This window comes from Hesperophylax consimilis, chromosome 26 (genome assembly GCF_061612785.1).
Source record: "Hesperophylax consimilis isolate HC1 chromosome 26, BYU_Hcon_1.0, whole genome shotgun sequence".
NCBI classification, from domain to species: Eukaryota; Metazoa; Arthropoda; class Insecta; order Trichoptera; family Limnephilidae; genus Hesperophylax; species Hesperophylax consimilis.
Genome location: NC_142861.1, coordinates 16433261 through 16577439, shown reverse-complemented (window position 1 = coordinate 16577439; position 144179 = coordinate 16433261). Strand labels below are relative to the sequence as shown.

Below are 144179 nucleotides of genomic sequence, written 5' to 3'. Positions count from 1 at the left end.
ACCTTGGCTCTGTGCTTATGTGTATATCCCTGTCTGTTTCCTTTTTTGTTTCTTCTTGTTTGTTCTACTTAATCTCCCATTTTCTATTTGTGTACAGTTTCGTATGTGAAACTTATAATTATGATAGTTTTCTATTTTTGTACTGTTTCGTATGTGAAACTTATAATTATGATAGTTTTCCATTTTTGTACTGTTTTGTATGTGAAACTTATAATTATGATAGTTTTCTATTTTTGTACTGTTTCATATGTGGAACTTATAATTATGATAGTTTTCTATTTTTGTACTGTTTCGTATGTGAAACTTATAATTATGATAGTTTTCTATTTTTGTACTGTTTCGTATGTGAAACTTATAAATATGATAGTTTTAAAATTTTGTACTGTTTCGTATGTGAAACATATAATTATCATTGTTTTATATTTTTGATATAAAAATACCAATGTAAAATTGTACCTATTAACTCTCACCTATGTGTTGTGAGTTCCTCTCGTCCTACAAAGAGTTTTGTAACTCGTCCGGATTGCTCTAGCAAGATACAAAAATAATAAAATTAGTAAAAATTTATAAAATAAATAAAAAAGAGGAAACAAAATATCATAGGAGGGTTATGTAAGGGCAGAGAAAACACTTTCATCTCCATTTGTCTCTATTTCTCATTGCATTTACTTATGTATATAATATGTATCTGTATGTAATTACAATTAGTTAATATAATAGCCCTGATGAAGCTTGATATGAGCGATACCTGATTGGCTGTAAGTTATTAATTCAATAAAAAAGTGGTGTATTAGAAAGTGTGTTTTTTCAATTAATAAAATAAGGTTGTCATATTGATATAAATCTTTAGTTATTCTCTAAATATTATAAAATAAATTCGCTATCCGCGTCTGTCTGTTTGTGCGCTTATTCTTCTAAGCCACGCGACGGATTTTGACAGGGTTTTCATTTTCATTTAGAGAATTTTGTCTGGAAGGTTTAAATGTGTAATACATAGATATTATATTTACAGAAAGTAGATGTTTTGTAATCAAATCGTAAAAAATATTTTCGGGCGCTTACATTGCTAACGCTGGCTAAATCTCATGAGATATATCAAAATAATGTACTACGGAATTGTATATCTACAAAAGGACTACATAAAAGTCTGCAATGGTATATATATATCTCGTAAGAATAACCCCCAGCAAGTCAACTTGTGTCTTATATTTTACGATAACTCCTATTGGATTATTCATTATGCTGACCTTTAAAAAAAATTGATTCAAGACTCACAATGGGGAGTCCGGGGAATATACAGGGTTTTCCAATAAAAGGTGTTATTTTGATATTCAATCGTAAAAGATCAATGGTTTCGTTGCTTGTGTGGCACGTAGAGCCGTCTTGTTGAAAGTAAACGTTGTCCAGATCAATACCATCCAATTTCGGCCATAAAAAAATCATTGATCATCTCTCGATAGCGCAATCCATTCACCGTAACTGTTGCTCCAGCCTCATTTTCGAAAAAGTAAGGTCCGATGACTCCGCCAGACCATAAACCGCACCAAACAGTCACACATTGAGGATAAAGAGGCTTTTAAATAATAATTTTTGTGTTTTCCGAGCCCCAAATGCGAAAATTTTGCTTGTTGACGAAGCCACCGAGGTGGAAATGGGCCTCATCACTCAAGATGATTTGCATTTGATTCACTCAAGTGAATTTTAATAATTTCAATGCATTGTTGAAGCAAGTATCGTTCCATTTTTATTAATGGTGTAGTTTTTACTTGTCAAATGTCAAAAAATGATAGCTTTAAAAGTAACATCTACCGAAATAGCGGCTATTCAAAATAACACCTCTTATTGGAAAACCCTTTACTTTAATACCCAAGAAAAAGTGCTTGGTACGGATGAACGATAGAGGAAGCAGGAAGGAACTTGACTATTCAGGTTTCGACTTAATTTGTTTTCAAGAAAATGTATGCTTAGTGTGTAATGTTTTAAAAATCTTTGTATGAATCCAAAACCATCTGTCCAAACACTTTCTTTATTTAGTGATCGTTTTGCCGCTGGGAATTCCAATGAACATATTACGACAAAAAGGTGGATCAAAAATTAATATCGGTTCTGAATATATAAATTTTATGGTAAATATACCCGGCGTTGCTAGGGGTAATCCTTAGGAGATAGACATATACCATAGTAGACCTTTCTATAGGCCTTTTTAAGATATACAATTCCGTAGTACATTATTTTGACGTATCTCATAAGGTTTAGCCAGCGTTAGTAATGTAGTGCCCGAAAATATATTTTTACTACTTGATTATAAAACATCGACTTTTCTCTTCTTTCTATAAAAATAATATGCATGTATTATATATGTAAACCTCCCGGAAGAAATTTTTTAAATGATAGTTGACAGACAGACATAGACAGACGCGGGTAGCGACTTTATTTTATACTATTTAGGCGATTTTTAGTAAATTTAATAAAAAAAAAACATTTAATAAACTGATCGCTCCAGTTCGGCTCTGACATCTATAGTAATAGATATCTCCCGGGACAAGCTGGCAGCCATTTGACGTCATGTGACGCCAAATCTCTTGGCCCACTTGATAAAATGGATCGGTTTTTAATGTATCTAAATTTGAATAGGTGCAAAAAAATGTATTTTTTAAAGAAAGAAACATTCCCGGGTTACGGATAAACTGAAAATATTTAAAAAAAATCTCCAATTACCACCACAGTAAGCTGAAGAATGTTGCTTGTGTTGTGATGGAGGACTTAGCCAGCCGAGGAATTGAATACACTATGTATGGAAGGGACCCAAACATAAACTGGCTTGTTCGTAAATTATAAAAAAAATAATAATAAAACTGCTGGAATTCCTTATCATGGTTACGTGGCTATATTTATACTAAACATAAACATAATAATGTGTGATCTATATAAATGAAATGTATACGTTCGTTTCTTTGTTCGATTGCTTTGAAATGTTGACAAAACGTTGCATCGAATACGTGTGTGTTTTTATATACCTATGTCACCTGTGACAAGTAAAACATATTATTTTTTTTAAATAAAAAAACAGCGCCATCTGTTGGGCGTAAAAGCAACATGCCCCATTGTTTCTCTATCTGCACAGACAAACTAATCAACAGCAACGCGTGGTGGGATACAGCGAGTTTGTGATAAATTAATTTACTGACATGGTTCATTTAATAGCGGTCGCGTCTCCAAAGTTCAATAAAAAAAAACGGATGACGCTGTGTTCTGTTTGTTTAAAATTTTACACAAAATTCTAAAAAAAAACCAGAGGAATTCAACAAAAATTAAACACTTTTAAAATAAACCGTTCATCTCGTTATGTAAACTTTTCATAATTACAATAATTGTTATTTTTATCTATTGAAGATAACGCCGGGGGTATAATTTTTCCAAACAATAAAATTTAAAAACCCATTGTTTATGCCGCCGCTGCGGTGCCATCGGAATGTTTCCTATGTCGCCTTGGCGGCGACAACGGACTACAAAGAGTTTAGTTCAGCACCTTCCAATACTCTTCTTTTCATTTGTATGGTGGAGGAAAGCTTGTGGAGTTAAAATGCTACAAATTTCTTCAGACCGATTCATGGATGGTTTGAAAACTCGGCTATCATGGAGAGAATTCATGTCTATGTTCACGATGGTTATCTCCGTCACCAAGAGCATAGACTGTTCAATCTCCCAGTCTGCTGATCTAACTTGCCAATGGTCATGCCGGTGGGGAGGGCAATCTTCGTGTTGAACAGAATCAATTCGGATATCAACACAGCAATTTCATAATTGTATGGAAGATTGGAGTCAAATTCAGACTAAAAAGAGATGAGATGTTGAACGGATGGGAGGCAATTTTAGATAAAGCTTGAACGAAGATAGGATATTTATTTAGAGGGGAAATACGTGATATAGTTCCCGCTTGTAGATAAATCTGGAGAGTCAAATACGTGCATTTTAAAAAGGTTAATGAGATCTGAATAATGCCCAATTCTCATTCGGTAAAGGGGTTCATTTCGTTTATGGATAAAATTGAGAAATTGTAGAAACTGACTAGCAATTTTCCAACAATCTGCCCACGCATTTCAGATTATATCGTTAAGGAATGAAAAAAATTCAGATAGAGAGATGTGTATTATGAAAATAACAATTAACAGTAGGGTAGGACGCTCCTCGTTTTGCAAAGGAATCTATAATATCTTTACATACGATGTCAATATGTCCGGGAATTCGAACTAGAGTTAGGCTGGAAATTAGTACGTCGGTCGCTTCCATCGGCCGCTTGTAAGTATTTAGGTGAATGAATGAAGAGCTGTAGTGCCACGACCATCATTCCAGCTCGTCAGCGTTACGTCGTCGGTCAATCGACGATACATATAGAGCTATCTCCAGCCTTACGACTACAACATGTTCTGTTCGGTGTATTTATCAACATTCATAAAAATCAGAAATTTTCAGTCCCATTTTTGCATCGTTAGCGTACATAATTGCAGTTTAGTGAGGAACATCTTCCGAGGAATAGAAAACTCTGTGTTTTTTCACACAATTGCAACTACCATGAAACGATGTTGAACCATGGAGCCTATTAAACTAGAGGATCTGTTTTAAACTATATCTAGTTGAAACGTATATCACATATACTGAAACCAACCAAACCAACGAGCTAATAAACTTTTTTCTTTGTCGTTTGTTATCACCAAAACTAGTGATAGCACCAGCTGCAAAAATAACCGTGTCAAGTTCTACTTAATTAATACTGTTGTTATATGATTGTACCTACCTTCCTTATCAGTCGATTCTTCATAATCAATTCGATGGCCTCCGTGGTCGAAGGGTGAGGTTCTCGACTAGCAATCCGAAGGTCGCGTTTTCAAATCTCAGCGTGTGCAAAAAAAAATTATTTTATGAATTTTTGCTATTATTTTATTTTACAATTTATTAATTCAAAATAAAATAGAGTATACTTCCACACATTCCAAAGCGGTAGATACTCTCAGTATCTCAGTTTTGGTGACCATATCTGAATAGCCAGGTACTCCCACACCCTCCTCTTCCCCACCTCCGTACTTTCCTTACTATCTTCAACCTCACAACACACCCCAATTGGGTATTCTATAATCTCACTGACTCAAGACGGTTGAGAGCAGTTGGAACTCCTGCGCGGTGTTCACATAAAAAAAATTAAAATTCGTTAATTTTTTTGAACCACCCAGTGCCGTAACAAGCAGAAACGACGCTGCATTATATATATCTGAACGACCTTTTCTACGTTAATTTAGTCAATTATGAAAAATGACTCCATTAACAAGCGAAATTACTTCCATGAAATAATTTTCCCAATTGTTTTTGTCTAATAACTTAATGAGTGTAACCTCAAATTGTAATATTTAATTATTGAAGTCGATATTAGCAATTCCTAAACAAATATTTGAAACAGAAAAAGGTACGGTCAAATCTAGAATCCAGGAACCTTGCCTTTCCGAGGCAATTTGGAAAAAAATTATGAAAAGTGAATTTTATTGTTTTTTTATTAAAGTGAGGTGACAATATTTTTACTATAAATTTTTCTGATAGTGTATTCCAGAAGGCCAGTACTCTTTTCTCCTTCTTTTTTTGTGCAATACATAATTTTTTCCTGTTCAAATTTTTGACATGACCTTATCATTTATTTCATTCACTCCGGAGGATATAATTCCGATCGAAAATTGGAACCGAAATATTGTGACTTCATATGATTACCTAACTATATCCACCAATGAAAAACTCTGAAAGTCTATGGAATAAACTTTTAGAGTTTTTCATTGGTGTATTGGTGTAAGTAGGCACGGAATGAGAATTGTACTTTCTATATATTGTCATATCTATGGTTGTTTACTACTACCGTTTCCATATCTTCTTCCACCATTCTGTTTTATGTCGATTCTTCTGATCCTTATTCCTTCATTCATATGTTTCGTGTCCAAACAAAAAAATTGTTAAAAAATGACACGTATGAATTTGTAAAAAAAAACAACTGTTAACTATTTGAATGAAATGTATTTTATTTCTATACTTATACAATACTGTATTTTAATATAAAACTCTTACCAGATTAAGTAGTCACTCTTAAAAAATAACGTAATTAATTTCTACATTCTAAAAAATAAAACACATTTTCGTCAGAAGTTTGGTAAAAATTTTTCGAAATATGCTTAACACATTCACTGCCAGAAAAATTACAAATGATTGGTCCGCCCATGGGAGTCATTGGCACCGAACCGGTTAACATATACAAAACGTTTTCCTTGTTAGGCTAGCATTACACTTGTAAGTTTTTTCGTAAATTTACGACTTCTAGCCAATGGGCGCATTGGATTTTCAAAATGCAAGATGCCCATTGGCTAGAAGTCGTAAATTTACGAAAAAACTTACAAGTGTAATGCTAGCCTAATGGCACATACATTGAAATTGTAACTAAATAAACAATAAAATTGGAAGTAAAAAGCTTCCCAATATTGCGTGGGCTAGAAAAATACTCCGGTAGCATTCTTACTCAGAAAATAGATTTCACAGTTTACTTCTCACTCCTGGATCACCTCCTACCCACCCCTCACACCTTTTTCCTTCCCAGAACTTCTTTTACTATAAAAAAAACTCCACACAGCATCCCAAAATATGACAAATATGAGCGAATTTGTTTTCTCAGGGCCTACAGTATGGAATTAATGTAAAAGAGGCAACTGTAGAATAGGCTATTTGAGTCTGAGGCATGTATCTAAAAAGCCCTGGACAGATCATTACTGTGATTTTTTATGAATGGCATTGAAGCCAAATTTATGGTGAGGGGAAATTGCCTGGCAGCCATTTTGTATGACAAACTTTTGAAATGATTTGTATGTAAAGTGGTATAAACTTATGAATTTTAATGTATATATAACGGGTTATGATTTTTTGGTTATTTGATGAGACACGGAATGGGACATGCCATTAAAAATTTTAGTTCTGACATTTTTCATAAATCTTCCCCCTCGCCCCGCGATTTCCAAAATTAGGGGGTATTTCCACAAACTATATAAGTATGTTTTTTTTTAAATTCTAATCATCAAACTAAAAATGTGTAATTGTAATATTTTCATTCATAATTATTGATTATAAAAACCGCACATTCTGAAACGGTTCCAACTGGCTACAACATCATTATGATATAGAAGCCGCGGCTGGCTGGTAAGATGGCTATCACCAACATTGCCCGGTGTGACGTCAACACTGCCGAATCCACAAATAAAGACGAATGGTGTCGTTTTGGCGGCAAATCGAAAATGGCACATTTTAAATCGTTCATAATATATTTTTTTTAAAAGATAGTAAAAAAAAATAGTGAAAATTCCCTATTGTTCTCGAATGGCTTTATCCGTGGCTTTTAAGGTACATGCTCCGAGGGTTGTAGCACCGATGATGCATTTATGAAAATGTATTAACAGTTTTAAATATTTGCACACTCTATCTTTCGCTTTACTTTATTCCTTTCACTCATTTAATTTCGTTGTGAATAGTCTTATTCTTCGTCTATACATTTCTTTTCTTTTACAATCTGTTCTTCGTCATCTTCTATCTTTCCTCCTTGTTTCACGTATGCTTCTTCCGCCACCTTCCTCAGGTTTAGCGCCATTTCCACCCCCGTCTCCTTCACCATCCTGGACAGGTGTCCATCTGGATTCTTGAGGAGAATATGCGGATGTGCAAACTCTGCAGTTATGCCAGTGTCCATTACCAGCACTCTGTCGGAGTCCATGATCGTGTTAAGACGATGGGCTATCGTCAGGACTGTGCAAGAGGCGAATTTTTCGCGGATGGTTTGCTGAATGAATGCATCGGTCCTGGAAAAGTAATAAAAACTTGTAAGTAATATCCACACCTTGCATTTGTACTTAAAGGGTGAGAGAAAACTTTATTTTGAAGGTCAAAAAGTATAAATAAGTCGTTAACTGTTTGAAGCTCTTGGCTAGCTATTTACAAAAGGCTAATTCGAATATGAGCATTGTTGAAACGTGGTTGGATACAAATACCCTCTGAACACTGATAATACTAAATACGCTTAAACTGAACACTGATAATACTAAATACGCTCATACTGAACACTGATAATACTAAATACGCTCATATTGAACAATGATAATACTAAATACGCTCATACTGAACACTGATAATACTAAATACGCTCACACTGAATACTGATAAAACTAAATACCCCACATCAATTGAAATAATACAAGTCAACCACATGACGATCCTCTGTTAGTTTAAACACATTTTTGAATTCTAATGAATTTGGTCAGTGCACGGACATTGAGCGCACTACCAGGATCAAATACCTCGACCTCACCATTAATTAATCCATACCTCAAATGGGATCTTCACATTTAAATAATTGCAATCATAATTTTCATAACTAATACATGTAAAAAATTGTTTTATTCTATTAAATAAAGTTATAAAAAATTTTTTTACTTCTAAAATCAAGATAAATCACCCACCAAAGTTAGCGCAATTTACCCCCAGACACCCTATATAATCATTGGCAGATAAGAGTCATAATGACTGTTGCGTGATATCGATGACATAACACCTCTAACTATTACACAGTATTCGTTATTCATCTCGTGCTGATAAAATCACGATAAAATATTGCTAAACGAGATATAAAAATGTTTAAAAACGTTTGATACAATATAATGCCCTCGAAGTTCGAAAAGTCTGTCACGCGTAACATGTTTAGAAAAACCAACAGACCTAAATAATATTACGATACCTACTAAAAAACATTACATTTTGCGTAATTATAACGAAATATATTTTTTAATCTAAGCTGTAAACTACAGTCTTTCTTTGATTTTTTTCTATACACGGTAGGTAGGTACTGTACATTTAAAATAACACTAAAGCGGGCCACAGATCGCTGCATACGGCTACGTTTCACGCGTGTCTTCAGCTTCTTTTACTATGAAGCTGTCATACATATCAACGCTATGCACTATACATTTCTATACATCTTCCTCCTCACTTGCGGCTTCAAATTGTTGTCGAATTGCTCCGTCCAGGGATTTTAGGTTCATGCCGCTCACCGCTCCTGTCTTTTCCGCTCTTAAAGCTGTCGTAAGTGCTTGAACGAGTTACACATGTTTGTTTTTTTATTTGATAAAGCATTCTGAAAATGGGTGTTCTCGTAGCATAGCTCAGCTGGCAATGTTTGGTCACATCGTTGTACCACGCCACGTATCTCTCGTATCAATCGAGGCCGTGCGCAGCTATCTGTGGCCTGCCTAAATTAGCATAGTAAAAAATACACGGAAAACGTATAATATTCTGTATGTTCTTCATCTGGGTATCAATATATATTTTAATTATAACATTAAACCCTTTACATTTATACTTGAATATTCTTTTTGTGATATACTAGATATTAGTTTAAGAGGTTACCCGTGGATGGCGCATAGCTGTAGATAATGCAAGGATTGAGACTTTAATAAATACGATTGCGACCCTCAAAGTCGGGGCCTAGAACCATTCCACCTGCTAATAATAATCCCAGTTAAATATTATCTATCACAAATAGTTCCAAGTGTTTACTTGACCCGGGAGTTTTAATTTGAAGAGTTTTTCGAGACAAATCCGAGTTACAATACAAGTAGTAAGTTTTTTATTGTTTTCCCGCTTTAATTACATTGTTAAGTTTCCGGTTTGTTTACGAAATGATTATTTCAAACGCCTACATCCTTATTAAGACGGATTTCAGTTAAAATTAGCTAATTGGGATTTCCTTGTGGGATCTTGCATTATAATTGATGTCTTGTGAATTTACGTACCAAGATGAAACAACTATTAGATGCATTGTGTTTTATTGTGCACATTTAGTAAAGATGTACTATGTTTGGGTTAATAAGCAGTGCTGTAGGTACTTTCTCATTCTGTCCCCAACGTTTTAGACAGACTTACAGTCTCCATCAATCAAATCATTGAATTTAGCTTATTGATAGATGCGGAATTTTTGGTCCGCGCAATCAGGCCCTTCGCGGCTACCCTGTGGTATTCCATAAAGGTTGTGATGATCCTAATCTTTCTACCTACGTAAAAATAATAATGATTTCTTCTGTCTGATTTGTAAAATTTTGTAGCATCCTGGTCATTGTCCTTCGATTTTCCTAAGCTAATGGTGGCGCCCTTTAGGAGGCATACCTTAAAAAAGAAACCCTAGCTAAGCCTCTCGATCCCTTTATGGAGTATACAGTAACAAGATCTTAGGAGTCATTTTCGCAATAATGCTCTTTTTCAGCGCTGTGTTATCTTTTTTCGTTTTAAAATTCATATGAAGGGGACTTCCCCTATATGAACGAGCCATTAATGCATATTTTTATGGTAATCCAGTTTCGTTTAAATTAGAGTGAGTGATCTCTTTACCATTGAAATTGTTAAAACTTTTCTTATAAAACCGTGCGCTTAACCTACTCTCGTCCCCTACAGTACGCCTAACTCTAATAGAGTAGACTTCACTTGTATGTTTTAATCTTTCCGACCTTAAATAAATCCGAGGACATGAAATAGTTTCTTTATTGCACAAATTAGTATAGTATTGTACCGACATGCATAGGGTGTCGGGTTTCGGGGAGTTCCCTGTCATCTCAGCTCCGGGGTCGCCTCCATCTGTTCTGATATATTTTATTTTTGTTACTCGACACTTAATCTTATTAAAGGGAAGGAATAAGACGGGGGGGGAGAAGAGGAGAAAGGAGAAAGGAGAAGGGGTAAACTGTATGAATGAAATCTTTTTCAAACTACGCTGGCTCCTCCACTAACCAATACAATAACGGTGAATGGTGATCAGAAATCAAACATTTAATCCGACGTATCTGGGCTATCCCCTATAGCTGCAGACCAATTTCATAAAGATACCCTGCCCTATACGGACCCCTCACGCCCGAGAGAAAACGAATTAAATTCTCACAATATTTCCAAAATTGCTCCAGCGCCCGTACCTCCGGAAGATCTACGTTACTGGCTTTAGATGGGGAAGGTAATTGCATCCCATATCATGATACTAACGCGGAAATTGTGTCATGTAGGTTTCGTCTGATAAAGCTCATCTCCCACGCGCTGTCAGACCTACACTCTACCTCAAAAAAGCTGTTGTAATTCCGCCAAGCGTTCCAGTTGGCTTACATCAGCTTCCAGGTGGACACCATTGAATAATGTAATAGCGCTGCGGACTTATTCTCACGTGATATCACGTCGTCGCCCCCTCCACGTGGATTTCACAGACACCCCGAGGTATCTTCATCCTAGACGCCCCAACAGCGGACCACGCTCCCGTTCATCACAATTTTTCATTCCCCTCTCACGCCCCTCATTCAACATGGTCCCGTCAGAGGGAATAGTTTTCAACATCCCGTTAGTTCCGTTCACGATGGCAACCCTTATCACATGGTAGCGTGAGAAAAAAAATCCTTCTGATTGGCCCGTATTTGTGGGATACGGTTTTACAGCGTTACTATTTGACGTCAACCAACTATGAAGTTTAATCGAGGTTCAAATTCTGGGATGAAGTAAAGGTTTGCCTCGAATGACACTACTGAGGTAATGTCGGACTTGTTAAGGAATCCTGAAAAATTGACATGTTGGTTTTATATACATATTAAAAGGGATTAGTGGTAATTGTTAGATGACAGATGTCAGCATCGCTCGTTCTAGGTTAAACCGGAACATCTCAATTGGAAATGAAAACACTTACTAGCTCCTACCCGCTAATAGCAAAATCCTGTCGGGAAACACACGACCATTGCTCTTGGTTGGAGTGTCCCGTAATTACTACTAGATTTTCTGAAATGGTACCCTAAAATTTTATATCTTAATCCGAGATATCTACAATCTTATTTTCCTAATGTGGTTGTGTTACCCACACTCCGTTCCATGATGAATGTACTTCGAACTTTCCATTTTCTACGAGTCTATGTTTGAATCGCCTATGGATTTAACCCTATAATTGTAAAATCAACACCCCTACCTAACCTAGAAATTATTAAAATCTAACAGCTATGTCTTTTATTATGTTTTAAGAAGACTTCAGGGATATTATTTTGTTAATCATAAATTTATTTATAATGCACAACTATGATCGAGCCTAACACTCGCGTTCCTATACAGTTCAAGAAGACCTTTGGGTATATTAATTTTCAATTATAAATTTATTTATAATCCGAGACTTTATCAAATTCTTAAAAAGAGATCTTAACACTTGCGTTTTATTTTGTTCGAGAAAGACTTTTAGTTATATTATTTTAATTATAAATCTATTTATAATCCGTGACTTTATTAAAATCATAACAATTGCGTTTTTTATTCTGCCCGAGAAAGAATTTTAGGTTTCATTATTTTTAATCATAAATTTATTCTTAACCCGTGACGTTATCGAAATCAAAAAACCTACGGGACTGTCTTTTATTAAACAACAATTCATGCTCGAAAACACGCGTTGTAATTACACGTTCTGCTCAGACTCCGCGAAACTGTGTAAATTGAACACTTTACTACTTTGGCCGCGATGTATTTACTCTGCGAATTCACATCCAAATCTCTGTTTAAAATAAATTGAACACTTTTACTACTTTAAATTTAATTGTTTTAAGTATCGCGACGTATTTACTCTTCGAATTCACTTCTCAAAACTCTGTTTAAAATAAATTGAGCACTTTTTGTTTAAAATATCGCGACAGACTTCTCAAAAAATGTCAAAAACTGTCCCCATTTTTTCTAAATCCGAACTATTTATAACCGTATTTTTCCATTAATCAGGTTTAAAATATGTTATATATCCTAACCTTTATCGACTCGTATGTTCTTTTCTATTTGGGTCATAGTCGCATCATGCTAATTAGGCCATTCTGGTTATTTCAAAAGGTTTACACCTCCAAATTTGTTTCACTCTCTCAAAGAACCCAGGCGCGGACTGGAAAAGCGTGTTCCGATTCCCATAGGGCGCTTTCAATATAATTTTTTGGTGAACGCTCTTTTTTGAAGGTCATAATCTAACGTAGACCTGGGGGTCTGCAAGCATTACCGCTAATGTCGATTATTATTTCAATTTCGTCGCAACCTACGTCTTATCATCCGTTTCCGTCAAAATACTCCCTTTCATATATTGTCCTACAATCACAAGAGGCGTAGATTGGTTTAGGCCTAGACACCTAGACAGCAGTATCCCCTACCGTTTACAGTTGTTTATGATGTGGTACGCTTTGTTTTTAACGCTTTCGCGAGCCTAGCTTTGATCATCTTCAATTCGCCTCTGATGACTCACTTCTCCCTCCCTTTTCTAAGTGAACCGACCACTCTTCCGCAATTTTTTTGTCTCCAACTTCCGATTTTTTTCCTGATTATACGTAATTTTATTGCCAATTTTCTAGTACGCTCCTTCTTTTGGGCTGTGATTTTTCATCTATTCGGGGCTGTCCTTTTGTTTTGTCTCTTTCATTCATGAAAAAGACATAAATAAGTTATAATGTGGCAAACATCACTTAAAAATGTTAACAAAAAAAACTATAAATTTATTTTATCTCTGGCCATTAATTTTATATAATATAATTTTTTTATATATAATATAAAATTAATGGTTACTATATTACATACTACGTTACTATGTTACCTATACTCACAATGTTAAGTCTAGTGGGTAATTAGACAAAAGATTCTGTTAAATCTTTCCACTTGAATTTTAAAGAAATCGGAAATATTTTCTCGAGTAACAGATCTGTTGCAACCATATCTCGCGTCGTCTCATCCTGCGCTCGGCGTTTAAAAATGGTTGTGAATCCCTCAAAAATGTCAAGTTTTACTCTTGATTTTGAGTGGTTCTAGCTAGTACGTTCACCTAAACATTCGGTTGGAATATTTTCAAAGTCGATGTCGTATAAATCAAAGCTTAACTCCACCCTTTCCTTGGGATATTCTTTGTCCTGTCGAAATTCGTACCTTCCTTCTTTTGTTCCTGTCTTCCGATTGGGCAATTCAATTCCTCTGATAATCCCTGATAGAAAATTCTTAACCAAATATGCAGTTCCCTTCAATTCATACGCGTCTTTTTCGATAGAGGTCTCTGCCATGCCGGTTTATGCCATCTTCCTTGGGTAAGACCTTGGTCCATCACAATGTAAGCTGCTGAAAGACGGTCAAAATTCTGACCAAGCTGCCAATATTGTATTTTTCTAACACCTTGGAGTGGATAGTAGTTATAGATATGTACTTACTGTGGATCCACATTAGCTGTGGCTTCATCGAGCACCAGGATCTGGTTATTGGTTAGGATGGCTCGTGCCAGGCAGACCAGCTGCCTCTGGCCAAGACTGAAATTGGCTCCTCCTTCAGATACCTTGAAGTCCAGAGAGTTGATAGCTTCTTTTAATTCCACCTGCAAATAAAACCATTTCATCCAATCGGCGAGTGGAGTCAAAAATACAAGATTTGGAGAATGATATCCCCAAACACAAAGTAATAATTCATTAAGTGAATGTTCCAAGAGAGAATAAAGGAAAAAAAAATCACAGTAGTTTTCATACAAATGTTCTTTTCCTAAATTAAAAAAAACCTTGATAAAGCTATGTGAAAAGCCAGCTAATAAATCCCTTCTTGGGAAAAAACCATATCTTGGGAGACGGGTGTGGGTACCGCTGCCCTGGTAACCATTCATTGGATAACTAACACCTCTACCATAGGTCACCCTAAGTGGTTCGCTACGTCTGGTAACTGAGAGAAATGCCTGGGTTCATGGGTATGGTACGTCCATGTCTTGACGGTGGATGCGTCTTCTCACCAACTGTGTGGCGGGCTCGGGACCCTGGACCTTCTCTCCTTAATTTCCTTAAAATACCCTTCATATAGCATCCCTAAAGATGACATAGGACTTATAAGAAATTAATTTCCTCAGGGCCTCCTCTGTGAAGCTAATGTAAATAAAAAAATAAACTACCGGCGTTTTATCGTGGTTTTTTAAATGTAACCCATAATGCCACTGTACAAAGTAAAACATTTTTATTCCACATTTAAATGGACAGTCACCGATCAAAGCGTTCATTATTTAAAAGATGATATGTGGAAAGACAAATGAATCGGAGCTTTCATAAGATATTTTGAGTATATTTTAGGGATATTTTATCTAGGTTTGTAGAAGAATAACTTACAGCTTCTAGTGCTCTCCAAAGCAAAGCATCGTCATACTTCCCGAAAGGATCCAAATTGTACCTCACAGAGGCAGAGAATAGTACTGGTTCCTGGGGAATTATGGATATCCTCGAGCGGAGATCCTGGAAAACATCAAATAAACAATTTTATTAATACGAAAAAATATTTTAAACACGTTGCTCGTAAAACTGAGAACTTGAACCTGGAGAAAATCATGGTCATTGGCAAAGTGGATTACAGGAGAATCAAGGATATTAACAAAGTGGAATACAGGAGAAGCAGAGAAAGATCATCGATGCGTTGAAGTGACCGAATATGTCCGGAACGTCGGTGTCCTTGGCTCTTTAGGCAGTGCAGGACTACGAGGAGTGTAGAAACCTTGTCCACCAGGGAAATTGGAGTGGAGAGAGATAGAGAGAAACGTCTTGAGAAGATGAGTGGACTATAACATTATTATGGACTATCAGAATTCCTATAAAATTGTAAGATTTACATGAAAAAATACGCCTCGAGCAGACTACCAAGATGAGACTCGTCTGGGCGCTAATTTTTCGCATATTTCTATACGGTGTAGAAACGAGAACACTTAGAGTCAGCAAAAGAAAGCGAAGAAGATAGATGCCCTCGAAATGCTGGAGAAAATGCTCAGGATTCCATGTACAGCCAAATGTACAGATGTGTCTATTATGGAAAAGCTTGAAATGAACATATTTTAAGATATTTTGGACATTTTGCTCGCCAAACTGAGGTTTCCAACCTGGAGGTAATCATAGACACTGGCAAAGTGTTTGGCAGAAGAAGTAGAGGAAGGTCACATCCGCTGGAGTGACCAAGTATCACTGGCGTCTGGTAAGTTGGTGTTAGCTGGTTCAGAACCGGGAGCAGTAGATCCTTGTCCACCATGAAAATTGGCGTGGAGGTCACGATCCTTGGTAATGAGGAACCGATTTAAGAAGAAGATGACATTTTACCTTTAACATTGTATACAAGAAAAAGCCTTCACGAAGTGAATAAATAAATTTACCTGCTTCGCAATATCTCTAGTCTCCACATTGTCTATCAGAATTCCTCCGTCGATGTTGGCTAGTCTGAACAGTGCAGATATCAGTGAAGATTTTCCAGCACCAGTTCTACCAACTATCCCAACCTGAAATTATAATATTTATTAGCAATAAGACTCGTAATATCACAGAAGCCTATTCACTTATCGAAACGATTTAGCCATGACAGTGGTAATACTGACCTTCCATCCCTTGTGGACCTTAATGTTGAGATCTTTGAGAACAGGATCGGCTTCCTTGCTGTACCGCAGATATGTGTGGTCGAACTGAATTGCCCCTTCTTTGGGCCACTCGTCTGGAGTCGGCTTTTCTGTGAATATAAAATACCATAAGAAAAACTTTAAACATATAACTAGGGAAGATTCTGATCTTTGTTTTATCAACAATTAATGGATCAATCTATATGGATTATTTTCACTCACATGTGAACAAAACCCTACTTTATCAATAAATAAATACTATAGTGCTAAAGTCCTTCACATATAAACTTACTGGAGGAAGCTACTGGGACTTTAACAATACCACCTAATGTAAAATCAAAAATGAGGGAAATGGGAGGGCAGTGAAGAAATTTCAATGGTGCTAATATGCCACACTGACGGAATGAAATGAACCACGATACAATACCAAATATCCAGGGTGGTCTTTATTAAATTAACTATGTTGCCACTGTTAAAGGAACAATGATAGAACATGTCTAATATCACAACTAGCCTATGACCTGAGTGCTAATGGGAACTATGCAGCCAGTATATAAATATGTAGTAATAAATACCTCCTTTCTCCAGCCCTTCCTCGTGCTCAATCTTATTGTATTGAAGGATCCTCTCAACGCTTGTCATCTGCGAAACTATCTCAGCAGATTGCCTGACGCCAAACTGAAGCATTCCGCACAGGATCAGCGACTGGGAGATGGCCAAACCCACGTTACCAGAGAGAGCGTTATCTGCAGAACAAGAACACTTTTTACTCGACCAGTCCCATCGAAAAATTGAAGTAATTTAGTGTATCTGAAGCAAATGCTTTTTATCTGCTTCACCACTGACAAAAATCGAAAAAAAAGCGTAGTTAGGTACTACCCGAAAATAAACCCAACCTCTGGGTCTACCAATTGTTCTGTTACACTAAAAAGGTTACACAGTTAAAATTAATTCTGGAGACGAAAATCTTTGCATCTCGAAAATAAAAATAAATGGTTTATTACCTAATTTTTAGGAAAAATGTAGTTTCTCAACATAAAATGAAGAAACCAAATGAACAGTCCATGATTGCAAAATATTTGAAAATCACAATAATGGCAAGAAAATAGGTTTGGGAATTTAAATGAAGCATGGAGTCGAAAATCTAACTGAGAATTATGTCATTGTAACACTATGTGGGTCACATCCAACTGTAATAATTCATCCAGCTGTACGAACTTTACCGTCAGTTAGATAGCAAGACAACAAAAATCACAAAAAATTAAATTCAGGTGAAGCTTACCGTTTTGGAACATAACGAAAGAGAATGACACGATTGCCAGGAATATGGTGCAAATCGTGTCCAACCAGAATCCCAAGTGACTGCTGCAAGCAATGTACTGATACCAGGCTGAAGTGTGTAAATCCTGCAATCAGATTAAATCAGGCATAGTCAATATCAACGTTTGAAAGGGCACACCAACTCTAAAGGCTTCGAAGCAGAGAATGGACGGGTTACCTCGAGAGGGTTTTTTCTTTTGGAAAAAATAATCTACTTGAATTTAATGTTAAAGACAGAACCAAAATTGGATCAAGGGATCAAACTGACAATCTAGTATCCTATGCTTGCTTGGTGACAAGCTCGAAAAACATTTTTTTAAACATATTAATATTAATTTTTATTCAACTAGTAAAACACATCTCTACTCCGAGATCTGGTCTAAACTTTGAAATGGATAGTTTTTACGGTTGAATATTTAAATAAAAAAACAAGAATATTTGTCAAGAGATATTTCAATATTAGTATGAAACCGCGCATTCAAAACTCTTTCCAGCATCGTTCACCCACACTACTATTGCAAATTACATCTACGCACATCTTCCAGTTGGATGAGTTAGCTAAGAGCAGGGGGGTATAACTCCGAGAAAAAAGTGGGTTAGAAAAAAAGACACGGTAATCTCTATGGCTGACGTGTGACGTATATTTTCCACAAATCAGTGCGCACTTCATGCATGTTTATAGACCGCTGTCATTGGCCGATTTTAGGCTAGTGAATGGGATTGGCTCCGAATGAGAATTATATTGTCTATGGTTGCGCCTTTTTTATAGTTTCTATCCTAGTCGATGGTGAGTATGTCGTGTAGTGACGTATATTTTTCAGGAACAGACTTGTATCTATGGCAAACATTAGGACCCATGGGCTCAGTACGAAAAACCCGAAGATATTGATCTAGTGAGTGGTTCATTTATGGCTAAGAGCTTCACGGATGCGCTCATAGAGGGCAGTGCAAAGAGATTGCTTGGAAGTCCGCAAGATGGCAACTAGTAGTCAATAGTCGCTAGGGCCAGTTAGGCTGCTTCCAGACAAACATGGTGTTTGCAGATCTCATTTAGCCAGCTTCTAGTTAGGTCGACCATCGAAGTTACTCTTGTAATACGCGAAGAATAAATCAATGATTTAATATAAAGAACTTATTCTCTAAAATCTCCTTCCACGACGAGTTGGAGAACTATTTGTGGGAACACAACACATACCGATTGCATAATTTCATTACATAGCCACTTTGACAGTCAGTGCAGTCTTACGCCTTATCTCTCTTTGTTTATATCAGCCATTTATAGTATTTACAAATAATGACAGTTAAACTAATAATTTACCTTAATAGTTTCATATGAAAAAAACAAAATTAAATATAAACTATTAAAAAATAAAATATTAAAGATATTTTTAGGAGATAGACATATACAATTATGTACTTTTCTGTAGGCCTTTTCACGATATACAATTCCGTAGAACATTATTTTGATGTATCTCATAAGGTTTAGCCAGCGTTGGCAATATAAGCGTCCGAAAAAATATTTTTTATGACTTGATTACAAAACATCGACTTGTCTCTACTTTCTATAAATATAATATGAATTATTATGTGTATATAAACGTTCTGGAAGAAATTCTCTTGAGAAAATGATATTGAAAATTCTATCAAAATTCGTTTCGTAGTTTAGAAGAACTAAGCGGACAAAAACAGACAGATGCGGATAGCGACTTTATTTTATACTACAGTATTTTCCAATATTTCCAAATTTTTACAATATTTTACAGGGTTTTCCAATAAGTGGTGTTATTGGTGAATGGATTGCGCTATCGAGAGATGATTAATGATTTTTTATGGCTGGAATAGGATGGTATTAATCTGGTTAACGTTTACTTTCAACAAGACGGCGCTACATGCCACACAAGCAACGAAACCATTGATCTTTTACTGGAAAAGTTTCCGAACCGTGTTATCTCTCGAAGAGGTGATCACAATTAGCCACCGAGATCTTGTGATTTAACACCTTTCGACTTCTTCCTTTGGGGCCACGTGAAAGAGAAGGTCTACGCCAACAGCCCAGCGTCGATTCAAGACCTCAAAGATGGAATTCGTGAGGCTATCGAGGACATAAGGCAGCCAAATTGCGATTTGGTTATGGAAAATTTCATGAAAAGGATATGGTCCTGTAGGCGTGGTCGTGGTGGTCATTTGACTGATGTTATTTTTCACTATTAACTACCTTTCTCTTTATAATGAAATAAACATTCGATCATTTATATTAAAAAATGGCATTTTTCTTTGAATATCAAAATAACACCTCTTATTGGAAAACCCTGTATTTAGAGGTTTCCATGATAACTCAACACAGTGACTATTCATTGTGCTGATTTATCCGGTCACCTATTTAGAGATACTTACAATGAAAATCAAATAAAATAAATAATACCATAATAATTCGTACCAAGCCACCGTGAGAATATTTGCTAAATAAAATCACATTTCAATAAGAATCTATTTTAAGGCTATCTTAGGAATAATAATAATTACCTGTAATTTATTAACACGGCAAAATGCACAAAGCAAACCACCTGCTTTCTTCGAATATACTCATGTGTTGGTCATATAAAATAAGTCATTTGTCAAATTATTTACCAGCCTTGACATTTGTATTATTTTCGCAATAATCACCAGGTGTTTGAAACTAATGACCTAAATGTGAATACATATTATATTATATTCCATTGAACAATGTTCATGCCGTTTAATTTAGGCATTGTGAATAACACAGTTATACGAAAACAGGCTTTAAAATCAAATAAAAATATTAGGCAGTCAAATATTTATCTTAAACTTTTCGAACACTTAGGATGGGTTGTTTCGGAGAATTTGAACAATTCATCAAATTTCAACGTTCATTTTCAAGTTCTGTGAAAGATTTTTTCAAGTTCTGTTTTTATTTCAGTTTTTTCAAGCAACTAGCCTACAATGATATAATAACAGAACTTGAATAGGACTTTCACAGAACCCAAAAATGAATGTTGAAATTTGATGAATTGTTCAAACTCTCCGAAACAACCCGTCCTTAGTATTTATTATTTCGCGAATGCAAACTTCATTTAGTCATTTCAAACATTGTTTTCTTGATAAAAGTTATAAAGTTGTATCCTTGGGCGTAGGTAGTTACCAATGCGAATTTATGGTTTTTGCATTGTTCGGGAAATTACGCCGGGCTCTACAGTTTATACCGGGCAAGAATAAAAGAAGAAAAGAAAAGGAAAATAAGAAATAAAGAAAAAAGGAGAAGAACAAAAGAAGAGAAGAAGAAAAGAAAAGAAGTAAAGGACGAAAAGAGAAAGGGAGAAAGGGAGAGTAGAAGAAAAAGGAAAAAAGGAGACGATCAAATGAAGAAAAGAAGAAAGAAAGAAACGAAGATAGGAAGAAAGGAAGAAAGGAAGAAATGAAGAAATGAAGAAAGGAAGGAAATAAATGACTGATGGTGTTAAGTATATATTGTATGATCAAGCATAAAAACATAGAATGAGGAAGGTTTACGCTTCTTACCTGGTGGATGTCGAAGTCGTGCGCCAGTCTTTTGGACGCTCCTGAAGCTCTGATTGTAGTGATGCCATTCAAGGAAGCTGACACATGGGAGAACACTGGACTTCTTGCTGTAAAAGGTAAACATAATCAATAAGAATCTTTTCGTTTCATAGCATTTGTCCTAATTATAGACATTGCAAAGATGTCAGAAACGTCGGATAAAGGAGGAAGAAGCGCAACACAGCATAATACCCCCAAAATTAATAATAATAGTTGGTACTTTTGACTGCGAAAATCACAAATCATAACATTCTACTTACTGATTCCTTCAAGCCTTTTGATGTCCTGCGCAGTGCTGAGGTACAGCAAAAATATGATGTAGAAAAGGGTCAAGATTAACAGCACTGGAAGAAGCATCCACACGTTGGAGACAGTGACAAGGAACAGAATGCTGACCATCACTAGGAGGATCTGGACTGCTTCTATTGTGGCTCTTGGAAGAAGCTCGTCCACTGCGCCGATATCCTTGGAGAAGCGGTTGAGAATGCGACCTGAAAGGGACAAAATAAATTTGGTGCCAGGCTTAGGTTGTGTAGCTTTTTAAAGAAACAGCTGAGCGTTTTTATACAAAACTTTATTTCGGATTTATGTAACCCCTAGTGTGCCAAAATATCCACCGAGGATTTTCTAGTAGCTCACCTAAGTAGTAGTAATAGTAGCTCGCTTTTGAACCTAAAAAAATGCTAGTAGCATACTAAAATATATTTTATTCGCCTGGCGAGAAAATAACCCAAATGTCGTTTTGTCTTTTTCAAATGGGTTTACTTTATCTGTTAAAAAGTGCATCGCAAAATTCCACGTCAATTGTCATAATTCCGTTTTTTTTAAATTATATATACTGTATTTCTTTAAGGCAAAGTTTAGACAAAAACTGCTGATCTCAGCGAGGCCTCAAAAAGGTCTCGGATAAACGTTAAACATGCACGAGTTTTTGGAAAATGTCATTCGTTATGCAAAATAACTGACTAAGTAATTAATGGAGGTGAACTAACTAAGGTCTTAGAGTTGAAAAAAATCGTTTACATGATCCATGGACGATCGAGACGCAATCAATTGATTCCATTCCTATTTGGAGGAACAAACGCTGTTAGTCATAACTAAAGACCTCATTAACTAATTAACTCCCCTTCAATTGTCAAAAAGTACACTGCCAACGTAAATTAAAGTTATTATTTCAATTCGACATTGTCAATTTATTACTATTTAACCTTTACGTCCCGTCTGACGTTAATTCACAGTTTGAATTACCAATTTCGGTCTGCGTATCAATAGTGCGACCTTGCTAGCTAGATCGCTACAAAATCATAGGTAGTTCTGCTTATCAATATGATATTGTAATTTATTGATATATACTAGTAACGCTGAAGATATTCGACATTCCGAACAAATGTCGTTTCCGCGAGCCCAAACAAATGTGGGGTCTTGGCATACGATTTCTCTCAATTCTCAAGAGCTCTGTTTGTTAATAAGAAAGTCATTTTATTTGTGACATTAAATATTAACCATAGCATTCCGTTCATTAATAAACCAGTAATTTTGCATAAAGAATGAAATTATTAATAAAGTTGCATATATGAACGATCTACCGAAATTTAATTGACAGCCAAGGAGCTCGTAAAATTCCACGGGCTTTTTGTGCTCGCGAATATTGCTAACTGACCATAGATCACTAATTCAGTTGACATCGTATTGACGTAGGGCTTTATCCATCGTCCGTGCTAGACCTCCCGGTACAAGTAAGGACAACTAAGAAGTACTGGGTCGCGGTAGAATGGCATTCCAAGGGTCAAACAAGTATTATTTTTAAATTATGCAAATACCTGATGGATTGGTATCAAAGAACCGCATGACGCCCCGTAAAATTTTGTGGAACATCTGGTCGTGCAGGTTTTTAGAAGCGTTCATGCAGACCTTGAAAAACAGCATACTTCTTGAAAGGGTCAATATCACACATGACGAGATCAGTGCCGTGTATATATACAGATATTCCGCAGTGGAATACGGTCCAATCTTGTCACTGATGTTGAAATCGGTGTATTGATATGAACGGCTTTTATTTTGTCCGACGATGGAGTAAAGGGTGTCATTAGAGAGGAACTCTGTGACGTAATCGCTGTAGTCTGTGTCATTGAATTTATTGCTTTCCAAGCGTTCCATTTTGGGGTATTCCACAACAACAAGTGATTCTCCTTCGTTGTATCTCGACTCCTCGAGATTCTGCTGGTTTGTCCTGGAAAAACACAATAATTTGAGATCTCAAAATTTGTTTGTTTTATGTCACAAAATTACTGTTATAAAATGGTATGTACTTAAATTCATGTAAAGGAAAGTAGTACCTAACTATCAGCTCCTGAATACAGGCAATTTTTAAGCATCGGTGAATTAATTTTGCTTTAATAAAACTAAGTGTACATTGTTGTCAACTTCCCTAATATAATTATTTTTCATAGATTCGTCATCGTAATATCCTGGATAAATAATTTCATAAATCAAAAAAAAAAATAAAAACAACAAAAATTCTACATATAGTTCATGACAGAACTACAAAAAAGTTCAATCCTCTGCTAGGTAGTGTTGGTAATCCGATAGTTGATCTCCCGATATTTTATCCGCCGATATTAGGTTCCCGGACAGTTGACCCCAGGATATTTGATCCCCCGAACACTTGGTCGGATACTTGATCCCCCAAAGAATTTTATCTGTTGCTAAATGCTAACTTATGTAGAGTAGAGTGGCTATACGGCCATATAACAAAATTCGATATACTTGTATCCAGAGATGTGCTTTATTTCAAATAAATCCATTTCAAATGGAAATGCAAAATGCAAAATGGATATTTTCCATTTTGCATTTTAAATGCGCTTCTAAAAAACCATTTTGCATTTTGAATTTTAAATTCTTTTCTCAATGCATTTTCCATTTTAAATACTTTTTTGCAACATTCTTCCTACTATCTCCACTCATCTTTTTTTCATAAGCCCCAAATATCAGTCGGTCCTCAACCTCGCTATGAGAGATAATTTACATTTGTCAAGTTGCTCCCTGGTAGGAGCCCTGGCAATTGAGTGATACCATTACAAAAAATACTGATTCAAATACTGAACATGGGGCCATGACGCTGTAATATTAAATGTTAGTTTGCAGTTTCTATGTTTTTACGTTGGCAACATTTGTCCCGCGCAAAATTTTTGTGGTTCATAATCTCTAGTCGTGGCATTTTTTGATTTACCATCATGTAATATGTTTGTTCTACATTGATGTCCATTATTAAATGACAAAACTGTTTAAAAATTCTATAATTATTTTATTTGTTTGACCTGAGAAACCATTTTGCATTTTCAATGCATTTTGAAAATAGGTATTTTGCATTTTGCATTTGAAATGCTTTTCTAAAAACCATTTTGCATTTTCAAATGGAAAAGTTTTGACCCATTTCCATTTTGTATTTCAAATGGTTTTGGGTACCCATTTTGCACATCTCTGCTTGTATCCTGTATCTACAGCAAAACTTTATGAAAATTCTCTATACAAATATTTTAGCTAACAATAATGCCGTGACCAAACAGGAAAATGCAGAGATGGTGTACAACCGAATATCAAAATACGACATATTTATATACAACATATTTATATACGACATATTTATATAAGACATATTACGCCGGGCCGTGATTGTGGTTTTAACACGACTTTATGTCGTTAAGATTCCCACTTTATTTTAGCCATTTGATTGGGCAAATTCAACCGCAGGTCTGTCCACCAGGGCCGCGGGTCGCATATTTTTGTTCACGGCTGTTTCAATTACGTCGTTAAGATTCTGGCTTTAGTTTAGGGTATTGTCTTGTCTTAATACATACACAATAAGAATATTAAAAAGAACTCACCAAAACGTGACCCAGAAATCGCAAGCGGTCGCTGACAGTTGCCCCAATATCATTACAAGCACCATGGTAAGCACGAAGCACAAGGAGCCGCCGTTCTTCCAGTATTTCCAGAAAGTACTCATCTTCATGCCGCCGGTCAGCTGTTCCTCACCTTCCAGTTCTTCGGCTTCTTCTTCATCGTCTTCTGGAAACTCCGAACCGGCTGAGGACTGGAACAACATACCATAGATTGTCTTGTAACTCCGGGTTTATCTCACAAACTCTTTAAATAAAACTCCCAGGTCAATACACGTTTATGTGAATACCGCACCTGTGTTGTTATGCAAGATATGCTTTTATCTCGTATAACTCTTCAGTCGGCGAAGCCTCTTGTAAGTTAGTGAGAGACTTTAGACCAATTAGTTTAGATCTAGTTAATAAACTTACCGTAGAAACCTGTGACGCCTTTCTGTGCCGCTTATTGACCGGCTTCGCTTCCTCACCCTCGTGAGCGTCCTTACTCTCCTGCATGGCGGCCAAAAGACTTGCAAAGTCCTGACCAGAGGATGCCAGCTCGTCGTATGTACCGATGTTCTCTATTTTTCCCTGGATCAAAAAGATGTATGTGTTAATTCATGGTGATGATGACGGATGAACAAGTATAGGTACTGCCTGCTTCGAAGATAATTTGAACTAGATGGGAAGCCTTGAGGACTGTGAAGACGATCATTAGGGTCCAGCGCCTGTGGAGAAAATTTGTGGAGGAGACCCATTCATAATCAAAACTTTTACAGATGCAACTATAACAGTACACCTCACTGTAGAATTTGGCATTCACGTCAGGTGGGAATGCTGTCCTTGTACTACGGGTATTTCAACGGACGATGCTTTGAGGAATCAGCGTAATTGATCCCTTCACCACCGGTGTATAGTCGGGTAACACGCCAAAGCGAACCTAACATTTGTACATAGTTGACATTTACGGTGACATTAGTACCGTCGTTTTTACGACTCGTTCTTGAGTTCAACAGCTCGACCGTGGAACGATTGGCCGGCCTCTGTGTTTCCTTCCTCCTACAACATGGGTCTTTTCATAACACTCCTTTCTCTCCCCAAAAATAAACTCCACATAGCATCCCCAAAGATGACATAGGCCCTAAGAAAAATTGGTTTGTTCAGAGCCTCCTGTGTGAAGTAAATGTAAATGGTCATCACGGAGTATTTGCCTATGTTCTTGTCTAATCCAATCTTTCATCATCTCTTTCAGAAAAGAGGTAGAACCAACCAAATATTACTGACCATTACATGATATAATTCTGCGTCTGGTGTCGAACTCTGGACATCTTCTTTCTCATAGGTGAGTATCATGTTCCCCGCTCTGATATCCCTGGTAAACATGGGTCCTCAACTCTCAACCTCGTGGTCCTTATGCTTATGATATTTGAAACTCTGGACAATGCCTCCCTTAAAGTTCCCCAGTTTAGCCGATTCCATTCATTTGAAATGGTCATTTCTAAAAATAATAATGCATAGTTTAATTACATTCTTCATGATGACGATGATGTCAGCAGCCTTAAGGTAGTGCAGCTGGTGAGTGACCAGAATGGTAGTGCGTCCCTTGAGGTAGCGCCCGATGCACTCAGCGAATAAGTGTCTCCCCACGTGGGCATCCACGGCAGAAAGGGGGTCGTCCAAGAGGTACACGTCAGCCTGAAAATGGACCAAAAATATGAAACAACGACCGTGAAACTAATAAAACATTGTAGAATAATTCCTCTCCTGGCAGAAGACTTGTGAGAGAGTATACTTTTATGTAATTCTGAGAGGAAACTATAACTATGAGATAAATGGTCAGGTAACTATATATAAAAATTAAATCTGTGTTTACCTGTCTGTAGACAGCCCTGGCCAGGTTGATCCTGGCCCTCTGTCCTCCTGATAGGGACACTCCCCTTTCCCCGACCAGGGTCTGATCTCCACGGGGAAACTGCTGGAAGTCCTTTTCCAAAGCACAGACGCGAACAACCTGCAAATATGATTGGAAAGCTTTGTAAAAATTCATACATTCCTAATAATAACCGAGGGCGCAAAGTGGAACCTTGCGGGAACCTCTTGAATTTGTTTGAAGTAGTGTAGTTTTGTGACTAATTCTAACAAAATCAAGCTGAACCAATGGAATTAGAGGAAGGAATTTTGAATTAGAAGAAGCTGAAGAGATTTTGTGAAGATGAAGGTGGAAGTACAAGATGGCAAAAAACTGGCACAGTTGCAAATACTTAGTTGAGTCTAGATAGACTTTGGCAAAATTATTGTGGGATGGCCGTATTGAAGAAAATTCGAAAATATTAACATTCACTTTTCTTTTCGTGAATGAATGCAAAACTTGGAAGTGGAAATGAACCCAATTCCCGACATCTGAACGAGCTGATGGGCAGATAGACTTGCTGTCAATGGCAATACATTGAATAATGCATGTGTGTGGCAATCGAACACACAGTCGAGGAGATATACGCATTTCAATTGGGATTTGGTTCGGATGGTAGAGTTGTCCACTCCAGTTTCTGGGTAGGAAGGTTCAATCGTCAATCAAACCAAAAAATGTTTAATCATTTCAAAATAGACGTATTAGAGTTTTTTAAATAATGTTCTTGGGGTGAAAATATGCTACAACGCAATCGCGTTAGAGGAGAAATCTCTCCTTGATTTAACGTTTCAAGCAACTTTGTAGTTTCTATCACCGGGAAAAAGTGATGAATACGATAACGCTATTTATTTGTCTAACGTTGCCTCGGGGTATAATTCTTCATTGTTTAGGACCTGAGCATCATTTTGACTGAAAAGAATAAAATGCTGAATCACAAATAGTACGCGAAAAGTTCTGATTGTAATTTATTTCTGACTTTGTAGCAGCACTTACATCATATCATACCATGTCATATCATGACAATGCATTGTGAAATATAACAAAAGTGACATGCAAGGCATTATATGGCCTAGTGACAAAAAAATTAAGATGTTCATAATATAAAATTTACGAGAAAATAAACATGATGTGAAAGGTTTCACAGAGAAAAAGTAACAACAAACAAATATTATTTAAACCTTAATTTGGAATCTGTATAGAAGACTACCTACTACAACGTATCATACCATAACAGTAAGGGTATCGGCACATGCAAAAAAATATGTTTTCTATGAATGAATATGAAACAACGGCCACTAGATCGTTCCGTAACGGACCAACACCATAGCGTACCATGACCGGACCGTCAAAATCCACGGCTAGAATATTTTTCCGGTGGCGATATAGGCGGCATAGAATGTCGTCGATTTGTTGCGGTGGGCATAGTAGGGCGTGTCGTGTTTCTTTAGTGCCTCGTGCACCCGGTTATGTGGGCACAGACTCCTTTAGGATAAAATGAAAAGTTCAATAGAAACATCCATAAATTTCACAGCATTCTATTTGTCGTGAGATAAGAGAAATAAATACACAGCAACAAAATATGGCTGTTTATGTTCTACGATATTTATCTTTAAATAAATGTATAAATCTCTATGAGAGGACTTGGGAAATTTTACCATGACTTAACCATTTTCAAGTTACTCGCGCGAACGTAATAAATTATCTTCTTTCAAGATAAATTAAACAATTACTTTTTTTACATTAACCCCACATAGGAGGCCCTGAGGAAAATAATTTCCCTTAGAGCCTATGTCATCTTTTGGAATGCTGTGAGGGGGTCTTTTTAAGGAAAGGGAGGAGAGGAAGTTCTGGGATGGTAAAAGGTATCTATGGATCAGTGTGTCAGGAGCAGAGATGTGCAAAATGGGTACCCAAAACCATTTGAAATGCAAAATGGAAATGGGTCAAAACTTTTTCATTTGAAAATGCAAAATGCAAAATGGTTTTTAGAAAAGTATTTCAAATGCAAAATGCAAAATACCTATTTTCAAAATGCATTGAAAATGCAAAATGGTTTCTCAGGTCAAACAATTAGAATAATTATAGAATTTTTAAACAATTTTGTCATTTAATAATGGACATCAATGTAGAACAAACATTATACATGATGGTAAATCCAAAAACACCACGACTACAGATTATGAAACCACAAAAAATTTGCGCGGGACTAATGTTGCCAACGTAAAAACATAGAAACTGCTATCCAACATTTAATATTATAGCGTCTTGGCCCCATGTTCAGTATTTGAATCAGTATTTTTTGTAATGGTATCACTCAATTGCCAGGGCTCCTGCCAGGGAGCAACTTGACAAATGTAAATTATCTCTCATAGCGAGGTTGAGGACCGACTGATATTTGGGGTTTATGAAAAAAAGATGAGTGGAGATAGTAGGAAGAATGTTGCAAAAAAGCATTTAAAATGGAAAATGCATTGAGAAAAGCATTTAAAATGCAAAATGGAAAATACCCATTTTGCATTTTGAAATGGATTTATTTGAAATAAAGCACATCTCTGGTCAGGAGTGACGGACATATGAATATATCCCTGCCACTGCGGCGCAAAGCGATATGTCGAGAGACCAGTTGCAGAGGTCAAATAATCTCCCCGAACCAGTCCTGTTAAATCACCAAACCTAACTCCTTGGGGTGACCTGTGACAGAGGTGTTGTTTATCCAACAAATGGTTCCCAGGGCGGCGGTACCCAAACCCGCCTCCCAAATCGAAATATTAGTTTTTCATTTATCTACAAGTCTCAGTTCAACTTTTTTTGAACCCGATCGGCAGTTGAAATAAATTTTGGAAACCTTATTTGTTTTTTACTAAAACTAAATATTTTTCCAATTAATTAATTAATTTATTTATTTATTTGTTAAGACATACACAGTACAATAAGATACAGTTAGATATTTTTAGTTATTACATAGTTGTAGTACCTTTTACGTATGTCCATAAAATATCATTACGTAATTTCGCCTGAGATTGTTATAAAAGGAAGGAAGTGTGTGGATAGATAATAATAAATGAATTGAAAACAAGAATTATAATAAGCTCACGAATTGTAATTGACTGTTTACATAAAAGTTTTGAAAAATGATGTGAAAATATTTTTGAAATATGTCATGCTAAGAAATTTAAGAAGTTAGTTTTGTATGTTAGAAAGGAATCATTAAAGATGTTTAAATGTAGTAATTTTTCGTAATGGGTGTATGCTAAAATGCTAAAATAATAATAAATAAAATAAAATAATAACTTAATGCTAAAATGAAAGCTAAAAAAATGTCTGCGTTTAATTTTTGATAGTGCGCTTTCAATTCTGAAAATTTAATTTACAAGAGGTTTAATTTATAAAGAGATTCCAGGAACATCATTTTTTTACCTCTCTGTATCGTTTGTGATCGAATGGTAGACCAAAGAGTATGTTGTTCCTGACGGTAGCCACGAACAGCCAGGCTTCTTGGCTGGCGTAGGAGATGGTACCTTGAACATTGACAGTACCAGACATTGTGGGGAGTTCCTTCAGCAGAAGTTGCAGCATGGAACTCTGAAATTATACACGGTTATAGTTTATTAGAATCAAGCCTGTTAATCAAGTATGTTAAAATAACGTGAAAATTGAAAACGAAATTAAATAAAAAATGTTCAATAATATAACTATTCAACAATGCATTATAATATTTACTATTCAAATATACAGGGTGTATCGGCACGTACCCGACAAACTTTAACCAGCTATTCCTTAGCATATTTGGAGTAAAAAATCTTATCTGCACTTTGCTGTTCATATTTTCACCACATGTCACCACTGTTTTATCCTTTGTCAAAGTTTGAAACCCATCGTGCAATATTTTATTCGAATTCCGTTGAATAGTGCACGTGTGTACCTATATTGGCGCACTTTTACAATCACAACGAAATGGCATGGCACCATTCGTCTCATTTTTAACTATTATTTTTAAGTGTGTGCGAAATAGCGAAGACGCTTTTTGACATACTTGACATAACAGCTGTTGAACACGAAACGCAATGCCAATGACAGTGATGTAGTGTGGAAATTTTTAATATTTTTGTTTTTAATCGAAAAAAAAATGCTACCGGACAGCAAAGTGCCCATAACATTTTTTACTCCAAATGTGCTAAGGAATAGCTGGTTAAAGTTTGTCCGGTACGTGCCGATACACCCTGTATGTAAAACAATAATTGGCAATTTGAGTATGTAAACATTTTTTGAAATCTGCATACGTCATCAAGATGATAATGAAAAAACATTATTTGCCTAAGTACTAAGTGGATTATATAAGTAAGACGCCATTTTTTACTTTTTATTGTATTGTTTGTTGCTAAAATTATGCAACAGCTAGTACAGCTACATGCAAGTCATCAGTTAATTTAGCAAGAGTATTTGGAGTATCCCTAATTCGAACAAATGAAACAGGATAATAAACTACAAATAAATTAATAACTTTAATTACATGACGACTTAAACATATAGAACCGTCCGCTTTAAAAGGCTAAAAATAACGAAATAATTCAAAACTTTCAATGTTCAAATTTACAAATGTCAATGTCGAAAGCTGAGCGCCAGAAGTCAACTCCTTCGACGGACTTCATACTTAGTGATTCCTACTTCAATTTCACTTGTGAACAAGCCTTCTCCACTGCTTGCGGTCCTGGGCTGCATGGAGAACTGCGGACGCCCATATTTGTAAAGATATTCGATTAAGAGAATGAAGTAGAATTTTAAAATATCGTCAGTTTACCTTTCCGGAGCCCACAGATCCGATGAAGGCACAAAGTTTCCCTTTTGGAATCTGGACATTGATTCCATCCAGAGACAGGACAGACTTATCCGACGTCCAACTCGCCTTCACATCCTTGATGTTCACGGCCAGCTCACTGTTGGTTTCTGCTTCTGGGTTGAAATCTTGCAGGTCGTAAGCTAAAAAATACAAACAAATCAATGGAAAAATGTGGACATCTCTTAACTGAGTATGGTGCAACCGCAGTTGATATACGTATATGATGCACTTCTGAATTGCTTTCATGTGGACAAATATAAGTATTTAGTATTCTTGAAGAAGGTTAATATTGGAAGGTGAAGTGTCCGGTGCAACAACCATGAAAAATCATTGCGAATTGTTCTAGAACAATTCATTCTTATTTATACTAACCCACAACTTAGTTATTCATAAGTCATAAGAAAGGTATTTATTGTCAAATCACAATATTTATAGTTTGACTATCTTTATAAACACACAGGCTAAATTACCACTGTGGGGCATTTACTTTATTTAAATAAACTTGATGTTTTGATAGCATCAATATCGTTAGATCTTCATTAAAACGAATTACAAGTGTGTTGTCTTACCAGAATTAGAGAATCCATTCCCTTCAATTTTCTTCTTAGTGTATGCAACATCGTCTTCATCAGTCTTAGAGTATCTTCCATTTATTCTTCCCTTTTCGGTGATGAAATTTGACTCCATCAGGCGAAGGTCTGGCCTCTCCTCCAAGATCAAGAAATCTTCCAATCGCTTGACGGTGACCAGACACTCTGCCGCTAAGGATATGCTCATGGGGTAGATAATGGCCATGGTGGCTTGAAGGGTGTTGTAAAACTGGGCTAGAGAGAAGACCTGGACAGAAAATAAAGGGTGTTAAAGATCTCGAGATTGTTTCAAACTCTATTTTAAAGAAATGGACAGAAAATAAAGGGTGTTAAAGATCGCGAGGCTTCAAACTCTATTTTAAAGAAATGGACAGAAAATAAAGGGTGTTAAAGATCGCGAGATTGCTTCAAACTCTATTTTAAAGAAATGGACATAAAATAAAGGGTGTTAAAGATCGCGAGATTGTTTCAAACTCTATTTTAAAGAAATTGACATAAAATAAAGGGTGTTAAAGATCGCGAGATTGCTCAAACTCTATTTTAAAGAAATGACAGAAAATAAAGGATGTTAAAGATCGCGAGATTGTTTCAAACTCTATTTTAAAGAAATGGACATAAAATAAAGGGTGTTAAAGATCGCGAGATTGCTCAAACTCTATTTTAAAGAAATGGACAGAAAATAAAGGGTGTTAAAGATCGCGAGATTGCTTCAAACTCTATTTTAAAGAAATGGACAGAAAATAAAGGATGTTAAAGATCGCGAGATTGTTTCAAACTCTATTTTAAAGAAATGGACATAAAATAAAGGGTGTTAAAGATCGCGAGATTGCTCAAACTCTATTTTAAAGAAATGGACAGAAAATAAAGGATGTTAAAGATCGCGAGATTGTTTCAAACTCTATTTTAAAGAAATGGACATAAAATAAACTGTGTTAAAGATCGCGAGATTGCTCAAACTCTATTTTAAAGAAATGGACAGAAAATAAAGGATGTTAAAGATCGCGAGATTGTTTCAAACTCTATTTAGAAATGGACATAAAATAAAGGATGTTAAAGATCGCGAGATTGTTTCAAACTCTATTTTAAAGAAATGGACATAAAATAAACTGTGTTAAAGATCGCGAGATTGCTCAAACTCTATTTTAAAGAAATGGACAGAAAATAAAGGATGTTAAAGATCGCGAGATTGTTTCAAACTCTATTTAGAAATGGACATAAAATAAAGGATGTTAAAGATCGCGAGATTGTTTCAAACTCTATTTTAAAGAAATGGACATAAAATAAAGGGTGTTAAAGATCGCGAGATTGCTTCAAACTCTATTTCAAAGAAATGGACAGAAAATTTTTCTTACGGCAGATGAGCATTTAGTTCAAGTTCCAAAACAAAACCGTAGGTATCTAAACTACATCCAAGTTCGCAACTTTATCGCTCAAGATTGATTTTTCTATTGACAACCCAATATAAATACCTTTCCCACATTAAATCGACTTATTGGAAGATTTTTTCGAACATTCTAAAATGTGCTATTTTCACCAAAAGAGCCACAGTTGATGTAAAACATCTTTTGGCGCACCTTGGGGGGTAAAATCGACTCTTGCTTGGCAAGACGGGACGACCCTCTCACAAGGAAATGGGACGACGGATTGACGCTTCAATCAGCCAGCCTCGTGCTTCGACTTTTTCCGCCGGCCGCCAAAACTCTATACCTACTCACTAAATTTGACAATGAATCTGTTCTAAGCGATGATGATTTTTTAACTTATAATAAACTTTTTTTATATTTTAAAAATAATAACTTTATTGTAAAAAATATGAAGACTATAATTAATCCTATAATTACTCACCTAATTAACAGAATTATTGACACAAGTCACATTCCAGCTGAACTAAAATGCAGCATCATAAGGCCCATTTTTAAAAATGGAGATCACACCGTAATAAATAATTATAGGCCTATTTCCTTATTACCCGCATTAGAAAAAATATTAGAAAAATATATATCTATAAATTTGGATAAATATTTAAATAATTTGGGCATTATTGATGAATGTCAGTATGGCTTCCAAAAACATAAAAGCTGTGATAAACTGCTCGAAAAATTTTCCAATTATATAAATTCAGAGCTTAACTCAAAAAAACATGTACTAGTATTATATATTGATTTCTCAAAAGCTTTCGATACACTCAGCCATACACAATTAATCAAGGTACTCGAAATCATAGGAATCCGTGGTAAACTCCTATCATTTTTCAAAAACTATTTAACAAATAGAAAAATGTATGTAAAGATTTTGAATGTAATGAGTAATTTTAGATTTATTAAATCAGGGGTGCCACAAGGATCAATTTTAGGACCAAAATTATACATTATATATGTAATTGCCATGTCTAAACTTTTTTAAATAGCCCGTAGATTTATTTTTGCTGATGATACTGCACTAGTTGTCTCTAATGAAAACCCTGAAATAGCTATTCAAGAATTACAAATTGACTTTAACGAGCTACTTAAATGGTCTCATGATGTAAGATTAATTATTAATGTCAAAAAAACTAAATGCATGTATATAAGATCACCGAGCTTGAAAATGTGGAACTTACCTAAAATAACTGCACATAATTTTGATTGCATACATAAAAAATGGATAATATTTGCTGCTGTGAAAAAATTGATTTTGCAAACGAATATACTTACCTTGGCATAATCGTAGACAATAACTTTAAATGGGACAAAAGTGTGATCAAAATTTGTAACCAGCTCCGATGTTTGGCGAGTAATTTTTATAAATTAATATTTGTATTGCCTCGATGTACTCTCAAACTTATATATCATTCTATGGTCGAATCAATACTTAGATATGGAATTCGAACTTGGGGACACTCGAGTAATATTAATATTAAATACATTCAAAATCTACAAACTGCTATAATTTAAAAAATTGTTAAGCCTAGCATTTACAAACAAAGAAACAACTTAAAATTACTGTATGGCTCTGAGGGCCTACTCCCAATTAAAGGGCTTCTCTGGTTTATTATAATTATGGATAATGCGGGAGAAAATGCGTACAAAAAGCCATTGGTGCATAGTCACAAAACAAGATTTACTGAAAAAAAAGGCCTAAAAATTCCACTAATATCAAATAAGTATGGTAGCAGAACACTTGACTATTTGATACCTGTGATTTATAACAAATTTAACGAAAACTTTAACTTGAAAAATAATGAGGAACCTTGCCCTAAACTGACAAAAAAGTGGTTAATAAATGAACAAAACGTTTATCTATCCTAAACATTATATTTGGTATTAATATTTCAACTTAAGCTAATGTGTATTATGTTATAACATTAAATGGTAGAACCTACAGACAAGCTGATTGTCACAGCTTTGTGGGACTACCCATATCTTATATGGTATTAAATGTAATTATACAGGGTGTCCGGAAACTCGTAGTACAAGCGGGAAACTGGTGAATCTACATCACATTTGGAGTCGATTTTGTAGTATTTTTTTTTTTTTATTTGAGCTTTCGTTATCGAGTAAATCGAGTTTGAAGTTGATTTTTTTTTTTTTTTTTTTTAAATCAAATTCGTATAAATTATTACTGAAGATCAAAGTACCCAACTAATTAAAACTATTTGAAAGTAAAACAAATGAAGAAACTCGGATTTGAAGCATTATTTTGAAATCACCCTTCATTTAACCCGGTGTAATCATAAAATATTTCTGCTCTGCAGGGTTAAAACATCTGTTATTCAACCCTAAACACCAGAAAAAACTTTAACCCTAAAATAGCCGAAAAATATTTTTTTTTGGTTTTTTTTTTTTTTTTTTGAAAATGCTCAAATCAAAAAATTTTATGTTTTTTTGGGTTCCCCATGTGGTGTAGATTCTCCAGTTTCCCGCTTGTACTACGAGTTTCCGGACACCGTGTATTAAATTTAATAAATAAAAAAATTAAAAAAACTTGTTTACTTTCATTTTCACTTCCTTCAACAAATGTCAATTTTGATATTTAACATCCGACAGGCGTCCCGTGATACCCATTTTCAAAAAAAAAACTAATTTTAAAAAAAAATTTACTTTGCAAAACCACTGAAAAAATACACCGATAGAATTGAACACAACCTTTCCTTACTTCTGAGAAAATTGATTTTGAATAAAAAAAATCTGTATTGAAAATCAATTTAATTGTTTTCAAATCGGTACACCTAAACAAAAACGCCAGTTCTTGTTTCAGTAAACTAATTTGAACGTTTTGTATTTTGTATCCAAAACTAATGTCAAGGTTTGAACAATCAAACAGCTGACTGGCTAAAATGATTTGACACGATGTGTCAAAAAAAAACCTAGTTCAAACTAGTTTATCTGAACCAACAGGATTTTTGTCGTCTTAATTGGATGCCAGTGCGAGCAAATATTTAAACATTTGATAAAGAGCGTCATAAAATCAAGAAAATTGATTAAATGTATCAATATTTTTGTTAATACTTGTTCGAATGGTAATTTTAGTGTTGGTTAAAGAAATTTATTTTTAGCATCGAACCACTTGCACCAACGAAATAAAACTCTAAATTAGCACTTAGACGCTATGAGCATTTGCAATGATGATGTTAAACACGATGATGTAGAACAAGATTTTAAAGACGATATTTATAACGGAATAGAGTAATTCCTTCGTTATGCGTCAGCAGATGAATCCGCTTCCGGAATTTGAACACATCATTCGGAAGACAAAACTACTTTTAACGTAAGATTAAAGCTTTGATTAAAATTACACCTAGCACATGAGAATGGTTTCAGCAAATAATCTGCATCTTGGATTTTATAACTGCCCTTCAAACACGATAATGTTTTTCATCAAAATGCGGCAGCAGATGAATCCACAATCAGAATTTTACCTTTTCATTCAGAACACAAAACTGGTTTTAACTTACGAGTTAAATCACTGTGCGAGTTATCCAATGTTAATTAAAACTACACCCAGCACACCAAAATGGTTTTCTCCGACTTTTACAGCACATAGTTTGCATCTCGAGATTTATCAAACACGAGAATTGTTCCCTTCTTAAATGCCTCTACAAATGAATCCACAACTGTAATTTTATCTGTAAGCGAGTTCCCACTTTAATTAGCAGTAGGTATTTTTAAAGGGGACGTTTCTGACCTATTTATTTGTGTGTAAACTGCTTTTCAGTAACGAAGGTGCATACGTAAGTACTTGTCAGCTATGTTATACCTGTCTCTTGGTTTTGTAATAATGTCTTAAAATGTATATGAAACACCGTGAAAGAAAACCATTCTCGCGTTCTGAAAGATTATTTTAATCATTAGTCATCAAGCCGCACCGAAAGCGCAGGCGGGCTGCACAAAAAGCCTCTCGGGCCGCAGGTTCCCAACTCCTGCTCTAGAGTCTAAAGGCGTTTATAAAATCCATATGACCTCCCGACAAATTATAAATTATAGAAAATATTCATTTTGTGATTACATTTGTCAAATCAAAACAACTATGTGCGTGTAACGCAAAATAGGTATGTAATCTACTTACAGTAGTATAAAGGTTTACTTTGCGTAAACTAGTAACTCAAATATTGTTAGTGCATATCTACTGAGTCGTGTTATTATTGGAGTGTGACAATGACAACTTTAAAATGTTTGACATCTGTTATCAGTGTAAAACGCAAATTTACTAAATTTAATAATATTTGCTTTCCACCAGGGTCGAAACCACCACTGCAGATGTAACATGTAACCAGGACCTAGGAAGTCAGAAACTTATAAGCAGCGAAATGATTTTTTGATGGTGCCTATCGGCTACTGCAGAGCACGACAGGTTAAAACGGCCACCATCTTAAACCGGAATGTATAAAAAAAAATACAGACGAGCGACATAAAAATTAGTCCTAGCTTTACAGAAAATAAAATTAGGATTTCTTTTATTTGATTACCGCACAAGAGTCTCATCTGATCACAACCGTTTGGAGCCAGTGAGATAACAGATATTATTTTACTATCTGAACCCGCGATCTTCAGCTTGCTAGTCGAGAGCCTTACCTCTAATCCACGGAGGTCGTCGATAGTACGGTTATTATAGTCTGCAGAAATCAGAATTTTTGGAAAACCCTATCTGGTGGTTGGACGGTGTGAAGACAAACACTAAATCCTTGTGTGATGACTTAGAATGTATGCCGATGTTGGTATGAAGGGAGAACACTTTGGTTGGTATCTTGTGGTATTTAATCGGGGAATTGTGACAGGCAAAAGAGGACGAGAACTACCTTTCATACGTATTTATTAACTATGCAAGCATTCCATCTCGCTTGCACACATACTCTTTCATTCACACATTACACCTTGGGTACAAGGAATTTGAGGAAGATGGAGGGAGGGAGAAATCGGCAATAGGAGCAATTCCAATTCTACTTAAGGATAAGGAAATGTCCTTGAGGATAACCTTAAAATTAATGACAGTGTTATTCTGGTCTTACTTAAGGATAAAGAATTGCCTTACCCATCAAATTAAAAACTTTAAACTGCCATTCCCATTCTCAGATCACAGCGAAAAAGTCTTAAATTTTATGGGTAAGCACGACTTCTTATAAGTACTCGTATCATCATCGGCTGCCAATCCTTGGAGGGCCTTAAGGGCAATTTTGGTACTACTTAAGGAAGTAGAACCAGAGGGCCTTACAGACAAGGATTGTGGAGCCGACGATGATGACGAAATTAATTTCTTCACTGGTCATCTCACAAATGCGATCATTACTGATTCAACGCGATAAAAGGATACTAGAATATGAGGATCAAAGAGACTTAGGTCCGGCCCTGCTATCAACGTCACATAAAATAATATAAACACATGTAAGAATGCAACACAAAATGCTAATCTAATAGGAAATAACATTGCACATTGAGTGGCGAGGTCGTCTTTGGCACTAGTCTTATATCTTTTGAAAAACTACTTAGCTTATTGGCCACTGACCATTATCTCATGAAGTTATGCACGTTCTACGGAAAACTTAAGTAAATCAGTTCATAGAGTAATGAAATGACGTATTATTATATGACGAATCTAATTTTTAGTAATACGACCATCTGATATCGTTAGGGGGTATTTCACTATGTCGGGCTAAATATCTGACTAGCTATCCGTTGGCTGGCTTTAAAGATCAGAATAACTTCGTTATTCAACGGCGACCGTTTCACCATTGTTTCCGAGCTTCCGGATAGATAACACTCGAAATAGTCTGGCAACATCGCAAAATGTTTGCAGTTACTCCATCTACTGCCACGGCTGTCATGCGTCACAGTCCGCACACCGCAAAGTGTGCATTTTTTTGGTTATGTTATGTTGATTATCAGGTCATTTTAGAAAGATTCGTGTCGAATTAATACATTGTTTCTTATTTTGAACACAATCAAATAATTCAGGATGGATCATACAAGCATTCAAATTCATTCAACAAAATTCGACTCACTTCTCCGCTGTCAAACTCGGAATGTTTTGACGCCATCTTTGATTCGAGGAATAGCGCCTAACGTGAGGTTCGAGCACTGATTCGTCAAATCGAACTTTAACCCGAGCGTTAGCGTTATTCAGATATAGTGAAAACGAAAAAATGACTAATCCGCGGATTAGTGCTTAGTCAGAACATAATCAGAGATAGTGAAATACCCCCTTAGAATATCAGAGAATCCTTCTGGAATTGTATAAAACAACACATTCTATTGAATTTTTTGTAACGTGCGTCAGTATCATTGGCCACACATATCGATTCTGCGTTTGATCAAATATGGATGTTTTCAAATTTGGAATAGATAAATAAAATAACAAGGTTGCAGGCACAAAAGAAGAGAGAGTTGTAGGGTGCATATATAATAGAATAGCTAAAGCTAAGAGTCTTTTGGAAAAGAGACAGACATTTACAGACTTACTAATATGTAAACCTGATGAATATTTAAAACAATTGATAAACAACCGTGTATGTAAAATTCTTATTAATATAAAGATACATTTAATGGCCATAACATAGTTTGTGGAAAGATGTATGTATACATATTTTTATACAGCCAAAGAAAGTTGTTCATCCGTTGTATAACATTGAAATTTCTCATCGAATTTCGAAATGTTTCCACGGGATTTTAAAAGTGCTAAAATTTTTCTTATTTTTGAAGATATCGTAAAATCAAATGGCATTTTTAGAAACTAGATAAAATTACCTTTTTGATTACTGTATTTTAAATTTACTTTGATATTATTGAATTTCAAACGTTATAGAAAATACATTTTTTTTAAACACGTTCGTTTTATTTAGGATATCTGCAAGAAAATTGTCACTTCACTATTTATCTCGTTTATACAATAAAAACATAAACAAAATAATGATGATAATTCCCAGAGAATAACCAAAAAAATGACTTTTTGGATTTATCATTTGCGAAATATAAAAGTCGATTTCTTTGATTTATATTTACCTATACGCGCATAAGTTATTAACTAACTTTTTCAAGAAGGGAACCGCATGTGTCAGTTTGCTTAAATGCGATGTTGCCAGTTCTTTCGCAGCCAGTTAAATACTTTTACATTAGCGATAATTAGAAACAGAAATTGTACATTATTTATTCAATGTCCAACTAAAACATGATTTGAAAGTTTTTGTTGTAAGGTTTGTTTAACTAGTAAGACTGTAATGTGTTAAATTACAGTTGTAAGAGCCAATGCTGAAGACAACAAAGCTATTAGAATTGTTGTTGACTATGAAAAAATTAAGAAAATATTACATCTTCTGTATATGACTTCTTGCGTCCAGTTTTGAACTTCGGGCGTCTGAAGCCGACTTCAGGTTAATTTTTTAAGGCTGTCTCGTTTGTAGGAAACCGTTATTTTTATTCCCCAACTTGAACGTCAATCGATGATATTAGAATTCAAACGACCAACCTTTTGCCGTGATCCGTGTTCTCGAAGTTCGACCTAAGTATGGAGATATTGATTATGATTGCATTAACTTAAAGATTATAGATTATGAATGATAAATACTATCGGAGATAATAAAGGTAAATGAAGATAACTTGACCTAAGCTGGTTGTACGGAGGTAAACACTGGAGCTCTGTGGTAAGTATCGTCGGAGAAAGACAAGAAACGTTGCTTGAAATGGTTTAGTCGTATTTGGTGATCTGATATCCAGGTACTTCTCAACTGTCTTCTTCGCCCTCTCTCTTCAGACTCTGGGTCCTGACAGTCGAAAACAGTGCATCAAGGCATTCAAATTTTAAAATAATGGTTTGAGAACTTGAGGAAAACAGCGCGAATGCCTAGATAAACTGCCAAGGCGATGATGGTATGTATGAGATGAAATATAAATATTGTTTGAAATAACTTACAGTAGCAGAAGTGACCCGGTGTCCCAGGAGCGAATAAGCCAGCAGGGTGATGAACAAAGTAAACCGTTCAGTAAACACCATGAAGGCCATGAATATACCACGGAGATACGAGGTTGAAGTGATTGCCTTCAGTTCGTAGGCCCGAGCCAGAGAAACCACCTTCTCGAACGGCATCTCCCAGGCGTACATCTTGATAACCTGAAAAAAAGTTCATATTTTTGAGTTTATGTGCTCCGCTTACTCAAAAATATTAATGATGTCTTTTTAGGCTTCTATTGCACTTTTTTCAATGTTTCTGGCCAGTATGATGGAGATCATTTCATATTATGGAGAGAAAGAAGGAAATTTTAAAAATTGGAGTCAAGTTCTGACTTTACAGAGATGTTGAACGGAGGAGAGGTAATTTTAGATAAGGCTTGATAGAAGAGGGGATGCTTGTTTAGAGAAGGACAATCATGAAATCTAAAGTTCCAACTTTTAGACCGCAGAAAGTACCTGCAATCTGGGCAGTCGAGCGTGTGAATTTTATAGAGGCGAGAGGGAAGAGAGCAAAGTCCAATTCTCATTCAAATGATTCTGGAAATTTATTTTGATGAATTGCCCAATTGTGTCGAGACCTCTTTGGATTGACCAGCTAATCAAATGCCCAAACATTGAGGAATCTCTATTTGAGAATGGAAAAAAATATCAGACAGGGGGTGTGGTTTATGAGAGTAACAATAGGGTTTGACGCTCCCTGTTTTGATAGAATTAAAAAGATTCAAGTATCGTACTTCATTACTGTAATTAAGTTTATATGTTTATTGCCCTGTATCGTACTGTTATTCATATACTGTAATTGATTTTATATGTTTATTGTCCTGAAAAGGGTTGAGATCAACCGGTCGACCAACATAACTCAAACAAATTGGTTTAAAACAAAGAAAAAAAGATAAAAATCATTTATAAAAAGATTTACCAAAGAATTTTGTTCACTAACTTATTCCAAACTATCCGTATAGAAATTACAGGTAAATAATTATTGCATGTAGTAGAATAGAGTCGCGTTAAGCACCATTTTTAATAATTGATTCTTTAATTTATCACAATCATAAACACTTTCATATACTTTCGCATACGGTGTGGCCACAAATACGACAACGTGTAAATTTCATTCAGTGGCGGGGTATTTTTGGGGAAATCAACCGAATATAAAATTGATCTTCAATACCCTAAAAACGAAACTATTCAAAAGCAACCGTGTGCTTGCTGTATTGGCCTCTTTGACAGAGGAGTGAAATAAAATGAATAACTTTATTTACAAAACGTGTATAAAATATGTGCTATAAAAATTCAACAAAAAATATTTATGCTGTCCTGAATGTTATAATTGTACGTTATAATTCTAACAATATGTTTGGGTAATCATTGACTTTCGGTGAGGTCTTGTCGCTGAGTTTTGATTGATGAAATAGGTCTTTCAAATTTCTATTAGTCTGCTTTCAAATAATATTGTCTGAGAGTAAAAAATACGTATGTACAATGTACATACTAAAAATTTGGTCATGCAAGGATTTTTATTATTTGTAGAATTTATAACAGAAGCATAATTTTCTTACCTGGATTCCAGAAATAATTTCACTCATTATTCGTACTCGGTCATCAGTCCTCACAGCTATCTTTTTCCTCAAGTTGGATGACAGCTTACTCAGATAACCTGTTACAAAAATTTGTAATTTGTTTTATTGAATTTTATAATATTTTTGTACAAGACTCGTGAGGTGAAGAATGAGACGAAAGAACTTTAAAAAAATACTAAAATTGTTTTTTTACCAGAGTTTTCTTAATAAACAAAAATACCTACTTTGCACAGGAATAGTCTGCAAGGTTAATACTGCTACTCCAATCAAGGCTGCCACATTAACTCTTGTATAGATCAGATAGCAGATCAGCGTTATCTGGAAAGGCATGATCCACAAGTAGTGCAGGAAGACCAGGACATTATCAAATCTACTGACGTCATTTGACATCAGGTTGACGAGCTGGCCTGCCGTGGTCTGACCAAGAGATTTTCCACTGAGTCGAAGGACCTGCAAATAGAAATAAAATTACACAATTTAGATTTTTTTTCAATGGTCTTGGTTTCTGTAATAGGCAATTTCAAAAATATTATGATTTAAATTCAATAAAAATGAAAAACAGTGGACCCACGGACGAACCTTGCGGAACACCCTTATATGATTGGGATCGCTCGCAGGTTGCCGTATTCCCAGCCACTGGCGTGAATAAAGACAATTATACATCTTGACCACATACCTTCCTGTAAAGAAGCGAGCAACACGCCACCCTGAGCCTCATTCCCAGCTGGGTCTGCCTCAGGTTGGTGTGGTGCTGGATGAAGACAGACAGCATAGAGAGACCGACCACGGCTCCTGCGTACCAGTACGCTTGCTCGCGGGTCGCTGTGCTACCAGCCGCGAAATAGTCGATAAGATAGGCCAAAGCAATGGGCTGGAATGATCTGAAAATTTTTCATTTGATATTACAAAATGTGGAATATCGACCAGATCATCAATGGCAGAATAAAAAAAACTTTGCAATGGTCGTAGAAGTTGTTGGTTCAAGTCCCGGCGAAGTTCATTCACAAATAGGTGCAATTTAATTCAACAAAATAATATAAATGTTAATCTCAAATTATTCTTGAGTCAAAGTATTTTGTAGCGACCTGGTGAGGCACCGAAATGTAGTTTAAAATGGCTATAGTAAGAAATTCTCAGAAATCAATCTCCGATAAATGTTAGAAAAATGATTTCAATTCATGGATAATTTACTTATATTCTTAAATTCATCGGATTTCACAATCTTTCTTATTTTCTTGTCACACGTCCAGCTAAGCAACTCTTCAGCTTCTATGGACTGCATGCTCCTGCTGTAAAAGCCAGGTTCTTCCAAATGTCCCATTTTCCAATTATCATTACCACTTTCCCTCCCCTTACATTTCAGCCTAATTTTTAACAGAGACCTAGCTATATAATATGGCATTTTTCTCCTTCTAGCTGCAGAATCTTCACTGATGATTTAAAAATAAGTTTCGTTAGAAGGTGGAGCACTTTTGGAGAAATTCAATAGGCTTCACTAAATGTCATAAATAACTATATACCTAATTATTATACCTAGATTACTGACATTGATCACTAATTAGACCATTATGGAGAACCCAGGTTTATCAAATAAATCATATAAAATAGATATTATTGTAAAGAAGAAAGACAGTGGAGAAAAAATTTATTTTTAATTAGTCGTATGAACTTACAATTGTATAATTAAAAAAGTTCCAAAGATTATCCAACCATATTTTTATACTATTAACAATTTAAATATATATACGAGTGAAGAGATATTGCGTTAAGGCGAAGCTTGGCGATGCACTACGTCGTGTAATATTTTAAATTGAGCCGCTATCAATAACAACCCTTACGTAGATGGCGATAAGGTTTAAATTCCCGCATAACACCATCCGCCTGTTTTGATTTATGCAAGAAAAAAACATGGCCAAAAAGTGCCTTTTATTTTATTTTGTGGATGTTCAGGCATAAATATTTAATTTTTTCTGATTATTTTATAAATAACTTAATTTGCCACATTATACAATAAAATCATAACTGAAAATGGGTTCGTAAGTAGGAGATTTTGAACTTTAAAGCAGTTTTCATAGGCCTTTACATTATTTTTTTCTGGGCTTATAAAAAGACTTATCTAAAAAATAATCGATTATTTCAAAGGCCAAGATGTATTCTACTCGCAGTATTTAATTAAAGCATCTGAAACATTTCTAGGCGACCAAATTTTCAAACCAAAAACACACGATTTTGCATTACTACGTATGGCATCGCCTTAATGCTAAATCACTATTTTGATTCATCTTTATAATGAACTGGTGTACATTATGAATACCAAAAAATATGCTTTAGATAAATTGAAGGTTTTCCTATCGTTTCGCTTGAGTAGAATACAAATAAAAAATAAATTACTCAATAAAAAATATAAATGTAACATACTAAAAAAATATTTTTTTCTATTCGAAATGTATGAACGCGTAAAGGAAACAACAATACAGTATTATCGCTAAGATTGCCTGTGACAGTCTCACTTGATTAACTTTTTTGCTTTCTTATAAAATTCTTTGCAAAATAAATATAAACCACTTTTTTGCTTGAAATCGAACGTTTCTAGACTCCGTTTTTCAAGCGATTTTAATGTCTATTACCTACAATATAAGGTATACCAAGAATATACACATTTTTGGCTTGTTAGCTTTGTTAGCATTGATAGCTTCCTCTTAAGTATTCATCGGGCGTCCCCGACATTTTCTACAATTCAAACTACTTTCTAAACACTCCTGGCACTAATAACAACAAACGTTTAAATTTTCAACGATATTATATATATATATTAAAATACTTCTGGAGAATCTAATACTAGATTTAAGGAACACCTAAGGTGTGAATAACAATTATTTTTTTCTGAATTTGCCACAACATTTTAGAAACAAATTATTGTTTTGATATAATTACAGGGTTAATTTTTTTACATACAAATACAACGGGTTAACAATTAGATAACTTAAAAAGAGTTATTTTAAAATCTTAGTTACTTCTAGATTCTGCTGCGTTAACTTATAAAAGTTAATCGATATACCCATAAATGCAATGATTACCAATTTTACGATAATTTAATACAATTGTTTTTTTTAAATAAAAATGACTTATTAATCACTGCTCATTGTAATATTTTTGTTTGTACTTTTCTATTCTTAAATTTGTTAATTTTCATTTATTCGTTTATCCTGACGAAGAAACATTTTGAAACATGTCGACCCTTTTTTATTTAAATAGTGGTGTTTACAAAGTTATTTAAATAAACTAAAAATAACTCAATAATCACGGCTCATTGTTATATTTTGGTTTGTACTTTTCTATTCTTAAATTTGTTAATTTTCATTTATTCGTTTATCCTGACGAAGAAATATTTCGAAACATGTCGATCCTTTTTGATTGAAATAGTGTTGTTTACAAAGTTATTTAAATAAATAATAGTTTTTTTTAATTTATACATTACTTCATCAATGAATTTCAAATGTGTTTATGTATCTAAGAAATGATGAATACGAATAAGGGGCCGTTCAAGTATTACGTAAGCAGATTTATTACAATTATTTACCCCCTCTTTCCCGTTGTCACCAAAAGTAAGCAATGCTCCTACCCCCCCCCCCCCCACCACTCCCATGCTTACGTAAAAATTGGTACCTATATGCATTTTTCCGTTAATGTATTGTGTTTTTTAAGCGAGTACCTAAACTTATTAATTATTTGTGGGAATCCCCGAATATGTATTCTGTTTTCAAACATAGACAATGTGTGGGTTGCCAATGTGTGAAAAAAATAACTACTGCTGAGCAGTGCTGACGTAATCACTATCTCGACCCCCCACCCCCCCATGTCATCAAAAATAAGCAAAGCAAAGACCCCCCTGCCCCTCTATAGTGCTTACATAATACTTGAACGGCCCCTAATCAATATGAATTGAATGCTGTTAAATATTCATAATTGCTCGCGTTCCAACTAGTATCTCCCATATCGTCAAATCTTGACCTCTCCTCGAACCCATCTGAGTATTATCAACTATCGGCTAATTGCGGCATACGTAATACCGGCTACCATTAATGCGCTGATCATGTGTTGACAAAGCTCAACAGTGATGGTGATGAGTGTTGTACTTGTTTTAATTGGTCAAGCAATTGGACAATTTGTTCAACTGATACCTTCATATATAAGTGTAGATTGAGAAAATGATTTGTCCAATTATTTATCCAATTCCGATAATTGTTTCATAATCGAGATATTAGTAGCACTTATGAATAATTATAAATAAGTTTTACTACGTTTTGAATGAGGTAACTTAAATAATAAACTTCTTCTAACACCCGTTGTTCCCAACTTTTCGAACGATCATTCTCAACCTTCAATCAGCTAAGCGATTTACTCAGTAACGCTCGATTTGCCTTTTTCCAAACATCACTGAGAATAAGATATGCAATACTAACAAATCTAAACGAAACATGAAACAGAACAAAACAAATAAAAAAAGATATTGATGATCTCATATTTAAAAATATTATCTTGCAACTAATCTTTTTGAATGATCACAAAGTTCTAAAGAATTTCTATTTTTGAGACCGATAATTCGTGGTGGAATTCCATTATAATATATTATAATAAAACAAATAAAAAAACTTTATTCCACTTAATTTTAAGTTAAATTAAGTGGAATAAAGTTTTTTATTTGTTTTATTATAATATATTCTTTACAATTGGTTTGTAACCTAGATAGTGTCTTGGATAAACATATCGATTTTAATTTATATCTAGGTTACAAACCAATTCTGAATTTGAAATATGAGATCGACAAATATGATTATAATAATGAGGTCCCAATGGTCTAGTGCAGTGTTCCGCAAACTTTTTGTGTTCAAGGTACACCTATCAAATCAAGAAATTTTAGAGGTACACCAAAGAAAAAAAACAATGTTTATTTATTACTAAAATCAATATACCTAATATGAAAAGATGTTTAGTGAGAAATGTGAGCCTGTTTAACTGAGCACAGGCGATGAAAATTTGGAGCAATCGTTGATAAGGCTGCTCTTATCTCTTCATTGATCTTCCTCAGATGTTCTCTTTTTTCGATATAATAGTAGTGAGAGTTGAAAATCTCAATTCGCATAAGTAGGTTGTGGCAAATGTTAACAAATGTTACAGCATGCTTTGAAAGCAGTGGATACTCATTTTTTATATGCAGCCAAAAATGTGCTAACTCTACTTTAGTTTTAATTTCCGATCAGTTTTTAACTCCATGAATTCTTCCTGCTCGTTTATCGGCAAGTGTCCAAGTGAAATGTTATCCGAGAGTGGATTTTGTACCCAGTCCATAGGTTGTAGGTCACACTTAGGAAAATAATAGTTAATTTTTTTCTGCTAATAGCTCCAAGTGTTTCACTATCAAAACCTCCATTTTTTTCTGAATCGGCAGTCATGACATTTGGAAACAATTCATTACTACCATTGACAGCGTGGCCGATCCATAATACCAACTTAGCGTGAAAGCTTTCAATTTTGACCGAAGACGTTAAAATATAAGAATTCTTGGCTTGCATTTTTCTGTTGAGCTCATTATATATGCAAGTTTTACTTCCCATTCTTCTTTTTTAAACACAGAAACAAAATATGAACCCTGGGCCTCTAAAAACGTCTGGAACTCATTTTTTAGCTCGTAAATCTGAAATAGCACTTTTCCGCGAGAAAGCCATCGTGCTTCTGTATGAACAGAAGTGACTGATGATCTGCTCCCATTTGCTTTCTTATTATCTTCACAATACCTTGATTTTTTTTCTGTGGCACACCAACTACGGTACACTAGTATGCCGCGGCACACGCTTTACGGAACACTGGTCTAGTGGATAAATACGTTCTACCGGTAACACGGAGATCCTGGGTTCGATTCCCAGTTGAGACTATTGAAACAAAGCTTATAATCGGTTTGTAATCTAGATAGTGTCTTGGATAATTTGTTTCCATTTATAAAGGTTGCAAACTATATCGTTAATTCTCAAATGTGAGATCGACAAATTTGACGTTTAATAAATAGGTTCCAATGGTTGGTTAAGATGCCTGTCCCGGTAAAACAAGAGATCCTGGGTTCGGTTCCTAATTGTGACCGTTATCTTTTTAGTTTTCTGTGTCTTGTTCTATTTCATGTTTCGTTTATATTTGTTAATATTATCTTCTTCAATGATTTATCCACTTTTATTTACACATTTTTAACTTAGTCATCGGTCATAGATGATTTTACCACATACCCCTTAGGGATCTCATTTCCACATCATACATCAGCAATAAGTTGTAAACAATGTATTAATGCTAGCTTCACTTCATTGGACATTTTTTTTAAATTACTAGTGGACCCGACAATGCTTCGCTATTGCTAACGTCTTTCTCGGGCGTAGAGGTAATGCGTTAAAATATCTATAAATATAATATCGTAATCAATAAATATTCATCGGGCGTCCCCGGCATCTTCTACCATTCAAACTACTCTCTAAACACTCCTGGCACTAATAAGAACAAACGTTGAAATTTTCAGCGATATCGTTCGACTACTTTTCAAGTTTTGCGAGCGCAAACAAAGACGGGCTGAATTTTTATTAAATATGATATGTATATATTTTTTTAATGCTGCGACCTTGAATATACTAATAATGAGTTGCATAAAAATCTTCTTGAAGTGAAAAAAAATCATCCTGCGTGAGACTCAATTTGCAATATTAGGTCTCTCGCCTGCTCGTGAATTGAAATCGTAATTGCATAATCTTTGTTTGGTCTCTAAGCCAGATGTCAAACAGAAAATTTTTCATAGTCATCGTGTCATTAAATTTCTACTTTTACACTGAACTGAGCTTGTAAATCTTTCAGAACGGTAGCTCGTCGCTTGTCACGATAACCTTAGATAACCGGACTTTTGTGTATTTTTAAACTCTAGTATTTACTCTAACAAATGTAATCTTTACAGAACCGCACGCACAGTAAAAGTTGCCAAGAGCCTGAACACGTCAAAAACATTTATGTTTTGGAAAGTCTTGTTTACATGGAACCGTCACAGCAGGGCAGCATACTCGTGGCGTCTTCCTGTTGGTGCGGAAGGAACCGAATCATATTGAACCGAACCGAACCGAACCAACCTAACCAAACCCAGGCCGAACTGAACCGAATTGAAATAAAACCAAATCGAACCGAACCAGACAAAAGCAAACCGAACCAAACCGAACCAAACCGATCCAAATCAAATCGAACCCATGGACGAAATAATATCTTTTGATTTCGCGTAAATCTAATATTTGTAATGGAATTTGAAATTTTCTTCGCTAAGGGGTTAATTTAAATAACTTTTAATGTAATTGAAAATGCGTCGAATCATAGACAGGGTTACAAAAGCTTTTATAACCCTTCAGTAGTCGAAAAAAAAGGAAAAAAGTTTTTTTTAAAGTTCATTATTTAGTATATTTACCAAATTCCTAGTGGGCTACGAAAACCTACGAGGTGAAAGGGCTGTAAACAAATTGGTTCATTTTCGATATACGAGGGTTATTTAATTATTTTTATTTTTTTAGGTTTTACAACATTTCTATATTTACAACGTTTTGTCTGTCTACATAAATACAAATGTAAATGTTCGTTTGTTCAAAATCTAAATTTCCGAAACTTCTTCACCGATTGCTTTGAAATTTTTACACAACGTTGCGTTTGAATACGCTTGTGTTTTAATATATATCTGTATTATATGGATGAAACTGTGACAGGTAAAAAATATGCTTTTTTTAAAACAGTGCGATTTGTTGAACAAACGAATTGTTACTCTATCTGAACAGATAATAATAATAATAATAAGTGTTTTATTATCTTTTTTTTGTAACAAATAGATATAATGATATCCTCACTGGGATCTCCCGTGCTGAGGATTGCATTTACATATTATGTATAATTTAATTATAAGAAAATTAATATTACATCAAAGTTACATATGAATTTAATTATGAACATATATCATGTAGTATAATTTTTTTTTGTTTTTAAATAATTTTAAAATAAGTAAGATAGTGTTTTAGTCTGTGTTTGATCTCAGTAAATTTTCTATTTCAGATCTCCCTATATTAAGTATCCAGCTTTTTATTTGAGATTTAAATGTTAAAGTGTTGAGGTTTTTGAGTGAGAGTGGTATTTTATTGTAGAGTTTAATACTATGATATAAGAAGCTTTTTTGCCCAAAAGTTGTATTAGTAGTTATTTGTTGGATAAGTTTTTGACCATGAGATCTAGTGTTTCTATTGTACGTGTTTGTTGTTATTTCTTGGGTTTTGTACTTTTTTTTTATATTTTTTTTTTTATATTAACTCCACACAGGAGGCCCTGAAGAAAATAATTTCCCTCAGGGCCTATGTCATCTTTGGGTATGCTGTGTGGAGGGTCTTTTTGTGGAGAGGAAGGAGTGAAGGTCTTGAAGAGTCCCATTTTGTAGGAAGGAGGAAACACAGAGGCCGGCAGCTCTTATGAATGTAAATGAGTATAGTTTTAGAATATGGTTGTTTAATTGACATGATGTTAAGATTGGTGAAGATTTCGTCATAGACTGAGCCACAGCACACAAATAAATCTTTCAGTAGCATCAACAATATTAATTTCAGTTATTTATCTGGATTATAACTCTGGTTCAACGAACTAGGATTTGCTTTGAAATTAAGTGAAATAATTCTTTCACTGCTCTTGTTATATCTGATGATCAATTATCTAATACTATTAAATACGCCTAATTAAAGTACAGGCCTTATTATGGCACAAAATATTATTTCAGCATATTATATCTGACACCGAATATAAAAGGAAAGTGGAACACGAACACAGTACTAGGTTCACAAAAAATGAAGGAATTCTTGTACCAAAATATAACAATAAATACGGACAGCGAACCCCGGATTACAACGTGCCCAAAATATTCAACATATTACCAAGCAATATAAAAAATTGCGAATTACCTCAGAGATTCAGATTTATGCTGAAAACATGGCTACTAAGCAGAGATATTCTTTATAAATAATACTATTGATTATGGCAGTGGTGGTTGATAATCTGGCGTGTAAATAGCACAGACCATCAGGGAATATTTTAAATCCCTATGAAAAAATGGATTGATCAATAAATTCACTCTGCAGGAGAACACAACTTAAACCAGCCACCAAAATACATATGAACAGAAAAGGCTCGCCAGAGAATCCCACTTGCAATTGAGTTACACTCCTTGATCTTCAATTCGGTGGCAGACGGCAGATCAGCACAAAATATATTTGAGTTCGCACTATGAGATTATAAGATCAACCAGCTCTCAAGAGAGTAGAATTATTAATGAAGAATCAGCACATTGTAATAATACGTACTGCCGTGATTTATGACATTTATTGTCAAAAAATATTTCAAACATTTTAGTCTTCAATAGACCTCTTTTGACAAATGATACAAACTGGATGAATCCATCTGATCAATGCAAAAGGTGTCGGTAATCTGTTATCATTCACCTGCAGAGCAAAATCCATCCAAAAATGACCAGAGATGTCTCTTTCATCCATTATATATATATTAAAAATTAATGAATTCATTTATGTATTTTAAAAATTAATTCACACTAATTTTAAATTAAATTTTAAATTTTAAATCGACTGCTTCTCCATGTGGTTAGTGATAAATATTATGTAAAAGTTGTATTGTAATTAGTAATAATATTATATACATATGTTATATTGTAATTAAACATGAACATCGTGTTAACAAACTGCTTAATTGCGGTTTAACGGGGTTGTACTTTGAAGAACAATAAAAAAAATTATTTTAATTGAATTCAAACTATCGCTAGGCCTTTCACGGGTCTGCACTAGTAATATCATATTAATAAATAACATTTTAGGCTAATCAAGTTTAGTGCGGCCCTGTCAACATTGTACACATCATAAATTTTTAATCTAGATTGCAAATATTAAACAAATAATATATCCGGTGAACTTGAATTGAGTTACTGATTTTCGAAAAAAAATTGTAACCTCTGGTTACTAACCCGTAAAATGAATCTTCATAAATAATAGAAATAAGAAATGGGTAATGAACCAAAATTATTAAGAAACTGTGCGCACAAAAGTGTCGTCAACATTCGCCCAAATCGAATCTATGCACAGCGGCGCCCCGCCTTTGTTTCTGCCTACATACCAACTTTCATTGGATTTACCATTTGAGAGTCCGTGCAGGCGATAGTCGGCAAACATCCATGCCATATTTCCGTTTCTCTCTATTGTCCGTGGCTTAACCACACGTTCTTACTAACGAGGAACTTGAGGGAAATACCTATATTACGACTAGTTTTATAGATCAACTAAAGTTGATTCCAAATGCATAAATTTTATTATAAGTACGTAGAATTAATTAATCGTAATTTAAAAGCCATTAAAACCGTAAGCGACTTAAACGCTCTGTGATTGGTCGGCGTGTTCTGACAGAACTTATCCCGTTGTCTCACGGGTCGGTCGGCCGCGAATTCGGACATGTTGCGCTGCGTAGACTCGCATAAGGTTCACAAATAATTTCAAATATGTGTTGTTTTTTTGTAAATCTAGCTAAATATTTAAATTGGACCAGATTTCGATCGTTTTGGCGGACTTCGAAAAATGCAAACTATGAAAATTATCTTAACCTAAAAAATTCTGGTTTTTAAGTTAGAGTGTGAACATTAATATATTTTTTAATTGCCTATAGTTCCTTAACGTGAGTAAAATAAATTTTTGTCTTACTTGCAGACCATGCACTGGATAAAGATGAGGACTCCATCCAGGATATAACTGGATATGAACGTCCTTATCAAGGCTCTCAGCAAAGAAGGTTTCCTTCCTGTCTTTTTGGCCTTTGCGAGCTCCGAACACCAGTTCCTGAAAGAAACAAACAATATTAAATAGTATTCATGCGTAAAATTAATCAAATTTTCAAAATTGGAACTGATAAATCATATCAGACAGGTAGGTACCAAAAATTATTTTATGAATTAGTATTTATTATACGATTATCGTGACAAATAAACTATTATTTTTAAACAAATTTTTCGATTCTTTTTGATCAAATAGTGGTGTATACAGAGTTATTTATTTTATAGGATATTTAAAATTCTTTATTTGAAATGTGTATTTATTTTGTTTAAATGTTCGACAGATGCTGACATGAACGCGCGTGGGTTTCATTGAACTAGGTCCAGTGGACATAATTTAGAGGCCCATTCATATAGGTATTTCGAATCAAAATTCGAAAGGAACGAATCAACCGCAAGCGACGTTTAGCGCCTACGTGCATTATGTGTCTTATATTTTTATAATATTATTAAATCAATTTGTAGTTTAGAGTCAAAGGCAGAACTATCCAGAATCGATCGAAATCTTACAGTTGCCCATTTGATTGTAAATTCGTGGAGGGTTCAAACTTTGATACCAAACACGATTTTCAAATAATTTTTAATACCACTGGGATACGATTTACATAACAATGTCACGTTTTTACGCACATTTAAACTCGACCATTTGGTATTTTACAGATATTTAAAATGCCAAATGGTTTTAGCCATGTTCACTGACCAGATCTGAAGAACCATCTCCCTTTTCCTTTTCTACCCACACTTTCTTCATCACTGGCTTCACCGCACGGCATTTCGACTTATATTATGCTTAAAATGTATTAACCATAGCGAAGTCCTGTTTAAACTCGACCATTTGGCATTTTATATAAATGTAAATTTGTTTGTGACGTCCCGGTTATACTACATTTTTGTTCCGTCAGATTTGCAAGATCGTGGTTCCTACTACGATCTTTCATATCGGATTAGTCAATATTATGGTATTTACCGGCCTGAAGAATGTTTGAATATGGAATATTCATTGTGACTGTGACACTTATTTTGTACAATTCCTACTTTGAAATAAAAATATATTTTATTTAAAATATCTATGGTTTAAAATTACGTAGGTAGGTATTTAAGTACCTACTTCATAATCTTACGATTTCAAAGGAAATTTTCGTTTTATATATTATATAATATATTATTTATTACGTACACGATAAATTATAAAACAAATGCAGCATCTAATTCGCCAATTAACCGAGCTCTTCATACTCTAAATAATATTTGTCTTAACTCTAACATTGACATTTTTCGGATTCACTGCCCAAATTCAAACGTGGCATCATGTCAATAATTTAAACTATTCAATGCGCATACATACAGACACACACAAACACTCACACATACATTACACACTCCACACACACACCTATAAACTACGCACGTCAACTGGTAATTAAAGAATAAACATACCACTTAGCAGACATTACAAGGAAACATATCATTGGTACCCAACATGAAATATCTTATTCCTGTATATTGTTTCATCTCTGTAAATCCTGTTTGTTTCTATAATATAAAATAAAATAAAAAATACTTTTGGGATACGATGTCGGAAATCAAATACTGTTCACAGAACTATTATATCTACGTCTATTATATCTAAGTACATTTTTTTATAGACAAATGACGAGGGACCGCAGTCTGTATATAATATTTGTATAGGAGAACAAATCCCACCACGTTGCGCCTTAATATGATGATATAACTAATTTTCTAAACAATTAACTTCTACGATAACGATCTCAGATATAATATAGGACGGTAATATCGAATTAGATCACAGGGCAATGAACCTTCTTTCAATATTGCATCACATAAAACTGAACTAAATGCAGACCAATGATAAACACACTGACGACAGACAAATTCTAATAGATCTAATCGACCACTTAAAAATAGTTGGGCAACTAATATTGACATTTTTTAAACAAACAACCTAAACTTGACGACGATGCACCAATTTCTATTTTCCGGCAGCGACATAATTCCAAAAACAAAAGTAGAATTTCTTGGTGTTTATTCAGATTCGGTAGACTGAATGCTGTAGAATTTGGTAAGGCGAAGCTTAATGCCACATCACTATTTTGATAAATCTTTATAATGAATATGTGTATATTATGAATACCAAAAAAATGCGTTAGATAAATTGAAGGTTTTCCTATCGCTTCGCTTGAGTAAAATACAAATAAAATAATAAATTACTCAATAAAAAATATAAATGCAAGCTACTAAATTTTTTTTTCGATAGAAATGTATGAACGCGTAAAGTAAACAACTTTTTAAAAATACAGTATTATAGATAAGATTATCTGTGAGAATTTTACTTGACTAAGTTTTTTGCTTTCTTATAAAATTATTTACAAAATAAATAAAAAACAGTTTTTTGCTTGAAATCGAACGTTTCTAGACTCCGTTTGTCAAGCGATTTTAATGCCTATTACCTACGATATAAGGTATTCCAAGAACATACACATTTTTGGCTTGTAGCTTCCTCTAAGGAGACTGAATGCTGTAGAAATGTGATACTTGAGGCGTATGTGTGGTAAAACCATGTATGATCGTGTGAGAAATATGGAGATCCGCAAAGAGTGCAAGGCTGATGTAAGATTAAGAAAGGGACGCTTAAATGGTTTGGGCATGTATAGAGTATAGAGGGAATGAGCGAAGAAAGGAGTGTAAGGAGATTATACGATGCAAATGTGAATGGTAGCAGAAGTTGGGGACGCCCGAGGAAGACATGGCACGACCAAGTGAATCAGATACTTGAGTCGGGCCATGTCAAGAGTCAGAATAATAGAAGAGTATGTATGAGACGATGTATGAATGTGAATGAGGCAAGGAGTGTGTGGTGTGACCGAGTTGTTTGGCGGTCCGTCCTCTCTGCCTACCCCTGCGGGGAAATGACGCGATGGTTAGTTAGTGCAATATAATACTAATAAGTCTAAACGAAACATGAAACAAAACAAGAAACAGAAAAATAAAAAGATAACGGCCACAACTAGGATTCGAACCCAGGAACTCTCGTCTTACCGGAACAGGCGTCTTAACCAACTTAGCCATTGAGACCTATTTATTAAACATCATATTTATCGATGTAATATTTCAAATCTTGCAACTATTTTTTCCCATATTTTGGGCATTTACCTTTTTAAATGGAAACAAAATGTCTAATGAAATTATTTTGTAATTTAGATAGTGTCTCAGATAAACATTTCCGATTTTTATTTATATAATATTTAATTTATTATAATTATGTACAAGACACATAATATTTTTATGTGTCTTGTACTGTTTCATGTTTCGTTTAGACTTATTAGTATTATCTTCTTCTTCAATGACATATTACATTGATAGGTATAATATAACCTTCAAAATAAGTTAAAAAGAAAAGTTGTTCCTTTTATATAATTATTTATCTACTTGTACTTGTAAATAATAATATGTTAATTTGCATGCAGCATAATATAGTGTTTTATGTTATTGACAGATTAGCTGGTGGATTCAACCTGTTTGCCTGTTTACCTTATAAGTTGTTATCATAAATTATTTATAGTTAGTACCTAGTAGGATACAGGACTGGAAATAATAATTGTACATCGCCCCAACGGTGATTGCTCACAAAAACGGCGCTATATTTAAAAAGAACCATGCAAATATTGTTTTTAAAAAATGCAATATTTCTTATCGGAAAATTTAAATGACCATTACTTAAAAACCTTATCTCATATATTTATACATATCTAACATGTTTATTGTTTACCTATGGTTTCATGCTGTCAAAATAGCTCAGTTAAATTTTTCGTTTTCCTTTAACAATGCTATTTGCTATGTTTTCTCTATCTGTTTTTCTGTAAGGCACGGTAAACTAGAGACTTAACCAATCAATGATTTGATACATGTTGATGTGATTTATACAGATTTATTTGATACATGTTGATGTGATTTATACTAATTTATTTGATACATGTTGATGTGATTTATACTGATTTATTTGATACATGTTGATCTGATTTAAACTGATTTATTTGATACATGTTGATGTGATTTATACTGATTTATTTGATACATGTTGATGTGATTTATACTGATTTATTTGATACATGTTGATGTGATTTATACTGATTTATTTGATACATGTTGATCTGATTTAAACTGATTTATTTGATACATGTTGATGTGATTTATACTGATTTATTTGATACATGTTGATGTGATTTATACTGATTTATTTGATACATGTTGATGTGATTTATACTGATTTATTTGATACACGTTGATGTGATTTTTACTGATTTTGAGAAAGCATTCGGCAAAGTCTGATATATTAACTTAAAATTAGTGACCTCGGTTTCTCTCAGAATTTTCTAGCTTCAATAGCTAGCTACTTATACAATCGTCGTTAATGTGTCTTTCACCAACACCATATTTCCCTCGAATACAAACCAACTCTGGAATTCCCCAGGGATCTAATCTGAGACCCTTCTTTTTACTTCTTTCAGCCAGACCATAAACAGACAAACACCTCCTCTTCGCTGACGTCATCAAGGTTTACAAAGCTATCGTATGTTTTATCGAATTTATTATTCCTCACAATGGTATTGATTCCCCTATCTGATGTTCGAAAGTTACGCTTGAGCATTTAGAAATAATGCTATATAGCAGATAAGTTGACATTATCGTGTTACAAACTTCTTGGATTTGTGATAGGAACAAATAAACAATTTTCCATGCCCGAAGCAATGACATCGATGATCAAATGCATTATCAAACAAAACGCTATACGCTTCTTCTGTTTGGGCCCCATACCAGCAAAAATAAGTAGAATTACCAGAACAAAATCAAAAATACATTGAAATACTAGAACAAATTCACAAATACATAGAATTACTAGAACAAATTCAAAAAAGTTTGTAAGGTATCTTTATATGAGAATGCATGGCAAGTAACAGCAATTCGTGCATCACTGGAGGAATGTGGCCCTTACAGTGTGAATAGAAACTATTTTACAATCCATACCTCCTGAAATGCTAATACGTTTGTTATGCCAAAACGTCAATCATATGAAATTCCCTCGGTAGAAAAAAATCGCAAAGTAAGCTCCGAAAATTATTAAAAACACGTTTTATTCTGTTATTTAATATGTTAGATGCATGAAAAAAATCACATTGTATCTTTAAATGCAACTAATTTGTCTAGAAATGTTTACTCTATTTCAAACGAATCGTGTTTTGTTAAATATTTTCGCTTAATTATTATCGTTAATTTAATATTAGCTTCTCTAACATTCGTATACGGAGCCTTAAAGGTTTATAGGCTAAAAAACACATCCTTTGGTACCTGACAGTATTGAATTCATCCTACTTCCGTTATTATATATTTATTCACGCCATGAAGGCTTTTACATGTATACAATGTTTAAGGTAAGCTGATCAGGAGTACAATAATGTGTATATTACAGAGCATAATAGGCCTAGTACAGACAATATAAGCAGGTACAATACAAGTTATCGTTGAGAGTTTTTGTACATTCAAGTAATAGTAATAAATAAATATAATAAAAAATACAAAATAATATAAAGAGTATAAGGTACTTAATAGTTACTACGGAAGTAGTATATCTAATAACAATGTTGATGTTAGTCAAATAAATATGAAATGTTTATTATTAAGCATGTTCGTAGTTAGCAAACTTATATAATGCCAGATTGGATATTATACAGAACATAGCTTAACATTAGTGTAGGATTAAACAAGTATGGTTTGTTGTAAAGCAAAATTGTAATCAACAAACATTTACGCCCGATTGGGTGTTTTATGGTATATTAATTTGGTGACCGGATAAATCATCACAATGATAATTCATCACATCTTTAAAAAGTTATATAAAGTCATGGAAAGTGATGAAACAAAAACTTTATTAACTGGGTTAAGTAGGTTAGGTTAGGTTAGGTTTTTTTTTTCATCGTTTCTAATGACTTTATATCACTTTTTAAAATTAAAAGTGTGTTGAATTTTCACTGTGTTGAGTTATCATGGAACCAAAAATTTATATAAAGATAAAGTATGCATGTAAGAAAAAAAAGAAGAAATTTTGTGGATCAGTTACAAATCTGATCGGTATCCGCGTCTGTTTGTGCGCTTAGTTCTTCGAAACTACGCAACGGATGTTGATAGGGTTTTTACTATCATTTAGAGAATTTCTTCCGGAAGGTTTACATATATGATACATCCATCTTATATTTATAGAAAGTAAAGAAAATTCGATGTTTTGCAATCAAGTCGCAAACAATATTTTCAGGCGCTTAAATTGCTAACGTTGGCTAAACCTCACGGAATACGTCAAAATAATGTAATACGGAATTGTATATCTTAAAAAGGTCTCATAACCTCAAAACTACACCCCAAACCATTACCCCTAGCAACGCTGGGTACACATCAACTAGTATTCCAATATATTGTTTTTTAGTTTGGTCACAAATTATTATTACCTAGTATGTGTAGCCTATGAATGGGCGAATTTTCGAAATAATTATTAGCAGACTTTAGGACATTATACAGAGCAGTCTGTATTATAAGCGAGAAATGTTGCTTGGGCATTGTGTAATACTGGAGGACTGAGCTGGCATAAGATATAAAACCGAAGCAAGAGGATCCCATATATAAAATTCTAAACGAAATCACACACTATTCCTAACATACATCGCCTGTTTTGAATTATGAAGAAAAAAACATCGCCAAAATGCATGGTTCAATTCAATAACATTAGCGACAAGGTGCTAAAATGATATAAAAATGTTTCGACTCCCATACAAAATTCAGCACCCGCGCCGTTTGAAAAAAAACGTAGGCCTTTTGAGACTTGTGATTGATGACGTCACACGTCATGTCCATAAATTTTATTTAAACCAACTATAACAATGAAAATATATATATACTTGTATTTAAGTTAGAAGATCATTGATTTAAAAAAAAATGGTCTACTTTCTTATTGAGATTTTGGATGAATAGATAGATACCTATACCTTTTTAATTTAATAAGTTAATAGTAGGTACTTACTTTTCCAATTTATTTGAAAGTCGTTCCGATTGGTCTGAAGTCAGGGGTTGACACAGATCCTGCGTGGTTAAGTCCTTTTTCGTCCCTTTTCTGAACAGAGGCATTAACCATAGAAACATACAAACAGAGAACCAACTGGCTCTCTCTTTTGAATTTGTCTTTCTTTCGATTTTGACACTATCATCTTTGGTTTCTTTTTGCGCCATTTTGAAGCACAAAACACTGATATTAAATAATTATTAATAAATGTATTAAAATTGTAAGATAATAAAAGCAATCATTTCAAACAATGATACATTGTCATATTAACACTTTTTTACAGTTACATCATTTTTAAATTCAAATTTGCATCAATGTTGTTGCTTTCACTTTAAAAAAATGCAGTTTGATTTTAGCTAATTCTTAGAAATCGTAATAATTTTGTCGATGTTTTTTTTTAAATATTATAGAAGTTAGGCACTTTTTGACCTATTGATGCAGGTAGGTACTTTATTTTATTCGATTAAAAAAAAATGTTTCATTCAGCTAAAAATTTTATGTTCGAATTATTTCAAATGAAAATGGCCGGCACAGAAAAACGGCGGGAGAGCGACCTATTTTTGCCGCGGTCAGCTTCGCTTGTCACGACAAACTGAGCAAACTGATTTGCTTCCTTGAAATAATAAATAAATACTACGTATTTCTGTCTCTATCGCTGGCTAACTACATATGTATTATCTACACCAAGCGGTAAATGAATTGCAAACTGTTACATTATCGACGCGGTTCTTGGTACTCATATCAATTCTGTACATTTTATACTAAGTATATTATTATTATTATTAAATGGAAAAACACACTTTGTCATGCACCACTTATATTGAATTAATAAAAAAATGACAGCTTACAAGTTTTATCAGATTTTCTTGTGGGAGGTTTATTTATGTTTTTCTGGTTGTCTATGTCAAACCCCAAAGTATTTTCTTCCTTCGGAAAAAAATTATTATAATTATCTACATGTCTGCGGCGGACACTGGGCGGGCTGTGAAGATTTGATACGTATACAAATCTAGAGTTTTTTCCGAGACTTGATTCAATTTTGCATCTTTGACCTTAAAAGCAATCCACATTAAATTTCTAAACCCGAGCAACGCCGGGGAATTAAGCTTATAAAATATAAACTAATGGTCGATGGTACCTACCTAAAATATCAAGGGAAAAATAAGTTTGCTTGTCTCAATAAAAAATCATTTATGGTGAACTTTATCATCATGAAATTTGTACAGCTTTTGCTGTATGTAATTTCTGTATACGCATCTTTTTTAATTTCACAATATAATTTGTATCTTTAGCGTTGGAGTTTTTAAATAGTTTTATAACTTATAAGTGGAATTTAAGAGGAAGCTACAAGCCAAAAATGTGTATATTCTTGGTATACATTATATCGTAGGTAATAGGCATTAAAATCGCTTGACACACGGAATCTTGAAATGTTCGATTTCAAGCAAATAACTATTTTTTATTTATTTTGTAAATAATTTTATAAGAAAGCAAAAAAGTTAATCACGTGAAACTATCACAGATAATCTTAGCTATAATACTGAATTTTTTAAAAGTGGTTTCCTTTATGCGTTCATACATTTCTATTGAAAAAATATTCTTTTTAGTAGTTAGCATTTATATTTTCTATTGAGTAATTTATATATTTATTTGTATTCTTCTCAAGCGAAGCGATAGGAAAATCTTCAATTTATCTAAAGCATATTTTGTTGTATTCATAATGTACACCAATTCGTTATAAAGATCTTAATCAGAAATGGTACAGGCAATGTCGTTAATTTTTTTCATGAGATATCAAGCGTCCAAATATCCAATTAGCTCTCAAAATAAATAAGTGATGTTTTTCACTAATAACTAAAGAACTGTTAGCTCTGTTTTTTTCTGAAATTTGTAGGTAAGCGCAACTATTTTCACCTTGAAACATCATTTCCATCATGAGCTATGAAGCTTAGGAAAATCCAAATAGTAAAATAAAACACGACAGCAATATTATTTTATTTACTTTGAAAAATGGTAAGATAACTAATGTACAACGTATTAAAAGTCGGACGAAACCGGGTAGTAATTACTATTATAAGATGAATTAGATTTACAGTGCGGATCTAAGTCGGAATCGGAAGTGTGATATCTTTATATCTGCAGGCAGCCAAAAGAGTATAACAAAAAAACGAAAGAACTTTTATTTTAAGGCGATGCACTATGTCGTGTAATATTTTAAATTGAGCCGCTATCAATAACAACCCTTACGTAGATGGCGACACCATCCGCCTGTTTTGATTTATGCAAGAAAAAACATGGCTAAACAGTGCCTTTTGTTTTATTTTGTGGATGTTCAGGCATAAATATTAAAAAAAAATTTAATCATTTTATAAATAACTTAATTTGCCACATTATACAATAAAATTATAGGAGATTTTGAACTTTAAAGCAGTTTTCATAGGCCTTTTCATTAATTTTTTCTGAGCTTATAAAAAGACTTATCTAAAAAATACTTGATTATTTTAAAGGCCAAGATATATTCTACTCGCAGTATTTAATTAAAGCATCTGAAAAATTTCTAGGCCACCAAATTTTCAAACCAAAAACACATGATTTTGCATTACTGCGTATGGCATCGCCTTAAATTCATATATAGTTTTGTATCCAGGTAGTTAGATATCCAGTGCGTACTCATTATCTACAATAGTGACGCCATCAACTGTAGAGATAAGTTTGTGGAAAGTCGGTTTGACATGGCCTTCGAAAGGCGAAACAGCGGTCAAGCGTAAAAATAACGGTAAATATTTTTTTGCAATCAGAGACAATAACATAAACGTTTTTTAGTAATAAGTTATTTTTTTTATATTATTTTACTGAAGGTAAACATATGTTTACAGGACAAGAAGACGGAAGGAAGACGGGTTCAATTCCCCTCAGATTGTTTCAGGCTAATAATATTTTCTTATAATATCTTTTTATAATTAAGATTTTATTCACTGAACAGAACATTCATAGAAGTGTAATTTGTAACTACTGATTTGAAAAAAAAACAGCTGTCGCCAGTTCAAATAATAACCTTCAACTCCTAGGCCCTAGACAGGTCAAAGAAATTATTAAATAACTGTTCAAGAAAAAAAATCGGTATTTAAATTTTTTTATCAATTTCATCAGTAAGTTAAAATTGAGAGTACATTTGACGCACTGATACACCCACAACACACTTATGTCTGTTTATTTCAGTGGTTTTATTTTTACTGCACTTTTTTTATAAATAGTTCGCGAAATTTACTTGTTCATTGTATTGTAATGATAGCATGACATATTTCGTGATGTTAACGCGCTGTAAATGCGAGTATTTATTTCGCATAGAGTTTTCAACTAAACTAATGGTGAAGTATTGATTTGTTTTGGTCGGAGTTTAGGGGTGCAGTGCGTTGTAGAGGGGATTGTACTAAATAGGGGTGCAGAATGTATAAGGGTTCCTCCCCTGCCCAAAGTACTTAAGGCGAAATAGGTAGACTTGACCTGAAATTTGGCATTTTTGAGGCCACTTTTAGACGTATGGACACTTTTCTTGAAAAAAACACAAATTGATTTCGAAAGATCGTTATTTTATCTTGTAAAGTAAGATGTAAAATTTTGAAAAATAATATTATTTTCATATCATAATAAAGTGTTACCGTTGGACGATGCGCAGATTTGTTGCATTTTCAAAGGTGAAGTTGTATTATAAAACAAATATTTCAAATCATATAATAATACAGTATAAACAATCAATAAATTATCTATCATATGTATGTATAAGAATTTTGTTTTTATTTCAAATAAAATTACTAATAAATAAATCCGAGCACGCGTTTTGTGACGAAAATCCCTCAATTGGACTATTTATTTATGGTCTTACAAATTGGTATAGTTCAGATTTTTTTAGAAAAATAATTTACCAAGACATTATTGAAACATTAGAAATAATTTATGACCAAAAAATATATTCTTAAAGTATATAATAGTAATTAATTTCGATTCGCGTTTGTTGTTTGTGATTAACCCCGGCGCAAGCCGAAATTTCATCATTCCCCGCTGCGACAGGGCGGCGAGCGGACGTCTATTCCACGCCAGTCTACTTGATAACATTTTAAAGAAATTCCTCGCTTAAAAATGGGGAGGAAAATACCCTCGAAAAAAACTTTTATTAGATAGCACAAATTACGACATCAAAAACGTACGTGGGAGATATATTTTCAGAAAAAATAAAGGTTAGTGATATTTAATTATCCGTGTACATTGTACCTACGTACTTAAATGGTACAGAGTCGTTCGAAAGAATCGTTCAGAATAAGCACATATTTTTTATAACATTTGGCGATAATTTTGTGTTGTTTAATTTCCAGGGAAAAGAATCAACTATGGACAGGAGTTTATGTCTGCCATCGTTTTTTCATGTATAAATGTTAAAACTTATGCCAAAGTACGTGAAACTGTTTGTGATTGGTAGTCAAAAAGTGACACGAACTAAATGAATTTCGATTCGTGATGTGCGATTCAAATCATTTTTTTGTTCATAATTTCTCTTTTATTTTCCAATTCACTATTACATTGGTATAATTCAACATATTTAATATTTTTTGTGTTACTTTTTGTCAGTTTCATAATGTCATATTGTGAATTGAGCTTCTTGTTTTAGGAAAAAAACAAGGTTATTTTTGACATACCTACTAACCTATAATTTTTCAATCGAAATTTACTCGTGAATTTAATTACATTTCGAAAATTAGACGAGTCAGGTCGCTCCGTTAATCATGAAAACAAATACATGAAAGCGATACAATTTTATGCAATCACATAACTACATATGCAGGTAGGTACCGTAGAATATAGTTGGAAATAAAACCTAGTTTTAATATATATATTACTTCAGTTGTAAGGAATAAACCCTCTTTTCAATGTCATACATATCAAATCAAGTAGGGGGAGGTCCTACAGTACCGGCCGGCCTCCAGTACCAGCCAGTTACAATTTCCGAGATTCTACAACAGATGGCGCTGAGAAAGTTCATGCAATACACGCAGTATGGTATCGCTATCGCATGAAGATGCCCCGCTCGGCGGGGGTGCGCCTGTTCTCACATTGCTGGAGGATTGGGGGCGGAGCTACGAAATCCGAACTTCACTTCATATCTGCCCGGCAAATTTAAACCTGTGACAATGAGAACTTGGCTTTCTTGGTTGGTTGTTATTTCTCCATAAGACTGCATAACAATTACATCGAAGAAGGCACTTTGTCATAAAAATACAAGTAGTGCATTCAAGTTTAAATGATCTTAAGAGTTACTAGTGAAGTAGGCCTATCGTAAAGGAATATCAGGATGGGTCACGGATTAAACACAAATTTCTTCTACTTTGTGATTTTATTCGGAAAACCTAGAATATATAAGATTAAATAACAATTGTGAGGTCAGGCTTCTGGCAGAAAGCTTAAATAATACAAACATAAGCTTCAAATATCAATACAAACTACCAGAGCTAGGTAAGTTGGAGGTTAGTAATAAAAAGTACAATAACCTATCCTAGTAATGGTTTCATAACCAGGAAGTAGAAGGTTAGGTTAGGTTAGGTTAGGTTAGGTTAGGTTAGGTTAGGTTAGGTTAGGTTAAAAAAAAATGTCCGTAGGGTTGATTATGTCTTGTAAATGTTTACTAATAACGACCTCCATGTTTCGTTTCTTTCAACTCAAAATCTCCCTCATACTTGAGAGATTTTCGAACGTCAAACCACAGTCAAACTTCAAGACTTCAAACAAATTATTCAAAATCAAGTTGATTGTTGCCAGCTTTCGTGTACACTCGGCAAACTTCGTAGTTCCGAGCCGCTTTGAGCCTTCGTGTTCACTCGGCAAACTTCGTAGCTCTGCCCCCAATCCTCCAGCAATGTGAGAACAGGCGCACCCGCTCGGCGGCGACAAGTTTCAACTAGCTTCGTGTCAGTGTTAAGATATCTGTTGGGAGGAGCGGACGTTCGCCGCACGATTAAAGTTCGGTGTGTTATTTCTATAGTTTTGAGGACGACTTCTAAAGAAGTCAAACTTGGTATGTATTGAGTGTTTATATAGCTATTATAAAATACATTTAAAATAAATCTTTATTCGCACAGTGTCACGCTATGTCGAAATAATATTTTACTCCGTTCCCTGCAGTACCGGCCACAAAATTGTCCTCCAGTACTGGCCACTATTTAAATTAATGTTTGTGTGATTAATTTTGCTTTTAGGTACACAAAGATGCCAGACCAGGAAGATATTAGTCAGACGAAGAAGAAAAAGGGGACCTGGGATCCTAATAATTTGCGAAAAGCCGTGGAAAAGGTGCTGAGTAAGGAAATGAGTGCGCGTCAGGCAGCAAATCGCTATCACGTACCAAGAACAACATTGAATGATAAAATAAGTGCTATTAAAAAAAATAATGAGGTCATTATGAAGCCAGCTATGGGTCTGTTTGCTTTCAGGAAAAGATGTTGCCAAAAATAGTACAAAAAAAAAGTGTCTACAGTCTCCCAATACACCAACTCAAGAAGATACAGTCTGCCCATTGTGTCTAGAGTCTCATGACGAAGACTGGATTCAATGCGGAAATTGTAACATCTGGATACACGAGGCCTGCGCCAACGTTTCAGAGACATCAGCTACATATATATTTGCGATTATTGTCTTGGATAAATTTAATGTTTCATTTTTTTGCTATTATTTTTTATGTTTAGCGATTATTACCTTGGATAAATATTGAATTTTTAGCTGGCCGGTACTGGAGGCCAATTTTTTAAATGTCGTTTTTTCATGTTCTTACAATTTTATTAATAAAGTTGACTGTTTCTAAATATATCGATATTTTATTATTTCTATTTATAGTAAAAGAGTTCCTTTACACATTTCACTAGGTATTTTGCACATAAGCGAAAGGATTTTTATTTCATTACAAATAATCCTTAAGGTGACGGTACTAGAGGACCTCCCCCTAATACTTTAAGGTTAAACGCAACGCTCGTTGTATTCTACGTGTTCACAGATGGCGTTAATTAATTAATTTTGTTTAAATACGCTTTTGCAAGGTATTGCTTTACAATATTAAGACAAATCATTTGTTTGCGCCCGTATATACGCAATATGAATATGAATCAATAGTTTTGTTCGTTTAATGACTTAATTCTTTCGAGAAAGGCACACAAATACAATATTTTACCGATGATTCAATCCAATATTGTATTTGTATGCCTTTCTCGATAGAATTGAGTTTTTATATGGACAAAACTATTTATTAATATTCATATTTATTAATATTCATATTGACCACCACCTAGAGATGGTTCGTGCCTGGGGTAAGGCCAACTTGGTCAGTTTCAACGTCTCAAAAACCCAAGCGTGTCTGATTTCGGCAAAGAGGGAGATCAATGACTGTCTGGTACAATTTGACGGGAGCACTCTCCCCAATAAAGACTCCATTGAAATGCTTGGAGTTACTATATCAGACCAGCTCAAGTATCGGGGATCCATAGAAGCCCGAGTAAATCAGGCCTCCAAAAAGTTGGGCGTCTTGTACAGGGCTAGGAGATTCTTCAACAGTGACCAGCTGCTGACCCTGTACAAGTCTCAAGTCCGCCCAACTATTGAATTTGGGAGCCACCTTTGGGCTGGTGCCCCAAAATACTTGATAAACCTGCTTGAGTCTGTGCAAAGGAGAGCGATCCGTCTGATTGACAATCCGTTGTTAACAGACCGATTGCCTTCTTTGATGCATAGACGCAATGTAGGCATGCTGTGTCTGTTCTACAGGTATTTCAATGGAGCCTGCTCCAAGGAGCTAGCAGCATTGATTCCTGATGCACCGGTGCACGCGCGCGAAACTCGACGGACACGAACTGAACACCCGTTCACGGTTGACGTTGGCTTCATGAGAACGGGCCGTTTTTACGACTCGTTTTTGTGTAAGTCGGCTCGTATGTGGAACGAGCTACCGGCATCTGTTTTTCCTCCCTCCTATAATCCGAGCCTCTTCAAGGCCCGCATTAACAAATCCCTTCCTACAGCCCCTACCTTACTCCGCCTCACAACGCCGCCCAACCGGGTGGTGACATAGTTCCCCTGTCTGTGCACTGCACAGGCAGGGACACTCTTGTGAGGTGTCACATAAAAAAAAAAAATAAAAAAAAATATGAGGGCGCAAACAAATAATTTGTCTTAATACTGTAAAGCAATACCTTGCAAAAGCGTATTTAAACAAAATTAATTAATTAACGCCATCTGTGAACACGTAGAATACAACGAGCGTTGCGTTTAACCTTAAAGATAAGTATTAGAAATAAAACTTACCGGTAATACCTTTCGGACAAACGAATAAATAAGTAAAACAAAAGATTTTTACTCACCTTTGGAAAACTCGTGTAAAATATTTAAAAAAAAAAACAAATACAAATATTTTAATTTTTTTTTAAATGTATATTCATATACCTACATATTTTATATCTACCATGTCAACAAACTGCATTTGTATTTATTTATGTTTACGCACTCCGACGTATAATTAACAAATATGTAACTTATTATTAGGAAGAAAGCTACAACCAAGAATTTAACAACAATAATTGTTATTTTATCGGAACCATGCTGTAGTTTTTACAGCCGCGCGAGTGGACGGCTCGCAGCGGAATGAATTCGGTATTTCTGTCTCGGTCTAAAAAAACGTCCGATTGCGAGACCGTCTTTTAACGAAATTTGAATTCTCGTCCGCTGGTTAAACCACCTTAATGTTAAACGCGATGCTCGATATATTCTACGTGTTCATAGATGGCGTTAAAGAATTAATTTCACTAAAATACACCCTTTGCAAGGTATTGTTATACAATATTAAGACAAATTATTTGTTTGCGCATGTACATACAAAATATAAATATGGATAAATAGTTTTTTTTCGTTTAATAACTCAATTCTTTTGATAAAGGCATACAAATACAATATTGTACTGATGATTCAATCCAATATTGTATTCGCATGCCTTTATTGAAAGAACAGATTTTTTACGGACTAAAATACGTAGTGCGTAAATACGACTGCAGTATTATGGAATGTATACATTGGCGAACCGAAACGCGAACCGAGCCACGAATTACGTTAAAGAAACGATGCAACTGCGGCGTTTCGCGCCATTTGCGATTACTTCGTTCCTTTCCCATAAGTTTAGGTTCAGCTCTCCAGTTCTGCTTGCGTATGTATCCGGACCATTATGGGCGAATTATGATGACTACACTACTTACCTATGCGCACACAGATTTTTTTCTATTTTTCTTTAAAGTATTATCCTGTTAAACTACAAGTAAGGGCCCGTTCCCACTTCCGTTTTGAAATCGGAGGCGGGTCCCGTTTAAAAACGGATGGCCAATGGCCCTGTTCACACTTCCGTTTTAAAAACGGACCATACTCTACGAAAAAAAATAATTGTCGATTCAACAAAAACATGTTATTTGCTCATTCTTCAGTAATGGTGCGCAATGGACGACGATGAAGCTCTTGTTGTCATGTGGTACTTATTAAAAAGAAGGAAAAAAGTGAAAAGAAAATTTTGGGTACACCCAATCATAGCCGAATGATTTTCTGTAAGAATTTTCCAAGTGTTAATTGGTGAGTTGAGAAGTGATGAACTAAAGTTCTTTAATTATTTTAGAATAATAATGATTGGATTCTTTATATAGCGCCGTTTTCACCATGAAAAATCACCTCAAGGGCGCTTAATGGCTTAAGAGAATGTCTATCACTTCCTTTAACCATCTACTGGAATGAGTTTCAGAGAGCTTAACATATCAAAATACAAAATTGAGAAAGTGCATTTGTCCTGAAGAAAGGCTATCGATATTTTAAAGTAAGAAAACAATAACAACTCAAATATTTTTTATTATGTGTTTATTTAACTAATACGCTCTTCCGTGCATCTCATTAAAGCTTTAAAATTTAAAAAAAGTAAACATAAAAAAATAAAAATTTTGATGTACAAAAGTTGTGTACACCAAGTGTTTTGTTTTTATTTAGTTAAAGATAAAATATTACCATACTCTTTCTTCGACCAGTGGTATTAAATTTTCGGGATTTATTTCCTTATCCATTATTGTAGTTTTGATTTATTTACTTAACAAAATAACCAAATACAAGCACGCAGCGTGCCTGCTTCCTTGCGACTGGGAGCGGGCAGGGAGGGGTCGGGGGGTGTGGCGGGGACTCTGCCGGAACGACTAGGCGACAAGTGTGAACAGCTCCATACAAAACTATGAGCGAGCGTGTTCCGACACAATTTGAAAACGGACACGCTGCGCTGGCGATCCATCCGACAAAAAATGTCGGATCCGTTTTCAAATCGTGTCGGACAAGTGTGAACAGCTCCATACATCCACTACAGCTACTAGGGCATCCGTTTTTAAATCGGGACCCGCCTCCGTTTTTAAAACGGAAGTGGGAACAGGCCCTAAGTTTGTCAACAGGATCTACATGTTCAATTACAGGGTTTTCCAATAAGAGGTGTTATTTCGAATAGCCCGATATTTCGGTAAATCTTTGTTTTGAAGCTGTCATTTTTTGACATTTGACAAGTAGAAACTACGCCATTAATAAAAATGGAACGATACACGCTTCAACAACGCATTGATATCATTAAAATTCACTTGAGTGAATCAAATGCAAATCATCTTGAGTGATGAGGCCCATTTCCACCTCGGTGGCTTCGTCAACAAGCAAAATTGTCGCATCTGGGGCTCGGAAAACCCAAGAGTTATTGTTGAAAAGCCTCTCTATCCTCAACGTGTGACTGTTTGGTGCGGTTTATGGTGCGGCGGAGTCATTGGACCTTACTTTTTCGAAAATGAGGCTGGAGCAACAGTTACCGTGAATGGATTGCGCTATCGAGAGATGATTAACAATTTTTTATGGCCGGAATTGGATGGTATTGATCTGGACAACGTTTACTTTCAACAAGACGGCGCTACGTGCCACACAAGCAACGAAACCATTGATCTTTTACGATTGAATATCAAAATAACACCTCTTATTGAAAAATCCTGTACAATGTAAATAGGTATGTATACTTCAAATTATTACTAATTATAAATATACATAACATATTTATAAGATATTCAGATTATTATTATTGGCACACATAATCTAAAATAACACTAAACCTACATGCTAATATGTTCCAATTTCTTTTTTATATTCAGATTCAGATATATGCTGAATCAATATTTTGTCCCAAGTTGAATTGTTACGTATCTGTGAAAAAATATTGTTTGAAACTAGTAATTTAACAATATAATTTTGTGCTGATTGTTGGCAATTTAAATTAGTTTTACAAGAATGCCCCCAAGTCGTTATTCCATATCGAAGAGTTGATTCTGCGAGTGATAGGTAAATGATTTATAAAATACAAGAACGAAACACTTCAGTTTATTTAATCTACCCACAATCGCTCTCAGTCTTTTACAAATATTGTTTATTTGAATGTCACGTTTAAAATGGCAATAAACAGTCACTCCCAAATAAACGTATTCATTTATCGTTTCAATTCTATCGCATTTGCAGGGCTGCGAAATGTTTTGATGAATACTAGAGTTGTAAGATATTATTTCAGGTGTAATCGAAACTAAGGCATGTGGAAATCGTATGTGCATCAATTTTGTTGTTTTGGTATTTATTAGGCCTGCTTTTAATTAAATTTAAAGTCTTGTAGTCTTTTCTTTAAAGTCTTGTTACATTCGGATAATTGTTCATCAGATATGACAGGAGCCGTGTCGTTATCACATACAAAGTGTTTTAACATGTGAAAAAAGTTTTGTTCATTAATGATACAAATATAATATAAAGCATGGGTTCCAAAATAGACCCCTGAGGGACACCAGCACACATTTTTTTTCACTCATTTTTTACACATAATATACTCGTATGTCTATGAAAGTGAAAGTCTAGTGTCAAACGCTTTGAAATTATCAATAAATAATACTAACATTTACCTTTTATGGTTTAATTAATTAGTAATGTTTCTGTGTTTATTTTTTTCTTGGTCTATTATGCAAGAAAAATCTAATTATTTGTTTAATTTTAAAGACTTACATATATATTTTTAAATTTTGCCGGCAAGATACTAATAGGTGGATAGTTTCCTATTTCTGAGTGCTTTCCTCGTTTCGTACCTATAAATAGCTTATCTCCATTTTTTTCAATTATATGTTGTGCACAGCGACGCCCTCGTCTGCAGAGATAAGTATGAGTATGTTTTCTGTATCTGTTTGTAAATAATAAAATTAGATAGAGCCTACGAACTCATAATAATGTACACATTAATGTTGATTCGCTTTCATTTTCCTACCATTAGATCAACGTTCCCTAGTATTTATTATTGTGACAAATATACTACGATTTCAGGCTATAATACTGATATAAATAGATTACACACCATTGGTAACGATGCTATATTAGCTGTGCCTCTATAGTAGTATTAACGGTTTTTTTTGTTTCTTTTTCATTTATTTCAATAAATTTGTTATAATGTTTATTCTTTTGTATTGTTTACCTATACAATCTCTTTTTGTTCTTTCTTCTTTCTATATTATACCAAAACTGTCAATAACTACCATGTTTGTAAATGGCACTTGCTTCATTTTGGTGAAAACTACGACAGCATTTATTTAATGTCGGGAACTTTTTTCACTCCATGTTGAATTTTCAATTGATAAGAATAATGCAACATTCTTAAAGTGAAGTCATCATTGCCTTATCTAGTGAAACACGTTTTCCAATATATTACTTGGGCAGGTACCTACGAATACTTCTTATTGATAATAATAATTGCATTAGGTACCTAGGAATATACTATTAGATAAGAACTAAAAATATGTGTGTCAATTAAAAATATTTGTGTCACTAGATGAATTTTCATTAATCTGATAATGACTTGTTCAATCAATTAATACCACACACCAAATGTTACATCATTAAAATAGGCCAGTACTTACCTACCCACTGAGTTGATAATATTTATTATTAAATACGTCTACAAATTTGAATTTCACCATTGTTTTTGGTAATTAATTAATACAAATCTTTGAAGTGGAAATTAGTCCACTTCCTGAGATTGAATCGAGCTGAAACTCAGCAGATAGACTCGCTGTCGATGACAATGCATTCTAACAACTTTTGGTGGCAATCACGTATTCACATGCGTACATATATATGCGCATCGGGTGACATTACAGCAGTTAATATAATAAAAAAATGTCGGCATTTGACGAAGATAGCGAGCTGTCGACTCCAGCTAATGGGGAAGAGGGTTCAATCCTCAATCAAACTAAAACCAAATATTTAAAAAAAATGTTTTACGGGTTGATTTTTTTAAAATTTGTTTTATGAATATCGCTTAGTTAGTAAGTGCCGCATCTATCCGAAGCCAGTGGGACTATCGCATCCCTAATTATTATTGGGTACGGTTTGAAGGGGGGAGAGGGAAAGGAGACGGGTATAAGGAAGGCTGACAAGTACCTGACTATCAGATCTGGTCACCAGACTCGGCTAAAACCAATAATACATCCTTAGAACAGGCAATCTATGCCTAGCTAGGAACTAAATTCAACCTAACAAAACGTAATAACACTTGTACCCACGGACGTATATAAGGGGGGGGTCTTGGGGGTCCGGACCCCCCCCCATTGCACCGCGCCGATTGTAGAATACGATAGTTTCTTAAGTCCGCCACAGTGCGGGGAGCGGGGGAATGGGCAGTGCCCCCGCCGCGGCGCGCCGCCGCCGCCCGCGTTTCGGCCGCGCGCACCATACCAAGCTAGAATCTAGTTTAGTCTATTTTGTCTCTTCGCGTTGCGCAGTTGTCAGTTGTTTTAATACAGAAAGAAGTGTCGCATTTAAAAAGTATGAAACGATCAAATCAGGTATCTCTTTTGAGTTTTTTTTCTAAGAAAGAGAGACCAAATCCCAATGAACTTTTATCAAAAGACAATGTGGAATCCTGTCATATTGAAGAAGTAGGAATAAATAGAGCGGGGCCATCCACAGATACTGATGACGATGAAGTGAAGAAAGGTAAGTCTCTTGTTTATTTTATTAGGAAGGAACCCAGTTACTAGAATTTTAAAAACTTTTATCCTGCTCTTATTTTTATTCCCAGAGAATTTCTGTAAACAAATGTTTTGCCGTGAGCATAAAATATTTGACAAATGGTAATTTCAGTGTATATGCGACGTGTACCTAAGTGTTATAAAATCATTTCGCCTTTTAACAGAAAGAAATACAATTATATTTTACTAACAACTAACTGGTGCCCGCGACATTGTTCGCGTAGACTTAATTTTTAGTTGAAAATTCTTATTCTTAACATAACTTTTTAGTTTATGAACCGATTGGAATGAAACATAGACTAAAATGTTAAACAAAACCGCATACAAATCGATTAAGCCGTTTCTGAGATTAGCGTGGTCAAACGCACAGACAAACAGACAAAAAATTTAATAACTATTTTATTGACCTCAGTAACATAATTATAGTGCGTATGAATTGTTTTTTTTTGTAAATATTTATGTACTTACAGAAACGGAACGCTTACGATTTAATTATAGTATGGATTAGAGTATTAGAGTCACAAATTATTATTATTATTCTTACAATTAAATATGACCAAAAAGCTGTTTGAAGATGGGTATGTGCTGTTGTTTTGTTTTAGTCAAATATGTCTTTGTTACAGCCAGGATGGATTTGTGTTCGGCTACGTCCGCAGCCGCAGCCAGGACGGGTTATGATATTGCGCTCTACGTATGTCATCCTCCAAGCAATGACGAGGAAAAGCTGAGAGCATTAAAAGAGCTTTGGACCCCTCCGGATACATTTAAATTTCCAGTCACTATCACTGGTAAAAAGAAACTTTCTTTTCAACGCCATTGGACTACCAGGTACTCATGGCTTGTATATTCAAACGTCATGCAGGGAGCACTTTGCAAAGTATGTGTTTTATTTGGAAAAAAGCATGGCGGTCGTGGTCAGCAAGAACTTGGAGCCTTGGTTAGTAAGCCATTTACTTACTGGAAGAAAGCTTTAGAGAGCTTTGATCACCATGCAGATACTAAGTATCATAAATTTGCTGTTGAGCAGGCAGCAAATTTTGCAAGGATCATGGAAGGAAAAACGTTTGATGTTATAGAGTGCATGAATGCAGAAAACAGTAAAATTGCCGAAGAGAACAGAAAAATATTCAAAGCCATTGTTGAAACAATTATTCTTTGTGGAAGGCAAAAAATAGCACTAAGAGGAAGTCGTGATTTTGGAGAAATTGGGATAAATGAACCCGAACATAATGATGGTAGTTTTAGAGCACTTCTTCGTTTTCGTGCGCGATCTGGCGATGAAGCACTTAAAAATCATTTACTAACACAAAACATTCACAGTAGAGCCATGTATACGTCACCAGGAATTCAAAATCAAGTGATTGAACTATGTGGTAGTGCTATTCAAGCGCAAGTACTTAATAGGGTCAAAGAGGCTGGTTTTTTTACTGTACTTGCTGATGAAACACAAGACATATCACGGCGAGAACAATTAGCGTTATGTTTACGATACGTACACTGCTCATCTGGGAAATCGGTTATACGGGAAGATTTTTTAGAATTCATCCACGTAGAAGATGTTTCAGCTCAAGCTTTGGCAACGACTATTATATCACATCTCTTATCATATAATTTGGATATGGATAAATGGATTGGTCAAGGCTATGATGGCGCTGCAGTGATGAGCGGCCGGTTACGGGGCGTAAGAACAATAATCGCAGAGCAATACCCGAGAGCGCAATTCGTACACTGTGTTGCTCATGTTCTCAACTTAGTTTTAGCGCATTCATGTGAGATACCAATAATACGTAACTGTATCGGAACCATTAAGAGCGTAATAAACTTTTTTCGCCTATCACCGCTTCGCGACGGACTTTTGAAGAAAATTGCGGATCAAATTAATTCATCTCATTCAACGCTTATCTCTCTTTGTGAGACACGATGGACCGAGAAACACGTGGCTGTCGAAAGATTTGCAGAAATGGTTCCCGTTATATGCGAAACACTTGGGGCACTTCAAGATGCTGCTAGTAGCGACGTCGCTACTCAAGCATACCATCTTCAAATCGCTATGGATAACAGCCAGTTTATTGTTTCTTTAGTTATACTGAGAAAAGTTTTTTCATATACAGCAAACCTTAACAAAGCAATGCAGAAAGTCAATGTCGATTTGACCAACATTTGCGAATATACAAAAAATGTAAAAACGACTTTACTAAATGTTCGGAACGAAAGTCAGTTCGCAATTCTTTTTGAGCAAGCACAGCAGATGAGTTCAAGCGATATAGTAATGCCAAGAATAACTGGAAGGCAAACCCTGCGCAATAATATTGCAGCAGAAACTGCCGAAATATACTACCGACGAAATGTGTTTTACCCTTTCATTGATCATGTTATTACAGAACTCGACGCTCGTTTTAAACCACATGAATCGACGATCGAAGGAATTCAAATGCTGCTACCTGAAAACACCAGTAATGACTCCAGGATAAAAGAAAATCTTAACAAGATTACACAAACATTTCTGGGTGGGGAAAATAAAGGCACAATATTTCTGAGTGAATATGAGAAATGGCACAATCACTGGAAATCTGTAGCACAAAAACCTGCAACTGTGATCGACACCATCGATAACTGCGATGATCAGTTTTTCCCTTTAATAAAAAGCTTCTAATTATTTTAGCCACACTCCCAGTGTCCACTGCAACCCCTGAAAGATCTTTCTCTACATTAAAGAGGTTAAAAACTTACCTAAGAAATAAAATGGGCGACGAAAGACTTACTGGTCTGGCTTTAATGAGCGTACACCGAGATCTGGCGGTGCAACTTGATTCCGAAGAAATTATTAATCAGTTAGCAATTAAACGTAAAAGACTAAATGTATTACTTTAAAGTAGTGTCCGACCGAACTTTCGGTTTCGGTTTCGGCCTAGTTTCGGCCAAAAAACGAGTTTCGGCTTAGTTTCGGTTTCGGCCGCCATCCAGCCGAAACTACGGCCGAAACCGAAACTGAATTCGGGAGATTTCGTCCTGCGGTCGGACATGTTCGGTGCACTGAACTGCGAGCCACGAAAACACTTTTTATTTTCATTATATTCAAATAAGTATTATTGCATTAAAAATATTTTGTCATTGTAGGTAGGATGGTACTTTTTAATTTTAATTATATTGTAGTTCATTAAAAAGAGTGCCATACAAAATGACCAGAGTTTAGAGGAAATTATTTTGTTCTTAAAATGAAAGAGTATTTTTTGTTTAGTGTAGGTAGGTACCTAAAGAAATTAGTGCACCTAAAAAAGTAATTTTGTTTTCTACCTTTTATTTTATGTTATTCGTTAATAATGTTCACACAGGTAATACCTAGATACTGTTTATTTTTTTATATTATTTACGAAGAAGTTATAACTTATTTAAAAAAGCACAACCATTTATTTGAAATAAGGAATGATAATTTTTAATTAATAGTAGTTGTAAAACAATGAATCTCGTGTCAGTTTTTTTTGTTTGAGAGAAAACTACATTTATTTTCATGTATAACTTGAATTTACAATATTTTGTTAGTGTTACTGTAGGTAGGTAGGTAATTTTTAATTTTAATTATATTGTAGTTCATTAAAAAGAGTGTCATAATAATACGACCAAAGTTTAAAAGAAATTATTTTGTTCTTAAGATGAAAGCTCTTCATTTAGCTTGAGAGAAAACGCTTATTTTTTTCATACATTAAGTATTATTTGCATTAAAAATATTTTGTTATTGTAGGTAGGATGATACTTTTTGATTTTAATTTTATAATTGTAGTTCATTAAAAAGAGTGCCTTACAATATGACCAAAGTTTAGAATAAATTATTTGGTTATGTGATTAAATAAAAGGTGTTTCAATTTTAAAATAAATTATTTGTTCTTAAGATGAAAGAGTATTTTTGTTTAGTGTACCTTAACAAATTAGGTATAAAAAAAGTTATTTTGTTTTCCACCTTTTATTTTATGTTATTTCTTTTTTTATGTTATAAACGAAGCGATTTTATTTAAATAAGGAGCGATAATTATGTTATGTTTATTTTTAGTTCAAATATCAGAGACTGAATGATTTATATATATAATATTTAAAAATAAAGGCTGATTGATTAAGACTGACTATTTTTTTCACGAAAACATGACCTTATATATTTTTTTTTAATTTGCGGACCACCCCTTATCAAAGCTATATATACGTCCGTGCTTGTACCTACTCATTTTAATTATATGCTCTCATTATGCTATATTATTACTGTTATGTCTGCTTTAAATGTATCTAATGTAAAAAATAAATTAACATAATACAGAGCTATATTAATAGCAAATAGGTAGGTATCTATCACATTTTTAATAGGATACAATTTTTAATAAATTATTACCACACAATAGGAAGAAATGGAAAGGGGAAGACAATGGATAACTTTAGAAAATTATGCGTTTGTCTCCACAAATGGCTTTTTTAACTTCCTGGCGTACGGTAAGCATAATCACAATCCTACGAACATAGAATAAAGAAGTAAACTAGAAGTGCCTCCCATGTAATTTTGAATGTACATAAATGTGCCAAAAACATTTGAATTTCGTTATCATGGTGAAACACAGTTTTGTATGGAAGCATAGGTCCAAATTAGGCTAATGTGCGGATTACGAAACACGCCCCGAAGGCACTTTTTGTGTTCAGGGCCGGTACGCGGGCGCAATTGGACCACTCAACTCCGGGCACCAAATACCCAAGGCGCCATGGCGCTCATAATACATAACTTAACACATCATCTCTAAGATTATCATTCATAAAAAACCACGCTACACAAAAATACAAACCATCGAAATATTATTGATTAAAGTGATCATATTCTTAGGCGTCTACTGGTTTTGACAATGGGCGCCATAATTCTATTCGTACCAGGCGCCGTTTGGCTCAGAGCCGGCCCTGCTTGTGTGATTCTACTCTATGACTAAAGTTTAATTGACGGCATCACGATTTTGACAAAAAAAATGTTTTCAAAACTATAAAAAATCAATACCATTTTCCATAAAACGCCCTTGAGGTGATTTTGCACAAAAACGGCGCTATACAAGTCATAGAATTATTATTTTTTTTATTATTATTATAAACATGAAAAATGAGAATTAAACCTGAATTTCTTAAAAAGATACTTTTATTTGTGTTCAGCCGTATTTAGACGGAGGTAAAATAATAGGTATCTCAGCTTCTTTTTTTTCTCCCTGAGTGAATACTGCTTCATACGACCGACGGAGAAATTATGTAGCTAGTTCCATAGATGTTTTTATGATTTCTTGAATAAGTTCGAAGCAAGGAGGTTAAATAAAGTCGGAAGAAAGGGATCTGCTTTTATCCTCATAAATCACACTGTATTTCATCATTATGATCATGAATCATGATAATATTACCATAGCTAAGTAGATACTCGAAATAATGGCCGCTGAAATCTGTCTGAATAATATATTGCATCTGAGCAATAAACCCAAAATAATATTTCGGTAGAGACCATAGACATATGAATATTAGTAGACCTGCCCTAAGTGATTAAAAGCGTATTGTCCCCAATCCCCATACCGGTTCCATTGAGCCGGCTGGGCTCGCATATGGCCTCAAGTGAAATTTGAAAACGTGACGTCATCATTCTTGTTCGAACTATGGTCGAGGCATCATCGGTTCATTTTACGAAATAAAATGGCAAAATGTTGACTTGTGATATGAAAACTTGTAAAAATAGATGTGAAAAAGAGAATAAACCCAATTGTCGTATTACATTCCATAAGTAAGCATTATTTTACTTTATTTTAAGCTTATTCACACCGTATTATATGGATCAGTTTTAGAAACATATACTATCACATCTCAATGTAGCGATTCTCAAGTGTGCTCATTGTTGTTTACTGGGGTAAGTAAATTATGAGACATTTGTAAAAGTGTCTTAACTAAATACTCTGAAACTAACTACGACTCTGAAAATAGAAGCTGCCTTACTTTGCCGAATTTGGACTTCGCAAATTAGTTCATAACGTGGCGAGTAATTTGCGCTCCCATGTAGAAATGTCTATTCATTCAAAAGCAGATTTTACTTTTAAGAACTAAATGGTGATATTATAATGCGAGATGCCTATTTACTGTCAGATTGATTTATTGACGAATCACAGTCAGCCTTACTCCCTTCGTTCTTCAACAGTTGATTTTACCCCTCGCCATTAGCTTCTCGTCTATTAATTCCTATGTCTGTGGTAGAGACCTAATTTATATCACCAGAAATATTATTACTGGCGAATGAGCGTGTTTAAGTTCTTCTAGTCATAAAACATATATTTTTAGTCCGATCTTCCAAATAAAAATAAAGTGAAAATTAGGTAAGTACAGCCTTTCCAATAAACTATTTTATTCAAGTAAGGTAATAAATCTCCGGCATATGGCAGCACTGTATATTTTGACTTAAACTGTCACTTTTCGCGGCACGTGTTTGAGGTTAAGAGATGTAAATATCGACTTTATTTGTGATTTTTTAATACATTATTCAGTTATATTAAGTTTAACGATATTATAAGTTACTGACGTTCAAAACATTATTTAAATTTGTACACACTAGTGTCAGGCAAGATTTTCACATTTCAAAATACTACATCGTGAATTTATTAGTTAAATTAATATTAATAATTTCAAAACCTTTATAATAATATTAAATCAAGTCTTTCGTATACCATTCTCTTTGATACTTGAGTAGAATTAGTATATTCACTTGCCTAGAATATTTATTTCAAATACCCAACTAAACTTTATTATTTATGAATCTAACTTTTTAGATTTTGCAAAATGGGTAAAAAAGATAAAAAGAAAGTCAGTGGAGCAGTGAAAACAGCCGCCAAGACAGAGAAGAAATTGGAATCAAAGAGGAAAAAGGAAATTGCCAATATTGGCGAAGTAAGTTTGTTATAATCATAATACAGTCCGTTCTACTTAATTGGGACACATTAGGCCCAAACATTTTGTCCCAAGTCTCAAAGGCTCGGCTGTCTCAAATAAGCGAACTTAAAAAAATTGTTATTATATCCGTAACCACCACACTGTTAGGAACAGATTATGGAAATTACTACAAGAAACAACTATTTACATGCACATCTTAGTTTGGGTTAGTTAAGTAATTTATACATTTTTAGATTGAAACAAAACTGGCGAAGTCTACTGAACAAACTCGGAATTCACGTAACCCCTCCCCTCACCCGCGCCCTATACACGCACGCCTGCTCTTCTTAACTTAAATTATTTTACAGTAATCACGTACTGCATCGACTTCAGTTTGGAATTTTTCCCAATTAAGTTTGTTATAATCATAATACAGTCCGTTCTACTTAATTGGGACACATTAGGCCCAAACATTTTGTCCCAAGTCTCAAAGGCTCGGCTGTCTCAAATAAGCGAACTTAAAAAAATTGTTATTATATCCGTAACCACCACACTGTTAGGAACAGATTATGGAAATTACTACAAGAAACAACTATTTACATGCACATCTTAGTTTGGGTTAGTTAAGTAATTTATACATTTTTAGATTGAAACAAAACTGGCGAAGTCTACTGAACAAACTCGGAACTCACGTAACCCCTCCCCTCACCCGCGCCCTATACACGCACGCCTGCTCTTCTTAACTTAAATTATTTTACAGTAATCACGTACTGCATCGACTTCAGTTTGGAATTTTTCCCAATTAAAGAAAATGTTGTTTGCTGTAAATTATTAATAATTTTTATTTGAATTTTGGTCCAAATATCTGGCTGTCCCGATAAACCAACAGAATCAACCGTACTTTATAAAAATATTTGTAAGAATTTTAGAGATCAGAGTGTAGTTCAATCACTGTGCAACTGTGCAGTAATTCCTTGAAATGTTATCTATTCCTAAAAGAAAACTGATGTAGCCAATTTGAACTAGACATTTAGGGCTACCGATGGGATCCCACCCGATGTATTCTATGATATATTTCATAGAATAAATGAAATAGATCAGTCAAAACAGGCTTTTAATTCCATAGAAACCCAAAGTTGAATCGACTTCAAATTTTGTTCTATGAAATGGACCATAGAATTTATAGTATGGTGAAAACCTTTGCTATTTCGAAATTGGATGTGTTGAGAAAAATTTTAATGGAATTTTTTCAAATTCAGACGAGCAATAAAGTACCTACCTTTTAATTAATTTAGCTGAAAATTATTTTAATTCTATATTCGAAATTTATGTTGAATTTGCAGGCCATTTTTAAAAGTGGAGCTATGCAGAAATGCAAGTCATGTTACATTCTACGATGTTTCACAGGTAACAACTACTATGTAGTAGTTCATTAATAATCTTGTTTTTGTTTAATTCTAGGAGGACATTGAATCCATAGTAGCAGGAATAGAGAAGGAAGAAGCCAAAAGACTGGCTGTGGTGGAGACAGTTATAGCGCCTCCGTCAGCCCGAGTTAGCGCCTCCTTTGTCCCCCATCCCACCAACACTTCGGAGCTGATACTCTTTGGCGGAGAACATCATGATGGAAAGAAGGTATAACATGGGCACTTTCGACAAAGTTACAAACAGTTTAGACAAAATACAACTGTCGAACCTGTATATATTTTGAATGTATTATTTAGATCAAAAGGAAGTGTTTTTACCATGTCCCATTTTGACATTCAATGTTGTAATGCTGAATGTAGTGGGGAGAAGGAGATGTAGGAGAGCAAGGTGGAGAAGTACCTTACTAGTCAGATATTGTTACGATACAAGGCTAAAGCCATTTCAAACAACATTTCGATTCTTAATGGTGGTCTTTCACCAGGAAGTAGCTTCTACTATGGAACGTGCCTCAAATAAACTGCATAATATGCTTATTATTTTAATTTAACTATTTGTGAAATACAAATCTAAAATTATTCAAATAAAATTTATTTGCCCACGGATTTGAACCAACGATTTCATAGTCGAGGATCGTAATCATTCGACCACGGAAGCTGTCAGGTACTGTAAGCACTCAGGCCTTTAGCCCATTGTGCTATCTCCCATATATGTATCATCTTATTTCCTTAAAGTAGTCCAGTCTTTTTAATGTAAAGTTCATTCACTGAGATTGTCATCGGGTGTTTAGTCATGTTTCATGGTGTTGCACCGAGTAGAATATTGAAATAGCGTATAATAACATTTGCATTTTGATTTCAGACATTTGTCTATAACGGCCTGTACGTTTACAACACTGCCAAGGCGGAGTGGAGGGTGATCAAGGCCCCCGGAGCACCCCCGCCCAGGAGTGCCCACCAGGCAGTGGCCCTCCCTTCAAACAAGTAGACATAATAAAAAATTTACTAATAATTTTGAATTTAATCTGTTACCGCAATATTGATGTGCTAATCTGCCTCTTGAGGCGCTGCTCTCGTCTCTGTCAGCCAAGAAAGCTTGTCGACTGAATGTATTTGATTATTTATCATTATAATGCCTCCCTGTCCTCTCGAATATTGCACTGCCCACTGTAAGACGATAGACAGTAATCCTCAAGGAATACATAAATGCCTAGAATAGCAACATTCCACTTCTCCTTGATGACCTTGCAAACCTCTCTGCCAGCCGCCTTACATCCAGGAAACCCTTTTGGACTGAAGGTGAAACTCTGCTTCGATCACGACACTTCGACGACTTTGGACGCGAAAAATAAGCGCTTTGTTGTGGATCCAACAATTAAACTGCTAGGGTTCTCTCTCTCGGAAGACGTGCACCTCACTAAACTGCACCCGGTACAGTCACAGCCGTTCTGCTTTCCTAAAGTATTCTGAATTGTGTTATTGTGGTCATATTCAAACAACAGAAAGCAATGTAGAAGTATGTCCTCTTCAATGATTCCCTTTGCCGCGTTGACTGACTGAATAATCTCAGCATCCCACTTTGACTTCCATCAACTATCCCCAACCATTTGAAGAAGATGTTTAAACATTCGGCATTTTATTTATCGCATCCAATACAAGAATTCCCCAGATAGGTATTTAAACCTTCAATCTAATTTCTTGTCATATTGTCTCATAGAAATCGTTGTATCTGCCTTACTGTCATGGTGAGAAATATTATCTAACGGTGTTAGAAAGAGAAAACACCATGCTTTATTTTCAATTCTAGAAGTTAAGCACAGCAGAGTTAAAATGTTCGCCCTTATGAAACCAAAGATTACGAACGCAATTAGAAACTTTGTGAATTTTTTATTACTAATTTTTATATGAAATAACAAAAAAGTGAGGTGACGATAACGTTTGCAATACATTTGTTTAATAAAATGCGTATATTTTTTCGTCATCAGTAATTTTAGTTACTGAGATACGTTCAGAAATATTCCATTCATTTGGATTTTATTGCAAATTGGAAATACTCTGACCTTATGTCAAAATAGAAGCCTGAGGCGTTAAAAATTTTCTTTGCTCTTTATCACAGCTTTTTGTAAGGTTATCTAAGATGACAGCAAAATTTCTCTCTTGAATAGACTTGAATTCCGTTACCATGCTCTCGACTTTCTCATATTACAGAAAAAGGGGACTGCATTTGAGGAACACAGTTTTACAGCTACTATTGCCACAACGCTGCTTATAATCTATGTCTTTATCTATCTTCCTCTCTCATCTTCTTTTATTCACCCTCAAAACATTTCCCAAATCGGGAACGCCACCGCCATGGACAGTCTTGTTTTTTCAGACTAAAAAAATATCAATCTATTAGTTTTTAACCCTTTTCAAAGTAATCTATCGCACCACGCGATAGATTACTATCATAGGATAGCCACCGATGGATCTCATATGCGACAGCCTCGTAGATAAGTTTAAAAATAGCACACATTTGAATGTTCCAGAGGTGAGCTGTGGGTGTTTGGTGGAGAGTTCACAAGTCCTTCAGAGATGCAGTTCTATCACTACAAGGACCTGTGGGTCTTCAGCCTCGCTGACAGGAAATGGGAGAAGGTATGCGGACTGCTTACATTGTCCTTATCATTCTGCGCTATGATCCTTTGAAAACAACAATTAACTTTTTTTATTCTCTACCAGAACACCTTTTTCTGACTAAACTATTTCAGAATAAAAATGCCATGTCCATAACATAACCAACCACTTGAGCGATAGCTACCCAAAACGGTGAAATCTAGGTGGTATCTTTGGCTTTAAACTACAGTAAGCAATTTGTACGTTTCCATATTAATATTTAAAGTTATGAAATTTTTTATACCGAGTGACCGAATCGAAAACTGAACTCCCGGAAATCTGCATCACCTAAGTGTATAAATGGGTATTTTACCCCCGAGGTAACTGTTGAGTAGTTCTACTCGTGGAGTAGTCTATTTCATCTGTTTCACCACTGCTGAGTAATGCTATCCGTTTAAATATCTGTTTAAACTACTCAGCACTCAATCCTACTACATTTATCTAATTGGGAGCTACTTGACCGTGGCGAAACAGTCACCGGTTTACTGCCACGTTAATCCTGACTAAGTTACTTGACGAGTAGTAACCCAATAGTTTACTCAGAGGTGGTGAAATACCTTGATTTATGCATTCAAAATGTTTATTGTTTCAGGTGGATCGTCCAGGTGCCCCATCGCCACGTTCCGGCCACCGCATGTGCGCCCTAAAGCGCACGCTCATCGTGTTTGGCGGGTACAATGACAATGGCCGCGTCTACAAGTACCTGGGAGACATGCACGTGTTCTGCACGGATAGCCGTGTGTGGACACGCGTGCAGGGCGCCGGCATGGGACCCTGCGCTCGTAGCGCATGCCTGCTGATGCCTGTTGCACCTGATAATGTAAGTTTAAATGGCGTTATGTCTAATTTTTTTTAAATTTTAGTATTACTACGCACAGAAGACACTGAGATTTCCTACAATCTGAGTCATCTTTATAGATGTTGTATGGATAGTATTTTTGGTTCCATAACAAAACAGAACATCGAAGAAAAACAAAGATATGTGAGAAAAGGTGTCAAAATCTATGGTTTGCAATAACTGACAATGTCAAAAAAATAAGATTTTAAGAGTTGGTAACAAAGCCAAACAATTGAAAATGTTAAAAAATGACAACAACCATAGAGGGCAGTACACTGCATACTTAAATTATTTTTAAATGTTGGTTATAAGCTCTATAGTTCAAGATGTCAGTTGATGTCGATACTCCTTTGGCGAAAGCATAAGCCAATGTAATATCCATACTCCCGGAGAGGTTAAATAAGTTGTACATATATTTATTTTTTTCAGTTAATAGTATACGGAGGCTACAGCCGTGTGCGAGAGGGCAAGACTGACCATGGTGTAACGCATGGCGACCTGTTCCGCCTGGCCCCCGTGCCCCCCAAACCATCTCTGGAGGCACCGACAGCACCCACCTACCGCTGGGAGGCCCTGAAGGGAGGCCCCAGCAGGCCTCAGCCTGCCCGGTCAAGTTTCTCTACGTGTCTTGCACCAGGGAACAAGGCGTACGTGTTTGGTGGAGTTCAAGTAATTTATTCCACATATTATTCTTACTTTTTTTATATGAAATGGAAAGACCGATTCTTTTCTTTTATTTAATAAATATTTACACGATGATGCAGTACATTTTCTTTTGACTATCACATGTCACATAAATATTTGTGACAAGAGAAGTTCTTGCTTAATTGCTTAATTGGGTTTATTTTGTCTATGGGTATTTTTTTCGAACTTTGGCAATATTTTGAAGGAAGGAAGTAGAGTTTTGTTGATGGGCACTTCCTCCCCGGTCAGCCAGGCTGCTGACCGGTGGATCGAGTCACTCTCCTTGAAAGGGGCTTAAATCTGAGTTAATCATGTGAATAGGAGTTATTATTTCTTTAAAAAAAGGCGCGGGGTGTTTATCCTTTCACGAATAGTTCGTGTTGATTATTATTTCTAGTGGGGATTATGGAATCCCGCTTTTCATCCAGTGTTGGCCGTTGGTCATATTTGTATACTCGTGTTTCGGAACTGAAACCGTAAATGGATCGGTCCTAGCTATGGCTAGTAGTTGATGGCTGAGTTTTCCCGCGTCGCGAAGGAACGGATTGCTGTTCCCGAAGTCTGTAAGACAAGCCTGGTCGGCTACCACGTGCTGCAGGCCTGATGCCCCTGCAGGTGTCCATTGAGGGAGTTGCTGTCCTCCCGCTGCCACTAAGAAAACGGATTGCTGTCTTGGCTCCGTTGAAGAGCCTGGTCGACTACCACGTGCTGCAGGCCTGATGCCCCTGCAGGCGTCCATTGAAGGAGATGCGTCCTCCTGCTTCCACTAAGAGAAGGATGTCCTGGCCTCCGTCCCGGGTCCGTTCCCCGCTGCCGAGAGCAAGTTTTCGTTCGCCATTCGTTGTCGTTCTTTCGTTTCACGTTAAGTTAGTTTAGTTTAATTCAAGAGTCCATCGGGTATGTGCCTATATTTATTTCTATGATTACATGTTTATCATCTGTACTCCTTTGTAGTTGCTTTGATGTTTCAATATATTTTCCATTAAGAACTCACTCTTTTATTTATGATCACTTAACTTACTTGACAGGAAATTATTCCCACAATCTTGAGATGAGATCTCAGCTCTACCGTTTCCTTTTAAACATTGGAATGTACCTACCTAAAATTACATACGTTACATTTGGCGCTCAACGTTTAAAATATTTCGTTTTTGGTGCAGTATCCTTTTTTCTGTCATGTCAAGTTGGGTTTTCATTAATACTAGTTGATAATATTAGAGTTGAATCAATGTGTGTGCACTTAGCATTTCCATACTTACATTCTCATCATAATGTCTACTATTGACCTTTAATATTAATGTTATGTTCATGTATCCTCATACATAACCTATAATAATTATGTTGTTTGCATTTTGAAATGTCATTGTATTGCAAAGAACTTTTCATTGTTTGATCATAGACAACTTATTACTGATGAAGTTAGAAGTTTTCGAGTGTTTGAGTAAATTAATTATTATTTTTTCTTAAAATATAATATCGATTGTCTATGATTCTCTTGTTGATCTATGAACAAGATTAGTTGTCAAAATTTTGAAGGTTAAAACTTGTTTCGTACCTGTCATACTGATTAATAATAACTTGATTAAACATCTTTGTTTATACGCAATACGAATTGAATAATGATTAGTAAAACCTTTCATTATTATTTGCTACAAAATATAGTTCGGTATATTCTGTGTTATCATAATATGTAGTTTTGTTTACGTTCCTGGGTAAATACAAATTCCAACGTAAACACAATTTAAATATCCTTTTGATACTTTCGAAATACTTTGTTACAAGTTATTCGTAAGTAAATCATAATTATTGATAGTAATATCAATGTAGTGTCAAACATAATACTATGTACTACGTACAATACTTACTTTTTAAATATATTTGCACAGTAATATTCAAGTTTTTATGAATCCAGTACACATTTAAATTACGACTTTGTCAAAAATAAATTACCTACCTTATTACTATCACAATTACTATCAAAACAAATAACTTGTTTACATTCTAAAAATACTATCTGTCAAAATGTGTACATTGACATTTGTCATCTATCATGATGAAACATAAACATGCAAATAATGTTCAATATTGTTATTTTATAATGAAATACCTTTTTCAAAGAATCTTTTATATGATATTACCATTTCATATACAAAAATGGTAACGAGACTTTTCATGGTTATTTTTCAATGACAGCGCACTTCTGTCATTATTGAATATGTTGTTGTGGTGTCATCTGACATTAGGCACTAGTAAATACTACATTGTTTACAAACATGGATAACTGTCAATGTCTGCACAAGACTTCGTTATTTTTTTTTTTTTGCGGTTTATTTAATCGAAAATAACGACGTGTAATTTTTTAATAAAGAGCATCATCATCATCTACATCAATTATCATAACAATTTGGTTAATTGTTTTCTTTATCAATTATTATAACAATTTGGATAATTGTTTTTTTTTTTTTTTTTTTTTTTTTTTTTTTTTTGATTAAATTACAATAAAGTAAATGTCCTTGATTCGTAATTGTACTTGGCGTTCTAGTATATAATCGTACTTGTATACCGTCGCCTGGTGAGCACTGAAATATTAGGAGGATACTTTGACGGTACTGTTGTGTCTCGTGTTAATGTATACAATTTATACTTGTCGAGTTGACTTGTACAGGGGGTTTGGTAATTGATGTGTTATAAATAAATTATTATTTATATCTCATTATTACATTTAAGTTATTATTCTTATTAAAGAATAATTATTTAATTTCTAATTATCATTTTCTCCAGTTTAACAAAGATGGCGATTTCGGATATTAATGGGGTGACGAAGGAGGAAATGATTAAATTGTTATCGGATCGTAACATCGTTCCGGAAGCTACTCTATCCAGTATGCGCGAACAGGCTCGCTCCTTTAATAAAAGTCTGAAAGTTGGGGGTGGTTCTAATATAGATGTGGGGGATGATAATACAGTTTCTTCAGAAAATACTAAAACTATAATTAATAATTATTATCAGTCGGCTATTCCTTCAACTTCTTCTTCTGTCCATTCTTGGGGTTTAAAATTTTCTGGGTCTTCGGACGTCAGAGATTTCATTTTACGAATTGAAGAACTATCTAGAAGCCGGAAGGTGGAGTTGTCCTCGGTTGTTACCGCTTTCTCTGACCTCCTAGAGGGAAGAGCTCTTTCTTGGTTTAGGACTATTTTTGACGACTCTCTGTCTTGGTCAACTTTGAAAAAGCTCCTCATTTCCCGTTTTGACGTTTGTACCAACCAAACGGAAGCTTTAAAAGCCTTGTTCGCTATGAAGCAAAAGTTTAATCAAGCTGTGGTAGAATATGTTGAAGATGTTCAATTAGCAAACTTGAGGTTGGATGTTCCGCTCTCGGAAGAACAATTGGTAGACTTAGTCTGTGACAGTCTCCTACCTAAATACGCCTTGGCCGTTGCTTATTTCTCGGATAAGAGTCTTTCAGCCCTAGTAAGTGTGTGCAGTAAATTTGATAAACTTTCGGTAGAAAAACCCGCTCCACACTTTAATCCTTCTCCGCGAGTTTCGTTTCCTAAATCGTCGTATTCTAATCGGGTTCCGTATTCTCAACCGTTGTATCCGCCTCAAGCTCAAGGGTCGTTTTCTCCACGTGTTAAGTATAATCAGGCTTCCTTTTCTCCACGCGCGTCTTCTTCAAGTTCTTCTTCTAATAGTAAGAAAACTTTTAATTGTTTCTATTGTAAAGAACAGGGACATACTAAACAATTTTGTCAAAAATGGAAAAGGGACTCTTTTAAGCATAATGACGCAAATAAGTATAATTCAAAAAACTAGCCAACGATCTTTTGCATTCTGTGCACAAGGGTGATAAGGGGTCGTCGGCAGTTTCTAGTAATAAATCTAAGTTTAAGTTTTCCACGCGCAACATGGACGCATGTTTGCCGTTAGCTGATTGTGGACAAGATGTTAGACCACATGTTAATATTAAAATTAAGAATTTGGTTTTTTCAGGACTTTTAGACAGTGGAGCATCTGTCAGTTGTTTCGGGGGTTCTGTTTATAATTTTTTCATAAGTCTAGGATTTAAGTTAAAGAAATTAGATTCCTACGTTACCACCGCGGATGGCAAACGTCAGGATATAATTGGTACCATGCGAGTATTGGTATTTTATAATAATATTAAAAAATATATTAATTTTTTTATAATTCCGTCTCTGTCCTCTTCAATTGTTTTGGGAGTTGACTTTTGGAAGCAATTTGACGTGGCCCCTCAGTTGTTTCCAAAAGTTGACAGCAATGTTGATTTTGGGAATGTTGTCAGTGAGGTTCGTAAATTAACATCAGCTTCCTTGCTGTCCCCTCAAGACAATCTAAAGTTAAATTCGGTTATATTTAAGTTCAAGTCGATTTCTTTCGAAGAACGAGGTTTAGGAAAAACCCATTTGGTACGTCATAAAATAAAGACAACAGGGGATCCTATTAAGCAGCGTTACTATCCTTTGTCTCAAACTCGTCAGAAGCAACTAGAAGCTCAATTAAAAGAAATGTTGGATTTAGGTGTTGTCCGTCGTTCTCGTTCGGCTTGGTCAAACCCAGTTTTGATTGTCCCTAAGAAGGATGGTTCTGTCAGATTTTGTTTGGACTCAAGGCGCTTGAACAGCGTTACTCTGGCTGATTCCTATCCTCTTCCGTATATTTCACGTATTTTAGATAAACTTAGGGGTGCTCGTTTTATTTCATCAATAGATTTGTCCAAATCGTTTTGGCAGATTCCCTTGGATAAGGAATCCTGTCCTAAAACGGCTTTCGTTGTACCAGGCCACGGTTTATTTGAATTTGTGAGGATGCCATTTGGTCTTAAGAATGCTCCCAGCGAATTGCAGCGTCTTGTGGATGCCCTTTTTGGTCCTGAGTTCGACGAGAACGTATTTTGCTATCTCGATGATTTGATTATTATTTCAGAGAATTTTGAATCACATTTGAAGATTTTGATTAAAATTTATGAACGTTTAAGAGATGCGGGCCTAACAGTTAACCTCAAAAAATGTGAGTTTTGTAAAGAAGAGTTGAAATATCTAGGTTATATCGTAGACGCGAAAGGTCTTCGTACAGACCCCGTTAAATTAGAATGTATTCGAACGTACCCTACCCCTAAAAATTCTAAACAAATTAAAGCTTTTATAGGTCTGTGCGGTTATTACAGGCGTTTTATTAAAGATTTCTCTACTATTGCGGCCCCGTTGACTAAACTCACTGGTTCTAGAATGGGAATAAGTAATTTTTCATGGTCTCCAGAAGCAGAAAACGCGTTTAAAGAATTAAAAAAAGCTCTTACTTCTGCTCCCGTTATTAGCTGCCCAGATTTTTCTTTGCCCTTTACTATACATTGCGACGCGAGCAACGTTGGTATCGGCGGCGTGCTTACCCAGGTGTTCGACGGTGAAGAACATCCTGTTTCTTTTTTCTCTAGGTGTTTAAATGTTCACGAGAGAAACTATGGCGTTACGGAGCGCGAACTCCTTGCGGTGTTAGATTCGGTGAATCATTTCAGGCCTTACGTAGAAGGAGTTCATTTCACAGTGGTAACGGATCACTCCAGTTTGCAGTGGTTGGTTTCGTTGTCCAATCCAACTGGTAGACTAGCTCGTTGGTCTACGCGTCTTTCTCAGTATTCTTTTGATGTGCTGCACAGAAAAGGAAAATTGAATACTGTTCCAGATGTTCTTTCTCGTAAAGATGATTTTACCGTTGCTGCCTTAGATTCTACGCCTACAATTTCTGATAGTTGGTATAATAATTTGTTTTCCAATTGTATGAATAATCCACAACGATTCAATAATTTCCAAATTAAAGATAATTGTTTATTTAGACATTCTAAATCTCGTTTCGATTTGCAGGAGGATACAGCCTGGAAGTTGGTTGTGCCTTTTGAGGACCGTAACGCAATTTTAAGTAAAGAACACGAGTCTATTAATTCTTGCCACCCAGGTGTATTCAGAACATATAAAAAAGTCCAACTACGTTATTTTTGGCCGGGTTTGTACAATGATGTCAAAAAATTTGTTAATAAGTGTAAAACGTGCAAAGCACATAAAATAAATACATCAGCGCCGGCGGGTATTTCTACGAATCCTAAAATAGTCAACAGACCGATGCAAATGTTGTCTATCGATCTTGTTGGTCCTCTTCCACGCAGTTACGCGGGATTTATGTATATTTTATCGGTTGTTGACGTCTTTTCGAAATACACTTGGATTTTTCCGCTAAGAAATGCTACTGCTAAAAGCATTGTAAAAAATGTTGAACAATTCATTTTTCTGGTTCACGGTGTTCCTCAAACCTTTGTGTGTGATAATGGTAAACAATTTATTTCAAAAGAGTTTAAACAATTGTTGTCCGATTATAATGTTCCTATGCCTTTTTATAACGCGTATTACACCCCGCAAAACAATGTAGTCGAGCGGTATAACCAAACTGTCGGGACTGCTTTGTCTATCTTGACCGAGTCTGACCATCGTAATTGGTCTAGATTTCTGCCTCAGATACAGTCAGCCTTGAATAATTCTGTTAATTTTGCTACAGGCTTCACGCCTTTTTTCCTCATGCACGGCAGGGAACAAATTATTGACGGTAATTTACATAAATTTAATGTTTCTTCTAGTCCCACGGACATACCTTTAGATCAGTCTAGAGCCGGTTTTGCAAAGAAGTTGGAAGACTTAGTTCCTATTTATGAACAAGTTTCAAATGCATTAGTACAGGCCTTTAAAAAGAATGCCCAACATTATAATTTACGCCGTAAATCCGTGGTTTATGATATAGGTGATGTCGTTTGGAGGAAGAATTTTGTTCAATCCAGTGGTCCGGATTACTTTTCTCATAAGTTGGCACCAAGATTCGTGCGTAATGTTATAAAAAATAAAGTTTCAGATTTAGTATACACCTTGGCAGATATGCAAGGTAAAATTGTAGGCAATTTTCACGTAAAAGATATTGTTCGGGTAGATTAGTTTTGTTTTTTTTTCCTTTAAGGAAGCTAATGTTTTAGTGTGTAGGCCTACCAACCCTTCACATTATGGCATTTGTTTCTTTTGTGACTGTTCTGTTCTCATGATTTGGAGTTTGGTACCTTCATTTCTTGTGCTCAGTACGGACACTAAAATCTAGTTTATCGACGATAAACCGTTTATTTACCCTCGGTAAACTGGAACGTGATCCTTGTGGTCACTGGCGCCCAAATTTTGTTAGTTAAGTCTTTCTTTCTTCGTTACTATGTTTTTTCTTGTTATTAATAACATACACTAGTTTCGAGATTTTGGTAGTTTCAAATATTTGATTATATTGGTTATAATACACTTAGTTACATACATGCACACACATTGATTTATTTCTTGGTTCCGTCTGTATAACGGATTATGTTGTAATGTTTTTATTTTTAAGTTTAAGCCCTTCTTTCTTTAGTCCACTGGAGGCCCTTTTATCGGCCCATTGAACCTCCAGGGAACTTGAGAATGTATATCTTGGAATTTTGTGTTTCAGAGACTTGAGCTACTTTCTGATGCACAAAAGTTCTGTTAGTTCTTTTATTGTTAGTTTGTATTTCATAAACTTTAAGTATGGTATTGCTTTCCTAAAAGTTCTTTAAATAAGTCTTAGTTCATAAGAAAGTTGTTTTGTCTCTAACAAAGTAAGTACTGCTTTGGCGTGCTTAACTAGTAATTAATTCCTTTGGAATTATCACTTTGCCTCTAATACAGGAAAGTGTGTTTCTGTTTAGTTTTTAAGTCTAAATGTGATAAACATTAGAGTCTTACTGTTAATACCAGTATTAGACTATAAATTAAGTATTACTAGTGTCATTCATTAAATTTTGGATTGATCACCCCTCGAATAGTGTCAACTCACTGAAAGCCATAGTTGATCACACAATTTTGTTTTGTTTGTACAAGAAATGCTGACGTTTTGTCTACACTTGGAGTGTTTTTTAAGGAATGCCAGCTTGGGTATTGCCTTGGTCTCATTTTTTTTACAAACAATGTCACTCTGTTGAGTGTTTGCTGCAGGTTGTTATATGGATTTTTGTATATCCTAAGGTATGAGCTTAACTTACTAGTTTCTGTTTTGCTTTTTAGTACCATTTGACTTTGGTCATGAACTGATTGATAAATAGATAGGTATTGTGTTATGTAAACCCTATTCTGTCCACCTTGATCGGCAGGTATTTATAGTTTTATAAACCTGACCTGATTTGACTTTCGCAAAAAGAATAATTTGAATATTATTCTTGTTTGAAGACTCTGTTACTTATTGGTATTTCTTCGGAATTGTAAATCCTGGTTCAATAACGAACGATAAGAAAAAAATGATGGATAAATAATCCAGTACAAACCCCTACTCTGGTCACGTCTAATAGACAGTTTGTAAACTGATTCTATACTACTAATAACACAGAACAGTATTTTCTTGTGTACTAATTTTGCCTACTTTGAACTTCATTGTTCTGAATTGAAAAAAAATGTATATCTATAAAGATATTTTCATTATCTATGATTGTTTAATTTTAAGTATTGTTTAATTTTAAGTTTTGTCATAAGAATGTTGTCATAAGATTTTTGTCATAAGACTGTTAAACCGGATGGACTTAGTTAGATAGGTTTCTCATTTTGCTATTTAATTATAGCGTAAATTCAGTGTAAGTGAGGGCTGTTTAACCACCCTAAAGTGAAGCCAAATTGGCCTTGATTTCCTGTGCAAGGAAAAGTGATCTTGTTTTTCTTCATTATTAAGAAATTTATTTTTAAGAAATTTAGTTTTTAAGAAACTTAATTCTAAGTTGTTATTATAACTACTAATTATTGTTTATGTTTTCATTTTTCTAGACATCTGATGGACTCATAGTTTAGTTTATTAGTGGTCTTAGTTGTTCATGTTTGAGGGCAAACATTTTGTGGGAAGGGGGGAATTGTCACATAAATATTTGTGACAAGAGAAGTTCTTGCTTAATTGCTTAATTGGGTTTATTTTGTCTATGGGTATTTTTTTCGAACTTTGGCAATATTTTGAAGGAAGGAAGTAGAGTTTTGTTGATGGGCACTTCCTCCCCGGTCAGCCAGGCTGCTGACCGGTGGATCGAGTCACTCTCCTTGAAAGGGGCTTAAATCTGAGTTAATCATGTGAATAGGAGTTATTATTTCTTTAAAAAAAGGCGCGGGGTGTTTATCCTTTCACGAATAGTTCGTGTTGATTATTATTTCTAGTGGGGATTATGGAATCCCGCTTTTCATCCAGTGTTGGCCGTTGGTCATATTTGTATACTCGTGTTTCGGAACTGAAACCGTAAATGGATCGGTCCTAGCTATGGCTAGTAGTTGATGGCTGAGTTTTCCCGCGTCGCGAAGGAACGGATTGCTGTTCCCGAAGTCTGTAAGACAAGCCTGGTCGGCTACCACGTGCTGCAGGCCTGATGCCCCTGCAGGTGTCCATTGAGGGAGTTGCTGTCCTCCCGCTGCCACTAAGAAAACGGATTGCTGTCTTGGCTCCGTTGAAGAGCCTGGTCGACTACCACGTGCTGCAGGCCTGATGCCCCTGCAGGCGTCCATTGAAGGAGATGCGTCCTCCTGCTTCCACTAAGAGAAGGATGTCCTGGCCTCCGTCCCGGGTCCGTTCCCCGCTGCCGAGAGCAAGTTTTCGTTCGCCATTCGTTGTCGTTCTTTCGTTTCACGTTAAGTTAGTTTAGTTTAATTCAAGAGTCCATCGGGTATGTGCCTATATTTATTTCTATGATTACATGTTTATCATCTGTACTCCTTTGTAGTTGCTTTGATGTTTCAATATATTTTCCATTAAGAACTCACTCTTTTATTTATGATCACTTAACTTACTTGACAGGAAATTATTCCCACAATCTTGAGATGAGATCTCAGCTCTACCGTTTCCTTTTAAACATTGGAATGTACCTACCTAAAATTACATACGTTACACACACTAGGGTAATGCCCGTGTTGTGGTAGTCATTTGAAAGAAAAGTGAATACATGCAACTCAACTTGCGGACAGAATCAAGGTACCGTTGCACGGCGGATAGAAGAGGATTAGAATTCCGGAATGCCGACTTACCGTTTCTGTTCTTCCTCCGCTTTTCTCGATTGCGCTGGTTCAAATACAATGTACTTTTTTTACCACCACAAACCCGTGAGCTCACGATAGCTTTACAATTTCGACATGGTCAACAAGGGCGGGCTCCATAATCAGACACAGTTTAGGTGTTGACTTGTGATTTTCAACTGAGGTAGATCTGAGCTTCTTAAATCTGAGCTGACCAAAAGAATTTATTACTGGCAAAAACTGAATTTAGTGCTGAGTAAAACACTTGAAAATATTTCTTGGAGACTTGGTGATGGTTCTTCAGTAGAGAGGATTCCCTTTCAGATGTAATTGTTGAACTGACTTTGCATAGAATTCGGTTCTCTATTTATAGAACAAATTCAAATCGGGCCCTCTCGGAGGAAGTTCTCCTCTTTAGTGAGGAGTAAATTGGTTAGGTATTTTTCCTCTCCGTAGTTAGCTTGCTGAGAGGAATGTAATATCGTGATGTGATACCTTTAACCAAGTCAGTTCAATTTACCTAAACCATCACCCCAAGTCTCGTTTATTTATTTTATAATAAAATAAACGAATTTTCATATTGGGTTTGAAGTTAGATATCTTTGGTTTGAACATTTCCGAAAGAGTAATAAATATATTTAGGTGTGCTTTTTCATGTTATTACGTTAGTAAATAATCATTTCATTATGTTGATATTTATTCTGTGGTTATTATTTACAACCATTTTTAATATCAGTGGTTATTTATAAAAAGTTGTCAAAAGAAGTGAGTGTAGTGGGTGTGATGTCTACTTATAAATGCATCGCCACTACATTCTTGGTCGCGAGGTAAAAAGAAAAGAAACAACTATTTGGAATCACTTGAATTTATTACGCAATTACAAATGTACGACACAAGAATTATTTTATGAGGAATTGAGAACTAGTAACACCGTGTCAACCTAACAGATCGTTCAGCCAGAATGAATCGAGTTTCTTCGCGGGCAAGTGATTGGAGTCCGTTGTGACATGTAAAGCGGTGTTGCCAGGAAATTAATCTTGCACGCGAGAAAAAATAAATTTAGTTGATTTTTGTAGTTCTTTCTCAATTCCCCATATGAGGCTAACAGTTCAAACGAGAGTGCTGGTAGTAGTCATGAGTCCATCCATCATTTTGCATGACCCACTGGCGAAGTTATCTATTCCCAGAACTTCTGCACTGAAAAAAAAATCCCTACTTCTAGTAATCTGGTATTGGTGGAATAAAACGTAAAAGTAACGTAATGGAAAGTTTTTATTTTTATTTTTTTTATTTATTAAGTAAATAGAAACAATTTTTGTACAAAATTAAGGTAGTTCCACAAAGCTGTCATATGGCAGCTTGTCTGTAGGTTTTACCAATTAAACATTCTACTAAAAACAAGTTATACATATAGGTAGATACATCAAAAAAAATTCAAGGATACATGAAATTTTCATACATTAGCCACAGCTTTACCATTTTTGGACATAGTCTCTCATTTTTTTCAAATTTAAGATTTTTATTGATTTTATTGAAAATCACTGGAATTACATATTGAAGAGTACGGCTTCCATATTTATTTAATATTCGAGGAGTTATTAGACTCTTTCCTTCTTTAAATCTTGTGGTATGTTTGTGTACCAGTGGGTGTTTGTATGAGCTTTCCCCCATGTTATCCATAATAATAGTGAACCATAAGAGACCTTTTATTGTAAGCAGGCTCTCTAATCCATATAGTACTTTTAAGTTATGTCACTGATTGTAATTTAATGTAAATAGTGCTTGCGTGTCCCCAAGTTCGAATTCCGTATCTTAGGATGGATTCGACCATAGAAAAATATAAGAGTTTAAGAGTGCAATGAGGTAAAATAAATTTTAAATTGTAAAAGTTACAAGCTAAGTATCTGAGCTGGTTACAAATTTTTGCCACTTGTTTATCCCACTTAAAACTATTATCAACAATTATTCCCAGATAAGTATATTCATTTATGAAATCAATTTTTTCACAGTCGCAAATATTAACAATTTCTCTATGTATACAGTCAAAGCTATGAGCGGTTATTTTAGGTATATTCCACATTTTCAAACTCGGTGATCTTATATACATGCATTTAGTTTTTTTAACATTAATAATTAGTCCTACATCATAGGTCCATTTGAGTAGCTCGTTAAAGTCTCTTTGTAATTCTTGTATAGCTATTAAGGGGTTTTCATTTGATACTACAAGAGCAGTATCATCAGCAAAAATGAATCTACGAGCTTTTTTGAAAATCTTACACAAGGCAATAACATATAAAATATATAATTTTGGACCTAGAATTGACCCTTGCGGTACTCCTGATTTGATATGTCTTGATTTACTAATTATATTTAAAATTTTCACACTCATTTTTCTATTTGATAAATAGTTTTTGCAGAATAAGAGGAGTTTACCCCGGATTCCTATAATTTCAAGTACTTTAATTATTTGTATATGGCTGAGTGTATCGAAAGCTTTTGAGAAATCAATAAATAGAACCAGTACATGTTGTTTAGAGTTAAGTTGTGAATTTATATAATTAGAAAAATTTTCAAGCAATTTATCGCAACTTTTTTTTTTTGAAAACCATACTGGCATTCATTAATAATACTCAGATTTTTTAAATATTTATCTAAATTTATAGATAGTACATATAAAAATTATACAAACGTGTACAAAGTTGCGTGTCTCTTGCTGTTTCTCCAATTTCTTATGGCTAAGACTGTGATATTGATGTCCATACCATACATACAATATTAGTCCATCAATAGTTCCTCCTGCAGGTTTATTATCATGTATCAATCTGGATTACAGGACACTGAAGAGACGGAAGAGATGCTCCTGGGAGAGATGTTTGACAGCCTGCACTGCCTGGAGCTGGACACGGGGCTGTGGAGGAGTGTTGCCATGCGGCTACAGAAGCTGCCCAAGCAGGCGGTGCAGCAGGAGGAAGCAGCCACCACTGCTGACGATGAGGTCATGGAGACAGATGCTGCCAATCCTGTCACAGGTACATTCTTTTCCATCTGGAGACTGGAGAGATATTGATGACAATGACTAAGATGGTCTAACTCTAATGGCTTGTTCAGACAGTACCAATATTTAATAGAGTTGTTAGTGGTAACTGAAGCACTAAACAGTGCTGTCCAAACGCCCATGTATTTATTTAGAATTAACAGAACACAATTGCCATTTTTACCTACATGAAAGTTTTTGACAGTCATAGTAAAATATAGAAAGAAAGGAAAAATTATAAGATTATACAGAGTTTTCCAATAAGAGGTGTTATTTTGATATTCAATCGTAAAAGATCAATGGTTTCGTTGCTTGTGTGGCACGTAGCGCCGTCTTGTTGAAAGTAAACGTTGTCCAGATCAATACCATCCAATTCCGGCCATAAAAAATCATTAATCATCTCTCGATAGCGCAATCCATTCACCGTAACTGTTGCTCCAGCCTCATTTTCGAAAAAGTAAGGTCTAATGACTCCGCCGCACCATAAACCGCACCAAACATTCACACGTTGAGGATAGAGAGGCTTTTCAACAATAACTCTTTGGTTTTCCGAGCCCCAGATGCGACAATTTTGCTTGTTGACGAACCCACCGAGGTGGAAATGGGCCTCATCACTCATGAAGATGATTTGCATTTGATTCACTCAAATTAATTTTAATAACAATGCGTTGTTGAAGCGTGTATCATTCCATTTTTATTAATGGCGTAGTTTCTACTTGTCAAATGTCAAAAAATTACAGCTTCAAAAGTAACATCTACCGAAATAGCAGGCTATTCAAAATAACACCTCTTATTGGAAAATCCTGTATAAGTTAACAAGAAAAAATAATAAACTAATATAAAAACAAAAAACCCGTTATGCTGTGATCTCATTTGCACTTTTAAAATGTTTAATTAGTACAGATTTATATTTCGATAGAAGCATATTAAAAACATCAGCTAACATAGCATACGAGTTACCAGTGGTGTCTAATCTATTTGTAACAGAATTGTAGCCTGAAACCGTAATATGATTATTACACATACTAGGGAACCTTAATCTAATGGTAGGAACATCAAAATGAATCATTTAGGGCTATCCAACTGATAATTTACAATTTTATATCTTAAATAGTATAAAACAAGTCGCTATCCGTGTCTTTCTGTTTGTGCGCTTATTTCGTCTAAACTATGCAATGGATTTTGATAGGTTTTTCACTATCATTTAAAGAATTTCTTCCGGAAGGTTTAGTGCGGTGAGAAAATGTGTGTTATAATAGTTCTTATTCGAAGTATGATACAGTTAAATATGACCGAAGCAGATAGGGTCTCATTAGCACAGTTGGTAGAGCTGTGCCCAAACAAGGCAAGGGTCCTCGGTGTAAGTCCTAGATGAGACCGTATCTTTTTCTGATTTTTCTGTTTTAAATTTTCGTTTAAGAATCGCCAATATTGTCTCCAATAATTTGACATATTTCACTTTTCATTAATATATAAATATATATGATATATTTTCGAAACATTCCGGAGTTGTAGATACTGTCAGTATGTATTGTCCTAGTGAAGGACCACCATTTAGAATCAAACTTTGCGTGTAATGAATTTAGCCGTGTTTGGTGACCGGATCTGTATAACCAGGCACTTTTCGACCTGCCTCTTTCGTATCTCCTTCCGTTTCCTTCCCCGTTTCAGTGTCACAACATTGAGGATACCATAGTCCCGCTGACTACCGGCAGTTGGGACCATTGAACGGTATTAACATTATTGCCATCGTCTTTTGCACTCATCTGACAATAATTTCTATTCCAGTTTGCACAGACGGCGTGTTCACCATGACAGTAGCTGCCCCCTCCAAGCCTTCCTTGTCTGGGGGCACTTCCTCGGGAGGTAGGGACCCCTCGGAACAAGGAGGCCCGAGTCCCCGCATGAATGCCATGATGGCTGTGCAGAAGTCCACCCTGTACCTCTACGGGGGTCTCGTTGAAAAGGGAGAAAAGCAGTTTACGCTGAGCGATATGTACAGCTTGGGTGAGTTCAAAAATTTGTCATTTAATACTAAACACAACAATATAAAAAATAGAAGTAAGATATGTGTATTCAGATTTGAAGACCACATTCTGCCAAAATAAATATTATATATTCAAGAAAGACTTTCGCGGAACTAAAATTTTAACTTTGAAAGATAATAAATTGGTAATTAAATTCTGTGAAACAACCTATCTTAATAGTAAATTTTTCAGTCTTTTTGATTAGTCTTCTGATTTCACGTTTTCACAACATTCCCTAATATGCAGCCAATTAATCCACCTATATTTAATATGGAGACATGTAAACTGATAATAGTGCTGTGTATCCAATTAATCCACCTATATTTAATATGGAGACATGTAAACTGATTATAGTGCTGTGTAGCCAATTAATCCACCTATATTTAATATGGAGACATGTAAACTGATTATAGTGCTGTGTAGCCAATTAATCCACCTATATTTTACCATCCTTGCAATATTTATAAGATTTATTAAAAAGTCATAAACTTTTAAAATGCGTGAATTCCACGTGTTAGTTACTTTGAAATTGCCGTAAGTGGTACTTTTTCGGGTCAACATTGAATATTTTCTATTTCTGTACGCTGTCTATGGCCTAGTTGATAATCACAGATAAAAATATATATTGGAAGACTCAATTTTTAATCGTAAACAGCGAAAATGGGAAAGTGTTAGCTCATATTTCTACTAACGCAAACTGCAGATTGTGTGAAGGTTTGAAAAAAAAAAAATTATGTTTTATGAACGGTGGATAAATTGGGCACATTATGGCAAGCGATCGCTCAACAGGTTTTGCAAACTCGCCATAATATGCCAAAAATCTTTCGAGTGGCTATCCAATAGGGAATTCCTCGAAAGCTTTTAACCTTTCCCTTACTGTGCTAAAAAAATACACGCGTTACGGTGCTGTGTAGTCAATACACATCTCAAAATAAGCGATTTAATATCGGAAAAATATGAATATTCATAGCTAATCGATTATGTTTATTATATTTTATATCAAAAGTGATAATAATTGTAATTTAATTGCTGAAAACATGAAAAAACCATCGGCAGATGCTAAAGAAACGTGCGAGGGGTCCACATCTAACGACGGTTCGCGACCAACAAGCTAGCGGCGCGGCTGGCGGCTGGCACAAACACAGCTGTACGGTCGTAGGTATCGATGGTCTAAATCAAAAACTACAACTGCAGAAGTGTGGATGTCTCATGTTCCCGCATAGCGAATTAAAGCGGGACATCAATAGCGTGTCATTTCCTCGCACACTCTTCGCGTATTTAGTATCACACGGTTGATTGTATTGGTGTATTTGTTCCCGATTTTTAACAAAATCTCTGATTTTAAATTGAATTTGAAAACTACGTAAAATATTATTTTTTAATTCAGTGCATAAATGGACAACGGAGGAATACCTAAAATTTGAACCCAGAATTTATTATATTTATAAAGTTATTAGAAGCAATGTGTAGTAAATACACACCACAGATGAGGAAAGGTTAACATAGTATGTTTTATGCCATAGTGGATTTTAGATAAAATGGGTTGGTTGGCCAACATCACAAAAACGAAGGAGATATTGCATGGAAATACGTCGACTGTCGCCAAGCTATGACCAAACTGCACAGACCGTCAAACGTGGTGTAGCAAAACTTTTGTGTGTGCGCAGTTTCATACTAATGGTTCTTGGCCCATTTCCCTTATTAATGTTATCATTTTGTAGATCTCCATAAGCTGGATGGATGGAAGACCATAATGACGCAGACCGGCCTCCCTGAATGGTTAGGCAGTGACTCGGAGTCTGACGGAGACGATGAATCGGGATCTGAAGGAAGTGACAGCCAATCTGAATCAGATTAGGAATTTTAATAATGTATTTAATAATATTATGTCGTAAGTAGTAAGTACCGTGTATATATTTACAAGCAAAACTTTTTAATTTGTTATTAAATAAATATACATATTTTATATGTTTTAACATGGCTTAAAAATTTATTGTTTACTGCCTGACCTTTTTCGTTATACCCAGAGTTGTAGATATGTACTGTCATACATTGCTTCAAATGGCTATATATTTAATACCTTACTCGGTGATTATTATTTATTTATTTATAGAGCGGAGACGGTTTATATATATTTTCCGTGAGCACTTAGGCCATGGCCCATTGTGCTATCTCCCATTTTACCTCAATCCTTTAACAGTCACCCGGTCCCTTTTATAAAGTTCACCAGGGTTGTCATTGGATATGTGGCTATATCTTCTGGTTCCACAATGTGTCTTCCCAGGTCTCATCTCTCCTCTCCAATCCCCCTTGGTTCCCCGAAGGCCCCACAAGGGAAGAGAGCCTCATCTCTCCTCTCCATTCCCCTTTGATTCTGTGAAGGCCCCACAAGGGAAGAGTTCACGGAGGTGGCCTCTCCACTCCTCCTTGGTTCCCTAAAGGTCCCACGAGGGAAGAGGGTCTCATCTCTCCTCTCCACTCCACTCCTCCTTGGTTCCCCGAAGGCCCCATGGGGGAAGAGTCCACTACCCGTTGGTTCCCTGAAGGCCCCATGGGGGAAGAGTCTACTCCCCTTCTGTTCCCTGAAGGCCCCACGAGGGAAGAGAGTCTCGTCGCTTCTCTCCACTCTCCTTGGGTTCCTGAAGGTTCCATGAGGGAAGAGGCCTACGTCTCTCCTCTCCACTCCTCCTTGGTTCCCTTAGTTTATATATGGTGATAGTTAGTTTATTTTGTCTATAACAGAGTAACTTGTATTCCATTTTGCTTTCGACGTTGTATATGTAAGAGGGGCAACAATTCTTTCTTGATTGGTTAATAGCACAGCATCATTGGTTTCTCTAACACTAACAACAACCTTCGTTTCCTTACCGACAGGCATCCCCTTTCCGTCCACACTTTCATCAGCCTCACATATTTCAAATTGGGGATACCACAGTCCACTGACTTCTGACAGTTGAGACGCTAGTGTAATAATTAAGCCCCAAAAATGGGTTTGTCGTAGCGCTACTTGCTCTTGTGTGAACTCTGGTATGTTATCACATTAAAAAATTGTTTTCCTTGATGCAGCCTACCTAACATACTTACAAAGGATGAGGAGAATATAAAGGTAGTTGGGGAGATGGCACGATCAAGTTAATTTAGGAGGCAGGTATGACCACCATTTATCGGATAACCTCTGCCATAGGTCACCCCAAGTGATTGGTTACGTTCGGTATCTTGACAGTGGATGTGTCTTCCCACCAGAAGCGTGGCAGGCTGGATTAGGAGAGGCCTCTCCAGTTGGAATCTCTCAACCCAACACCTTGCACTGCAGTGGGAGGGTGGATTTGTAAGTCCCTCGTGAATCCCAAACCCCCAGATTCCTACCCACCCCTCGCCTTTTTCCTTAAAAACTCCCTCCACACAGAATTCCCAAAACCCTAAGGGAAATTATTTTCCTCACATTGTACTGTGGGGGAGTTAATGTTAAAAAAAAAGTCATTTGGATAAAAATAATGAATAACAAAATATTTAGAGTCATACAATGGTATGAATAAGTTTATTCGAAAAATATAAGTTCTTCTGATGTTGGTAAACCAAGCATCATAAAAAAATACATGACAGGATGGTCAAAAAAAAATTGCACAAAAATAATCAGAATAAAATTAATTTCATCTAATCACACCGTTCATATTACATTCTTTCAATATTTTACTAAATCGATATGTTGCATTTATTTTATTTTATCTTAAAAAGATGACCAATTTTTATTAATATTTGGTCAAAATTGACATTTTTCATATTATTTTTCGATATTGAAAGAATAAGAAATATTTTAATACTTGTGATAAAAATTCATCCTAAAATAATACCAAAATGTATTATAAAAGAATGTATTATATTTCACTTATTATTAATACTAAATATATTTCACTAAAAATATGAAAATTTTACTATTTTGAGAAAAAAAATTAAAATATAAAAAGTTATGAATGAAAAATGTGTTTAAAATGTTTTACGATAACAAAACAACTCGAATTTTTCACTAGGTATTATAAAAATAGATAGTTTTTTAGTGTATTTATAACTTAATTTCTTAATGATGTTATTGAGGGCACAGAAATTAAGGCACAAATACCCTTAAAACACAGCAAATTATTGCTGTTTTCTCTGCTTTTAAATATTCAGGTAAAATTAGATTGTTTTGCCATTATTTAGCATTTTTACCGAGGGCATAAACGATGGCTAAACAATCTAAAATCAAATTCAAACAAAATTGTGAAGTAAAAATGCGTAGGTACTGATATTGCAATATAATTATATAACAAGTGCTTCCTACGCTTTTCTACTTCCAAATAATTCATCTATCATTTCTTAGGCTTGGTTGTTAGAAACCCTGTCACATTTGGCATTATCAACAAATAATAACGGTTATCAATATAGTATTTGACCAACGATTTACAGAGAATCGGCAGTCAACGGTGACTCTTATTAGTAAAATGGAACAGGGATAACAACCAGGTCTTCAATCTTACAACATTTAAAACATCTAGGATAGCGGCATATGCGCGAGATGTGAATTGAGCCTAGCGGGTGATGAGTGATGAGTTAATTGAGTTAACGGCCGAGGTTGTGGTCGAGTTGAGAAGCGATGGCCTCGAGGAAGTCAGTGGTGTTGAGGAACATGCCCTCCTTGACGTTGGGAAGGCCGTGGATGGCGGCGGCCAGGTCCTTGGTCATCTTGCCGCTGTCCACACAATCAACGCAAGCCTGGAAATAAACACATAGTTAGTATTTAGCAGCAAAATTAAAGCAGGTGACGTGCCGGAGATACATTGCAAAAATTTTTTGAAAAAGGTTTTACATTTCTTGAAGTCTGGTAACAGAAAAATAGGGATAGAGAATGAGGGAGAAAACAAAATCTCTGAATGTAAGTGGCTAAACCCTTAAATGCATACTGTTGTAAAACTCCAACATACCGTTCAAACCACCTTTAACTCTTTGGTGTATACTTAATGCATGCCGTTTTAGAATTATCAAGTTCACGGTAAAATATTTTATCGAGTGTCATCACCTTTTTTTTCTTTCGCAAATGTCAAATGTCACTTTTTCTTCAACAAAGTGAAGATTCTCGAAAATTGGTTGGAGGTTAGAATTACAGTTTGGTTTTGCTGTTATTATTTTGATTTTCTTAGGTAAGTAGATACAATAATACAATACTTATATGTAATAACTCGTATTTTTCCGGTACACTTATTAGTTTTGAGAATTTTTTTTAGGTTTTTTATTTTTTTTTTCATACGTAAATTGTTCATATTATTTTTTATTAAATACATGGTGTTGTAAATTTGCAACAATTTTTTTTAATCAAATATCATTAAAAAATTACAAATAAAATAAATTCTTTATATTTCCTTGCATATGCATGTAAATATCTACAAAATATATTTTTTTCCAGAAAATTTAATAAATCATGCATTTAAGGGTTAAAAAATTTTGTAAAACAAAAGTAAGTTACTAAGAAATTAGAGTCACTCCCGGGACACGATGGAAGTTGAAGCTCGCAGGAATTAGACTTTGCAAAGGTTAAAGAATAACATAATTACATTGAAGCTGGAAGAAATACATTACCTTTTCCAGGGCCAGGGCGAACTTGTTCAGGTCGGGAGTGTTATCCAGCTTCGCACGGTGGCTGAGGCCGCGGGTCCAGGCGAACACGGAGGCCACGGGGTTGGTGGAGGTGCTCTTGCCCTTCTGGTGCTCGCGGTAGTGGCGGGTCACGGTGCCGTGGGCCGCTTCAGACTCCAGGGTCTTGCCGTCGGGGCACATCAGCACTGAGGTCATCATGCCCAGGGATCCATAACCCTGGGGAACAACATATTTTAGATACATTGTATCCACAGGCAATAAGACCTTTGGTAGCTTAAAACACAATTTATTGTTCAGGTTACACAGATCACATATAGTACAATAATCACAGTATACAATTTGCACGATATCACTTTAAAATAACACTTGTAGCAGTTATACTTGCATCCCCGGTAATCTGAATGTTGACTCTAATAGTTACTGATACTGTATGTTGACTTTATCGAGCGCCTTGCTTAAGCAAGAGTGTAGTCGCTTGTATGAAAGCAAAGAGAGCGGCGGCATCAGCCGTCAACTGAAGTCAGTGCTTAGCGGACGAGCCACGGTGGAAGTGAATCCTGGGAAGGACTGATGGGTCGACATTCAGTCGACACGTAAAAGGAGTTATCTAGTTTTTTTATACTGGTTATCCTAAAACTAGTTATACGTAATTACTCTTACTGTGGATGTGGCGACTATTTCTTTTAAGGTTAGTACTTCACGTCTAATAATGTCACATGTCACGAAGTGAATGCTTTGCAATTTGTCATCAACTTACAAGTGATTTTTGGAACCTTGTACACACCCTGGGGTAGATTCATTTAATAAAATATAGAGTCTTGGTAATGAAGTGTTTCAGTTTTTTAAAAACACGTTTGTTTCACTTGCTAATAAAAGCTTAAATTGTCATCACTAGAGACCGGATTATATGCAACAAAAATAGCCCAAAATATGCATGCAAATATGCAATAAAAATAGCTAAAATATGCACGAAAATCCATAAAAAGGGTTAAAATATGCAACATGAAATAATACAGGAAGTCGTATTTTTACATATTTTTTTATTTTAGTAAGCTATTAGTTCTCAAGGATAACAATTATATTTTCGAAAATATCAATTATAAAATGTATTTAACAGTAAAATTTAGAATTTACCTTTAAAAACGTATATGACTAAGTACTGTTCTAAATTTTCTGTAGACAAATTGTGTCTACGATCGCTAAATATATTTTTGTAAGCGGAAAAGGAACGTTCTACGTCTACTGATGTGGCTGGACAGAATTTAAAATTGGGTGCGATTTTTGAACTTATTGTTCCGGGCAAAATTTCACCTGAATAGCTGTGGCAACGAGGAATTCATAAGGCGAATTTCCTTCATAACCTGAATAGATGCATTCAATGCCAAATCCATGAGTTTCAAGCGTTTTTATACTTGCAGGTATGTAGGCGAAATGAGTGGTAATCATAGCTAGGTTTTTTTTAATACTGGCGTCGTCAAACGATTCTTTGCACTGGAAAACTGCCAAAGCCTCTGCACTATCGAAGTCATTGATAACACCCTTGATGGCTTCAAAATGTTCATGGTAAAGCTTCGATCCATGTACCCCAACGTGTTATTACTGGCTCAGGAGGTAAAGAGATATTTGGCAGTTTTTCTTTGTAGGCTTTTATACGAGCAGGCGCCTTAAGAAACACTTTCTTTGCTGATGAAATCAGGTTATTTACATTCGCAAACGTGGATCTCACTTCTTCGGCGAGTCTGTGAATTCCGTGAGCAAAACACGTCACATGAATCAAATTGGGATAAAATACTTGGAGGGCTTTGCCTGCTTTGATCATATAGGGGGCAGCATCTGAGAGCAACACATACACATTTTCATCCGCAGAAGATTCAGGAAATATTTTTTTATACCCTCATTCACAAATCTGGCGATCGTAGAATGATTTGCCTTTTCAAGTTCTCTGCTGGCCGTCAGCAAGCGTAAATATGCAAGATCTCAAATTATTTGCTAAAATATGCAACTACCGCTGAAAAAGGTCTAAATATGCATTTGCATATGCAAATATGCAAATGCATATAATCCGGCCTCTAGTCATCACCTTTTATTTCATTCCCCACAGATGCGTAGTAAAATATGATGGGAATAGGTGAAAACGTAACACACTTATCGACTAGGCAAAGATTTATACAGATTCTCTCCATGTGTACTTCGGTCCGTGTGTAACATTGTTACATAAATTTCATCATGTAACTCCTGTGAACGATACTTTAAATAAATAACACCGTAACACTTTGTCTTTATTTAGCCTAGAAACTCTTATAATCTGGAATGAGTGTGTAGAGGAGAATTGAGAGACTAATGTAAATTATGTTATGCTCTCTTCTCTTCTTGGTAGAAAACTAACTGCCAGCTCACCTCACTTCTGAAATGGAGGGGCAAACCTGTATACTAGAGACATCTCTTAAAGACCTATATAAACTTTATGAGCTTCTAGCACTAGAGCCGTCTATCTATGCTACCACGTAGCTCGTAGTATTTTAGTCAGTTGACCCCTTGTGCCTTTCCCACATCAATAATACAGAATCTCATGTAATTAATTACCTGCGCAACAATATCGGACTGAACATCCCCGTCGTAGTTCTTGCAGGCCCACACGAAGCCCCCGGAGCTCTTGAGACCCTGGGCCACCATGTCGTCAATCAGCCTGTGTTCATACCAGATCTTGGCCGCGTCGTAGTCCTTCTTGTAGGTCCTGGGGAGAACAACACATCCGTTATTGGTGCACGGTCAAATTATTAACATCATACATATATGGGAACATTGTAAACCAGATCAGGTTGTGATTCACTGTATATGTGTAAGGAAAAGGCCGACATTGTGTCTTAACCATTGATAATATAAAGAAGGAAGAATGGGCCTTTGTTTCTACGTACACACGAAATGAATATCTTTCATCGGGAATAGTAGTAGGAGTTAAAAATAAAAAAAAGAACGATGTAACTTACTCTTCAAAGATCTCCTGGAAGATGTCCTTGAAGCGACCATCGTACTTCTTGAGGATTGTGTTCTTTGTGGACAGGTAGAGAGGCCACTTCTTCTGGAGGGCAACCTGGAGGAAATCAATCAAACAAAATTGTTAGATATATTCGATTTGTTGCATAAAAACACTCAAATTGAAAAATGTGAAACAGAAAAATAAGAAAAAGATTCGGTCGCATCTGGGAATTGCACCCAGGACTTTCTTGTACTTTTTTCAAAATTACAGTTGTAAATATTATCTTCAATGATTAAATATTACAATAAGAGGTTTTACTCAATAAGTTACTTTTAGTTTTACTGTAAAAAAAATACTAATATTTCCAATTAAAATTACAGACTATTGAACTGTAATTTGGCCAAAACCATATTCTATTTGTGATAATCACTAGTTATAAGTCTCGGCTGTTAGTCACACGTCATAAGTCTTAGTTGTAAGTCAATAGTCATAAGCCGTAGGTTGGATAGATTAAGTTATAAAGCACCCATCAGGTGATTTCTTCATGAAAACGGTGCTATACAAATCATCCTTATCATGAAACTATTATTATTATTTCCAGACAACCTCGCTGTTTCCAACGTGACCTGGCGTAACTTACGCCAATCGATACACTTAAGTTAGGCAATCCGTTTGCCAGGATTAACCTCGGCTAACCGATAATGTAGTTTGACAAATCGTCAATATGAGATGTCAACAAAGTGGATTTTGTTGTCCTGATGGATAGTTAAGTAATAACATAGATCACTGTAAAAATGTATTATAAGTTTGTACAGCGCCCTTGAGGTGATTTTGCACAAAAACGGCGCTATACAAGTCATCCAATTATTATTATTAATATATTGGATAACAGATATGCATGGCACGTTTTTATGACATTCATACATTTTTCATGAAAATTAAATCAGACATGAACGCACATCGTGGGTAAAAGGTTGACAAGGGAATCAGAGAGATAGATTATTCTCAAGAACACCCCATTCATGTGAAAGACCACCTTTCAGAATCAAAACGTTGCTTGAAATGGCTTTAAGCGTGTTTGGTGACAGGTACTTCTCAACCTTCCTCTACCCATTTCCTTTCCTTTCCTTCTCCATTCAGTCTCACAGCATATCATCCCAATTGGGGATGACGTACTGTGTGATATTCAGAAAAAAAAAATTGTGACGAAATTATGTCTGATTAAGTTAAATATCTGATATTTACGTTTGATGTTACATATTACAAAACTTAGTCCCCCTATTATATAGTTAAAGAGCTATTTGTAACAAAACTGGTTCACATTTAAAAAAAACTATATATAAATAGATTTAATCTGATTTTTTCTCCGGTTTAAATTGAGCACAGCAGAGTGTGGCAGATTTGGCTTTAGGCCAGCACGTCTTATGTAAGCTGGAATTTTTGGCATGGAAAAAAGTTATTATTTCTCAACCGTGTGTAATGTCCATAAAAAAATAAATAAACATCTAATTCATATTATTTTCTAGCTACACTAAAGTCACTTTGAAAGCAGTCTACCCAAATTTATGAAATTCTGACCAAAATATATCACATACACTAAAAAAAAAATTACTTTTGAAAGTGTTAATCAAATGCGGAGAAAAGAACTGGATGGATATTTTTATATATTTATCCTATGTAGTTTACCCAGGAGAGCTGCTCATATTCAGAGAAATGTCTTTCTCTCTCTCGCAAACGTTTTGAAATCGCCCAAAAATATAACATAAAGTGCACGCATTAGCGATTTTTTTCTGAATTTAAAAACGTAATTCGCTACTTTTGGATAGCGATTTAAAAATGTGTGTTTATTTGTGACCCATATTAATAGTATGATGGCGCACGCACAGCGGTTACCCTCAGTTAAAACCAAAACCAAAGCCACGCTGCTCGCCAGAAATACATGTTGGTACTGAAATACTGAAACGCCAGCCGCAGTGCGTGTTTATTGTGGTCTGGCATTTTCAACTATTCCAAAACCGCTTGCGTTTTTTGCGCTTTGCGTTTTTAAAGAGGAATTAAATACATCCACTGTTTCTGAAATTTTACTCAACAGCACCATTCCTCGTGTGATGCTATGTTGTGCTAGAACATCTGTTCTGCCGTGTGGCATCTTGAACAAGTCATGGAGCCGACTATGCCTGAAGTTTTCGGGCACGTATAGGCCATAGCATTCAAGCAATTAACCTCGGATAAGTTCATGCATCTGCATATAGACGTACCGAATTTTTTTCTGAATTTCTAATGTTAAAAATATAATGTAATGAAGACATATGAAAATATTCTTGAGATTTTATATTTTCCAGCCAAACAAGCATTCTTTACAATAAAAATAAGTCATATAAGGCTTTTCTGTAAATAAATACAGTACTATCAGTCTTTGAAAATGAAAAATTATGTAATTTGACATGGAATTTTGTGAACTTTTTTCACAGATAAAATAAACATAATTGCAAGTGACGAAGCTAGAACAATAAGATACATTATTTCCTTGCCAATCGAATGAAAAAAAATTCTATGAATGGATAATTTTTTAAGGTCCAATATATGTATGCCATAAAATCGAGACAAGTGCGGTGAGCTACTAGAAAATCTACGGTGGATGTTTGGGCGCAATAAGGGTTGAAATAATAAAGAAAGCAGTAGTCTCTCCCTGATTCGCCACCTCAAAAACCGACCAAGTATCCAATTTGTGAAAGTGGCGGATTGTAGTGATATACATCGATTATGATTTTTTTTATTAAATTCTTCGAAATTGTTGATCTTATATTTTTAGATAAAATTGTAAATTATCAGTTGAATAGCCCTGATATATTTATTTACCACTATTGATTTGCATTAGATCAAGGTTCCCTGGCAGGTATTATCGTGTAGCGACACGCCACTGTTGACACACGCAGCCACTGCATTCTTCTCAGGCGCGCTATGCAACCACCTATTCTCGCAATATTCCAACAGTCGATAATGAATCACCTACATGGCATTATCATTCCCAGAAAGACCGGTGACGTCCTCGCGAAGCTTCGAATGCTGATTAAGCACTTCTCAGGTTACACATTGTTTGGATTCGAACACTCCCAATTGTTAACGCCTTATCTACGAGATCAATCTAGACGACCTTCACATATAAAAGCGAGCTCATTCATTGAGCGTGAAAGATTGGTGTTTTAACCTTCGTTACACGCTCTTCGAGATTAAGTCTTCTTATTGTGTTGTGATTATTATTTATTGGTCACCGTTGGCTTCTCCTCGTAGATAAAATAAATTATCGAACATACAGTTGACTATAAATTATTATTATCTTATATACTGAACACCCCAACAATTGTGACAATTATACAACGGTTTCAGGCTACAATTGTTTTATAAATAGATTACACACCATTGGCAACTCTTATGCTATGTTAGCTGATGTTTTTAATATGCCTCTATTGAAGTATAAAGCTGTACTAATTAAACATTTTAGCAGTGCATATTTTAACGAGCTCACAGCATAACAGGTTTTTTTGTGTTTGTTTCTTCGTCACTTCTTTCACTAACTTTGTACTAATGTATATTCTTTTTTCTTTCATCTTTTTTACTTACAGTCTGAATTTGACTTATGAATACCGGTAAATTATAGAGCTTGATTTTGTGCTATTAACTATTAAAAAAAACAGCGGATTATAGTAGTTGTCGGATAATCGAGAGGCGTTCTACTGAGAGTAATTCGGATTTTATGTCTATAATCTCGAGGGAATAAGCAAGCCCGCACATAGGCCATGTGATACTATCACAGAATAATTGGTTAAGGACAATCATAAGTTAAATGCGTGACCTACGATATTGATAACAATAAGTTTATATAAAAGCCATAATCAGTATATAATACCTCCTTACATTATATTTTTCGTGTTATATCATAAGACGTGTATTACGCATTCAAACCTTGAGCCAATTTTATTGCAGCAATATCAAGAATAATAATACATATTATTATTATTTATATTACACGTGGTGAAATATAAATGCAATAAATAAGTTGCAAAATTCTGTGTGATATCGTAAACCTTCATGTTTTCTTTATGCTAAAGAACTAGCACAGACCTGTGAAAAACATGGGATATTATAATTCCAATTTTCAAAAAGATCTTTTCAAATATTATGTTATAGGTAGGTACTTTATCGCTTATCTGACTATTCAAATAAACAGTTCCAATTTTGAAAATGAAACTTAAATTCAAATCAAATCCTAGTTCTAAATATCAATGAACCGGAAGTACAGACAACATAACAGAAATTAGTATTTTTTACAATATTATTTTAAATATTTATACAGGGTGTATCGGCACTAACCCGACAAACTTTAACCAGCTATTCCTTAGCACATTTGGAGTAAAAAATATTATGGGCACTTTGCTGTCCGGTAGCATTTTTTTTTCAATAAAAAAAAAAAATTAAAAACTTCCACACTACATCACTGTCATTGGCATTGCTTTTCGTGTTCAACAGCTGTTATAAGCAAGTATGTCGAAAAGCGTCATCGCTCTTTCGCACACACTAAATAATAATAGTTAAAAATGAGACGAGTGGTGCCGTGCCATTTCGTTGTGATTGTAAAAGCGCGCCAATATAGGTACACACGTACATTATTCAACGGAATTCGAATAAAATATTGCCAGATGGGTTTTCAAACTTTGACAAAGGATAAAACAGTGGTGACATGTGGTGAAAATATGAATAATAAATTTTTTATTAAAAAAAAACGTTACCGGACAGCAAAGTGCACATAAGATTTTTTACTCCAAATATGCTAAAGAATAGCTGGCACCGACACGACGCAGCGAGTATGCTGCCCTGCCGCGGTGGTTGCATTTAAACAAAACTTTCTGTTGTTGTTCTTGCAATACTTAGTGCAAGCCAGCATTTTATTCAGTTATTCACTCGGAGTCCATATATGACGAACCATCGACAATCATATAGTGGACTAAATAATAATAATAATAACTAGATCACCTCAAGGGCACTGAAAGTAGTGATTGGACTCCTTTGAGGGAAACCACTTTGGGCACTTAGTGTCACATCTATATATTATAATTATATATGTATACATCTTGTGCAATATTAGGATAATTTGTTTCTGCAATTTTTTACCTGGAATGAAGCGTGTGCGAAGGATCTGATGGACTCATCAGTGTTGTACATAGCCAGGGAGATTCCCGGGCCTTTGAAGTTGAAGAGGAGCTGCTTCTGGACGGTGCCATCTTCAGCTGTGTAGACCATCTCCACCTGAGGAAATAATGTTTAGTTTGTTAATAATTTATCTTTATCTACGTCCAATCAGTGGAACTATGGCAATACTTCATTTCGGGGAAGAAAGAAAAGAGAGAGGGGAAAGAGTGAGAATCTGGCAACTAAAGCAGGCTATGCAAACAAACAAAAAAAATTGAATGTATAAAATTTTGACGTGGGGTTCCACAGGGCTCTCATTTAAGGCCTCTTCTGTAGTAATATAAATGAATTAAAGTAGAATAACTACATATTAATATAATATATGCATATTGTTTTCACGGTATGCATAAATAACATATCAGCATTGTCTAAAATGCAATATCTATCTTTTATCACATCAAAGGTTGTGATAAAGTGAATATAAAGGAAAGTTTTGCAAAAAATAAAATGGAAAACTTGGTTGTGACGAACAGCTGACTTGGGGTAAGAAAGCTGCAACGCAGTAACGCTTTCTTGTTAGAAAACTGTTTACGTAACATCAAAGCAATCAAAAGGAACACGGTGAAACCTACCTTTCCAGGCTTGCCGATGATCATGTCCTGTGCCTTGTACTGGTCTCCGTGGGCGTGGCGACCAATCACAATGGGTTTGATCCAGCCAGGAACGAGTTTGGGGATGGTCTCGCAGATGATGGGCTCCCTAAACACTGTTCCGCCCAGGATATTCCTGATCGTTCCGTTGGGAGACAGCCACATCTTCTTCAGCTTGAATTCTAGAAAAAAGGGTAGATTTTGTAAGGTTAAAAAAATACGAGAAGTTACTGGCAAAATGTATTGTTTTGAGCAAAGTATTAAAATGTTGGTAAGATATTCACCGCGCAATCTAGTGGTTTTTCTTAATAGTTTATCAATGCTACACTAGAGCAATAAAATAGGCAATTATTATTTCCTTGTACTTCCATGCTTGTTCCTTCAAGATTGTGGATTCTAATCTTGGAGCAATTTTTCGGAATTCTGCAGTCTGAGCAGCAAACGTCCTTTGTTCTGGGAGTCGTCAAATGGTCATTTAGATATGCAGAACAGATACTGAAGATGAAGACTTCACTCAGGATATAACTTCAAGGCGTGGTCCTGCCGCTGAGAGCTCCATCATAACTACTCTTTCTGTTGCATGTGTCGTTTATGAGAAACAGGGAGAGGTTACAACGCAGCTACCAATGGAAGTTTTAGAAGTTTCTAAAGATTAGAGGTAGATGAGTGATGGATCCACAGTATATTTTCAGCTATCAGATGCTATTTAACCCTATCAGAATGCAGAAGGTAGGGTTTAGTTACGTACCTTCCACTCTCTGTTCATCAGGGGTGATGGTGGCACACTTGATACCAACGTTGTACTTGAGGATGGCGTGGGCCGCATCTATGGTCACCTGATCCTCGGTGGCGTCCCTGTAGGGGAGACCTAGATCATAGTACTTGCAGTCTACCTGCAGATCAACAAACAAACTTGATTATAAGAATATTGACATAGAAATTTGTATAATTTTGGAAATTAAAATATAATGTGTTTGATATTGATAGTCTTGTTTACATAAAACTTTTGTAACATACAATCAAATGGCGTTCGAATCCCATAGAGGTTTCCGGCCTTAATCAGTATATTTCATTAATTTGAAAACAAAAAGGGTCTTAGATTAAAACCCTGTGGAAATCCATATCCATCAGCTGCATTGAGCATCGGTCCGAAGTCATCGCTACAACTTCACTTCACTCCACCACCGTCCATCTTCGCTAATAGTGTTGACTAACGGCCTGGGAAATTGACCAGCGATAATGTCCACCAACTGCGTTGAGCATCGGTCCGGAGTCATCATCACATCTACACTGACTTCAATAAACTATGTGATATTACACATCATCTTCCATTCGTCGTCTCCTTACTATCCCTATTCATTCATTAATTTTTAACTATTTGACAGATGATAGCCCCCAAAAGCACGTTTTTACTACAGATATCGGTGATTCATTGCGAAATATAAATCAAAATAATATGTTCTGGGTCATTCCGAAACATTGACCCAAGTCTTTGATTGATAAGGCGTTAATACAACTTTGATGGTAAATAGAGGTCACAGCATTGCATCTGTGATACATGATATGTATTTTGTAGACACCTTATCAGACTGCACATAGCTGATAATATAATGAGTTTACAATTATGATGCTGAATAACATACTGATAAAATAGATATCTTTTGAACATTAATGAATGTACAAGGAAATTATTTATTTATTTGCTGCTGAATATAACAGAGACTGAGCAACAGGTTGGTGTACTTAATCAAAGGGCCCGAGATACTGTTAAAAGGTATAAGGTGAAATGGGAGATCTATTATCTAATGGGAGTGTTCACGGGAACTTCACAGACAGACAAGACACAGATAGACTGCTAGGAAGAGGAAAGGACGAAAGACCGGAGGCGAATGACGAGGGACCACAGCCAGTGGAGAACATTTGTGGGGGAGGCCAAAACAGCTGTTCATAGTGTAAATTTTATCTAAAGCTTTCAATAAATCAAGATATGAAGTCACCGACCAACAAAGTTTAGGCACGTGGATGTTAAAAATGACACTGAAACTGTGAGACTAACAAAAATTGGGTTACGAAAACATTTATCCAAAAGAAAGTGCATTATATTGCAGTCAAAAGGTCGCTAGAAGCATCGCTATTCATCTTTTCTTGATCTGCACGGACCAAATTTGTCTCCCAAGATGTTATGCTTTCGAAGCTAGGCCACGGAATCAGATGGAGATTTTGCTTACTCATAGGTGGGCGAATTATTCAACCGAATCTGTACAACACGCCATATCTAGAGTTGATATATCGAGGCATGCAGTAGTAGACTCAAGCAGAGGTCATCCACAGACGAGATTGGCCGATGACTTGGAAAAAACTGCAGGCTTTGGATGGGTAAGAGACGCTAAGAAGGTGGCCTATGGCCTATACAAAGCTGCACACCAGAAGGCGTGTGAGGAAGAACCTTCAAGAGTTCCATTTTCCTGGAACCAGTGGAACTATTGTGAGACTGAATGATGAGGAAAGTGGAAGAGAAAGAGAAGAGGATCGTTACAAATTCCTGGCGACTGTGCCGATTGTGAATGGTGAACTCTCTCTCACCAGGGCAATACTGAGTATAAAAGATAACGATGCCATTGGGTGGCGAAATTCAATGCAGAATGTTTTACCTTGACGTAGGGGAAGATCAGCCTTTCCTTGATCTTCTCCCAGATGATCCTGGTCATCTCATCTCCGTCCATCTCGACGATGGGGTTGGTTGCCTCCACTCGCTTTGCGGCGCCATCTGTCGTGAAAAATTAGAAGTTAAATAAAAAATAATTGCAAATACACCTGGCAACCTTAAATACCAAGGACAAAAAATAGAAAATAAGACTCGCACATGATCTCACTTCCTGGGACATGACAGACTTCTTCCATTTTTCACTATTATCTTCCTCCATAAGCTATTTTGGGGAAACTCCTTTCTACAATCGGTTTCCTTCAAATTTTTTTGTAATTCAGTCACATGTTATATAAAAATAGGAAACATATTATTACAGAAAAAAAATTACAAAGATAAAAATATTCCATTTATATTATGAATTATGACTTATGAATACAATAGACGTTTGCTGTATTGCGAATTTTTCCATTTTTACATGGATAACGCAAAATTCACAATTTTCGGGCAAATAACGAGATTTTTCACGCTAATTTTTGGTATTTTTGTAATATCATCAATTGCAAATATTTATTTTTCCGGCGTCACGCAACTTATTTGCTGCAAAATATAAAAAAGTCATTGCCGCTTTTTACAATAATCCTACGAAAAATAACGCGATTTTAGCAAAAAATAACCCGAATTTTTCAGGTTTCTACAAATGATGTCAACCCTAAATTATTTTATGTATAATTTTGTTCATTTAATTCAGATAAAAATTCTTAAAAAAATTTAGACTTTATCTTACGTTTTAATTGTTAATTTGCTTTTGTAAGTAATTGTAAGTTACCGCCCTCGACAAATTTTTCAGAGTTCTTCGTCTCAAAATCCAAACTTTTTTTATCTATGGCATAAATGTATCAAATATGTGTTTTGGTTTTTAAAAAAGTACACGTGGCAAATGAAGTATCCAGTTAATTCAAGATGCGGGTTCATTGCATGCGCCAAACAATTTAGTAATCTCCATAATTATCTGCAAACTAAAAAAAACATACGGCCAAAAGCAGACGTCTGATCAGGAATTCGCAACACAAAACCATTGTCTTTCTCCATGTTCGTGCTCGAAATGCCCAATTCAAATTGAAATACCTACAACAACCAACACTTCCTGAAAGTTAAGTCAAATGCAAGGGGAATTGATGCGTTTGAAAGGATTGTTTATGAGTAAAACTCGTTGCTATTAACCACCTTTCGAATTTTAAAATATCTCAAAAGTTTACAGTTTTACATATCTATCTGACATTTGCAACTCGTCAGCCATTATCATACACAGCCTTACTAATACAATTTTTAAAAAAATTCCCAGCCGTTAAACGATGTTTTACATTGAATAAAAACTGTACAATTTCTATTTCGAATTAAAACTAATAAAAAATTTGCTGCGAAAGAACTGGTAACATTACAGTTTGTAAAACTGACGCATGCGTCTTTCCCGGCACAATGACAGTTTTTATTTTACGTTTCTATTAGTAGGGTTTACATAGACGGTCGTTTATCATTAAGGCGATGCCATACGTAGTAATGCAAAATCATGTGTTTTTGGTTTGAAAATTTGGTCGCCTAGAAATGTTTCAGATGCTTTAATTAAATACTGCGAGTAGAATACATCTTGGCCTTTGAAATGATCGAGTATTTTTTAGATAAGTCTTTTTATAAGCCCAGAAAAAAATAATGTATAAGGCCTATGAAAACTGCTTTAAAGTTCAAAATCTCCTACTTACGAACCCATTTTCGGTTATTATTTTATTGTATAATGTAGCAAATTAAGTAATTTAAAAAAATAATATTTATGCCTGAACATCCACAAAATAAAATAAAAGGCAGTTTTTGGCCATGTTTTTTTCCTGCATAAATCAAAACAGGCGGATGGTGTTGCGGGAATTTAAACCTTATCGCCATCTACGTAAGGGTTGTTATTGATAGCGGCTCAATATAAAATATTACACGACGTAGTGCATCGCCTTAAATAAAATGTTCACCAAGTAAGGATGTAAATCTTTATATTTTTACCCGACTCGCCTAACTAGCCTAACTAGCCTGTTCTGTGAATAATAGGTCGGTATTCGTTAGTAATAATAACTTTACTGTGATTAAACGTAAAATTTTCTAATTAAAATCACAAAACTTAAAGTTAGGTACACTGACTTACAAACAAGGTAGCGGAACATCTGGCACAGTAAGAGAAAGGTTAAATTAAAATTTCGAATGATGTATTTTTTTTACGCAACGGTATTCTAGGTTCATACCCGTACTAAAATGCGACAATACTTTTCCAACTTTAATTCGTTCACAGGCCATACAGTATCAATTGAGACCTAAGGTGATTTTCACACAAAAACGGCGCTATACAAATTATCCATTATTATTAATGTCATTCTTACTTAAAACTACATAATATTATACACATTCTATGTAAATATATAAAATGAAATATTATTAATTAAACGCGTAAATAAATAAATATATAATTTAAAATGAATATGTAACATCTCATTAGTATATCTAATAATGGCGACCTTGGAGATGATGCAGTAATTCTACCGGCAATTCATTCAACCCGTCCCCATGAGGAGAGTTCACAAAAATATCTACAGGCAAAATAAGCGCAATTTATAAAAAGTACCAAAGTAAAGGTTTATCACTGAAAATCAAATGTATCTAACAATGTTATCAAATAAATGGCCAATCAGCGCCATGTTTTGCCATTTACATTTGAAGGGTCCCCGTTAAATGCCAATTTTGGGTCCGTTTCAACTTTTGAACAATGTGTGATCGGCATAAAAGCACAACTGTCGTGTTATTATGCTTTTCAGCTGATTACAATTAGTTAGGAATGAAACAGGCCTAGAATGAGACCAAAATGTCAAAAAACAAAATGGCGCTGATTGGCCACTTAATGTTACATTCAGTTACAATTATTTAATATTTTCCAATGTGATGTGATGTGTCAGGTCTAAACTAAAAACTTACCTTTTTAAGCTGTCGTACCCTTAAATTAAATATACCATTCCTAAGAGAAAGTCCAGTTATATTCAATTTTTCAATTAAGGACTAAATCCTGTATCTAAATTTCGCCAATAAACAATTAGGTAAAGTTAATTAAGTGTTAATCTCAAGTGACCTACCAGGTAAGTATTGTACTGTATATTATCTCCATAAATAGTTAAGTAATAACATAGATCACTGTAGAAATGTATTATAAGTTTGTACAGCGCCCTTGTGGTGATTTTGCACAAAAACGGCGCTATACAAGTCATTATTATTATTATTATTATTAAAAATATTAATTTCGGTTGTGTGTCTAGCTTCCTCTTATTCTTTATACCTATTGCCGACCTTAGACGAAATGTCAAGGTTGCCGACCAGGATTCCCTACCATCATAGCTTCTTCAGGGCAGTTTAATAAAAAAATACTCATTTCGGTTATCTGTAAATCCTACGTAACTCTGGTTCAATGAACTCTAATTTTCTTCGAATTTAAGAGTCATTTTCAAGGAATGCTATGAGCTTTTTGTGAGTTGGTTGGTATAAAAACCTCAGAGGTCTAACAAAAGGGAAAATTTTAAAGTCACTTTTGTTTTTTTTAGGTACTGCATTTGAATTTGGAAGTTATTTTGCACGTAAGCCACCACAGATTGACAATGATATATTTTCAGGCGACCGGTAGTACTAAATACGGAATTTTTTTGGTAATTTTGTTTCTATAAAATAGTGATATATGTACATAAATCAAATCGATTGTTATAAACGTTCCGTTCGATAATATCGATAGTGAAAGATTATAATATTATTGTTAAACATAACAATATAAAAAACAACATTCACAAACGCTAAAATATACAGGGTTTTCCAATAAGAGGTGTTATTTTGATATTCAATCGTAAAAGATCAACGGTTTCGTTGCTTGTGTGGCACGTAGCGCCGTCTTGTTGAAAGTAAACGTTTTCCAGATCAATACCATCTAATTCCGGCCATAAAAAATCATTATTCATCTCTCGATAGCGCAATCCATTCACCGTAACTGTTGCTCCAGCCTCATTTTCGAAAAAGTAGGGTCCAATGACTCCGCCGGACCATAAATCGCACCAAACAGTCACACGTTGAGGATAGAGAGGCTTTTCAACAATAACTCTTCTGTTTTCCGAGCCCCAGATGCGACAATTTTGCTTGTTGACGAAGCCACCGAGGTGGAAATGGGCCTCATCACTCAAGATGATTTGCATTTGATTCACTCAAGTGAATTATAATAATTTCAATGCGTTGTTGAAGCGTGTATCGTTCCATTTTTATTAATGGCCTAGTTTCTACTTGTCAAATGTCAGCTTCAAAAGTAACATCTACCGAAATAGCGGGCTATTCAAAATAACACCTCTTATTGGAAAACCCTGTATTTGATTTAATTGAATGAGAAATGAAATCGGCGTCCCCTGTTTGACCGAATTGCGAATACAAGATCGATGCATAATGAATAAGATTTAAAGGGGACGCTTAGAAGGTCTGAACACGTGAAATAAGTGTCAGGGGAACAAATTAAAGTTATACGTGACGCACAAGCTTATGCTACGTATACATCCCCGAGCCGAACTGCCGAACTGAACCTCAACTTATGTAAAAGAAACGAAGCAACCGCAAATGGCGCGAAACGCCGCTTGCAGTTGATTCGTTCCTTTCCCCTAATTCGTGGTACGGTTCGTGTTTCTGTTCGCAAATGTATACGTACCCTTAGAGCAGGGGTTCCCAACCTTTTTGTACTCTAGAGCACATTCTAAAATATCGGTAGGGTGGCGGGCACCACCTATTTTTAATCGACAAACTCGGGGCAGCAATCGCAATCAAAATGACAACAACGCGGTTCCAGGCGGGGAATGCTATTTGCACATCACTCCTTGTACACGCCGAAAACCCGAAGTGAGCCGATGATCGCCGAACCGATCGGCCGAACCCCTGCCTTAGAGTAATGATGACAGAAGTCGGGGATGTCACAAAAAGCAGTGCCGTATTGAGGCCTAGGCAACATAGATAACTGCCTAGGGCGGCAATATTTAGGGGAATTTTTACTCTTCAAATTATTGGTAATCCGGTTAAATACGTGTTTGCAGGCCGTTTCCTGGTAAACTTTTAGTAAATTCCTAATGAATGGGAACAAGTGTTCATGCACCTGCATTTGCCTTGATAATAAAATGAATAAATGCTAAAATATTAATTTTATGAACAAGTGTTTCGACATAGTGATAATACATTCGTATTTTACTTAAAGTATATTAGGAAACCTATCATTTCATTCGTTAAGGACTGGCAATCCCGTTTTTAATCGGATTACGAATAATTTGAGGAGGTTCTTAATAAAATAGCAATATTTACATGTCCGCGTGTACATCTCAGCAGTGGTAAATAAAAAATAATGAGAGCCTGACTTACCTTTGCTAATTTGTTCGGTATTTGGAACAAACCATTATTACCCATAGGAATCCATGGGAATCGTTGACTCCCTTACCATCATAGTAAGAAATACGAAACTAACGGTGTGAGAAAGAGAAAACGCAAGCTTTATATTCAAATATATTCGTAGAAGGTAACCACAGATTAATTCAAATGAACACGTATGTTTGATTTCAAATTTGTAATATTTCAAAAAGTATACTTTAAAAAAATACTATACTTTATAAAAGTGTACTTTTTTTTCAATAATAAAATTTTAAAGCATTTAGTAATCGGATATGTTCAGAAATAACCCGTTAAGGCGATGCACTACGTCGTGTATTATTTTAAATTGAGCCCCTATCAATAAAAACCCTTACGTAAATGGCGATAAGGTTTAAATTCCCGCTTAACACCATCCGCCTGTTTTGATTTATGCAAGAAAAAAACATGACCAAAAAGTGCCTTTTATTTTATCTTGTGGATGTTCAGGAATAAATATTTAATTTTTTTCCGATCATTTTATAAATAACTTAATTTGCCACATTATACAATAAAATCATAACCGAAAATGGGTTCGTAAGTAGGAGATTTTGAACTTTAAAGCAGTTTTCATAGGCCTTATACATTATTTTTTTCTGGGCTTATAAAAAGACTTATCTAAAAAATACTCGATTATTTCAAAGGTCAAGATGTATTCTACTAGCAGTATTTACTTAAAGCATCTGAAACATTTCTAGGCGACCAAATTTTCAAACCAAAAACACATGATTTTTTTGTTTGAAAATTTGGTCGCCTAGAAATGTTATAATGAAATATAATAAATGTTATATAATGAAATAATCGAGTATGTTTTACATAAGTCTTTTTATAAGCTCAGAAAAAAATAATTTATAAGGCTTATGAAAACTGCTTTAAAGTTCAAAATCTCCTACTTACGAAACCGAAAAATTAAGTTATTTATAAAATGATCGAAAAAAAATTAATATTTATGCTTGAACATCCACAAAATAAAATAAAAGGCACTTTTTGGCCATGTTTTTTTCTTGCCTAAATCAAAACAGCTGGATGGTGTTAAGCGGGAATTCAAGCCTTATCGCCATCTACGTAAGGAGTGTTATTGGTGGCGGAACGATTCAAAATATTACACGACGTATGGCATCGCCTTATCCCATCTATGCCACGAAAACACCGCAAAAATATATATTATTTGTTGCATCCGGTATGATATGCAGCTACTGATAAATAAAATTGATAAACGAAGCACATTTTTCTAACATCCAATGAGATTTTAAATTACGCCATTTACGACACGGCATTCCTTCACTAAACTGATAAAAAGTACCGTCAATACAATATTTACTACGGGTAATAAATATATTACATCATGAAATATGGCTTTATCACAGACATAGGAATTAATAGACGAGAAGATAATGGCGAGGGGTAAAATCAACTGTTGAAGAACGAAGGGAGTAAGGCTGACTGTGATTCGTTAATAAATCAATCTGACAGTAAATAGGCATCTCGCATTATAATATCACCATTTAGTTCTTAAAAGTAAAATCTGCTTTGAATGAATAGACATTTTTACATGGGAGCGCAAATTACTCGCCACGTTATGAACTAATTTGCGAAGTCCAAATTCGGCAAAGTAAGGCGGCTTCTATTTTCAGAGTCGTAGTTAGTTTCAGAGTATTTAGTTAAGACACTTTTACAAATGTCTCATAATTTACTTACCCCAGTAAACAACGATGAGCACACTTGAGAATCGCTACATTGTGATGTGATAGTATATGTTTCTAAAACTGATCCATATAATACGGTGTGAATAAGCTTAAAATAAAGTAAAATAATGCTTACTTATGGAATGTAATACGACAATTGGGTTTATTCTCTTTTTCACATCTATTTTTACAAGTTTTCATATCACAAGTCAACATTTTGCCGTGTTATTTCGTAAAATGAACCGATGATGCCTCGACCATAGTTCGCACAAGAATGATGACGTCACGTTTTCAAATTTCACTTGAGGCCATATGCGAGCCCAGCCGGCTCAATGGAACCGGTATGGGGAGTGGGAATAATACGCTTTTAATCACTTAGGGCAGGTCTACTAATATTCATATGTCTATGGGCTTTATAATATATTATGCATACTATTTAATAATCTGTCAAACATGTGTTGTGCTACAGCACGACCCAAGAAAAATAATTTCTGAAACAACTTATTATTCAAAAGCGATTCAAATTATGCTAGTTAGAGAAAGAATGCGCCGCAGGCAATTTTTTTTGGTCTCCGATAGATATTTATTTATTTATTAATTTTATAGAGAATATATATATTTATTTATATAATTTTTACATTTATTTATAACAATTACAGGTAATATAGCCTAAGACGTTATAATTGTATCATTTATGCAGTGTATATGCAATGCCAAAAATCTCGCAAATGCGCTATAGGACACAAAAAATAAATCTATTTTTTTATCTACCGCATTCAAAAAGCACGTAGCTTTCCCCACAGGTGAGTTCATTAATAAATTAGTGCGGCTTGCTCTACTATATAGAAGATTGTGATGACGTCCTCGAGAGTGAGACTCTGGTACAAAAAAATTTAATTGGGCCAGTATCTCATTATTAGATAAGTGACCGTTTATTAGTTGAAAAAAATATTTAAGCAAAGCAATACCTCTACGTGTCTCTAGGGAGTGGTAATTGGTCATACCTAATATATAAATCGATGGGTAAAGCCAAGGGTAACGTCCATAGAGCCGCGAGAATAAAAACCTTAAAAAAAAATTATGGACTCTTTCAATGCGTAAAGTGTATGTTAATTCATGTGGAGCCCAGATGATCGAGTTTGATTCAAGTACACTTAGGACTAGTGTGTTATATAATAACGTCAGTGTTTTTGTGTTACGAAACGGATATGAGTTTCTAATTACGAAGCCGCCAATGTGAATGGTAGCAGAAGTAGACAATGACGAGGAAGACATGGCACGATCAAGTGAATCAGATACTTGAGTCGGGCCATGTCAAGAGTCAGAATAATAGAAGAGTATGTATGAGACGATGTATGAATGTGAATGAATGAGGCAAGGAGTGTGTGGTGTGACCGAGTTGTTTGGCGGTCCGTCCTCTGCCTACCAACAGTTTACATTTGATCACATTGTATATTACCTCACAGTATATTCAACGTACTACGATTATTGATGTATTTAGATGAGACATGAAGCTAAAAAAACTGCACAGGGTCTAGCAGCATTCGGTTGATGTCGATTGCTTACCGACCTGTTGTACGACAGGCTTAATTGAATGTTAATGGCTTATAAAATAAGCAAATTATATTTTTTTGCACTTAAATATCACTTTCAGTAATCCGAAATTAATGTACGGAATTATCCAAATTACAGAATTGTTTAGAAACGGATTCGATGCATTTTTTGCTTGTGATTTTCTAAGTTTTCTTTGTGTGTATTGATAATCGGTTAGTATCTGATATCACACCGCGATATCGTATAACCACTACAATGTTATCTAAATGTACAGACGAATTATGACGTCATATAAACCGCATCGGACAGAGAGACAACCATAGACATATGAATATTAGTAGACCTGCCCTAAGTGATTAAAAGCGTATTATTCCCCACTCCCCATACCGGTTCCATTGGAGCCGGCTGTGCTCGCGTATGGCCTCAAGTGAATTTAGAAAACGTGACGTCATCATTCTTATGCGAACTATGGTCGAGGCATCATCGGTTCATTTTACGAAATAACACGGCAAAATGGTGGCTTGTGGTATGAACACTTGTAAAAATAGATGTGAAAAAGAGAATAAACCCAATTGTCGTATTACATTCCATATATATAAGCATTATTTTACTTTATTTTAAGCATATTCACATCGTATAATATGGATCAGTTGTAGAAACATATACTATCACATCGAGATACGTCTGGACGCGAAACACAAAGCTGGTTGGTTGCTGGGAAGTAAATTATGAACATTCATAAAAGTGTCTTAACTAAATACGTAAACGAAATATTCGACTCTGAAAATAGAAGAAATTTATTTTGCCGAATTTGGACTTCGCAAATTTGTTCATAACGTGGCGAGTAATTTGCGCTCCCATGTAAAAATGTCTATTCATTCAAAAGCAGATTTTACTTTTAAGAACTAAATGGTGATATTATAATGCGAGATGCCTATATACTGTCAGATTGATTTATTGACGAATCACAGTCAGCTTTACCCCCTTCGTTCTTCAACAGTTGATTTTACCCCTCATCTTTAATTTCTAGTCTATATATTCATATGTCTGTGGAGACAACTAATTTGTGTAACTACATGACGATATTTTGATGGGTACATTTCAAAAATACAAAAAAACACTTTCATGTAATTGTCTAGCTTGATATTTATTTATGTTTTAAATGATAAATATTAAATTACCGAAGTATATATTTACTAGTACTTCTGTGAACAGCGGTAATTTTAAAATTATATGTCTAATTATCTCTTATTTAAATCATAAGATTTGTAACTAAGTACTTAAATACCTATCTTCTTGATTATAAACCATATATTTTATGTAACATTAAAAAAAAATACAAATGACGATTTTTACAATTTGGCCAAAGAAACGTTACTATGTCAACTACAATAATTCTTTTTTTCAAACTTTTTCTGGCAGGTAGGTACCACACTACTGAAAAAATGCTGACAAGAAAGTCCAAATAAACACGAAGATTTGAGACGCGAGCGTCCCCGACTTCTACTACCATTCGCTCTACATGCCCAAAGCGTCCCTTTCTTAATCTTACTCTTAAACTTAAAAACTTCCGATTACATCAGCCATGCATTCTTTACGAATCTTCACATTTCACACAGTCATACATGGTTTTACGACACAAGCCTTAGAGATCTCATTTAGACAGCATGTTTATCTCTTCAACCGCGTGATGTGACTAGGTTTTATAGTGATTTATTTGTGGGGTACTATGCCGTGTTGCAAACGCTTTGGCCTACATTCATCATCAGGGCAAATGTGTAATTACACAACCCTGGTGATGGACACTGTAATGCTGTCCGAAACGTTAGCTAAAGAAGGAATTAGAAATAAATTACAATAATACTTTTGGCCGTGAAAATCTCGAATCATATCTGACTAGGTGTTACTTAATTCACAGCTCAAGACAATTCCATTATATATTATTAACATTACGTTAATAAAACTAATATGGTGTTTTATCTTTACCAATAATTAGTAATAATTACAAGTGTCAAGGGTTACTAATATGAGGCGAGATAACCGATAACGACAATAAGTCATACTGCATTCGGCTATCATGTTTATTCCAGTAAACAGCTGTTCCAGTAAACTACTATGTATACAGAGTGTATCGGCACGTACCCGACAAACTTTAACCAGCTATTCCTTAGCACATTTGGAGTAAAAAATGTTATGGGCACTTTGCTGTCCTGTAACATTTTTTTTTTATAAAAAAATTATTATTCATATTTTCACCACATGTCACCAATGTTTTATCCTTTGTCAAAAGTTTGAAAACCCGTTTGGCAATATTTTGTTCGAGTTTCGTTGAATAATGTACGTACGTACCTACGTTGGCGCGCTTTTACAATCACAACGAAATGGCACGGCACCATTCATCTCATTTTTTAACTATTATTATTTAGTGTGTACGAAAGAGCGAGGACACTTTTTGACACACTTGCTAATAACAGCTGTTGAACACGAGAAACAATGCAAATGACAGTGACGGAGTGTGGATTTTTTATTTATTTTTTGTTTTTAATGGAAAAAAATGTTACCGGACAGCAAAGCGCCCATAACATTTTTTACTCCAAATGTGCTGAGGAATAGCTGGTTAAAGTTTGTCGGGTACTTGCCACCCTGTATAATATTTGTAAAATTATGACTTTCTGTCTAATTACATATTTATTCCACCAAAATGACCCAGTTGGGATGTGTCATGCTAGGTCATTTGACGTCATAAATATGTGACGTCACATACCCGTACACAAAGTTGTTCATCTCCTTGTCTGATGATGTTCCGGACGTTTCTTATGACGTCAGAACTCTTCCGTGGGGTTGAAATATTATGATGTTATTTATACATAATTATGAAATCATTTTTTTAAGGCGATGCCATACGTAGTAATGAAAGATCATGTGTTTTTGGTTTGAAAATTTGGTCGCCTAGAAATGTTTCAGATGCTTTAATTAAATACTGCGAGTAGAATACATCCTGGCCTTTGAAATAATCGAGTATTTTTTATATAAGTCTTTTTATAAGTCCAGAAAAAAAATAATGTATAGGCCTATGAAAACTGCTTTAAAGTTAAAAAAAGTTTAAAGTTTTAAGTAATTAAATATTTATGCCTGAACCATCCACAAAATAAAATAAAGGGCACTTTTTGGACATGTTTTTTTCTTGCATAAATCAAAACAGGCGGATGGTGTTAAGCGGGAATTTAAACCTTATCGCCATCTACGTAAGGGTTGTTATTGATAGCGGCTCAATTTAAAATATTACACGACGTAGTGCATCGCCTTAAGATGATTTATTTACTGCACGAATATTCTTCATATAAAAGTATATTTGGATTGATGACCTTACTGTCATTTTGCTTTGATCAATAAGTATCTATTATTTGGGTGACCGGATAAATCATCACATCTTTAAAAAGTTATATTAACTCACGGAAAGTGATGAAACAAAAACTAACTAACCATCACGCCGTTTCCCCGCAGGGGTAGGCAGAGAGGACGGACCGCCAAACAACTCGGTCTTGGTACACACTCCTTGCCTCATTCACATTCATACATCGTCTCATACATACTCTTCTATTATTCTGACTCTTGACATGGCCCGACTCAAGTATCTGATTCACTTGGTCGTGCCATGTCTTCCTCGGGCGTCCCCGACTTCTGCTACCATTCACATTTGCATCATGTGATGAAACAAGAACTTTATTAACTGGATTAAGTAGGTTAAGTTAGTTTAAAAAAAATATTTTCATCGTTTCTAATGACTTTATATCACTTTTTAAAAGTGTGTTGAATTGTCACTGTGTTGAGTTATCATGGAACCATTATTTGTTTTCACTCCAAATGTTCCTAATAAACAATAAATAAATAGTATGTACTAGTGGATCCCGCAATGCTTCGCTATTGCTAAGGCGTCCGCCATTCACTACTGTATACCACAGTGTTACTGTTAAAAAACCATATTACTGACTTTAATGTCATTCCGGTGTAAGAGATATTGCGTTAAGGCGAAGCTTAATGCTAAATCACCATTTTGATTCATCTTTATAACGAATTGATGTACATTATGAATACCAAAAAATATGCTTTAGATAAATTGAAGGTTCTACTATCGTTTCGCTTGAGTAGAATACAAATAAAAAAATAAGTTACTCAATAAAAAATATAAATGTAAACTACTAAATAAAACATTTTTGCGTTAAAAATGTATGAAGGCGTAAAGGGAACAACTTTTAAAAAATACAGTATTATAGCTAAGATTATCTGTGACAGTTTCACTTGATTAACTTTTTTGCTTTCTTACTAAATTATTTACAAAATAAATAAAAACCAGTTTTGTGCTTGAAATCGAACGTTTCTAGACTCCATTTGTCAAGCGATTTTAATGCCTATTACCTATAATATACACTTACTGCGTAAAACCCGTAGGGTAGTTAGAATTTGGCGTCAGATGACGTCACATGCCCACATCTGCTATTAATTTCCCTTTCCGACGACGTTCTGGGCGGTTCTTATGACATCATAAATCTTCTAGGGGGTTTAAATGTGTAATTTATAGTTATGTAAGACGAAAAAAACACCCTAAAATAAAGCCAGAATCTGCAGAAGCCGTGCACAAAAATATGCGACGCGCTGTCCTGGTGTATTGGACAGACCTAAGGTTGAATTTGCTCTGGCAAATCTCTAAAATAAAGTGGGAATCTTAACGGCATAAAGTCGCGTAAAAACAATATTCGGCTCGCGGCCCGGCCTAATAGACGGACCTACGGTCCACTTTGCCCTGGCAGGCCTAGAAAATCGATCTTTCCGTGTGGTTTATTTTAATTATTTCTGATGAACGTATTACTAAAATCTCAAATATTTCTGAAGGGATCCTCGGGAAATTACTAATTCATCATATAGAAAAATAAAGTCTGGTGCTTACCGCTAATTTTATCGTAGAAAAACGTTTTATAATTTTTTTACACCGTTTTACATAAATTAATTTAATGGTAAGGTCCTATTTTTATTAATTTTAAATATAAATAACTTACATTCGTAATGAACCCTCTAGAAACATTTGAGATTTTAGTAATACGTACATCAGAAATAATTAAAATGCAATCGTCAAGCAAACCACGTTATTGGAGGAATCAACGTTTTCATATATTATACAAAATAAAATTGGCATATTACATTCAGAATTAATGTTTGTTAAATGGATCTTACATTTTACATATTGTGATGTGTGCGAGTATTAATTTAATTTGTATATTAGAAATATTCATTAATCTATTTCTATCGCGATAACCTTTAAGGCGATGCACTACATCGTGTAATATTTTAAATTGAGCCGCTATCAATAAAAACCCTTACGTAGATGGCGATAAGGTTTAAATTCCCACTTAACACCATCCGCCTGTTTTGATTTATGCAAGAAAAAAACATGGCCAAAAAGTGCCTTTTATTTTATTTTGTGTATGTTCAGGCATAAATATTTAATTTTTTTCGACCATTTTATAAATAACTTAATTTGTCACACTATACAATAAAATCATAACCGCAAATGGGTTCGTAAGTAGGAGATTTTGAACTTTAAAGCAGTTTTTATAGGCCTATACATTATTTTTTCTGGGCTTACTAAAAGACTTATGTAAAAAATACTCGATTATTTCAAAGGTCAAGATGTATTCTACTCGCAGTATTTAATTAAAGCATCTGAAACATTTCTAGGCGACCAAATTTTCAAACCAAAAATACATGATTTTGCATTACTGCGTATGTATGGCATCGCCTTAAATACTTATGAGTATTTTGTCACCGGTATTTGTACCAGGTATTTCTCTGTACCTGTACTCATTGTACCCAGTAACGAAAAGTACTCATAAGACCCACCTCTATTATTTTAAACGTTTCTAAATAAAATAACTGAACAGCTACCGAAAATGTCCAAATGTGAACCTATTCTTAGGAAATAAAAAAAAAAATATAATTATTAATGAAACAGTGGTGAGTGGTTTATTTATGATCAGTGGGTAGCCAGAAATATCGGGACGCCACACACATCTGTCGCGGTAGATTCGTCAACATTCAAATATTTATATTCGTTACTTCTATTATTCCAACATCACTTGTCATCGCAGAGCACGACTGCAGATCGCCAACTAACAAACAACAGTTCACAATGACTGAGGGTTGTTTTACGGAGTTTAAACAATTCATCAAATATCAAAGTTAATTTTAGATTTCCCTGGAAGTTCTATTAAAGTTCCGTTATTATACCACTATTGGCCAGTTGTTTAACAAAACTGCAATAATAACAACTTATATAGAACCTTCACAAAACCTGATCAACTTTGAAATTTGATGAATTGTTTAATATCTGCGAAACAACCCGTCCTAAATTGAGAACACTTAGTCGTTGTGAATTGCTCTTTGTTCGTTGACTATCTGCAGTAGTGCTCTGCGATGACAAGTTACCGACAAACTCGATTGTCCGTGCTAGATACCCGTGTAAACAAACACACGTGAAAATGTTTCAGTCTGAATCTGATCGAGTTTATAAAGAGTCGTAACGTTTTATTTTGTTCAAAAATAAGCCAAGGGCCTAATCTAACGTGTCAAACTTTTTATAATAAGTTTCGCGATTTTAACTTAAGGCGATGCCATACGTAGTAATGCAAAATCATGTGTTTTTAGTTTGAAAATTTGGTCGCCTAGAAATGTTTCAGATGCTTTAATTAAATACTGCGAGTAGAATACATCTTGACCTTTGAAATAATCGAGTATTTTTTACATAAGTCTTTTAGTAAGCCCAGAAAAAATAATGTATAGGCCTATAAAAACTGCTTTAAAGTTCAAAATCTCCTACTTACGAACCCATTTGCGGTTATGATTTTATTGTATAGTGTGACAAATTAAGTTATTTATAAAATGGTCGAAAAAAATTAAATATTTATGCCTGAACATACACAAAATAAAATAAAAGCCACTTTTTGGTCATGTTTTTTTCTTGCATAAATCAAAACAGGCGGATGGTGTTAAGCGGGAATTTCAACCTTATCGCCATCTACGTAAGGGTTGTTATTGATAGCGGCTCAATTTAATAAAATATTACACGACGTATGGCATCGCCTTAAGGGGGGGGGGGGTTGTTACAGAACTTCACTGAAAGAAAATATCCCACAACCAAAAACTCTATGTGATTCCCTACAGTAATTTTTCGAAATCCATGGGGGGGGTAGATACAGATTTCCATATTATAAAATTCCTCACATTTTTCCGGTCGCAAAATATAGTAAAAATACCTATCAAAAATACATACTACAAATACCCATCGAAACCATAAAAAAAAAATACCCAGCAAAAATACCTATCAAAAATACCTGGTAAAAGTACCTATTAAAAATATTCAGTCCCGATATAAAATACTTATGAGTATTTTGGAACCAGGTATTTTGGAGATATGTCACAAGTACAAAGTATCGCATGGAAATACCCGGTACGATAAATACGCCTCACCTCTAAAATAAACCTGTTAACAGCTACAGAAAAGTAAAATATGTTTTATCAGTGTGAATTTTATAATGTTAAATCAGTAGGTACTGTACTTAAATTATATATAATGGCTCATTAATTCATTACATTTCCTATATGTTCTTGCCGACATGTTCAAGATAAAAAGACTTATCATTGTAATTCGATGGACAACTTAAATTTCTTTATAATAATAAATCAAACCTTTAATTAAATTTAAACGATCATTTCATCACGAAACGCAGATGAACACTCGAATCCCAACTGAGTCAATAAACGCTTCAGAGTTTCGACTTTATACAATAGAATGCAATGAATAATAGTACCGATGTTATGTACATACTTCAAAGTTCAAAGGATACTAATGAAATGTTCAAAGATAAGATTCTGACAGAAAATATGATCTAATCTAGCCGGTAATCTGTTTCCTAAGCCAAAAGAAACATTTTCAATATGTTTACACAGCGAAAATGACAATAAAAACCTATTAACATCAGTATTAAATTATGAATATGTATACAGAAGTTACGGGTTTGAATAATGCAGGCATATTGAAATTCATAGCAGGTACCCCGGCCCGGCTTAAAAGAAAAACGAACAAAGCAAACGTCAAAAAGATGCAACACATAACCTGCAAAAATAATGTTGAATATAAATGAAATTTACTCACAATTTCTGACTTGAGTCAGGCACGGCAATGAGCTGTTGACGCTGCTTCCACTCACAGCCTTCACGCTGGCACCGATAGCCTTAGCTAAATTACCAGCCATTGTATAAATTTTAAGTTTCTGAAAGAATCAAACCACCAAACAGGAGGACACAACACGACTGACAGCTGCCGGTTGAAAACTGAATGCCGTCGAAAATAAGGATTGTTGGCTTTGCCCTTTGGCAACACTGGGAAAATTCAGCCAATCAGAGAGCATTGTGAGATACATTCTTGTAATAAGAAAGTTAATATTAAGACGTATTGCAAAAAAGTAGTTGTATTTGTATTGTCTTTTAAATGCTGTACAATAATAGTTATTACGTTATTGCTACTTGATATTTTTACTCAATACTTGTGCGTTTTAATGCGGGGACATTTTAGTAAAAAAAAATTGACAATCAGGAATAGAAAGAGCGCGTACTTTGAAACAAAGTTTTAATTACTTGTTTGATATATTTATTGGAAAGTTGTATGTATTGTAAAATGTTTGTTTGTATAAGTTATTGTAAATGCAAAAATATTTGAAATCTATTTTATAATATTACAGTTTTTAAGGTGATTTGAATCAGTATTTTTTTTATCTATTGATTACGTAGGTACTTAGTGTACCAATGTCCCTAAATATTTTTCTTCTTGTTCTGTAAAAAGGGCAAAGCAGTTTGTGACATTGTTTAAGTTCCTTTTAAATCCAAAATCATTAAAAATACCATTCATATTTAACATCCATGAAATATTTTCCAATATATTATCGAAAGTACCTACCCATAATATGAATTGTTAATTTGTAGGTACCCGTTATTCAAAAAGAGAGAAACTTATAATGAATAATGTTGGTTTCTTAGAAAATGCTAATCCGTAAGAAGAATTTAGAATGTTTTGTAAACTTCTGAGAATACCATTCCAGGTATAAATGACCATAGTGGGTAGAACCGAAAAATCATTGTGGGTTCTGGTTTTCTGTTTTGGGTTTGGCCTTTTGGCAAAAGAACAAAGCAAAACCCGTTTGTAACGGTAAAACTGGTGCAGCTGACGAACAAAATAATAATGGTCTGCGTTGTAGAAAGGATATTATTTTACGATGTTGTAAGTATTTGCAATAAATGCCAAAAGTTTTGTTATGAAGACACTGTTATCCTAAAAAAATGGCCGTAGACGAAAGTTGACATAATAATAGTATTTAAACAAGTAAGTAAGTAATTTTTTAGTGAGTACCTACTCATTGTTGTAATGTACCCTTGGGTAATATTTAAATATTCTTCACAAACAACCATAGAACCTTTTTGGGATATCAATATCCCAGACTGACACGATCTCATAAAAGACATGCTATGTCATTTTTTATTATGGTGAGAAATATGATTTAAACCCTATAAAAAGCCCTCTCTAAAAATTAAAAATAATTGTACGAAACAACACTTACCATTTGAAAAATATTTGTCGAGGTTTGCTAATTTTTTAATAAATCTTTTACATTAAACGAAAAAACGTTTATAATAAATACCTTTGTCTAATTGAATATGATTTTTTTAGTTTCGTGTAATGCAGTAATTACAATTTACAAGATAAAATAATAATATTAATATTTTAATTGCATTTGTCGATTTGTAATATGAAAATCTGGAAGAGTCTGTCATCTGCCTTCAAGAACAGTATGTTTTACTGAAATACGTTCAAAAACAGCGAATTGATCTGAAATCGAACGTAATGTGAAATTATTTTTGGCTGAATCTGTATTCTTACAGTAAACATATGAGAAGTAGCAAGCAAAATTCGGTTCCATGAAAAAAAAACAACCAACTAACCATCACGACAACTTCCTGGCAGGGGTAGGCAGAGAGGACGGACCGCCAAACAACTGGATATTGGCACACACACTTTGCCTCATTCACATTCATACATACTCTTCTATTATTCTGACTCTTGACATAGCCCGTTTCGAATATCTGATTCACTTGATCGTGCCATGTCTTCCTCGGGCGTCCCCGACTCCTGCTACCATTTACATTTCCATCATATATTCTCCTTACAATCCTTTCTTCGCTCATTCGCTCTACATGACCAAGCCATCTAACCTTCTAAGTAAGCGTAATGAGTAAGATCATCCATGGTTTTATCACACATACGCCTCAGGGATCTCATTTCTACAGCATTCGGTCTAATGTCAACCTTTCTCTGCCAGATCCATCCCTCACTGCACATACATCAAGGTAGGTACCAGCGCTCCATTGTGGACTGCTAGCTTCGCTTCTTTGGACAATTTTGTGTAGGCGCGAACTGCGTTCAGTCCTCCATTAATGGAGTTACCTGCATTTACCCTTCTTTCAATATCTCTGTCAGCCTTCCCAACTCTCGTAAAACTACTTCCTAAATACACAAACTCATCCACCTGCTCCAAGTATTCCTCATTCACAACTATATTGCACACTGTTTTCGTACTCTCTCTTTCAAACACTATTACTTTAGACTTACTTATATTCATCTACATACTTCGTTCATCCTAGACACGAGAGACTGTAGAAATTACAAACAAACCTATTATAAACTAAGAAACTAAACTATCTTTTTTTATTTATATTATAGAAACAAACAGTACATGATTTACAGATAAGAAACAATATACAGGAATAAGATACTTCATGTTGGGTACCTACTACCTATGATATGTTTCCTTGTAATGTCTGCTTAGTGGTATGTTTATTCCTTAGTTACCAGGTGACGTGTGTAGTATATAGGTGTGTGTGTGTAATGTGGTTCCATGCTAACTCAACACAGTGACAATTCAAGACACTTTTAAAAAGTGATATAAAGTCATTAGAAACGATGAAAATTTTTTTTAACCTAACCTAACCTACTTAACCCAGATAATAAAGTTATTGTTTCATCACTTTCCATGAATTTATATAACTTTTTAAAGATGTGATGTGATGAATTATCATTGTGATGATTTATCCGGTCACCGTGTAATGTATATGTGTGTGTGTGAGAGGGTGTGTGTGTGTGTCTGTATGTATGCGCATATAACAGTTTAAATTATTGACATGATGACACGTTTGAATTTGGGCAGTGAATCCGAAAAAATGTCAATGTTAGAGCTTAGACAAATATTATTTAGAGTTTGAAGAGCTCGGGTAATTGGCAAATTAGATGCACTGTATGTCGTATGCGTCTCAAAGGTATTTTAAAATTAATAAGGATGAGAAGTTCGGTACAGTCGATTTTATTGTTATATTTCTATTCAATTATTTTATCGTGTTCTCTTTTAACACTGTTCAGTATTATCCGGTTACCGATGAATTTATAATTGACCTCTCCGTCTTGTATAGTGATATTATTATGCCAAACACAGCATGCCCAACTTTCCTACTATTTGGCAGACAGGTCGACATTTGCAGTATGAGAACGATCTGGTTTTATTACTAGTTCTTGTTATCAACATCTCAAGGCCGTGGCCACGTTTTGGTTCAAGAATAAGGAGTTACACAATGCAACACGAATCTATATCCCAAAACAACACATATAATGCAATAATTAAAATAGGTCAGAAAAGGTTTATGTATATTAAAAAACAGGGCCACCCCCATGCGGATGCGTTTGGAGCAGTCTTGCAAAATTTACTTGCGGACGCCGGGATTTGAAAACGCGGATCACGGATTCGTAGCCAAGGATCGCAATCACTCATCCACGGAATTAGTTTAGCATTTTAAAATTGGCAATATTTTGAGGGCGCCCAGGTTTTAGTAAGATGATGTAAGCGTAATGACTAAGATCAACAAAGGGACGCTTAGATGGCTTGTGCATGTAGAGCGAATGAGCGAAGAAAGGAGTGTAAGGAAAATGTTCAAAGCAAATGTGAATGGTAGCATTAGTCGGGGACGCGCGAAGAAGACATGGCACGACCAATTGAATCAGATACTTGATTCGGCCTATGTCAAGAGTCAGAATAATTTTTTTTTTTTTTTTTTTTATTTTTTTTTTTTTTTTATTTTATTTATTGAAACATATAAACCAGGTTACAATTTTTTTAACAATATAAACAAAAATATATCAATCACTCTCCTAATAAAGCAGCTGCTTGTGTTTAGGAGAGGACAACAAAAATATTTTTACATTTGTTTAAATTATACAAAAAATATTAGTAATAAAACAAAAAATAACACAAAAAATAACAATAAAAGTAATAAAAATATAGGTTAGTTAATAAATGATTCAAAGAATTTAAAAGGCAAAAACATATTTCTAAACAATAAGTAAAGTTATGAGGTGGTACAAGAGTATTTTAATTTAATTTTTTTTTTATATTTTTCGTAGTTTTCTTCCGATCGTATATCAAGGGGTAATTTATTAAATAATTTTACACCCTTGAATATATAGTGATGTTGTGCTGTTGTGGTTCGTGCTAGTGGCACGGTTAGTCCTCCAACAGATATTATTCTTTTGCTAATATTCAATTGTGGTAAATTATTTTTACTAAAGAAATCTTTATGTATTTGTAGAAGTGCAATTTTGTCATAAATTTTTGTAAGTGGGGGAACCGGGAAATCTTGAAAAACATTTATAGTTGGGTAGTAATATGGCTTTTTTAAGATGATTTTTATTAGTATTTTTTGAATAGTTTCCAGTGGGAGTAGGGATGATTTATATGCACCCCCCCAAGCCACGATTCCATATTGTAGGACAGAGTGCGCCAATGCATAATAAATATCTTTTAGTATTTTTAATGATACAATATTTCTTAGTCTAAAAAATATATAGATTAGTTTTCTCATTCTGTCTACTGTGGAATTTATTTGACTTTTCCATTTAATGTTATTATCAATAATTATTCCAAGATATTTTATTTCTTTTTTACTACTAATGTTTATACAGTTTGAATTACAGGGTGCGAATTTAAGGAGGCAATTTCTTTCGTGAATTTTTATGTTTAGATTTACATTTGAGTTATTCCCTGTTAGGCTATAAGGTATAAAATGGGTTTTTTCGACATTCAGTGTCAATAAATTTTCGTCAAACCATAGTTTAACGATATTTATTGCATTATTAGCTGATACTACGACCTCATTCCATGAATTTCCTTCAATAGTTATAACTGTATCATCTGCGTAAGATATGATGTTTCCAATGATTGGGAGTTGAAAAAGTTCATTAACATATATTATAAAAAGTAAAGGTCCCAAAACAGTTCCTTGTGGAATTCCAAAATCTATATTTTCTATTTCACTTAATTCGTTGTTTACTTTAACCTGTTGAGTTCTTTGATAGAGATAACTTTTTAACCATGTTTTAGCTTTGCCAGTAATTCCTATATTATTTACTTTATTAATTAATTTTGAATGTGAGACACTATCAAAAGCTTTACTGAGGTCAATGAATATACTTAGGCATTTTTTGCCTCTATCTAATGTTTTGTAAATAAGCTTAGTTAATTCTGCAATTGCGTCTTGTGTGCTAAGTTTATCTCTAAAACCGTATTGACTAGGGTTAATACTTTTTTGGTTATCTGTATAATCAGTAATTTGTTTTTTTATTACTTTTTCGTGTATTTTTGCAATGTTGGATAATAAGGATATTGGGCGGTAATTGTTTACTTCTTTTGGATCTCCGGATTTATATACTGGGATTATAATGGCTTTTTTGTAGTTAGACGGGAATATTCCGTATTTAGTACTTACATTAATTATATGCGTAATCGGTTTGGTTAGAAAATTGCAGTATTTTTTCAAGATTTCTGTAGTTATACCGTCGTATCCTGGCGCACTACCATTTTTAAGTGATTGTATTATGTTTTCAATATTTTTTTCTGAAGTCGGTTTAAAATTTGAAAGATTGCTATTTGTTATTTTATCTTCATGTATGTCATCAGGTTGATAATTTTGGTCAATTTTATATGCAAGTTTTTGACCGACGGTAGCGAAAAATTTGTTGAAAATATTTGCGCACATTTTTGGTTCACGGATAGCATTTATGTTAGTTCCATTATTGTTTATGACATTTATTGTAGACTTATTTTTATTATTTTTATTCATTATTTCATTTATAGTGTTCCATGTTTTTTTAGGGTTTTCTTTTGTGAGGATTATTTTCTCCCTGTAATATTTTTCTTTTGTGTCTTTGATAATTTTAATGAGTTTGTTCCGGAATATTTTGTATTCGTTTTTTACTTGGCTACTGGTAGGGTTTTTTTTTGTGTCTATGAAAAGTTTTTCTTTTTTCCGGATAGATATGAGTAATCCTTGCGTAATCCATGGTTTGATTTGCCTTAATTTAGAACTTGGTTGATTATTTATAAAGGTTGTACAGTCTGCGATATGAGCATTTAAAGTTTCTTCAAAGAAGTTTGCGCACATGTCTGGGTTTTGGCAATTTAGTATTGAGGACCAAGATTCGTTACTTAATTTATTGTTTAATTTTACATTGTTCAATTTGGAAATTATGTTAATATTTTTTCTAGAGTCATTTAATCGAAGAGTATGTATGAATGTGAATGAGGCAAGGAGTGTGTGCCAAGACCGAGTTGTTTGGCGGTCTGTCGTCTCTGCCTACCTCTGCAGGAAACGGGGTGATGGTTAGTTAGTTAGTTAAGGGTGTTCTAGGCCATCATTTCAAATTATGGAGACAGGGATGGTGAATTTATACATATTTTATGAGAATACCGCACCATCTGAGACTATGGCATCCCCAATT

General features: G+C 34.9%; 3 protein-coding genes and 1 long non-coding RNA gene across 6 annotated transcripts; 2 read left to right on the top strand and 2 right to left on the bottom strand.

Annotated features, from left to right (window-relative positions):
* Nucleotides 1-6356: 6356 nt before the first annotated feature.
* On the bottom strand, nucleotides 6357-62216 carry LOC149411198 (ATP-binding cassette subfamily C member 4-like). Of its 2 annotated transcripts, XM_089647352.1 has the most exons (23): nucleotides 61599-62216; nucleotides 54387-54521; nucleotides 44264-44468; nucleotides 43812-44037; nucleotides 43567-43664; nucleotides 41969-42166; nucleotides 32570-32837; nucleotides 31962-32140; nucleotides 30581-30745; nucleotides 27128-27265; nucleotides 26782-26949; nucleotides 25687-25845; nucleotides 25261-25469; nucleotides 23197-23606; nucleotides 21637-21867; nucleotides 21338-21444; nucleotides 17763-17886; nucleotides 17056-17226; nucleotides 16463-16590; nucleotides 16244-16366; nucleotides 15219-15341; nucleotides 14289-14449; nucleotides 6357-7871 (listed from the first exon to the last, which is right to left on the bottom strand). In XM_089647352.1, exons 1-23 carry the CDS (start codon nucleotides 61802-61804, stop codon nucleotides 7550-7552), a joined length of 4254 nt encoding a protein of 1417 aa, XP_089503478.1. In that variant the 5' UTR covers nucleotides 61805-62216; the 3' UTR covers nucleotides 6357-7549. The 2 variants fall into 2 exon arrangements, with proteins under 2 accessions (XP_089503478.1, XP_089503479.1); XM_089647353.1 differs by lacking the exon at nucleotides 30581-30745.
* Nucleotides 62217-67608: 5392 nt separating this feature from the next.
* Nucleotides 67609-68284, top strand: LOC149411197 (uncharacterized). Its single transcript, XR_016304909.1, has 3 exons — nucleotides 67609-67701; nucleotides 67883-68024; nucleotides 68117-68284. It is a non-coding gene; the product is annotated as an uncharacterized LOC149411197 (long non-coding RNA).
* A 13931-nt stretch (nucleotides 68285-82215) lies between these two features.
* Nucleotides 82216-105363, top strand: LOC149411196 (kelch domain-containing protein 4). 2 transcript variants are annotated; one of them, XM_089647626.1, is made up of 10 exons: nucleotides 82216-82253; nucleotides 82579-82696; nucleotides 84140-84313; nucleotides 84965-85086; nucleotides 86631-86739; nucleotides 87350-87577; nucleotides 88025-88264; nucleotides 101202-101397; nucleotides 103191-103409; nucleotides 105151-105363. In XM_089647626.1, the coding sequence occupies exons 2-10, from the start codon at nucleotides 82589-82591 to the stop codon at nucleotides 105285-105287; spliced, it is 1533 nt and encodes a 510-aa protein (XP_089503752.1). In that variant the 5' UTR covers nucleotides 82216-82253; nucleotides 82579-82588; the 3' UTR covers nucleotides 105288-105363. The 2 variants fall into 2 exon arrangements, with proteins under 2 accessions (XP_089503752.1, XP_089503753.1); XM_089647627.1 differs by lacking the exon at nucleotides 82216-82253 and adding an exon at nucleotides 82254-82370.
* A 1728-nt stretch (nucleotides 105364-107091) lies between these two features.
* LOC149411195 (isocitrate dehydrogenase [NADP], mitochondrial-like) lies at nucleotides 107092-137654 on the bottom strand. The gene is made up of 9 exons (XM_089647296.1): nucleotides 137460-137654; nucleotides 120523-120638; nucleotides 118620-118764; nucleotides 117854-118053; nucleotides 117204-117338; nucleotides 112045-112148; nucleotides 111641-111791; nucleotides 109040-109273; nucleotides 107092-108178 (listed from the first exon to the last, which is right to left on the bottom strand). The coding sequence occupies exons 1-9, from the start codon at nucleotides 137557-137559 to the stop codon at nucleotides 108026-108028; spliced, it is 1338 nt and encodes a 445-aa protein (XP_089503422.1). The 5' UTR covers nucleotides 137560-137654; the 3' UTR covers nucleotides 107092-108025.
* Nucleotides 137655-144179: the final 6525 nt, after the last annotated feature.

Coding starts and splice junctions, on each gene's coding strand:
- LOC149411198 (XM_089647352.1), bottom strand. CDS start 61,804: ATGGCGCAAAAAGAAACCAAAGATGATAGTGTCAAAATCGAAAGAAAG. Junction 54,522..61,598: donor CTTTCAAATAAATTGGAAAA/GTAAGTACCTAC, acceptor TGTTTCTTTCAG/GAACTGGTGTTCGGAGCTCG. Junction 21,868..23,196: donor CTTTGATACCAATCCATCAG/GTATTTGCATAA, acceptor TGTCCCTTTCAG/GTCGCATTCTCAACCGCTTC.
- LOC149411196 (XM_089647626.1), top strand. CDS start 82,589: ATGGGTAAAAAAGATAAAAAGAAAGTCAGTGGAGCAGTGAAAACAGCC. Junction 82,697..84,139: donor AAATTGCCAATATTGGCGAA/GTAAGTTTGTTA, acceptor GTTTAATTCTAG/GAGGACATTGAATCCATAGT. Junction 86,740..87,349: donor CTGACAGGAAATGGGAGAAG/GTATGCGGACTG, acceptor TTATTGTTTCAG/GTGGATCGTCCAGGTGCCCC.
- LOC149411195 (XM_089647296.1), bottom strand. CDS start 137,559: ATGGCTGGTAATTTAGCTAAGGCTATCGGTGCCAGCGTGAAGGCTGTG. Junction 120,639..137,459: donor CCTGACTCAAGTCAGAAATT/GTGAGTAAATTT, acceptor TTTTCACGACAG/ATGGCGCCGCAAAGCGAGTG. Junction 117,339..117,853: donor TCATCGGCAAGCCTGGAAAG/GTAGGTTTCACC, acceptor TTATTTCCTCAG/GTGGAGATGGTCTACACAGC.